We start from the raw sequence: 143,244 nt of genomic DNA on the forward strand, positions 1-143,244 counted from the left end.
GATGTTAGTTTTCTGAATGTTGAGTTTTAAGCCAACTTTTTCACTCTCCTCTTTCACTTTCATCAAGAGGCTCTTTAGTTCCTCTTCGCTTTCTGCCATAAGGGTGGTGTTATCTGCATATCTGAGGTTATTGATATTTCTCCTGGCAATCTTGATTCCAGCTTGTGCTTCATCTAGCCCAGCGTTTCTCACGATGTACTCTGCATATAAGTTAAATAAGCAGGGTGACAATATACAGCCTTGATGTACTCCTTTTCCTATTTGGAACCAGTCTGTTGTTCCATGTCCAGTTCTAACTGTTGCTTTCTGATCTGCATACAGATTTCTCAAGAGGCAGGTCAGGTGGTCTGGTATTCCATTCTCTTCAAGAATTTTCCACAGTTTGTGGTTAACCACACAGTCAAAGGCTTTGGCATAGTCAATAAAACAGAAATAGATGTTTTTCTGGAACTCTTGCTTTTTCAATGATACAAGAGATGTTGGCAATTTGATCTCTGGTTCTTCTGCCTTTTCTAAAACCAGCTTGAACATCTGGAAGTTCACTGTTCACATATTGTTGAAGCCTGGCTTGGAGAATTTTGAGCATTACTTTAATAGCATGTGAAATGAGTGCAATTGTGCAGTAGTTTGAGCATTCTTTGGCATTGCCTTTCTTTGGGATAGGAATGAAAACTGACCTTTTCCAGTCCTGTGGCCACTGCTGAGTTTTCCAAATTTGCTGGCATATTGAGTGCAGCAATTTCATAGCATCATCTTTTAGGATTTCAAATAGCTGATAGTATTCAAGTGTTTGAATAGTATGATGTTTAAGATCATATTATTTAAGACACCAGCCAGAGTTTCCCTGCAGCCAAACACATCCCAACTTACATCACCTTCTAATCCAAACCCTAACCCTTCTTCTTCTTCTTTTTTGGCCACATGTAGGCATGTGGGATCTTAGTTCCCTGACCAGAGATGGAACCTTAGCCCTCTGTAGTGGAAGCACGGAGTCTTAACCAGTGGACCGCCAGGGAGGTCCCTATGCAGTACCTTTTGAAATCTAGTAAGCATACGGTCCCCTATCCTGACCCCTACCCTGACCCAGGGGCAGTCAGGTGACCATTTCCTGATCCACAAGGTGACTAAGACCTGGACATCCTCTCCTGGGAGTGAGATGCTACCCCCACCCCAACCCTACCCAGGATCACCAGCCAGCACTGGAGGCATCCGTGGCTGAGACCTCCTGCCATGCAAATGAAGCCTGTCTGTGGTAGGAAATAATGGACATTTAGACAGATGCTGAAGCAGAAGAGCGAGAGAGAGACAAAGGCACAGAGAAGAAAGCACCGTGAGCCCCTGGCCCAGCAAGGCCTGGACGGAGTTCCCTTTTAGTGGCACCACTTGGATTTGCACTCGTAGCACTGGCTCCCAACAGCCCCTTGACTTGCTGTCACAGCTCAGGGAAACCGTGCACTCTAATTAAAGACTGAGGAGCCAGCAGTGAAGGACCAGCAGTGAAGAAGCCTGCTGATGCTTCCTGAACTCATCATTTCTTAAACCTTCCTTACTAGACATTCCTTTTTCTTCAGGACCCATCAGGTCATTTTGATGATCCGAGACAGAGAGAGAGAGGGCATTTCAAGTTTTCAAGTGATGAGACAGCAGAGGTGTGGAGGAAATATTTGCAACATAAAAATGCATCTAGGCGACACAGGGCTTTAAGGTAGCCTTTTGAAGCCAAAAGTTGAGAATTATCTAAATCCCCCCAAACCTTCCTGTCTCTTATAGGGTTCACTTCCTGAGTGAGGAGCTCTGTGTCGACGTGGGACCATTTTTACAAGATGACTTCTCTGAGTCACATTCCGTTGTTTTATCTATAAAAATTCTGCCTCGGAGACAGACCAGCTTTTTAAACACAGGGTGGTTTTATCTGCTTGGCCTGTTTATTGCTTAATGCCAAGAAGGCTTTCTGAAGATGCAGATGCCTTGAACTAACCTCTAAGCAAGAGGGACTCTGTGGCTCAATTGATTTTCTTTTTTCTCTTTCAAAAATGGAAATGAAAGAACCGGAAGTCTGTAAATTAAATTTTCTGGTTAGAATGATGCTTTTGAACGACTGTAAATCATCCTTTTGTTTCTCAGGTTCCCACCTCCCAGCCCCAGCAAATTCCCACAAGGCATTTGGGTATCAAAGAATATTACCCCATAAAACCAAAAGCAGGGCCACAGTGCCAGAGATGTGGAGGGACATGGGAGCCCTAGATTATGGCGTGGGTGGGAGTGGCAGCTGGGGACATTGGTAGCTTCTACCCTTTATTAGAGCCCTGGAGAAAAAATGTCAGATTCAGTGTCTAAACAGCAGCTGCAGGAAAAGGTCTGGCTCTGGGGTGACTGCAATCTTTGTAACCTCTTTGATGTCTGGGAACATCATGCTTCCTGGTTTTCCAGCTGCAGATAGTGTACTGGGAACACGGGCTTTACAGGCAGCTGGGGATGAGTCTGGCTGATGAGGATGGTAAGCTTCAGACCAGGAGAGATGAATGAGTACCCAGCAACACAGTGTCTGAACTCTGCTTGGGGACAGGGACCCAGGCTGATTCGGGCTGAGTTCTTTCAGCTCTAAGAACTAGGCACCCGCTTAATCCAACCCAAGGAATATGTGGGGATCTTAAAGACACTAGTATCTGGGGATCTGGGCACAGGGAACCATCACACCCCAGGAAAATGTGGAGTTAGAAATTACTTCTGGAGTCAAGCAGCCAGGATGCTCTCGAGTCTCACTTTGGGGCTTTTGCACTTGCTGTTTCCTCCACCAGGACCACCTATTCCCTGTTGTCACGTGCCTGGCTTGTTCTCAGACATCTCCTTTCCAGAGAGGCCTCCCCCTCACCCCCCCTGTTGCTCTGAGCTCTCTCTTGCTTCTATTTTCCTCTTTGGAACTTGTCACTCACTCTTATTTCTTGTCTGTCTCCTCCAACCAGAATATAAGAAATTTTAAATGTTTTTCCACTGCTGCTACTGGAGGGCTTGTATAGAGACTGCCCGGTACTTAAATGTGAACGAATCATGAATAAATAAAATCCCAGGGCTGCCAGAGACAGTCACTCAGGGTGTGCACTGCATAAGACTGGAGGTCAGCTCTCTCAGAGAAGGATGGGGTTGGGGATCCAGGGGAATGCAGTGTACAGCCTGTGCCTCTGGACACCGTGGCCTTGAGCTTTGTAATGCCGGCTTGCCCACAGCCCATCATACCTATGCTCTCTTCACTTTCTATCTCCTGGCCTGGACTCACTACCGTTTTCTCATGATAAGCCTCATTTTTCAGGAATTTTCTACTTTGAATACGAAAGAGAGTGAATCTGATAAACCTTGCTCTGGTCTGATAAGTCTTGCTCTAAGCCATGCCATTGATCAACTCTGACCAGCCTGGAATGGTGGCCCTTAGGTGGCCACCTCTAGCGTAATCATCTCTGATTGGAAAAGGGGCAAAGTTGCTTGTGGTGGGCACTGAGGCCCATGCAGATACTTCACACAACATCCCAGCCAGGAGGAACTGTTATTACATTTGTTTTACAGATAAGAACATGGGCTCTGAGCCTGATATCAGGCTCTCTGAGTTCATATTTGATTCCATTGCTTTCTGGGAAAATTGCTTACTCTCTCTCAACCTCAGTTTCCTCATGTGTAAAAAGGGCTGGTTTCGAAATACTGATTTCGAAAGAGCTTTGATGATTAGATGTGGTCATGCAGGTAATGTGCCTGGAAACCCAGACTATTTAGCTTATTGTTGATAAGAATGTATGTAAGTGTTTTCCTTCCATCTGACACGGAAGTGCTTTACATTGTTGTCTACAGTGCTCCTGGGGGCAGGCAGCTTGCACAAACTCTGAATACTGGGTAAAAAAAAAATGTTAAACTTTTTTTTTAATTAAAAAAAATTAAATTTTAATTAAAAACATTTTTTTTTTAAATGGGAAAAGTTGACTTTTAGGGTTTGTATTCCCAGGACTCAGTTGTCTGGGGCATAAGCCCTTGGATGAGAAAGGGAAACCACACTTGAATACTTGAATACATGTCATTTCTAATCTGCACATCGTGGAGGTTGTTTGCTCACCCATGATGCTGGACTAAAAGGTGACATTAGGGATGTTGCCTTGGGGACAGGGTGCCAGCTCCTGATTGAGTCAGGCAGTGTCCAGACAGAAACCAAGACTTGCGCTTGGGGAATGGATTCATTTACTCAACAAGTATGCGTGAGCATCAACTGTACATGACACACTCTTCTGGGCTCTAGTGAACAAATCAGCCCCAAATCTGTGCAGGACGGGAAACATTAAACATGTAACTGCATAATATTTCAGGGGGTAGTAAGTATTGTGGAGGGCTTCCCAGGTGGCACAATTGTAAAGAATCCACCTGCCAATGCAGGAGATGCAAAAGGTGAGGGGTCAATTCCTGTATCAGGAAGATCCCCTGGAGAAGGAAATGGCAACCCACTCCAGTATTCTTGCCTGGGAAATCCCATGGACAGAGGAGCCTGGTGGGCTACAATCCATGGGGTCAAAAAGAGTCAGACACGACTGAGTACAAACGCATGCAAGTATTGTAGAGAAAAAACATGGAGAGGAAGGTAGGAAGACAGGAGTGTGGAGACACTGTGATTTCTGGTAGGGTGGGTGAGGAAGGCTTCAATGGTTAAACGACATTTGAGCAGAGGATTAAAGGTGAAGGGGGGAGTCGTGAGCATATTGGCAGATGAGCCTTCCAGGCAGATGGTGCAACAAGTGCAAAAGTCCTGAGGTGCACTTTTTACCACAAGGCAGAACCTAGGACACAACTGATGCTTCTTGCTTTACTCAGAAGAGCCCCTTAGTGTAGAATTGCCAAATATAAAATATGGGATGCTCAGTTAAACTGAATTTGAATTTCAGATACACAATGACTAAGTTTTAGGATATGTCCCACACCATTTGGGCCACAATATTTTAAAATTAATCATGTATATCTGAAATTCAAATCTAACTAGGTGACCTATATTTTTATTTGCTGAATCTGGCAGCCTTACTCAGCAGTCAGTCATCATGTAAGCTATGGAAATAAAAGTTGTGAGTTGGATTTAATGCAGAGGTGTGGCTGGAGGGAATAAGGGAGTCAGAGTCCGGTTGCCCAGGATTTGAATGCTGGCTTTGGCCTTCATTAGCCAACTGGTCTTGACCAAGTTTTTTGATGTCTGTGTCTCCATGTCTTCATCTGTGACATGGGAGACACAGCATCTGATTTCAGGGTTACTAGAAGATTCAAGATAATTTGTAACAGGACTTCCCTGGTGGTCCAGTGGTTAAGACTTGGCATTCACTGCAGGAGATACAGGTTCAATCCCACCATTCAGGGAACTAAGATCCCACATGCTGAATGACACAGCTAAAAAAAAAAAAAAAAAGATAATCTGTAATGTGCTCAACACCAGGCAGCAGTGTCATTAATGTTAACTCTCGTTAGTCTTCCCATCATGCAAAAGATGAGCTCAGATCTGTTCATCTTTCCAACTTATCTTTTTACATGAGTCAGGGCTAACCTACTTAGAGTGAGTGTATGCCTGCAGGAGAGAGGGGAAGGCAATAAAGATAAAACCCAAAGTAGAAGAAAGAATAATTTTTCTTTTAAAAAAAAAGGTCAGAAACACAGGGAGAAAGGGAAGAGAAGGAAGAAGCAGAGATGGAGAGAAGCACGGTGCAGAGCAGTGAAGATCTCCTGGGACTCTGGGAGCCAGAAGCCTGAATGGGAACGCAAGCTCTACCCTGACTCATGATACAACATCGGGCTCTACAGTTTGTCTCTGGGTTGTAACTGACTAGAAACTCAGTACACAATGGTTTAAATCATCAAACATCTTTTTCAATAAACAAAGAACCTTTCAGCATAAATATATCCCAAGTAACACATAGGACATACTTATACTAAAAGCTGATGCTTTCAAGTTGTGTTGCTAGAGAAGACTCTTGAGAGTCCCTTGGGTTGCAAGGAGAGCAAATCAGTCAATCCTAAAGGAAATCAACTCTGAATGTTCATTGGATATTGAAGGATTGATGCTGAAGTTCTAATACTTTGGCTGCCTAATTCTAAGAGTTGACTCATTGGAAAAGACCCTGATGCTGGGAAAGATTTAGGGCAGGAGAAGAAGGTGGAAACAGAGGATGAGATGGTTGAACGGCATCACTGACTCAATGGACATGAGTTTGAGCAAACTCCAGGAGATAGTGAAGTACAGGGAAGCCTAGAGTGCTGCAGTCCATGGTGTCCCAAAGAGTCGGACACAACTTAGTGACTGAACAGCAACAACATACTAAAAATTATTCTTTGTGTATCTGGAATTCAAATTTAATTGGGCATCCTATATTTTAATTTGCTAAGTGTAGCAACCCTACCTGCTTTCTTGCTCTATTGAATCAGAGAAGCTATGCTTCTAATTTTCTGTGTTGGCCATCTGTGGAAAGATTCTTGACCAAAATTTTCAGCTGCTAAAAAAAAAAAAAAGAGGTCTGTAAACTTTAGATCACGTGATAGCTATGGCCCCTTTCAGCTCCCTGATGCTATATCCTGCAGGGTTCACAGCTGTGGGCAACAGAAACCATCTGGGGCTAACTGGTGCAGAAAACGTGTTCATCAGAGGATCTCGGGAGGCTGCAGAACTCCCAGGAAGGCTGGAGAACCTTGAGGGCTTGGGGGCTCTGCAGCTGGGAACATGGCCCCAAATTGCTCTGCAGAATAATAGTTCTGGGGTGGATGCCTCTGATTGGCTGAGACTTGGTCACATGCCAATGCTCTGGCTGCAAAGCAGGCTGGGACAGTGCATCTCGGGATGTTCAGCTCCTATTTGGGGGTGGAGGAAATGGAGGGCAGGGTCTGCTTCCCAAGATGGGAAATTCCCAAACCTACGAAAGAGTTCAGATAGAGCTTGAAGGAGGGCGATGCTTAGAAGAAAAGACCAATATTCTTGCTTCTAAAGAAAGAATTCTGAATTTTGAAGTTTCTAGGTGATTTCTGACCCAGGGTGAGAGGGAGGGTGAATTTATCAGAAAAGCAGTTGGAGAGGGAGCTGAACTCTGCCTGGGGGTCAGGAAGTGGCAGGTCGTATCTTTTCTGCCTCTGTTCCTGGAACAATGAATTAAAGGAATCTGCTTAGAAATGCCCTAGCCATGGTGCTCCTTTGGCTTGGGGTTAGAAGGATGGGTTAGTCCTCCCAAACCAGCAGAACCTTTTATAAGGCCAAAGGCAAGCAGTGTTTCCGAATCTGACAGGTAGATGGGGTTTTCTTTGGTCTCACGGTTCAAAAACAAATGGAAGTCTTTGCCAACAGATGCTCATCGAGAGTGGTCACATGCAAACCTGAATTTCCAGCTTCTCTTGAAAATTAGAACTACCTGATAACATTGGAATCAAATTCCCAGAAGGCATCACCCATAGTTCACCCTGGTCCCCATCCCTCCCCTGTTGTATCTGGGCCTGGGGTTCCTTACTAGCTGTCATCATGTCTATGTTCATGATCCCCTTTAGTGGAATTAAGGGGAAAGCTAGTTGTAAGGTCAGACATTCAGGGTCCTTGAACCAGCAGCATCGCACCCCCCTGGGTACTGGGTGAAAGTGCAGAATCTCAGGCCCCAGTGGGACCAGCTGTGTGGGAATCTGCGTTTTGACAGCTCCCCAGGGATGTGGGCATAGTGGCGATGGAGAAATGTCGCTTTAGAATCAAGCAGAGGAGAAAAGATCTCCTTCCAGACCACTAAACAACTAGAAGGTGAGGAACCTGGGCTGTGTAGATGGATGTGGTTTTGAGTGAGCTGAGTGACTTTGGGCAAGGCGCTCTCAGAGTCCCGGTCTCCTTCCTATGGTCTAAGAAGTAGAACAGAACCCCTTTGGGTCAGTGGGTGACATGGGCTAAGGCAGTGCAGGGCTTAGCAGGTGCCCAGTGGAATAGAAAGCTCTGGACTAGTCAGAGCTGTTAGTCATGTCTGGGAGGGAGAAAGGGCTCCCTCTAAAGCTGAACTGAGACCAGTTAGTTCTCAAAACCCATTCAGACCGCCTCCCAATCAAGGAAGAAATCACAGCCAAGCTAGTGATAAAACCACATCTTGCCATTAGTTGTTCGGGAGACCCTGGAAATCTCACCTTGGGCATCAGCTTTTTCTGGAGGGGTGTGTGTGTGTGTATCTATCTGATGTTCATGTTTTCCATTTGGAGTGGTGGCTACTGCCACATGTATTTAAGACTGATAAAAACTGTTTAGTATCTTACTTCTCTGTTTAAAAAATTGTGCAGAGAAAGTCCCAGCGTGAGCAGGCATGTGTCTATATCTCCAGCGCAATGAGAGCTGTGTATGGAAAGCAACATCGAATTACAGGTGTGCTAAAATCATTTCCTCTCTAATGTAGATCTCTTTGCACACAAGGATTTTAAAGTCCATGCATGAGGAGGCTTTGGCCCCCTATTCCCTTCTGGGCTCTGAGGCCCAGGTCACCAGGCCTTGGCCAGGTGGGTGGACAGAGGGGGCGGCCCCAGGTTTCCTTGGCTGTTCTGGGGCCCCAGGGAGCCCCCAGACCTGCTGTGCTTCCTCCAGGGCAGATGGTAACAGAGTCCTGCCCTTGAGGATGAGGTCCCGACCTCCCACTGAATGTGTGTGTCAGCAGGATTCTTTTCTTCTTTTTATTGCTTTCGAGACATATGCTGACTTGGTCAAAATCGCTTCTGCAAGATGTGACTGATGATGTATGAAATGAAAACTTCTTACCCAGAGCCGGGGGGCCGGCAAGTGAGTGTGTGGACACTCAGCCGAGGCCGGCCAGACACAATAACACCCCTCAGATTTCCAGGCCATCTTTCATCCCTTGTGGAGCAGACCGGGGAGATCAGGTTACGGGTCCAGGAGTCCTGCGCTGGGTGCCCCGGCTTGGGGGAACCTCAGCTGGGGGTGGGTGGCTGGGGGCTGTCTGCTGGGGAAATGAGATAGGCCCCAGGGAAGTTCCTGGGCCCTGGATGGCATGGGGGAAGCAGCTGGGGGACAATGAGAAGATCGGAATGCACAGATTACCCTTTCATCTCTGGATTACCCTTTCATCTCTGCTCCGCTCTCCCCTTCTGCCCTGTTCTCTCCGCTCGTCCTCACCCCTGCTCTGGATCTGCTCCTAGTCAGGATACATTTGCTTTCAGTGCTTGGCCAAAAAGCAGACCCTCCTGAAAAGTTGTGTTGTTATTTTTAAGCTTAGGAGGCTTTCCTGTTAACATAGTTTCCTTTTCATCCAGATGGTAACTAACATCTATCAAATGCTTTCTCTGTGCCCCAGCCACCTTATGAAGTCAGCTACATGAATTGAATTAACTTCCGAATCCTCTCAGCAACCCTAGAACACAGGCAGTCTTAGTCCTTCCCCCTTATACAGATGGGGGGACCAAGGCACAGAGATGGCAAATCCCTGGTATGGGGCTGCAAGTGGCAGGGTGGAGGTGTGAAACCAGACTGCCAGCTCTCCTACCCAAGACTTTCTCCAAACAATCCTGAAGCCTTTGCTGGTGGCTTCGGCTTTCAAACTGGCATCTCATGGGCTCCTGGTCAGATATTCTTGTTTGTGTGGCGTGCATTCATTTATTCATTGAGCAATCCAGCAGGCATTCACTGGGGGCCTGGTACAGTCTTAAGGACTCCTTTAAGGGAGGAAGCAGGAAAGATAAAGAGCCACTTCTCAGCATGGATCACTGGAAATAGACGGCTAAATAGGAGACATTTGGGCGGGGGGGAGGGGGGGGCGGGATTCAGAGGAAATCTGGTCTTTTCTGGGTCTCAGGTATGGAAAGCATATTGTCTCTGTCTTGGATGAGAAAAGATGGCATCCAGAGCACGGGCAGGGTGAGGGCTCTGCGAGATGTCTAATTCTGGTGCCTGCACACTCAGCCCTCGGTCCACCATGCCCTTTAGGTAATGGCGATGCCTACTGCTATTCATTCAACAGGTACTTACTGAGCTCTAACTGTGTGCCAGGCTCAGTGGGATTGTCGCTGTTGTTGTTCAGAAGCTAAGTTGTGTCTGATTCTTTGCAACCCCATGGACTGCAGCACACCAGGATTCCCTGTCCTTCACTATCTCCCGGAGTTTGCTCAGGTTGATGTCCATTGAATGGGTGATGCTATCTAACCATCTCTGCCTCCCTCTTCTCCTCCTGCCTTCAGTCTTTCCCAGCATCACGGTCTTTTCCATTAAGTCGGCCCTTCGCATCAGATGGCCAAAGTAACGGAGCTTCGGCTTCAGCATCAGTTCTCCCAATGAACATTCAGGGTTGATTTCCTTTAGGATTGACTTGTTTGATCTCCTTGCAGTCCAAAAGACTCTCAAGAGTCTTCTCCAGCACCACAGTTCAAAAGCACCAATTCTTAGGTGCTCAGCCTTTTCGTATGGTCGAACTCTCACATCCGTACATGACTACTGGAAAAACCATAGCCTTGACTAGATGGATTTTTGTCGACACAGTGATGTCTCTGCTTTTTAATATGCTGTCTAGGTTTGTCATAGCTTTCAAGGGGCAAGCGTCTTTTAATTTCATGGCTGCAGTCACCGTCTGCAGAGATTTTGGAGCTCAAGAAAGTAAAATCTGTCACTGCTTCCACTCTTCCCCCATCTATTTGCCTTGCTCTAGGGCCTCAGGGCCTTCCCCTGGGGGACCAGGTAGAAGCTGACCAATCAGTTGTTTTCAGATTTAGACTTTTGGCACCAATACCTGGGGTCCCCACCCCCAGCCTCACTTGCTTGTTAAAATCCCCCACCCCCAAAAGAATTGTCAGCAGATTTAAAAGCAGAGAGAGCTGCTGCAAAGGAGTAGTATTTCAGCTTTTGGAAGAAAACAACTTCTTTTATCTCAGCTGGCGCTGGAGGTGGCACAGCTGCTGCAGTGGCTTTGTCCCTGGAAGGCCAGCCCCAGGTTAAGCAGGGGGGACAGGCAGCCCTGGAGAGACAGAGCCTGGTGACCGCTCCTCTCTCTGCAGGGCCTGTGCTGCGCTTCCTGCTCCTTCTCCCTGGGAAAGCCGTCTCTTTCTCATCTTTCCAGGACTCAGGTCAAAGGCATCTCCCCCGGCAGATCCCCTTCCCACCTCCCTCCACCTCTCCCTGCGTGTTCACTCATGCCACTTATCACAGGCCACTGTGAGCTGGGCCGCATATGCTCCAAGTAGACGCTGGACCAGCCAGTGCTACTCCAACTGTATCGGCTGGCCCCTGTGTTGTTTCTCACCCTCCATGGTGCCCATCTGGGGCACTCCCCCTGGACCCTCCCACATGCCCTGTGGGAGTGTGCTGTGTCCTGCCTGAGAGAATCCATGGCCGAGCACTGCTTCTCCTCCCACCCCCAAACCACATGTAACGTTCCTGCTTTGTCTCCCCTGACCTGGAAGCCAGCTTCGTGGTGGAGGCCACCGTGTGAGCTTGCTCTCTCCTGTCCCCTCCAGTCCAGCACTGTGCTGGCACTGGGATGGGCCTCATAACTCACAGGGCCCAGTGCGAAATGAAATCAGGGCCCCTTTGTTCATAGATCATGAAGAGCTGCAATATGGCAACGGGAGAGCTTTAAGCCATGTGTGAGACCTTCCTACCAGGTCACATGCCCATGAAGCCCACCCTGCCTGACCCTCAGGAAGTACTCAACAAAACTTTGTTGGAAAAAACAAGTTGATGGACGAATGCAGGTGGAGGGGGTTTTCACAGCACCTTACTGACAGGTGGGCAGAGGCACAGCCCTGGGCCAGGGGGCCCGGGACCTATTCCATCTCGCAGCCTGGGGCCTGTGTAACAAGGCCAGGATGCCACTTGAATGGCTAGGACCTGCAATCTTGTGTTTCTCTTCTCCTTACTTGGCCTCTGCCTTGCCTACCTCCACCCATGTGGGCCCTCACGCTGCCATCTTGTCCAAAAGCCCCCAAAGAGGGCTGCATGGCAGAACCACCTCTCCTTCAGAAAACTCAGAAGATCAGGTTCCTTTTGATCAGCCCTATAGCTTTCTGCCTCCCCAAAGTGAGGCTTAGCCAGACCCCTCCTCTCAAAGGAAACCATTGTCCCCAGACTCAGCCCTTTACCTTTCATCCCAGACTCCTTATGGTCACCCTTCACCTAGCCCATCATCTGGGAACCACTGATTTGTGGGTTTGCCCTGGTCACTCAGACGGTAAAGAACCTGACTGCAATGCGGGAGACCCAGGTTCGATCCCTGGATTGGGAAGATCCCCTGGAGAAGGGAATGGCTACCCACTCCAGTATTCTTGCCTGGAGAATCCCATGGACAGAGAAGCCTGGTGGGCTACAATCCATGGGGTCACAAAGATTCCGACACGACTCAGCGACTGACACACTCCTTGGGGCAGGAAAGGACGGAGGTGAGATTGAACTTGACCCATGGTGCTGCCATTCTGGGTCAAGAGTGATTTTGCTCCTGGTTTTACAGGTGAAGAAACTGAGGCTCCAAAGAGCAGCAGTTCACTCAAGGTCCCACCACAGTTCTGAGTCGTGTGGGGTGCCAGTGAGCCACGCTCAGTGTGAGCTGGGCCCCAAGTGGGCAACTGAGTGTCATCTGTGGGATGAATGAATGAGGGGAAGGAAGAAAGAAGGCCAGGAGTGTGTGACAAGGTTTATGGCTCAGAGGTGAACTGCATGCAAGGCCAGCGGGCCAGGCCAGCTAGTCTCAGAAGTGGGGAGGAATTCTCTAGCCCACAAAATTTCAATCACTCAACAATCATGACTGTGTAGCAACAGTGGCTTCCAGGCCCTGGGTTCAAGGGCATCTGAGAGAGCACGGGCCTGGGCCCCCGGGGAGCTCCCTGGCTAGTGGGGAGACAGGACGATAAAAACAGGACAAATAACTCAAACAGTCATTCCACACAGGGGAGGGAGGAGGAGTTAAAGAAAACAGGTGTGTGGGGATCAGGAGGGGAAGGAACCTTATCTGCGCCGGTCTGGGAGGAAGTGGCACCTGAGTGGCACCTGGAGGTGGAGGGCTGGCCGGATAGCTGGGGTGGGGACAGAGACAAGTAAGGAAGAGGGTTCAGGCAGAAAGACTGGCAAGTACAAAGGCAAACTGGCAACAAGTTCAGGGAAGGATCAGCGTGTCTGGAGTAAATGGAAGGGGCAAGAGGGGAGAAGGGCTCAGGTGCCACCTCCTCCAGGAAGTCTTCCTCATCCCCGAGCTTCCTCCGCTCTCCTCTAGCTTGTTCCACCGCAGCGCGAATCCCACGGGTCCCGCTCAGGCCTCCTACCCTGCCCGGACCGCGAGTCCGGAGAAGGCAGGGCCAGCTCGGATTCCTCTCTCCGCATCCCCGCGGCGTCCGGCCGGGCGCTGGGCACCCAGCGCGCACTCAGTAAATATTTGTAGAGCGCACTAGAAGGAATGAATGAACCCATTGGGCGCCGCTGGGGGGAGGGCGGGGCCGAGGGCAGGTGGGAGGCCGCGGGCGCGGGAGGGGCCCTTGGAAGCCCGTCCTCCTCCCCCTCCTCCTCCTCCTCCCAGGCCCCAGCGCGTACCACTCTAAGGCTCCTGAGGCGGCCTCTCGTGCGATCAAGGGCGCGCGGGGCTGGGCGAGCGACCTGAGGCCCCCGCTCTGAGCGCCGGAGTTCGGAAGAGGGTGGGTCCCTGCCGCTCAAGAGCGAGAGGAGGCAGAGGAAGGAGCGCCCGCTCGCCAGCCGCCTCGCCGCCTCCCCGGCACTCGCTCTCCCGGCTCCTGGGTTTGCTGGCTGCTCCTCCCACGCGCGCCCGCCTCCTCGCTCGCTCTCTTGCTCGCTTGAGCCGGCTTTCCAGCCCCGCGGTGCGCCCGGGCGAGTGCGGGGCGAGGGGCCCCGGGGCCAGCGCCGAGCCGGGGGCGGGGGTCCAGGCAGAGCGCAGCGGGTCGGGGAGGGGCCATGTCCGGCGCGGGCGCAGCGGGACCCATCTGCAGCAAGTGACCGAGCGGCGTGGACGGCCGCCTGCCCCCGTCTGCCACCTGGGGCGGCGCGGGGCCCCGGTGCCGGGTGCCCGGAGCCCGGGTCGCGCGTAGAGCCGGCGCGATGCACATGCGCTCGCTGCGCGCCGCGGCGCCGCACAGCTTCGTGGCGCTCTGGGCGCCGCTGTTCCTTCTGCGCTCCGCCCTGGCCGACTTCAGCCTGGACAACGAGGTGCACTCGAGCTTTATCCACCGGCGCCTCCGCAGTCAGGAGCGCCGAGAGATGCAGCGCGAGATCCTCTCCATCTTGGGCTTGCCCCATCGCCCGCGCCCCCACCTCCAGGGCAAGCACAACTCGGCGCCCATGTTCATGCTGGACCTGTACAATGCCATGGCGGTGGAGGAGGGCGGCGGGCCCGACGGCCAGGGCTTCTCCTACCCCTACAAGGCCGTCTTCAGTACCCAGGGCCCCCCTCTGGCCAGCCTGCAAGATAGCCACTTCCTCACCGACGCCGACATGGTCATGAGCTTCGTCAACCTCGGTGAGTGGAGGCGGGAGGGAGGGGGTGCGCGTCTGGGTCAGGAGTCGCTTTGGGACAGGGAGGGGGCCGCTTCTTAATCCAGCCCGCCCATCTCTCCACTCTTGGTCGTTAGCGAAACTGCAGCGCTTGGCCAAGGGTCTCCCACCCCCCTGCCTTAGTGCCTCCCACCCCTAGCCGCGCGCGCCGCAGGTAGGGCGAGCCGTGCTCATCTGGCCTGTGGGAGTTTGGGGGGAGTAAGGACCGGTCTGAAGCCCTCTCTGGGTTAAATCGGTGGCCGCACCTCTGGGGCAGGAGGCGCCGGGCGGGCCGCGGCTCAGTTCAAAGCGCGGGGCTCGGTCATGTGAGCCGTGCCCGGCCGGCTCGGCCCGCGCTACCTGGATTTAAAGGGCCCTGCTCCGCGAAGCTGCCTTCCCGCCCTTTCTGAGCCCCTCTCTGCTCTGCCCGGCCCTGGCATCGCGGGCGTTGCCTCCCATCCCGGCCCTGGCTAGCCCTACCTGTCTCCTCCCGGTGCGCCCGCCATAGCGTGCAGCGCGCCCCGGGCGCCTCGGGGGCCCCTTTCCTGACCGCTGGGCTCCCCCCTCGCTCTCAGCTCTCCTAGCTGGAGCTGGGGGAAGAAACATGGCCATTGCGACCTTTCCATTTTAAATATTTAATGATAGGTCCCGGACCGGCAGAATCCATTTTCAGCGTTTATCACGTGTGGCGCGCAAACCATGGCTTTCGGCTAATGGGTGGCGAGGGATCTCCCAGCAGACGCCGCCGGGATAGGCTAGGGGACCCGGCTTCTGACCAGAGCCCCGACGGCCCCGGGGATCCGAGGCTGGCGCTGCGGGGGTGGGGAGGGGGGCGCGGTGCTCCCCTTCCATCTGTGCACGCACAGTCACCAGGCTTGCTCAAACTAACCCCCGACTGCGCGGTGTAGGGCTGATGATCAAATATTTGGTTTCTGAGATAACACGCCCTGATAGCGCTGTTTCCTGAGCCGCTTTCATTCTACATGTGTAACTTGCTGCGAAAATACGTACGAAGTCAAGACAGCAAACTCACGCCCACCGGCGCTGTGTCAACAGGGAAATAATGGTCCTAAAGCCCCTCGCGGGGCACCCGGGGCATGGATGGAGGGCGGCGGGAAGCGCGGATCAACCTTAGCGCTTCTCGCACTAGATAAGGTCCCTGGAGTTCCCGGGACGCCATTGTCTGTCCTTAATAATAGCCCCAAATCAAATAGTGAAACGAGTTTCAACGAGAGCAAGGGGTGGGAGGTTTAGATGCCAAAATGACTTCAAGAAAGTTTAAATTATACTAGGCAGCTTGTTAGAATGAGGCAACCCCATATGTCCTGATTTAGAACAATCTCCAAGATGTATGAGGTGGAAAAAAGCAAGGTGCAGATCAGTGAGGTTACATACCTGCGGTATATCATCCTTTCCCACTGGGAAAGACACCCTGAACTGGAAATAGATTTCACTGGGGGGCGGGCTGGGGGGCTGCCGTGGGGGGGGGGGCGGTTGCGGCAGGGCAGAACTGGGTTGGGGCCTTAGGGATTGGGAGTTAAGGCCAGATTTTTTCATTGTCTGTACTTCTGTCTGTGTGATTTTTTTGCCCCCCTCAATGTGTATTTGTGACCTATACCAGAAACTAAAGAAAAATCCCAAATATGTACATATAAATACATCAGTTAAAGCAGAGCTCTGTAGCCATCCTGAAGCCAGGGGTTAACCAGGGTCCTTTCTCTGGCTGGGGATTTATGGTATCTTTTCTGTTCTGTTGGGTACCGGCGACTCTTGGTGAAGGCAGCAGGTCCCGATGGTGGCCTTCAGAGCCTGGCTGAGGTCATTCGAAAGGTATTTGTAAGTCCGGGCTTCTGTGGAGGGCTCTGCAAACCCAGTGCTTTAGAAAGGACCCTACTACTTACGGATCAGCAGCCTGGCCAGACCCGGGCTCCCCCCATGCCAGAAAAGGACCAGGTTGCCAACTGGGCACCTCTGGGAAACTTGGGGCAGGGCTGTTTGTTCCCCCATGGCGGTGGGGAGCAAGCTGGAACTTGTTTGGGAAGGCCACAGCTGGGTGGTTTTCCTTCTCTGGCTGTACACACACCTTTCAACCCGTTAGCCACATTTCTTTCATCTTGAAAGGACAAAGACTGGCTTGTCTGAGCCTCTTAATCAGTCGGGCTGGCTTTGGGCTTTGTGGGACAGTCCTGACTTTCTCAGGTCTTGCTTTCTGGAACATCACTCCAAATTAGATGGCAGAGTGGCTTTTAACAGAGTGCCCTGACCTTGTTTTCTTTCTTTCTCGGCCCCTAAAACTCGAGGTAATTAGTTGGATGAAGACCTGGACCGCAGTTGGGCAAGACGCTTCCTGTAGATGTTTCTATGGTTGCCCTTTAATTTCTGCTCCGTAGCAGCATGGGAACAAACCTCCGATTCCTTCTGTTCTGTGGGGGTTCTGAGATTTTGCTCAGGAGGGGCTGGGGTAGCAGTGGGGTTGGCGGGAGGCATGTAGGAGACCTGCTTGGAAGCTGAGAGAAAACACACGGTTTTTCCTTGGATTGAAGTTCATATTGACCTGTAACATACAAAGTTTTCTAAAGGAGTGTGTTTAATCTCACACTTTACCTAAAAGTGAGAAAATGTCATTTGTTCATATGCAGCTACCTCTTGTTATCATGCAGGGGATCCAAGGGGTCCATTGGGGATTGTCGACAGAGACCTTGAAGGCAGACTGACCTTCTCCACCACCTGATCCTTGCGCCAAAGCCCCCTCCTCCTTCCACCACCCTCTTCTCCCTTACCGCATACCCCTGCTGTCCTGCAGTGCTTGGGGGACTTCAGCCTGAATTCTGAAGGCTTTTGCAGACCTGGTACATTTCTTCTTCCCTCCGTCTGCAGCCAGACTGGTTTTTGTTCCTGCAAGTCATTCTCCTCAGAATTCAAGCTTTTTGCCAGGCTGGAGTGGGATCTAAACTAGAGGGGAACTAGAGGAGGATTTATGACAAAACCAGGTGCTGAGAATGAGGACCTCAGACCGCACCTTGTGACAAAGACCAGCCTGTACAATAAAGCCCGTGTAACGCTAGCTGAGCTGCCAGACGGAGACTCGCATCTTCCCAGCCTGGGCCTCTTAAGTTCAATGGCGAGATTTGTAAACTGGTTTGGATTAACAAGCCCCCAACTCCTCTGTGTAGACTTAATTTTGGAATTCAAAACAGGCTACCCTCTCTTAAATTGTCCCCAGGCAATGTGAGTTCTGCAAACCGAATCCGGCTATAGCTGCCCCCCCACCCTCTTTCTTTGGAGAAATTCAGCAGCTCTTTCTGGAATCTTCTAAAGAAACCCCTGGCACTGGGGGTGTGCGGTACACGTCTGTCTCTGGTCCAGGTTATGAAGGAAACAAATTTGTTTCATCTTCGAAGTTAAGGTTGAAAAAAAAAAAAAGGAAGTTGGAAACCTGTCCTTATTGGGCTCAGGGTCTAGAAGTGGCTTTTGTTAATGTAGCTGAGGCACAGGGAGAAGGCCGTTCCGTTTTACTTTTATTTTATACCATCTGGCGATCTTTTTTGTTGACAAGTGTTTGGCATTAAGATCTCTCCTTTTGCCCCTTCAGAACAGGCCCTACCACTGTAGAGTATTAGAAAAAGATTCAGTTACAGTTTAAAAATTTCCTTCAGGGAGTGCTTGCCGAGGGAGCACGGGCTGCAGGCACTCGCAGCTGTAACCTGGCTTGTGTTAAAATTTGGAAAGGGCTGTCCCGCATTCCAGCGCTCAAGCGCCGGCCCTCACTGGTGAGCAGCCAGAGGTTAATATAGATGTCACCCAGCCTTCCCTCCTTCTCTCTTTCTTTCTCTCTTTTCTGCATAGCGCCTTCGCTATAGGAGCGCACCAACAGCTGTGTTTTCAGTAACCCTTTCAACATCACTTCTTTTAAACCTCATTTTCCTGCTTATATAAATCAAAGATCTTCTCCCCCACCCTCCTCCCAAGGATATATGTGACCCAGATTTGAACTTTTTAGATCGTCTTTGTAGTTCCCTTCTGGAATCAGAGCAGGTTAAGGCCAAGCCCTGGATGCCAGCTCGCGTGGCTGTTTGTGGTTTTGATTCCAGAGTGGTTGATTCCAGAGTTGTCACTCGGTTGCGGGGTGGCCCTTGGAGGGGGTGAGAGAGGAGACCTGGAGAAGCAGACGGGGGTTCTCTGCGTGCACAGAGAGAGGAAACAGCTTCTGAGATGCAGCTCCTGTGAGCTCTGGGTCGGGGCCTTCCATCGCGTCGCTGCCTGTCAAGCCTCTGCCGAGATAAACACAGCTGGTCCGCGATCCCTTGACCACCGGCGTGCCTGCGATGTGAGCGAATATCACATGTCCGCTGAACTCAGAGAGAGTGATGACTTCATTCCAGGGAGAGCCTCCTCTAAGTTGATTGATCACCCCTATCGCTTTAATATCATCCCCCCCTCCATTGGGTAAGGTCATATTTGGCCCATTGCGAGAATCAGAGTGTCCTAACACTCTCCCCGTCTCCACCCTTCCCCAGCCTGCCCGTCCATTTTAACCAGCTGGAGATTTTGAATGGAGAGCCCTTTGGACCAGGTGGCTGACCCCGTTCATTTTTGGTGACCACCTCTTCAGACCTTGCTGGGGGCTGTCGGCATGGCTGGTTTGTGGTGGGGGATGCTGGAGTGCTTCGCTTTAATTTGCTCTGGCAGTGTCACTGGGGTTAGGGCACAGGCAGGGATGTGTGGGACCTGTCATGTTATTGTCAGAAGGAATGTGAGGATTAGCCTTTAAAACATGGCGGTGGGAGAACACTGCAGCTGTGTACACTTATTATAGAAGATTTAAGTCCCACTGGTAAAATCAATATATTGAATTGCTTGACCCTCTGCTTTTAATTAGTTTCAATCAAATGCGCCGGTGTCATTTTGCCTCCTCTCGCCTTCCTGGGGTGAGGAAATACCAATATTTACATAGAAACTGTTAATTTGTGGTGCAAAGGAGAATGCATTTAGCTTTGCACACCCAAATTGCTCCGACGATGTGAAGGATACCAGATCAGCGTGGAGGCGAGCGGCGATGTCACCTGGGTGTGGGACCGGCCACATCAGGGATGTTTGCTGCCTGGCTCCAGGATGTGCTCGCAGGTGCCTGGACCCGCAAGCGCAGTGTGTGAAGGTGCGAGTCTTTCAAGAAACTAGCCAAGGCTGACTCCGCAAGCCATACATGCCGCGATTCACCCCTGCCCCCGTCATCTAAAATCTTTTCTCTTAAACATACTTACAGAACTGTGAAGCGGAGCGGCCACTGCCTTCCTGGTTGTTTTGAATCTGTTCTCCCAGCCTGCTGGGTCCTTTGTACCGGGCAGCTCAAGGCACAGTACTTTATTTATTCCAGAGCTTCAGAGGCTTTTCTTTCCAATTCCTGAAACAGTTTATAGAGGAAGGGGGGTGCTTTCGCTGCAAATGATCCCATGTACAACCACAGCTATTATGTGAACCGTTCGGTATTAGTTGTGTGTTCAGCTGCAGTTGAATTCTGGGTTTTGCAGCAAATGGCATTTGACAAATATTATTTGACAAAAAATGTGACTCGATATTTCTTAATGTGGAACAGATACTTCCCAGTTAACCTTCTGTGGGGAAAAGTTGCCCAAACCCGACGTGAAATGGCAATGTAGATGAATACCAGGGCTGCCTCTGTGTGTTCCCCCCCATCTCCAAAGTGGAGTGTTTATGATTTGGGGGGATATTAGCAGTGCATGAAGCTTGACACTTACTTATGTGGAACTCAGAGTAGCATGTGCGATGCTGTCCTTTCAACATTTGTGTCGGGAGGCATTGCTGGGAGCCGAGAAAAGCCTTAGCTGATCCGAGTGGAGTGGATTGAATTAATGACAACTCTGAGAGCACCAGTTTTAGGGTAATTGCTTTATTGTTTTGGAGCCAGGGTGCTTATAATCTGGTTCCTGTACAAACATGTTTAACGTGTGTTAATGCATTTGCAAACCAGAGCCTCTCAGCACAACCCTGCTTTTCATTAATTGATGTCGGTAGCATGGTACAGTATTTCAAAGAGCTGGCCAAGTATAAACTGTGTTTCCAATTTCCTTCCTTTCCTGTGTTTGGAATGCCAATGTTAATTTGTTCCCATGCAGGAGCAGGGGCTGCCAACTGCGGCTTTCTATAAAGGGCTTCACGGTGAAGGCTTCCAGCCCTCACTGATGCTTGGGGCTGCCTGGCCAAGTTTCCTGACACTTTGCAGCTAATTCTGGGTGATATATGGAGTGGGGGGTTGGGGGGCTTCACTGCCGTGTAGCGGAAGTTCCCGGTGACAGCAGAGGGTGTGACTTGGCGAGAGAGAACAGCACGACATCCACACTGATTCTCTTTAGACACAGCTTAAACCCCTGTGTCTGTTTCCACTATGGTTGCATTTTAGCTGTGTGACCTTGAGCGAGTTACTTAATGTCTCTGAGTTTGTTTCTTCATTTTAGAAAGCTGGATAGGCATCTCCTCCACAGACCCTCATAAAGACAAAATCAAATCTCGTGTGGGTAGAGTCTGGTACACAGTAGGTGCACAGCAAATGGTGAACCTTGTTTCTGTTTTGGTGGCCAGCTCAACATCCACATTGGTATAATAGTCCAAATTTCAGTTTTTAAGTACTTGATCTTAAAATACCAAGATTAAGCCACCCATGTTGTTTTAGAGATATGAGGAAAATGGCCCTAAAGATGTACATCTTTGTGTACCTATACACCCCTCACACATTCATTTTCTTCTTTAGAGATCAGTGAAATTGGAGCACACCAAACTTATCTGAGGATAGGTAGAGTCTAATGCTGGGGCTTCCCAGATGGCTCCTGCCAGTGCAAGAGACCCTGGTTTGATCCCTGGATTGGAAAGATCCCCTGGAGAAGGAAATGACAACTCACTCCAGTATTCTTGCCTATGAAATCCCATGGACAGAGGAACCTGGCGGGCTACAGTCTATGAGGTCACAAAGAGCCAGACACGACTGACTGAGCACACACACAGAGCCTAATGCTGACTTGCTCTAGATTTTAGCATTGATGGCTATTTAAAAATTTTCCTCCTAGGGCACCTGAAACTTGATTGAAGGCTGCACAGGAACTGTCTGTACTGTCCTCACAACATTGCTGTAAATCGAAAATTATTCCAAAATAAAAACTTTTTTATTTCAAAAACTCACATTACTGTCATATTTCTTCCCATCCCTTCCTGGAAAGCGGTCAAAGTACAAATTGTCTTTTCCTTCGAGGGAGTGACAAGCCCGAAAGCATTCATTAACAGACCGGTGCAACTTCCCTACTTTTTATGGGAGCAGGTGCAAAGCTGCCCCCACCCCATTCCCCCACCTAGGGTTGGGATAACAAATCCCCAAGTGGATTCAGTGTGTTTGGAAGCCTCTGGAGATCAGTGGACAGAAGAGGTCTCCAGGGCCTGAGATGAAGGGTGGGCTTCCTCACCCAAGTTTTCCCATAAATTCTCTTCAGCTCTTTCCACACCATTTGAAAACTCTTGACTTAGCGAGTATTAAGGTTTCCCACATCTTTGAGGTCACGTGTTATTCTTTCACTTCTTTATCTCCCCAGAGTAGCTTTCAAGTTTCAATCTTCTGTTGTCTGGCTTAATTAAATTTCGCTGTGAATAAAAACTTGCAGTGTTTCCAAAATTGCGGACTTGCATGTTTTTAAACATTGAAGTTAGGCCTGTACCATCTTGTAATGCCAGCCTCTCTCCTGCTTTCACGTAGTTTGGGAAAAAAAAGAACCCAAGCACTTGGCATGGCCGTCCACCTAGAATGGTTCCTGTGCTTGTCTGCCCAGTAGTTTAACCACACACTCAAAGGCAGGCAGGTTATCTGTGGTTTCGATGACTTGTGTTCTGGCCTTCGATAAAGGACTCTCCTCTTGACTGTTTTCTCAGGCATTCTTCCTAGCCTGCTCTTGCCTTGCCCTGCAGAATTCTCATGGCGCAGAAAGTGTTCAGACATCGGCAGTTTGTGTGCATGAAAGATGTAGAGCTGTTCTAAGGCAGTGTCTTCTGAGTGTGTGTGTGTGTTTTAATATTTATTTATTTGGCTGCGCTGGGTCTTAGTGCAGCATGTGGGATCTAATTCCCTGACTAGGGATCAAACCCAGGCCCCCTGCAATGCAAGTACAGAGTCTTAGTCACTGGACCACCAGGAAAGACCCCTGAGTGTTTTTTAATACTGAATCCCTACTAACAGATCTTTGAGTACACACCCAAAGTAGAAATAGATCATATAATTACTCCTGTTTTAGGGTGGTTTGTACTTTATAAAACAAAGACTAAAAGAGAAATCTAAGTAGGAGGCACTAAAGATAAAGAAATACAAAATTCTGATGTTCACTAATACACATTTTAACTAATGCATCATTAGTAATTAGTGCAAAGATTGCAAGTTTAATTCATTAGCAAGACAAATGTAATTTTTGCTACCAACTAAAATTTTCAACGTGATGGAGTTTGGTCTTTCAAAACTCGCAGTTCAGCAGTTTGGAGGCAGCGAGCTAAAGGTCTGGTCCTAAATTTTGATTATTTTGATCCTTTGTCTAGTCGGCATCAAGAGTTCACAAAGAACCCCACGAATCTTGGTAGCTTGAAACCACAGAGCCTTGTTGGTTCTCTTGTTATGGGTGTGTTGTGGGTTGGCAGGGTGCTCTGCACATCAGCTGGGAGGGAGGATTCTCAGGACTCCAGGCTGATAGAGCTGCCACCCTCTTGAATGCCACCCTCTTGAATGTCACCAGTTACAGTACCAAAGGGAAAGACAGCATGGCTTGTCCATGGGCTTTTCATCATTCCAGATGGAAGCAACATGGATGCTTCTGCCTACATTTCATTGGTCAGAGCCTGTCACATGGCCAGACCTGACCCAAAGTGGCAGGAGATGACAGTCCCACCCCAAGCTTGGAAAGAGAGAACTGGGAAATGGCACTCATGGTGAGCACACTGTTGTAAGCGAAGGTGCTCTCACCAGATGAAATTATGGGACCGGAGCAGGTAAAATGTTGGCTGCCTTACTGAAACAAGGTCTGTATTTTTCAATCTCATCCACCAGTTATGCAGAGATTTTTTGAATCCACATCTTCCCTGACATCTCTCAGTTCTTGAAACTTAGTTGAGATTATGCTATTTCCCGCCCCGTGTCCCACTGGATCCCTCTTACCTACCCTAAATCCTTGCACCCCGTTTTGGAGAACAGTGTTTCTGGAAGCGTCCTGATCACTGAAGTATTCACGTGGTTGGACAAGAATAACCACTTCTCTCCCTTCTCTTGTAAAATGACTCGCCTCTTTAGGACCTGTCTTTCAGCAAAAGCACGCTTCAGCTGCCCTTGGGTTCACTAGCCAGAGAATCAAGGAGCCTGACTCTCGTCTTGGCTCAAGAGGTTCTTGCCCTCCTGGCTGGTATTTGTCCGGGCTGTGCAGGTGACTGCCTTGTCATGAAGTCCGGCTTTTCCTTCAGAGGCACCTCCTTGTCCAGGCAGGGTCTCCAGACAGGGTCTTGCAAAGCTGAATCTAGAAACTAAATTTCAGAGACTCCTTCATTATCTAAATGCATCGCTGAAATAAATCATAGTGATAACATGGGAGGGTTGAGATCTTTCTGTAGCGCTAATGGATTTATAACAGCCTCCCTTATCAGGTTCCACTCTCTCTGGTTCTGCATAGCAAGTCGTATCAATCCCATTTTAAGGAGGAAGAGGCTAAAGGGCCCCGAATTTACAGAGCTCATAAGTGGTGAGGTTGGCCTTTGAATCCAGCTCTTGCTGAATGTAAACCCATTCACGCTTTCCTCTGGGGGCCCAGTGGAGGTGTGTGAAGGGCGGAGATGGAGCACAAAGGCAGTGGTGATGAGACCACCAGAACAGCCTCCCAGCCCTTGACCTTGACTTTGTGGTTCTGTGCTCTGAAGAGGAAGATAAAGATAAGCAACTCACACCTTCCCCTTCATTCTCCACCCTGCTGTGGAAACTCCCCTCTGTTCCATCTCTGTGCATTAAGAATTATTGACAGGGTCAAGGGCCCTGAGTGCCTATGTACCAGGGTTCCTATGTGTACCCCACCCCCCATTGATGAGAAAATTCCAGAGGCAGCTAGGGACCGATATTTTAATAGCAATACCTCAAGACACTGTATGGAAAGGAGGAGGTAGTTTTTACCACATGTATGGAAATAAATATTGCATACTGATTGTAATAGCATCAAATCACCATCAGTCTAAATGTCCATGAGCGGCAGATTGGAGAAATAAATTTGTGATAAATTTATTTATACATGTGTAATGAAACAGAAGGGAAATGCAAGAACTCCTTTTTTTATGTATCAACTTAGACTCAAAACAGAGTGTCAAGAGAGAGAAGGCCAGTTGTATAGGAGGATGTTTAGGGTGTAAGCATTCCTCATGGTGTCACAATGGACACACACAAGATCACTGGATAATACTGTCTATAGTTGTTGGGCAAATGCATATATGGTAACATGGAAACACAGCCACAGAACTCACACCAGCCGCCTTTAGGGAGACAGGAAAGGGATGGGATTGGGGAGAAATTTTAAATAAACTTCAACTGTTTTGGTTGTTTCCTTTATGTTAGTAATAAGACTGGACTCCCCCTACCAAAAAAAGAAAAGTAATATTGGATTTCCCTGGTGTCCAGTGGTAGCCAATGCAGGGGACAGGGGACACAGGTTCAATCCCTGGTCTGGGAAGATTCTACATGCTGCGGGGCAATTAAGCCTGTGCCCCACAACTACTGAGCCAGTACTCTAGGGCCCGCGTGCCACAACTATTGGGCCCACAAGCCACAACTCTGCCTTCACACTGTAGCGCCTGTGCTCTGCAACAGGAGAAGCTGACACTATGAGAAGTCCATACACCTCAGCTAGAGAGTAGCCCCTGCTCTCCACAACTAGAGAAAGACTGTGCCCAGCCACAAAGACCCAATGTGGCCAGAAATAAGTAAATAAATAATTTTTAGAAGCAACTTTTTTTAAAAAAGTGTTTTAATAATAAGAAACCATCAGGAAGTGCAGTGTGGTATTCTGGATTGGATCTTGGAACAGAACAAGGACAATAAGGGAAAAACTGATGCAATCTGAAAAAAATTGGGAGTCTAGTTAATAGTAATCCATCCATGTTAAATTCTTGGGTTTGACAAGTGTCCCACAGTTATGGAAGATGTGAATCTTGAGGGAAGCTGATTGAGTATGCACGAGAACTTTATACTGTCTTTGCAACTTTTCTATAAGTCTAAAGTTTTTCTAAAACAAGAAGTTTACAGGGGAGAAAAGGAAGCAACCATGATATTGACTCCTGCTAATTCTTGGTTGTTTGAAGGCAGGAGAAGAAGGGGGCAACAGAGGATGAGATGGTTGGATGGCATCACAGACTCAGTGGACATGAGTTTGAGGAAACTCTGGGAGAAAGTGGAATTTCGGGAAAGGACAGGGAAGCCTGGTGTGCTGCAGTCCATGGGGTTGCAAAGAGTTGGAGACAGCTTAGTGACTGAACAGCAAGTTTTAGTTGTGGGTACCTAGATATTAGTTATGTTTTCCTCTGTATTCAGGGCTTCCTTGGTGGTTCAGACGGTAAAGAATCTGCCTGCAATACAGGAGACATGGGTTTGATCCATGGATCAGGAAAATCCCCTGGAGAAGGGGATACCAGCAACCCACTCCAGTATTCTCACCTGGAGAATTCCATGGACAGAGGAACTTGGCGGGCTACAACCCATGGTTTCGCAAAGAGTCAGACACAACTTAGTGACTAAACCACCACCACCCTCTGCATTCTTCTCTGTGATTACATTTCTCCAAGCCCCAGTGAACCAGAAACCTCTCCCACTGGATACAGAAGAGTCCTCGCTGGAAGCTCAGCCCTGAGGTGGCTCTTGGTGGTGTGGACCCAGGGAGCTGTCTTAGAGTGTGCTCAGGATATCACGCCCCGAAGACCAACAACTCATCAATCCACAGAACCATTAACCCCACGGGGCCTCAGCCAGCAAATGAAAGCCTCACGTGGCAGTGTCCTGAGACCTCTAAAACTCTCTCTGCCTCCCTTCGAGAGATGCCTTGTGTAAAGCAGTCCTCTGTTTATAAGCAAGAAAGGGGGTGGGAGGGTGGGTCATATCAGGTCTTTCAATGCTCTTCTTGGTCCTGAACTTTGTGAAATGCACCCCCCGCAACCCCCTGCCCTCCCCCCACATCTTCCCCTTCTCAGGTTCCTTTTTCTCACTGACTTGACCTAACATTTGACGAGGGAGAAGCCCTTAAAAATGGCAGTAGGGGCCTCAGAACCTTCCAGGGCTAGTAAATGTTTATAGGGTGGAGGCACTGGTTGGTCATTTCCTTTAGGAGGAAACAATAAATGAAGCTACTTGCCTTATACCTACTTACCCCAGAGCTCTTAATTGTCTTAATATACTGGTGGGGGGATGGGGAAAGGGGATCCAGAAATCTCTGGGTCTCATGTGCCTCAAACACCCTAGGAACTTGAAAGCGGCCTTTTCAGGTAGCTTTAGAGCCGAGTTTCCAGCCTCGGCACTGCTGGCGTTTTCAGCTCACTCTTCTTTGTTGGGGGGAGGGCGTCCTGTGTGCTGTAGTAGAATATTGAGAAGCATCGCTGAGCCCTACACGCAAGCTGCCAGAAGTTGTGACAACCAGCACGTTTCCAAACATCTTGCAGAGGCGCCCTGCGGGGAATGGCCCCCGATTGAGAACCACTGGTTTAGGCTTGATGTCGTTGGTTTAGTCGCTAAGTCGTGTCCGACTCTTTTGCGACCCTCTGGACTGTAGCCCACCAGGATCCTCTGTCCTTGGGATTTCCCAAGCAAGAATACTGGAGTGGGTTGCCATTTCCTCCTCCAGGAGATCTTCCTGACCCAGGGATCAAACCTGTGTCTCCTGCATTGGCAGACGTATTATTTACCACTGAAGCAACCAGGGAAGCCCTGGTTTAGGGTACCTTTCCTCAAACTTGGAAATTGGCTTGGGAACTTTTGCTTCAAACCTATCTGCCCGTGGCGATGAGTTAGGGCAGGACTGATGGATCATTTTCCAGTTGAAAGGAAGACAGATTGCAATCAAAATGTGAGCCCTGTTCTGGGATCCCAGCTCTGCCTGGATTTGAAACACCCTGGAGACGAAAAGAGGTCAGATCTTTAAAGTCTCCCGGGAGCCAAAATATTTTTACAGCACCTTCTGCCCAGTGATACTAAAAAATGATTGAACACACACTTAAAACTGGTCTCTCTTTGTTTCCTTTCCCCAACTTTGCTCCGGAGGAAATAGGGCAAAACTCTGTCTCTTGCGGCTTCCCTGGTGGCTCAGATGGGTAAGGAATCTGCCTTACCATCTGGCTTACCAGTACCGGAGACCTGGGTTCGATCCCTGGGTTGGGAAGATCCCTTGCAGGAGGGCATGGCAACCCACACCAGTATTCTTGCCTGGATAATCCCATGGACAGAGGAGCATGGCAGACTACAGTCCATGGGGTCGCAAAGAGTCAGACATGACTGAGTGACTTTCACTATTCATTACTCTCTCCCTTACCCTGTTTCCCTCCAGTAGGTAACTTGCCAGGGGCAAGGGGGTGCCGGGAGCACAGAAGCTGCAGTTTCTATTTCTCAAGGCAGCGCAGAGCTGCAGTAAATAAAGTGGGGAGACCCGCTAATTTTTGTGCAGCCTGTGAGCAAAAATGACTTGCTCATTTTTTTAAAAAAGAGTGGTAAAAGAAGAATATTCCATGATGTGGAAATGAGATGAAATTCAGGCTCCAGTATCTATAAAGCTTAATTGGGACTCGTTTTGTTTGCATCTTGTCTGTGGCTGTTTTCATACTCCATCCACCGAGTTGAGTGGTTGCTACAGAGACGGCACAGTCTCCAAAGCTTAGAATATTTTTTACCTGGCCCGTTATAGAAGTTTACTGACTCCTGCTTTAGAACATCAATAACCCTCTTCCTGGGGAAAGGTAACTAGTGAAAAAGGAAAAACCCTGAGTTTTATCTGCCTCCTTCGTTTTCTGTGACATCCAGTGACGCACAGATACCCTTTCTCTTCCAGGATGTTGGAGGGGCTCCTCCGAGTTTGAACAAACTCTTAGTTAAACAGATTGCTCCTTTGAACACTTTCTGGCATCTCTCATGTGGGGCGTGCATGCATACATGCTAAGTCTCTTCAGTTGTGTCCAGCTCTTTGCAACCCTATGAACTGTAGCCCGCCAGGCTCCGCTGTCCATGGAATTCTCCAGGCAAGAATACTGGAGTGGGCTGCCATGCCCTCCTCCAGGGGGATCTTCCTGACCAAGGAATTGAACCCTTGTCTCTTACATCTCCTGTGTTGGCAGGCAGGTTCTTTACTAATGGTGCCACCTGGGAAGCCCCTCGTGTGGGGCGGGCATCATGAATTCCCATCAAGGAGATCAAGTAGACTGCACAGCTTTTCCTAAATTTGCTTCATTCCAGCAGCCCCCTCCCTGTCCTCTTTTTTTTTTTTTTAATCTCCTAAAACATCTCAGGTGGTAGCTAAGACTAGCTCTGGGGTCGGACACAAGTTAAATCCCACCTCTGCTACTTGTTAGCTCTGTGACCTTGGGCAGGTTATTAGACTCTAGGTCCCCATTTCCTCCTCTGGTTTCATGTTGGCACCTGCCTCCCGGGCTGCTCGGAGGATCTGTCCCCTCCAAGGTGCAGGGGTGGGGGCGGTGGAGAGCTGAGCACAGTGCCCACAGGGCAGCAGGTGCCCCATATGTAACATTAGCGGCTGGTAGCGATGCTGTTACTTGCCCGGCCAAAACTTGGACTGCTCTGGAGCTGGCCGGCCTGTGCAGGTCCTCCTGCTCCCCTGCCTGGCATGTGGGGCGGTGGGATGCACTGCCGCCTTCTTCTGGGGGTGGGAGCTGCATAGACACGTATCCCACCTGCTGAGCGCTGTGGGATCCGGGGTCAGGTGGTCCTCCCTTGCCTGGATGCCCTGTGAAGTGCAAAGCTGGTCTCTGTTGACTAAGCATGAGGCAAACCAGGAATCTGGCCTTCTTATTACGGATCCTGTTATACTAGAAAGTTGCCTCTTGCTGATGGTAATCTGTGTTTATCGATGCGGAGTTTGAAGGAAACACCCGATGGTCAGGATTAGCTTTTGGTAAGCCCTCCGGCTTAGGACACAAACACGACTATGGACAGGCCTATTTTAAAAAATGAATAATAAGGCTTTTATGGTAAAATTATACCTTTTTTTCTGAACTTTATGTCAGACTTAGTGGCATTTCCTGTGTGTGTGCTAAGTTGCTTTAGTTGTGTTTGACTCTCTGCGACCCCATGGACTGTAGCCCGCCAGGCTCCTTTGTCCATGGAATTCTCCAGGCAGGAATACTGGAGTGGGTTGCCATGCTCTCCTCCAGGGGATCTTCCTGACCCAGTGATCAAACCCGCATCTCTTATGCCTCCTACATTGGCAGGTGAGTTCTTCCCACTAGCTCCACCTGGGAAGCCCAGCATTTCCTTGTCTCACCTCATTTTTTGAGGTGATTGACATTTCTCCACCTGAAGTGAGGACCTACCCATATACCGGTCACTCATCAAATAGCACGATTTCCACATTTATTCTTATGTGTGAGGAAATTGAGGCTTGGGGGTGACAAGTTACTTGCCCAGCTTTGGGGACAGCAGGCCTGCCTGGCTTGGAGTCCCAGGTAAAGGTGTGTGACCTCATGCGAGTGACTGAAGCACTCAGGTGCTCCGGGCCCCAGCTTCTGTCTTAGTTGCCTTGGGCTCCCAGAACAGAACAGCACTGCCTGGGGAGCCGAAGCATCACATACTTGTTTCTCACAGGTTTGGAGGTCCAAGATCAGGGTGCCTGCTTGGCTGGGTTCTGTTCTGTCTCTGGCTTGTAGACGGCTGCCCTCTGGCTGTGTCCTCCCAAGATGGAGAGAGAGCTCAGGCCTCTTCCTTTTTCTATACGGGCTGTTGTGAGGATCTGGGGAGAGAGCTGAGCATGGTGCCCACAGGGCAGCAGGGGCCCCACATGTAACATTAGCGGCTGGTAGCGATGCTGTCACTGGCCTTTCTTCCCAGCCCTTCATGACCTCAGCTAAACCTCATCATGGCCCAAAGACCCCACCTCCTAATACTCTTCTGTTGAAGGTTGGGGTTCCACATATGAATTTAGGGGGGGCCTAGGGCTTCCCATATGGTGCTAGTGGTAAAGAATCTTGCTGCCAATGCAGGAGACGCAGGAGACCCGGGTTCAATCCCTGGGTTGGGAAGATCCCCTGGAGGAGGAAACAGCAACCCACTCCAGGATTCTTGCCTGGAAGATTCCATGGACAGAGGAGCCCTGGCAGGCTATAGTCCATGGGATCGAAAAGAGTCAGACACAACTGAACATGCATACATGCACGCCAATTTAGTTCATAGTAGTTTCTCTCTTACGTGGGTGGCTTAGGGCCCAGGGCAGCAGGGATTAAATGGGATGAAGGCAATGATCTCTCAGTAAATGGGGGCTGGTCCTGGGACTGCCTTTGGAGCCCAGACTGGCTGCAGAGTGTCTTCATGGTCTTTCTGTGATGGCCTGATGTCCTGATTGGTCCTCATTGTGGATGCCTGTCAGTTCCTCTCCAGGTCCAACTTAGTCCTTACATTGAAGACTCTGCATTTTCCTAAGTGGGCTTCCCTGGTTGCTCTGTAATAAAGAATCCGCCTGCCAGTGCAAGAGATGTGGGTTCAATCCCTAGGTCGGGAAGATCCCCTAGAGGAGGAAATGGCAACCCATTCCAGTATTCTTACTTGAAAAATCCCATGGACTTAAGAGCCTGGTGGGCTACAATCCATGGGATCCCAAAGAGTTGGACAGGACTGAGCAACTGAGTACATTCACCTAAGTAGTTTCACATTTGAAAAACTATATTTATATTATTTATTCATCTCCCATTATAGATTTTGTCAAGGCCTAGACATTTTGAAAGTGTGATGCTGCATTTGCCCTTTTGTAGGGGCTAGGCTGAAGGTAGTGGGTCAGATAGAAAATGGGCAGAATGAAAATTACCCTTGGAATTCCTTAGGAAGATGCCACTTTGGAGATGGACACAGTCTGTATGTTAAGTCCCTACTGCTGGGTTTTCTTCCAGCATTGGGATAGATTGTGCATTGGGATAGATTGTGCTTCTTCCATGGCACATGAGATGACATAAGTAGCTTTAGTGTGGTAAACACTAGCACCACTAGCCCCGCTTTCATGAATAGGAAGTACTGCAAGATATATGCCTCCCAAAGGCTACTCCTTGCTTCTGTGGACAGGAATGATGTCTCCTTTAGGACTTGTTCTAAGTCACCATACACCTGCCTAACAGTGGCTTCCACTTTAAAAGCATATCAATATCTCCCCTAACAACAAGTCTTCAGTGACATGATTCCAAGTTTGGGGTAGCAGCTCAGTGATATCATCCAGGAATCCGTGAACTTTCCTCCTTGCCTTCACCATCCTCAGATACCTTATGGCTATTACCTCATAGTTACAAGATGGCTGCTGCAGCCCCAGACATCACATCTTCATCTACTCCCACATGCAAGGCAAGAGAAAGGGGGAGGGCCCAAAGAGCCCTCCTTGCTTGCCTGTCTCCTGGCTTTCCCTAGAAGATGCCTCTGTAAGTCCCCTGGCACAAACTGGTTCACAACGCCTGATCTTGCTGCAAGGAAGGATGGAAAGGTATGACACTGGCTTCTGGCCCACGCAGTAAGAGGGAAAGTGTGTTGGAAGTGTTCATTGAGTAACCACATTCAAACATTAATGATCTAAGTTGTTTATCTCTCCCTCTTTGTTTTTTCTATGTGGTGTATAGTTGGATTTACACAGGTTATTTGCACATGATTTGACTCAACTCTGCCCTAGGCACAGAAAAATTGGAACCCTAAACTGGTTGCTTCCCAAGTGGCACAGCGGTCAGAAATCTGCCTGCCAATGCAGGAGACTCAAGAGATAGGGATTCAATCCCTGGGTCAGGAAGATCCCCTGGAGAAAGAAATGGCAACCACTCCAGTATTCTTGCCTCAAAAATTCCACGGACAGAGGAACTTGGCAGGCTATAGTCCATAGGGTCACAAAGAGTCAGACACGACTGAGCACACACTCAATATATTGCTTCCATATTTAACAAACTGGTTGCAAAGTCTCCATATAGTGTGCCACAGTGAATATATACAGAAAGTGGGTTGCATGTTGGCATTAATTCAACCAGACCCTCTGTAGCCTTTGGAGAGACCAGTTTCTCTTTAAACTCAAACCTGTAAGTAGGTGCACCTCTCTCCCTGACTTTGAAGACTCTGTGGGATTCTGGCCAGCAGCCGATTGTTTGCTAAAAATAAAAACTACTTTATCACCATCTCCTTAGACTAGTAGCAAAGGTCTTGAAAGTGATCTGAGATGGTCAGCATCATTGTCCCCTGGAAGGAAGCAGAGGCCAGGTAGGGTTTGGGCTGAGTTCTGCTTGTGGGATAGGAGGCTTCTATCTCCCTCTGGGAAGAGGATGAGCAGATCAAGATACTTAAGACATTTTAAGAATCTGTCTGTGTCATTGTTTATGAGCCGAGGGTGGAGAGCTGCTTGGACCCAAGGCCTGCCCATCCTGGTCGAAACCCTGTTTGTATCCTGAAAGCCTGTAAGAACTATTTCCAGTAAGTGGGTTCTGGGCACATGGGTTACTTCTGCTTGTTTCCAAGAGAGATGGAAATGAGAGACCTCTGGTTGGAAGAGACGATCAGGGAGAAAGGATGTAGAGATATTTTCAGAAATTGTTTCTGGGCAGTGTGTGTTTGCTGTGAATAACATTATATGTTACAGAATTCTTTGGTTGCAGACAAAAAATATATCTTCAAACTAGTTTAAGGAGAGTAAAAAGAAAATCGATGCGTGCCTAAGACTTGAGATGACTGATGCTGAAGGTGAAGCTCCAATACTTTGACCATCTGATGCAAAGAGCTGACTCACTAGAAAAGACCTTGATGCTGGAAAAGATTGAGGGCAGGAGGAGAAGGGGGAGACAGAGAATGAGATGGCTCGATAACATCACCGAGGCAATGAACATGAGATTGAGCAAGCTCTGGGAGACAGTGAAGGACAGGGAAGCCTGGTGTGCTGCAGTCCATGGGGTTCCAAAGAGTCAGACTTAGTGACTGAACAATAAGACTTTGGAAAGGACGTAACAGCAACAGGTTCTTAGAGAGTCCAGGGGTTATTCACTCTATGTCCATCATCTCTGCACTGAATAGCTTCCCTGTGACCTCTCTGCCTCACTGTATTCCTCTGGTACCCTGTCTACTGGGAGAAAGATGCCACCCACACCAACTTGTATTTATGGCTCTCTGGCTAGCCACATATTTGCCTTACCAGCTTCCCTAGTGGGTTGGAATGGCCATGAGATGCTGGTCTAACCAATGAGATACAAGAGGAAATCTTCTGGGAGTAGAAAAGGGTGGGAGGTGGTTTTAAAAAATATGTTGCTTCCTGGTGAGTGACAGATAAACAAAGAGAGCACTCTATCCTTATTTTCCTTTTCTTACCTTGAATGTGGTCCTGTAAAGATGGGATGTTTGGAGCCATGGCAGCCATCTTGTGGCCCTTAGGCAACAAGCCTAAGGACATCAACATGCAGACAATGGCAGGGCAAAAAGATAGAAGAAACTTGAGTTCCTGAGGACTCAATTGAGCTACTGCACCCAACTAAAATTCCTGGTTAGGGACTCTTAGACAGCTTGAATTACATGTTCACTCATGAATCAGTCGGGTCTAGAAGGTAGACCATGCTAGATAAATAAAGTTTCTGAGAATTAGCCTTTGGCCCTTTGTGGCCGGATTGGGGAGTTGGAGGCGTGTATACTATCCAATTATTGCTTAGTCATAAAATTAATAATAATCTTAGTAGCTAACATTTGTCAATGGTGCTAAGCACCCTTTATCCTCTTGGCCTATATTGCTTATTTAATTCCCATAAGAGCCATTTCAGGTGGGGGCTATGACTATCCCCCCTATTTTGGAGACTAGAAAACTGAGCACAGAGAAGCATCAGCTGGCCCAGAAAGTGTATTTGAATTTAGGAGTCCAGTTACTTAATCTTGATCCTGAGCTGCACCTCAGGCTTCGAGGATGGGTTTAGAACAAGTGAATAAACAGCTTTGCTGTCGTAGGGTCACAGATTAGGGCAGTAGGATGCCACACAAGCATTTCCCAATTATTTGCTTTGGTAAAATCTTCCATTTCTTTGACTATTGATGCTTCTGAAACCAAGAAGTCTTAAAATTGATGAAGGTGGGGGCTTCCCTGGTGGTCCAGTGGCTGAGACTCCATGTTTCCAATGCAGGGAGCCTAGATTCAATCCCTGGTCAGGAAACTAGATTCCACATGCTGCAACTAAGAGTTCAAATGCCACAACTAAAGATCCTGAGCTGCAACTAAGACTTGGCACAGCCAAATAAAAAAAAATTGATAAACATGTTAGTATCTTTTCCCCAAAGAGTTGGTATGAAATTAATCACACATCTTAAATTAGGGGAACTATGGTGACAAATATTTCTTGAGTAGAACTGGAGATGGATATAGCCAGCTGATACATATTATTAACAAAATTTTATTGAAGTGTAACATGTGTACTGCTGCTGCTGCTGCTAAGTCGCTTCAGTCGTGTCCGACCCTGTGCGACCCCATAGACGGCAGCCCACCAGGCTCCGCGGTCCCTGGGATTCTCCAGGCAAGAGTACTGGAGTGGGTCGCCATTGCCTTCTCCAGTGCATGAAAGTGAAAAGTGAAAGGGAAGTCGCTCAGTCATGTCTGACTCTTTGCGACCCCATGGACTGCAGCCTACCAGGCTCCTCCGTCCATGGGATTTTCAAAGTAGTGGAGTGGGGTGCCATTGCCTTCTCCAAACATGTGTACAGAAGTGCACAAATCTAGAAGAGTTAGGAATTTTCACAAAGTGAGACACTTTCAGACACTCCGGTTTCTGAGTACCAACGCCCAGATGCAAGAAACAGAACGTGACTAGCTGCCAGAAGCCCTGTGGCACCCTCACTCATGGGCAGCTGCTGTCCTATGCTCTAGTGCCATAGACTAGTTTTGCCTGTTTTAAATCTTTATCCATTTGATTGCACAGTAGTCAGTCTTGTCTGACTTTTTGTGATCCCATAGACTGTAACCCGTCAGGCTCCTGTGTCCGTGGGACTGGAGTGGGTTGCCATTCCCTTCTCCAGGGGATCTTCCTGACCCAGGGATCAAACCCAGATCTCCTGCATTGCAGGCAGATTCTTTACCCTCTGAGCCACCAGGGAAGCCCTGTCATACTTCTTAAATCCTATTAATCATTCCCAATGAGTTGGAAAGATAACCCCTATTCAGACCTGATTCCTGTAAACTGGACACTCACATTGGAAATCTGTTTGCAGTTACATTCAACAGAGGACTCACACTGTAATTTCAGAACCATTGTTTGGTTTGATCTCTGATTCTCCCTCACTTACCAGAAATAGTTTCAAGGGACAGCAATGCAGTTTTTAGGATGTTTTGATAGTTCAGCTTGGGAAGGCAAGTTTAGTTTGTTAAAATGTGAGCATGAAATGAATGGTCTTTTTTTTTTTTTTTTAAGATTTTAAAAAATGTGAACCATTTTTAAAGTCGTTATTGAATTTGTTACAATATTGTTTCTGTTTTTTATGTTTTGGTTTTCTGGCCATAAGGCATGTGGGAACTTAGCTCCCTGGCCAGGGATCGAACCCATAACCCCTACACGGGAAGGTGAAGTCTTAACCACTGGACCCCCAGGGAAGTCCTCTGAATGAGGGTTTTGGTTTGCTGGTTCCTGCCAGACTCCGCCTGCTGGTCCCCTGGACTGGCTTCTGCACGTCTCTTGATTGTGCTATTTGCAGAAATGGAAGCCGATGCCTCGATAATGAGAGTTTTGCTCCAAGTATGTGGGGTTTTAGAGAATACTCTTATTTTGAAAGGGAGATGGGAGCCCAGCATGAAGGAAACGCAGAACAATCTCTTCCTTAGCTGCACCTGCACTGCTCAGGCCTAATGAGTTTAGGTTGATGGAACCCAGACCTCAGGAAGGATTATAAATTCTCATTTGATTTGATTTGCCTCTAAAATACCTTAAACCAGCTGTGCCTGCCCAGCTGACCCAGGAGTCTCTGGCTGCTTTGGGGGAAGGTCTGGGCAGGCACCCTCCTGTCCTGGGGGAGGGGGGCGCGGGCTCCCGTGGTTCCTCTCCCGCCCCAGCCGCTCCTGGGGCCTGCTCTAGTCTGGCATGTGTCCCTGCCGTGTCCCGTGATTGCTGGTCTCTGTCTCCTTGCATTCTCACCACGGCCCCATAACTGGGGGCCTCTTTGTGTCCCCATCTTATTGAAGGGGAAGCTAAGCCTCCTGGAGATGGGTTTGCAGGTCCCAAGTCACTGCTGGCAGAACCCAAGTCTGAACCCAAGCTGTCAGGCCCCATCTCAGCCCCAATTCTCTGCTGCTTCTCCAGCTGAGCAAGGCCACGAGGGGCTTTTCTGCCCTCCTAAGGGAGCCCAGCTTTCCTGGTGGCTTAGTGGTAAAGAGTCTGCCTGCCAATGCAGGAGACACAGGAGACACGGGTTCAATCCCTGGGTGGGAAAGATCCCCTGGAGAAGGAAACAGCAACCCACTCCACTATTCTTGTCTGGGAAATCGCATAGACAGAGGAGCCTGGCAGGCTACAGTCCCTGGTGTTGCAAAGAGTCAAACATGACTGAGCGACTGAGGTCGCATGCACGCAAGGGAGCCCAAGGGGAAAATTTCCAAAGATTGTTCACTAAAAGGACTTCCCTGGTGGTCCAGTGGCTAAGACTCTATGCTCCCAATGCAGGGGACCCGGGTTTAATCCCTGGTCAGGAAACTGGAACCCACATGCTACAACTAAAGATCAAAGATCTTGTGTGCTGCAACTAAGATCCAGCACAGCAAATAAATATTTTTTTTAAAAAACTTGTTCACTAAGATACTTGAGAACTTGCCAAGTGTCAGACAAGTGAGTGTGGTGGTTGGAACAGCGGAGAACAACAAGATAGTCACAGTTAACATCGTTCAAGACTTTCCTATGCACCGAGGACTCCTCAGGCGATCTCTATTCTAGAGGTTCTCAAAGTGGGTTCCTTGGACCGGCACCATCAGCATCTCCTGAGAGCCTGTTAGAAATGCAGGCTCTCAAAAAAAAAAAAAAAAGAAATGCAGGTTCTCGGGCCCCACCCCAGATCTCCCATGTTCGAAAGACTGGGAGTCAGTCCAGCAGTCTGTGTTTTAACAAGCTCCCCGGTGTTTCTGGAACACACTGAAGCTTGAGGATCCGTGGTCTGTTTTAATCCTGTGCCAACCTAGTGAAGTCAGGGTTACTCTTCTCGTCCTTGCATTTGACCGATGAAGAGTAACTTGCCCAAGTGCTCCATGGGTGACAGAGCCTGGATTCAAACCCCATCCTGGCTCCACGTTCAAGCCTTGTACGCCCTGTGCCTTCTCCCAGGTCTTACTCTAGGAATCAAAAGCTAGAAGACAGTTAATAAACAGGTCAACAGGCCAATCAATCACAAACGCAGAGCATGAATTCCTAGGAGGGAAATGAACAGGATGGGAGGGGAGGAGGTGTTCAGGGAGGGTGAATGGCCCGCTCAGTGGAGGGGAGGGGATCTCGGTGCCGTGCCCCTGCCCCCGTGCCCCTGCCCCGTGCCCTGAACTTGGTGGGTCTGATGATTATCCAGCCTCAAGTCACTCACCAAGTGACAAGCTCCCAGGTGGCCCTGTGACTGGGGCAGGGTTATCATGCCTGTTTTTCAGACAGAACTGAGATCCTGGGACCCATCTGTGTCCACTCCAGGCCTCTCCCACAGCTGTGGAATTAAGTTCACTCGTGCATGTGTGCTAAGTTGCCTCAGTCATATTTGACTCTTTGCGAGTCTATGGACTGTAGCCCTCCAGGCTCTGCTGTCCATGGGATTCTCCAGGCAAAAATGTTGAAGTGGGTTGCCATGCCCTTCTCCAGGGGAATCTTCCTGACCCAATAATGGAACCCTTGTCTCTTGCATCTTCTGCATTGCAGGCAGATTCTTTACTGCTGAGCCATGGGGGAAGCCCAAGTTCTCCCTACTTCCATGCAATCTCTCACCCTGGGAACTTTCTGAGGAGCAACCTCTGGTGTATCTCTGAGAACATGTATTTGACCCTTATTAGTGATAAGCTCTATATTGTCATGCTGCTATCAGAAGCCAGCTCATTGATGCCACAGAGCCATGCTATCCAATTGAAAGTTCCACCATGATTGAACTTTTCTGTATCTGCTGTCCAGTATGGGTGCCCCTGGGCACACGGGGCTGTTTCAATTTAAACCAATTACTCTGAAAGAAATGTAAACACTGCCACACCAGCCACATTGCAAGTGCCCAGTATATACATGTCATTAGTGGCTACCATACTGAACAGTGAAGGTGTAGAATTCAAGTTTAGGTTGAACCACATATAGGTCAAAATCGATAGAAATTTCCCAACTCTTTATGGTACAACCTAATAGAAGTGAAGATTTTCCTGGTGGCTCAGAGGGTAAAGACTGCGTGCAATGTGGGAGACCTGGGTTCAGTCCCCTGGTTGGGAAGATCCCCTGGAGAAGGGAATGGCAACCCACTCCAGTATTCTTGCCTGGAGAACTCCATGGAGAGTGGAGCCTGGTGGGCTACAGTCCATGGGGTTGCAAAGAGTGGGACAAGACTGAGTAACTGACACACACACACAACAGAAGTGAAAGGGAACTTCAGAACAATTAAATCCTTTCCTTTGTTACAGAGGGAAGAACTGAGACCCACTGAGCCTGAGGTTCCACCTAGACAGATGAGAGCCCAGTTGGGACTGAAACCAAGATTTCATGAGGCTTGTGTGTCTGTTAGCTCCGAGATTCTCAACTCCGTCTGGTTGGCAGTTGGGGCTGGACCATCCCCTGTAGTTCAGAGGATGTTTAGCAATGTCCCTGGCCACTACCTTCAGCTGCCAGTAGCACACACTCCCTAAATTGTTACAGGGGATGAATGGGGGGAAGAAGGCAGGCATTCATTGCCCAATAGCCCTCGGGGAGGGTAAGGGTAAGACAAAATTGCCCCAGGCTGAGAATCACTAGTTTAGTCGAAATAGTAACTAGTTTCCATTCTTTCCCTTCATTTTCAATTAGACAAGGATGGAGAGGGAGTGGAGACCTAGAGATCCCTGAGGGTGGGTTCTCCCCTGGGGAGATGGGGTACTCATGGGGGAAGGGTGTCTGCCTTAGTTTACAGTGGAAAGGTCGATGGAAGCTTATAGCCCTTTTTTCTCTGCAGCTCTACCAGCGTCTGGGGCTTTTTAGGCAAACAACTGGCTTCAGCCCTAGAGATAATTAAACCCATCTTTTCTCCTTCTCTCCACCCCATCCCCTAAACCCTTTGGTCCATTCAATTCACAATGATAACATTGTTTGAGCAACAGTGCACACATGTTGACACCGGAGTGTTTAATCTTGCGGTACAGTAATTCCCTGCCCCACCCCCACCCCACATCTGTGCGGCTGCCACGCTTATGACAAAAAGCCTGGCCGCCAGTGGGCTCGCCTCCGCGCCCCCCGTCCTGGGATGCAGCCCCCGGCATCTAACAAGGAGGCAGTGTCTCTGAAGACCCTCTCGGAGCGCCCGGCGCTGGGGCTCCAGGTGGTCCTATTGGCAGCCAAAGCATTTGGTGGAAAGTTCGAGAGTTGAAGAGGCGGTTCAGGGGAGACAATGCTGCTTGTGTGCCCTCTGCCAGGCGGGGCCCACCCCCTGATTTGGGGGGCTGGGGAGGGATGATGGGGAGACGGGTTAATGCTACCCTACCTTCAAGCTGTCAGCCTCCCTTGGGGTGACTCTGGCATGAGTGAGATTTACAAAGAGGGACCTGAGCAGGATGCAGTCTTCACTCTGAATTTAGCTTTTAAGGAGATTACTGTTGTGATCATGTCATGTGTGTTGAGAGCTTGAAGTATACTTCAGGGAGGTCTTTTTTCTTAATTTTAATTTTTTGGTCATACTGTGCAGCATGAAGGATCTCAGTTTCCCAACCAAAGATCGAACCTGCGCCCCCTGCAACGGAAGCTCAGATTCTTAACCACTGGACTGCCAGGGGAGTCCCAGGGGTGTCTTTTTTTTTTTTTATCGTCTCCATGGCTAAGAGGGTGGCAGTGGTTCCTGGCATGAGGGAGAGAGTGTGGCTGAGTGGGGAAGTATTCAGACCAGCTGTGTGGCCATAGGCAAGCAACGTTACCACTCTGAGCCTCAGTGTCCTCATCTATAAAATGGACACGATGCATGTGCTTACTTCTGAGCAGGGGTTTTATAAGAATTTGAGGAAATGTGTATGTGTGACATGTGATGCATTCAGGCCAGTGGTAGGGCTTTTATACTGGTGACCATCTACCTCCCATCATTAAGACAGCTACTATCAAAACAGATCATCAGAAAATAAGTGTTGGTGAGAAAATGTGGAAAAATTAGAACCCTTGTGTGTTGTTGGTGCCTGCAAGAGTGCTCAATCACTGAGTTGTGTCCTACTCTGCGACCCGTAGACTGTAGCCCACTAGGCTGCTCCGTCCATGGGATTCCTCAGGCAAGAATACTGGAATGGGTTGCCATTTCCTCTTCTGGGGGGATCTTCCTGACTCAGGGATCGAACTGATGTCTCCTATATCTCCTGTGTTGCAGATGGATTCTTTACTGCTGAGCCACGGGGGAAGCCCTGCCTTTTTACCATGATTAAAAATAAAAATTTAAAAATGATGACTCTTACCTAGCTTGGGGTTTGGGTGGGTGTCAGAGTTACAATCCAAGTGATTTTTTATCAGTTTCTCTCCTCTAGCAGGTCATCAGGGCTCTCTCCCTCATATTGGGCAGTCAAGAAATTCTTGTAGAATGAATACAGAGGGGGGTGGGGGCGGCGAGGAGACATCAAAATATTTTTGTGGCAGTGTTTATCCTTTTAGACTTTTATGTGATATTGCTTTTCACTGTGTTTAGGACCCTCTCCTCTCTTCTTGTGTAAGAGCAACAGAGTGTATCAATGCTCATGTTATTAAGAGAGCATTCTCCTATAATGTTCGTTGCTATGCCTGTTCACTCCTGTAGAGCTCCCGATTTATGGTATGCCTCTGGCGGCTTTTTCAAGCTCCTTAATCTTGCCGTGTATATCTTGGAATGAATGAAGAGCCATCATCAAATTTCACATCCTTGAAGCTGTAGAGCCGTAAATCCCTGGTGACAGCAGCATTGGTAACATCAGCTCCAGTGAAGCTGGCATGTGCCAGAGTCTTTGGAATGGATCACATCCCCCTAGGACAGGAAGGAGATGGGGTTGAAAGCATCAGAGTGAAATCAGGTTCGGGGGTAGGGATACTGGGCCAGGGGATCCTAAGCCGTCAGGGGTCTTTGAAAACTCAGCTCTAGTTTCTGGTTATATTGTGGACTTTGGTTCTGCTGGCTCTCAGAGCCTTTTGAAAGGGCTTCAAGGGTCTGCCCCCAGCCCATAACTGGAGCTCTGTGGTCCAGACTGAGCTCCTGCGCGAGGAACAGACTTCTGATGCTGGACTTGCAGTTTTTACTTGGAAAGTATCCCTTTGCTTGTACAGTTCTGCGTCCCCTCTCATAGATGAGTGGCATCTTAGGGAACAGTGAGAGGATCGCATAGTCCGGAAAGTTAACTAAGCTTTTTCTAAAAACCATAAAGTTTTTGGAAGGAGCAGCTGGGCCATTAACTTGATTACTACTGTTTATCAAGTCTTCCTAGCCCTGGCGGGGAGAGCTGCTCAAGGAGGGAATGGAGGCAGCCTTGTATGGGCGGACTGTACCCCCCACCCCAAACCCGCTCCATGATGTAAATGTCTCTCATGTGCAGCTGGCCACAGTCTTTTTGCCTTTTCCGCATGGCTGTCTTGACCATGACCATTGCCTGGGGTCTCTGAGCAGCTGATGACCAAATCCTGTGAATGGTCACCCTGCCCCTGTTATCTGAGTCTGGCCACAGGCTGGTCATCTTATCTTGCCTATCTCTAGTCCTGCTTCTTTCTCTGGACTGAGTTCTTCCCATAGCTGTGTTCTCCATCTCTCATGCAATAAGTGGTCTGAGGCCACTACATTTTTCTCTTGTGTGTGCCTTTCTCCCACAAAATGTGATCCATAAAAGCAATTCAGTAGTCCCCAAATGGACTCTCAAACCTCCAGTCAACTTTCCCACTTGGATTTCCTGCAGGTCACCTCGAGTTTAACCTGTCTGCCTCCCCAGGCGTTTTCTTCCTTCGTGCTTCACCTGTGGGGTTCTTCCTCCCGGTTACATCCACTGCTGGCATTACCGGCCACCAGGCACTCCAGGCTAGCACTCGACGGCCCTTCTCCATGCCCCTTTCTTCAAAATGCTTACCTTTGACCAATCTTTGATTTCTGTGCATTCCCAGTCCTGCTTCAAGGTGTTTACCCCATAGAACTGTGTTCACCAAAAAGCAAGAAGATTCATCCTGGCTCCAACTGTGTTGGTCCCAAAGTGTAAACTACCCAGATGCTTATAGAAAAGTCAGCTGTGGCCTGTCCATACAGTGACATCCAGTACAGCAGCTGAATGAGTGACTTGCTGCTCCATGCAGCCACAAAGCAGGTGGGGTCACACACGGTTGATTGAAGGACACAGATGCAGGTGGGGAAGCCCCAAGTGGGCAAAGTGAGTCTGTGCTGTCAGGTGTTTGCATGGCGGTCACCTTTGGGGACAAGTGAGGGTCTGGTATTAGGGAGGGGCCCTGCGGGGGTGTCTTTGGTGCTAGTCGGTCGTAAATGTGCTGTGTTGTGCTCTGGGGGCATTTGCATTGAGAAAATTCACAGAACTTCATGAACACTTAGGGCCTGTGTGCTTTACTGCGTGTATGCTACTTTTAAAAATTGTTGACTAAGACTAGCAGGGAATTACATGAAGATCAATATATTGAATGGAGTAGACGCATGGAGCCCTACTAGGCGTCAGGCTGTGCGGGACAGTGGGGGTTCAGGACCGAGACAGTTACTGGCCCTGGCCCCAGAGCTGGTCGGGGGGTCAGCTTGTGCTTGTACATTATCCACGTCTGAGGAAAGCAGCTTTCACAGCAGATGGCCACCTGGACACCCCCACTATTACTTGGACATGTTTCTTGCCCGTCCATTTCCAGCTGTGTATATAATTGGGCAGGTTTTGCGGGTGGCTCAGATGGTAAAGAATCTGCCTGCAATGCAGGAGACCCTGGCTGGATCCCTGGGTCGGGAAGATCCCCTGGAGGAGAAAATGGCAACCCACTCCAGTATTCTTGCCTGGAGAATCCCATGGACAGAGGAGTCTGGGGAGCTCCAGTCCATGGGGGTCACAAAGAGTTGGACATGACTGAGTGACTAAAGCTATACTATATATAATTGGGCTTGGTTGTTTTTGCTCAGAACTGCCTTGGTTGCAAAGGACAGCCACCTGACTCTAATTAATTTACAAGGGTCCTGTTGGAAGGATCTTCATGGGCTCACAAATTAGAAGGACTGAAACCCTGAACTTCAGGAAGCGTGGGGACCACCAGGCCAGGGAATTGAACCTGGAAGACATCCCCCTCAATTCTGAGCTCTGTCCTCCCCATCCAGAATCTTCTTTCTCACAAACCAGCTTTCTCTGTGGGGCAGTGTTGATGAGTGTCTGCCCAGGACATTGCATCCTTAGAGTTCAAGGCAGAGAAAACAAACAGGACTCTTTCCCACCAGGTACCAGTAAATAAAAGAAATCCTGTGTTTGGCCCAATGAAGGGCTCGTTCTCTCCCATCCCCCAACTCTGGAGAAGGGGGTCATGGGACAAGATGGCGGCTCCCTTGGGAGCATGTGGCTTGATTGGAAGAGCCATGATGAGGCTCTCCAAGAGAAAGAGATGGTGTGGATGTGGCACCTTCCGGTGATATCACAGTGAGTTGTGTCCCGGCATGAAATGATCCTCTAGGGAGCAGGAGAAATACTGTATCTTCTATATTTTTTCTCATGTGTATAAGGATGTCTACACATCCTATCCCTTCTTCAGTGGATCTTCCTGACCCAGGGATTGAACCAGGGTCTCCTGCATTGCAGGCGGATTCTTTACCAACTGAACTATGAGGAAAGTCCCATAAGGATGCATGGTATCTGTTTATCTTTGTGTATTATTATGTATTGACGATGCATATTGTATTGGTGTGCTTATGTATTGACGATGTATTGGTGTGCTTGGTCACTCAGTTGTGTCTGACTTTTTGTGACCCCATGGATTGTAGCCCGCCAGGCTCCTCTGTCCATGGGATTCTCCAGGCAAGAATACTGGAGTGGGTTGCCATGCCCTCCTCCAGGGGATCTTCTCGATCCAGGGATCAAACCCAGGTCTCCCACATTGCAGATGGATTCTTTAGAGCCAACAGGGAAGCCCATAGTATGTGTATATCAGGGTGTGCATACCCCTAATTTTTAGCATGTTAAATATTGTTCTATTCTGAATACTTCCACTTAGGTACCTTGTAAATGTTTGCTGCCCTCTGCAAGTCAGCAACATGAGCTGCATTTGGTTATCATAATCCACTTGTGCAGAGGACACTAATTTAGCGAGGGGCACACTTGTATGTTTTGTGTGACTGTAAATGGGAGGAGAAACCCCAGATGCTAAGAGGTGGTACCCCAGATGCTGAGAGGAGGCACCTCAGATGCTGAGAGGAGGCACCCCAGATGCTGAGATGAGACATCCCAGATGCTGAGAGGAGGAACCCCAGATGCTGAAAGGAAGCAAGACACTCCTGAGTGACGCCTGGGGATCAGGCTTGACCTGAATGTGGGGCAGAGGTCTTGGCTGACATGGCAGAAGATCGAGAGAGGAGACACCCAGCTGAAGGGCCTCCTTTTCTTCTACCCTTTATTGATACCCACCAGCTCAGAATTTCCCCTTCCAGGGCCAATTTTGGGGTAATTATTTCAGGCTTTTATCAAAGGACAGTATAATTAATTGGCTTTGGGGACCATCATGAGGCTGGTTACTGTCAGGATGGTTTTTCCATAATCCACTTTTTTTGGATTTATCTTTTGGTCTCAGGGATTTGGATCCTTTTAATCTTTTGAAGGTGAAAGTTCTATATTCACGTGTGTGAGCTCTCTGAGTCAGTGGTGTTTTGGAATACAAGGGGCTGTGGGAGAAAAAAAAAACTGGATTCCTAGGTTCTGGGTTTCCTTAGGTAGCTTTTCTCAATGGACTCAGGGACATATCAACTCTGGACATTTATTTTAACTCAAGTCTTGGGTCATCAACTACAGTGATTTAACAACAGAGTGTGAAGACACAATTTCCTCCCTAAAAGTACGATTTTCTCCCTAACAGTTTCTCCCGCCCTAACAGTTTAGTGGTGACTGTTAAACTGTCTTGATCCCTGAGGTTGATATTGTGTCGATTTCACACTGTGGAGTGGTTTCTATATAAAATGGAAAGCTTGAGAAGATAATATTTGGGATTTGGTTTGAACTTTGAATTAGTCACTGCTCTTCTTTTAAGAAATGACTATTCTGACTTTGATAAATCACCAGATTCTGTGGGTTTCAGGAAGAATAGAATAATGTTCATGCCTCTCATTATCTTAAAATAATTCATGAAAGAAATTCTCTTAGAAAGTCATCCCAAGGATCCTAAAGAAGTTTAGTTGGACAATTTATTCATTTATCTTTTTAAAAAAGAAGGCTTATAACCCTGGTATCTTAACTGTCTTAGCAGTTAAAATACATTTTGTTTTGAACATTAAAAAAGTATATACACCTGCTGCAGCAAACTGTATTTGTGATTCTATGTCTATGTTTTCTTACTTCATTGCCTGTGACTTTAGTGATTGTACCTGTGTTAATATAATGCTTATTCAAACATTTCTTTTCCATTTGATCTATTGTAATTTTTTTCAAATAACGCTATCCTAACTGAACCATGTAAATACTTGCATGCACATTTTATTTCTTTTATGGTGATTGTTTCTCTCAAAGCTCATTTGAGAGGCTCTGTAACTACGACAAATGCAGTTATTTTCCATTTGCCTGGCTCTGTCCTAAATGCCGCCTCCTGTGATCTTCCCTATGAGAAAAGGCCAGTGTTAACCCTGGAGGAAGGGGTACACACAGTGGTCAAGTAACTTGGCTAAGATCTCAATAGGCACAACTAATATTTGGACTCAGGCCACCTGGCTCCTGGGAGTATAAAGGTTAAGAGTGTGGGTTTCAGAGTTCAGCTACTCACCTAACTTGTGACCTTGGGCAAGTTACCTGGCCTCCTTGAGCCTCAGTTTCCTCATCTGTAAAATGGGGCTAAATCCTGCCTCCATGTTCTATCATGTGATGGCCAAGAGTGCTCAGTGTGAGACCCATCACAGAGCACACGATGGGCAAACATATATTATTGTACTTCTGGTTTCTTCAGCTGTCTTCATTTGAAAACTGGGGGTCCACACCCCCATTCTCAGCTTGGCCTGGCCTGGAACAGGCAGTCATCACTGGGGGTTGCCGGTTATGGGCAGGTCTCTATCAAGCATAGGCATGATGCTTGGACTCTGAGCTGGAGAGTGAAACCCAGTCACTAATGAGCTCTTGGTGCCCATGTGTGTTTCCTTCCCTTCCCAGTGGAACATGACAAAGAGTTCTTCCACCCGCGCTACCACCACCGGGAGTTCCGGTTTGATCTCTCCAAGATCCCAGAAGGGGAGGCCGTGACTGCAGCTGAGTTCCGCATTTACAAGGACTACATCCGGGAACACTTCCACAATGAGACATTCCGGATCAGTGTCTACCAGGTGTTGCAAGAGCACTTGGGCAGGTGGGTACCATCCCGGGGCCTGGGCGGGGTCCTGAGCTCCTCCTGAGAGGAGGCACGGGCTGTCGTGGCTACTTCCCATGTTATTCTTGCTGTTGTTCAATCGCTCAGTTGTGTCTGACTCTTTGCGACTCCATGGCCTGGAGCACATCAGGCTTCTCTGTCCTTTACTATCTCCTGGAGATTGCTCAAACTCATATCCGTTGAGTTGGTGATGCCATCCAACCATCTTGTCCTCTCTTGCCCCCTTCTCCTCCTGCCCTTGATCTCTCCCAGCATCAAGGTCTTTTCTAATGAGTCGACTCTTCACATCAGGTGGCCAAAGTATTAGAGCTTCAGCATCAGTTCTTCCAATGAATATTCAGGATTGATTTCCTTTAGGATTGACTGGGGGAGCACCAACCACATGCCAGGCTATGTATCTTTTTTAGAGAAAGTGTATGGTGTAGGTTGGGCATCCCTGGTAGCTCAGTGGTAAAGAATCCACCTGCCAATGCAGGAGACATGGGTTCAGTCTGTGGGTCAGGAAGATCCCCTGGAGAAGTAAATGGCAACCCACTCCAGTGTTCTTGCCTGGGAAATCCCATGGACAGAGGAGCCTGGCGGGCTACAGTCTACGGGATTACAAAGAATCAGACACGACTTAGTGACTAAACAACAACAATGGTGTATGTCGCCATTTCTTAAAACTATCACCATCAGCAGGTTGCATTAGGAATAGGGACAGCCAGGGGAGCCTGGGGTTGTGTGGCCCCCTACGGATATTTATGGATCGTCTGGGTCAGTGTGTCTTTAGGGGGATGAAGAAGAGGAAGAAGCATTTTTGACAGTCTGCCTATCTCCCACGCATCACTGAAACCCAACACGTGATGTAAGGCCACCAATGAAAGTGGCTGTTTGTAATGAAATGTTTAGGGGATAAAAATCCACAAATGAAAAATAAACAGGCAGAGAACTCTTAGCCTTCCAAGAATCTTGAGGTCAGGAACCGGAAGCTTCTGTTGAAAGACTTTAATTTCTTGAGACCTTTTAGTTTTGTTTCAAAGTCCTCCAAGGGGTGAGAAGGCTAAGAGAATGAGCTGGAACATTCCCCTAACAGGGACATTCTGAAGTCCGGAGGTGGACGCGACCTAGGTTGTGCTACCCAGTGGCTGAGTGTTTGGACATCTTGGGATGTCAGACCTCTCCCTCCCTACCACTCATCATAACTAATGGAAGGAAGACAGTGTGGGTGCCTCCCTTCTGCTGGACTGTCCTGGCCTCTTCAGTGGGAAAGGGAACCCGTTAGCACATTTGACTTGGCAAGCATTCTCACTTGGGGGGTCACCTTAAATACTAGAAAGCCAAGTTTTTCTTGAGTGTTTCCTGTGTTTTGCCTTAGTTAACTGTCTCTGACCCCAGTTTCTTGAGTTCTTTCAAATCAGCAAGTATATTTGTGCATTTAAATATTTTTACAAATGGTATCTCATCATGTAGTGTCTCCTGCACCTACATCTATCACTAAACCTTGATGATCTTGACCGTGAAACTTGTCAATCCTTCCACACCACTACCCAGGGGTATCCTTGTTCTTATCATCACCATGCATCTCCCATCGTGCAGGTTGTGCTAGAAGGTATTTAGCCAATTGCCTGTGCGCACATGCTGAGCTCTCAATTTTTATGAATTATAAACAGCGTGGCCTGTGTGGCCGACACTTGCCTATCAGTCAGATACAGTTCTAGAGACAGAATTGTGGGGTCGAGGGCCCACATGTCAGTAACTCTGATAGATTTGGCTGAACTGTTCTCTTTGGAGGTTATGTCAGTTTATACTCCCACCAGCCACACAGAGGAAGCCTGTGGCACTGTGGACTCCTGAACATGGTCTTATCAAACCGTTCTGATCTTTGTCAGTCTGTTTGATGGGTGGCAAATGGCATCTCAGTGTGGACTATATCTGCATTTTATCCCCACTTGTCTGCACTTTCCTGTACTGCCTCCCTGCTGGAGAGAATGACAGACCCTTCCAGCAGGGAGGGAATGTGGGTGTGGTTCCAGGCAGGCAGCGACAGCCTTGGCAGTCACCTCCAAACCTTGCTGAAGGCCCTCAGAGGCCCCAGTTAACCCTGGCAGGCCGGACCCCAGCTCCCAGACCCAATTACAACAAGAAGCATTGAGTTCATTCCCCAAGGGTGACATATGTTTGCTCTGTACTCTCACAAAGCCTCTGGGGCTCTTGAACAAGAGCATATGTTTGACCTTTTTTTTTTTTTTAATGAAGGCTGATGTACTGGGGCAAGGCAGGTACCCAGAGGCTATTGGTTAGTGGCATTCTATCAGTCCATTTGTGCAAACCTCGAGCCCAGCTCATGCTCTGGGCTTTCTGGCAGGCTCCCCAAACCTGCCTCAGAAACCTCCATCAAGAGGTTTAACCTCAGGAATGTGGCTGCCCCAACTGGGTTTGGCTGAGCAGGACTGAAAGGGTTGATTGGTGTCGCCTGGGTGGCTCTTCCTCCAAGATCTACAGGCAGGAATGTGCTCCCCCTCCCTGGCCGGGTCGTTGGGGTCAGCTGGGATGCTGCTGATGTGGGTGGAGCTTGTTTCAGGACTGGAGCGTCCTCAGGCACTGCCCCTGACGTGAGGAGCACCCCAACTAGCACCCCAAGCACCTGCGGTGCTTGCTCCCTCCGGTCCACGTGCTGGGAAGAGCAGCAGAGACTCAGTGATGGTGAGACGGGGAGGGTGGGCACGAGCTTCCCCCGCAGGACACAGAGGCCACTGCATTTGGAGAGATCCATGGGAGCCCACCCACTCGCTTATTCAACCACCGCTATTAAACCACTGGGATAAACCAGCCCAGCTCATGGGGGCAGGGACCTACCTTGTCTCAAAGCTGGGCAATTTTTTATTTTCGATTTTTTTTTTTTTTAATGTGGATGGTGGTATTTTTTTTTAAGTCTTTATTGAACTTGTTACAATATTGCTTCTGTTTTATGTTTTGTTTTGTTTGGGCCATGAGTCATGTGGGATCTTAAGTCCCAGAGCAGGGACTGAACTGTCACCCTCTGCATTGGAAGGCAAAGTCTTACCCACTGGACCACCAGGGAAGTCCCTGTCGGGCATTTTTAAATGCCCTCACAAAGTGCCACACATGGGGTGGCCGGGAACAATAGAAATGTGCTCTCTCACAGAGCTGGGGGCCGGAAGTCTGAACTCCGGGTGGCAGCAGGGCCGTGCTCCCCCTAACATCTGCAGGAACGGATCCTTCCTTCCTCTTCCAGCTTCTGGAAGAGGCTGGCCATTGACTGCGTCCCTGGCTCTCAGCCGCGTTGCTCTGGTCTTGCCTCTGTTGTCACATGGCTCTGCGTGCCCTCTGTGTGCCTCTCCCTCTCTGATAAAGAGACCAGTCATATTGGCTGAGGGGCTGCCCTGCTTCAGCATGGCTTCATTACTTACCTAATTACATTCATAAAGACCCTAATTCCAAAGAAGGCCCCAATCAGAGGTCCCCGCAGTAGGACTGGTGTGTATGTTTGTAGGAGATACAGTTCCATCCGTAATGGGGTGAAGAAGATGGGCATTCAGCAAGTTAGCAAATAAGTAGACCCACTGGCCTGATAAGACGATTAGTGTTCCTAGACGGCTTGTTGAGCTGGGGATGTTTGAATGACTAGAAGGGTCTGAAATGGGGTGAGGAAAGGGTGTCTTAGGGAACTGTAGGGGCCACTGTCCTGAGGTGGAGACAAGCAAGCGTGGGTTGTTGGAAGGACAGAAGGGAGGCAATGATGCCAGGGTGGGGCGGGCCACCAGGTCCTCGCTTAGATGAAACACAAGCCTTTGGCTTCCACAGTGGTTGCTGGCAGCTCCTCGTCTTTCTGCCTGTGTCAACCTGCTGTCTTCGTGGGCACCTGGTTCTGTCGTAGTTTGAAGTGGCCACCTCCTCACCCCTGCCTGAGATCTGTGGGGTTAATCCGGAGGCCCAGGAAAGAGAGAAGGCCTGAGTTCCTGTGGTTGGAAAAGGAATGGGCAGGACAGCTGTCAGTGACTCGGTGGCCAGCGTGGCAGGTCATCTTGATGAGCAGCTTAGCCATAGGCCATCTCTGGGGATGCTCAGCCCAGCGCTGGGTTCCTGCCTCAGAGGCCTTTGGGCTTTGCTGGGAGACCGAGTTCCCTATCAGCAAGTGCTTGAGCACCTGCTATGTGTTGGGCACTGGTGGATGTGACCGGACCCCAGTCCCTGCCCCTCAAGGAGGTGACATTCAAACAGAGGAGGCAACATAGGATGATGCAGCAGATACAAAGTATAATGTAAAGCATGGAGTGGAAAGAGGCAGCCAGTGGGCAGGAGGGGCTGCTTGCTTTGGACTTCCAAACTTCTTATCCATAGTACTTGAAAGAAAGAAGCAAGGCCCTCATTCTCCAAAAGATAAAAGGTTAAAAATTGTTTTCCAAAAAAATTATTGATTTTTTTTTCTGAGTGGGTTTTGTTTTTGAATCCAGAATCAAAACAATTCTATGACCTAATTCCCCAGGTGGGAAAGCCCAGCTCTTTAAAGTATAGATTTGGGACTTCCCTGGCAGTCCAGTGGTTAAGACTGTGCTTCCACTGCAGGCAGCATGGGTTCCAGCCCTGATTGGGGAACTAAGATCCTGCATGCTGCAAGGCATGGCCAAACAAACAAACAAAAACTAAAAACAACAACCAGAGTATAGATTCAAATCCTGACACTCTGTATCAGCATGGCCTTGGGAAGTAGTAACCCCTCAGAGGCTCAGCTTCCTCCTCTGTACAATGGGGATGATAACTGAACCTACCTCCCAGGGTTGTGGTGAGGATAAAGGGAGCTGACAAATTTACTCTGAACATAGTAAGGTAAGTGCTCAGTGAAGGTTTAACAGATATTAGAAGCATCACCATCACTGTCACCATCCTCACCACCATCGCCACTACCACCCTCACCACCTTCACCACTACCATCCTCACGACCATCACCATCCTCACCACCCTCATCATCTTCACCATCAACACCACTACCATCATCACCACCATCGCCACCATCACCATCCTCACCACCTTCATAATCCTCACCACCATCACCACTACCATCCTCACCACCATCACCATCCTCACCACCCTCATCATCTTCACCATCACCACTACCATCATCACCACCATCACCGTCACCATCCTCACCATCCTCACCACCTTCATAATCCTCACCACCATCACCACTACCATCCTCACCACCGTCACCACCATCACCACTACCACCCTCACCACCATCATCACTACCGTCATCACCTTCATTGCCGGGAATGCAGAGGCCTGCTTAGGAAAGCGAAGGACTCCGGGTTTTGGGGGTGGGACTGCCTTTTTCCTCTATGCTAAATCCCTTAACTCTGCAGTATCTGATGGGGATGAAGGCCTGAGCTTGCTTGGAGGTGGAGCCCTCGTTTGCTTTTCCCCAACCTGGGTCGTGCATCCTCTTCAAGCTGAAGGCCTTTGACTGATCTGACCCTGAGAGAAGCCCTGTTCCCGCTGCCCGCCGCCTCACGGTGTAGCTGCCTGCTCCCTCTGCTAAGGGAGTCGTGGCCTCCCTGACACAGACCGCCCAGCTGCGCGGAGCTTGGAGCTGGGACATCTGGCGAGGCTCTGCCTGAGCTCCAGGAAAGCCCTCGGGGTGCTGGGGATTAGCCGGCTTTGGGTCGGCCTCAGCATCTCTCCCCCTGTGGCAGCCACTTTCCACAGAGTCCTCTTGATCTCTTGGAATCCAGATTAAATTCCGATAATGAGCCGAGCTGGAGGCCTTCCATGGCCCTCGGGCTCAGCTTGCAGCTGGAGAAGCATGTTGGGGCCGCCCTTGGCCTGCTGTAGGGGGAGTGGGGGCAGAGAAGCAGGTCTGGGGAAGGTGGCCTTGGCTTCAGTGGCCTTGCTGGGGAAGAGGTGTGGCGGGAGGTGCTAAGGGATTAGAGTCTTGCCCTCCTTTTCTGAACCCTGGACCAGGGGCTGAGCAGTGGGGCTCGGCTTTCAGGAGCTGGTCCCACTTCTCTCCCTTTTGGCTCTAGCTTTGGTTCCAACTCAGGGTGAAGGTGTTGGTCCCGAAAGCTCACGGGTTTCATTTGTGGAACTTGGACGTTTTCCAGCCTCCCCCGTCCCCTCCCCTCCCCTCTCCTTGTGGGTCCACACTTTGTCCCTGCAGCACTGCCCCACCTGTAGGAGATGCAGCTGGCCAGTGAGACACCATGGGGGCAGCCGGCCAGCAGAATCCCCTCATGGGGACTCCGTCACTGCCAAAGTCAAGATGAAACTGGCAGCTGGATAAAAAACGTCCCTCGGTGTGTCTCAGGGACTTTGGCTGCCAGGAGGGTGACCTCAGAGGGACACGGTTAAAATGCAGGTTCCAAGTCAGATGGCTGGGGTGCGGCCTGAGCTTCTGTGTGTCTGACAAGCTCCCAGGGGAAGCGATGCACAGAACTGGGAGAGGAACTGCTGGGGGAGAGGACGTCCCACTGTTTGGGGGGTGGGGGTGGGCGGAACACTGCAGTCTCCATGCCCCGGGGCAGCCCCAGGGCGCTGGGTCATCAGACCCTTCCCAAGTCTGTCCTGTCAGGACTTGGTAAGGAGACTGCTTCTTATCTGACTTCAGTCACTGTGAGCAGTGGACAGAGGGACACGGTCGCATTGCAGGGCACTTCACCTTCATTGAGGACCTTGGAGATGACCCCGCAGAGACTTGATATCCCCATTTCCCAGGTGTAGCGACTGGCTTAGAGAGGGGAGGTTATTTACCTGAGACCCCACAGCTCCAACAGGGCAGACCTGGGACTCAGCCTCAGGTCTCTTGGATTCCAGGGCTCATGTTCTTGGTCACAGCAGCACCCTGGAGGAAAGAGGCTCAAACAGGGTGACTCCAAGTTCCTGGCTGTGGTCCTGACCCTTGGCTGTTCATTAGAATCACCTGCATAACCAGGCCTCCCAGGCGGCAGTGGTAAAGAATCCACCTACCGATGCAGGTGACGCAGGTTCGATCCCTGGGTCAGGCAGATCCCCTGGAGGAGGAAATGGCAACTCAATCCAGTATTTTTGCCTGGAAAATTGCATGGAGAGAGGAGCCCTGTTCATGGGGGTCGCGAAGTATGTGCATACTCAGTCATGTGCTGAGTATGCACAATAGCAATAGCCGTAACCTGACTCTGGCTACAGTGGGGTTTGGGGTGCAGCTGGGCGTCAGGATTTTTTAAATTCCCAGGTGGTTCACTGGGTAGCCCAAGCTGAGAACAGTTGTCTGAGCTCTCTCTTCTCCCTCTTCTATGGGCTGTCACACATGCCCAGGAGAGCAAGCGGGAGAGACTCCAGGCCCCCAGACTCGTCCTCTTGGCTTGGTCTCTCAGAGAAGACTGTCTCCCTCCCATAGGACTGAGCCCGAGTGTGGCCCAGGCCCTGATTGACAGCTCAGTGGCACAAGGGCAGGGGCAGGCTGAGTGGAGAGGTCCTGTCGGGCGCTGGTTGTAGAGGCTTCCAGGAGCTCCTGAAGTTTTCTTGCTCCCACAGAGGGCCTACGTGCCTGGTTCTGCGTCTCCTGGCTCTCACCTCGCACCACAGCACCTCCGCCCCAGGGCGTGAGCTCTGGTTTTGAGCTATTTTCTTGGGAGTTGCTGGTTCAGCTCCCCAGAGGGCAAAGAGGGAGCACTGGCTATCCAGGCATGGCTGGAATGTCCTAGAAAGTCAGGGGACAGTGGCCTGGTCCAGGGCACCCAGGCACTCCTGGCCGCCTTTCTCCAGGCCCCCCTCCGAATCCCTGCACAGAGCAGCTTCAGCAGGACCCAGGGGCCCTCGGAGTCTACTCACGTGCCTAAAGGGATTGTGCTGGAAAAAACCTGCATCCAGCAGTCCCCCTGCTGAGTGGACACCAAGCTGGGTCCGGCTGAAGTTGTGCTGGTCAATCGCAGTTGGCCTGCCTTGCTCTGCAGCCCGGGACCACTTGTCTGTTGGCCCTCTGTCATGTGGGCTAGGGCAAATGTGGGCCTTGATGCCTTTTAAAACCTTTGTGTCTTCCATTTCCTTTTGTAACTCATCCCCAAACTGGCTTCACAGGGGAAGACACAAGTCAGTGGTGGCAAATTCTTTGCGTCGAGTGCTTCCAAGTTGCCCGCACCCTCTCTTAAGTCCTCACGACATCCTCAAGACATCTTATTCTCCCATTTTGTGGATGGGGTCACTGGGGCACAGAGAGGTCAGATGACCTTCCCGAGGCCACACACTAAATGTGGAATTCAAAACCAGGCATCTAGTAAAATTTCACGTGCTAGGTCCACCCCCTCCCCCCGACGTCCTCCACCCCCCCCCACCCTCCCCAGAATTATGATGTAACAAGTCTGAGTATCCCCAGAGTGGACTTGTTCCCTGTTCTTTCCGGCTTCTTTGAGGATCTGAGGGACCTTGTGGGAATCCTGTCATCCGTTCAGTGTGGGTGGAGACTCCTGCTCTGCCTCCTCTCCCAGGACGATGCTTTGCTGGTGTGGGATTCCCCAGAGTGAGCAGGTGGCAGCTGAGACACCTTTCTGGGAGAGGAGATTACAGATAGAGATGCTGAGGAAACTTTATAAGGAGTTGCTTCTCTGCCCTGTTCCTGTCACTGCATGGATTGAATGCTTAATGAATGCGAAGGTCAAGGTGATCAAGTGTCCCATGAGGCAGCCCTTTGCAGACCCACCTCATAGAAAGGGCTGCTTCTTTACATCTTGTTCGTTTGGCCGATGTCTTCTGAATTCGCGATGTAATCTGCACGCTCCGGTTTGGCTAACACCTCTCGGAACTGAGGGAAGAGTTGTCTGTCTTTGCCCGACGGTGACGATGACAAAGCTGATTGCTCAGAGCTCTCAGTGTGCTGTCACTGTCCTCCCATCCCAAGCCCTCGAGGGAGGTACCACCATTCACCCCATTTTGCAGGCAAGGAAACTGAGGCACAGAAGTAGGTTAGGGATTAAGGAAAGGACGTTTGTATCTGTCCCTGATCATATCTGGTTTTCCTGCTTGGCTGGTGGATACACACATCCCTTTCTCTTCATGGCAATCCTAGGAATTGGGTAATAGGAGGGAAACATTTTCTGCACAAGGAAACTGAGGCCGAGAAGACAAAAGAGCTGCCCTGCTTGTCTCAGAGATGCTGTCTGGACAGTCAGTGAAGACCAGGGGCTTGGGATTCGCATGGACTTGGGCGACTCATGAGCCCCCATGAGCCTCACTGGGCCTCAGTCAAGATCTGAGTGGGAGTGTTGAGACTATCGTGGTGGCCTGAGAGCAGAGCCAGGTACGAACTCTCCATGAGGACAGGCATCTGGTGTGCTTTGCTCACTGTTCCATCTTTTGTGCTTGGAACCTGGCGTACAGCAGGACACATAGGCATGAATGGAGCTAGAGGGATCTAGCCTCCTAGCCGTGGGCTTCCTGAATGGACTAATGGTAGCAACCTTTTTCACGAGGAGTCTTAGCACCAGGCGCAGGGGCTGGCACAAGGCTATGTGAAACAGGTACCTGCTGGCGTCCCTCTCTCACTTCCCGAGCCTCCAGCCTTGGGCTCATCCATCCTCGCAAACCTTCCAGTGCGTTCTCTCTTCCAGAACTGAAACCCGAGAACACCTCTCTTGCAATCTTTCTTCAGCATCTGAGCCCAATTTCCAAAAAGTGAAAATTGCCCATAATTATAATACTTTTCAATCCCAGGGAAGTTTCCCTGTGATGATTATAATTATATTATTTTGAGTTTGTGTGCCAGTGGGTACCCAAGGGTGTGTTGGTTCTTGTTTGCAAGTAGGGGACATGTCAGCCTGTGTGCCCTGGCCCCGGGTTCCCTATGCTGGAATGAATTTTGGAAGAATGGGCTTCAGTATTGGGGGCTGGCTGTATAACTTGATCCCGGTGCTTTAATTCCAAAAGCACTTCATACTTGGACCTCTGCTCGTCTATAGGAGTCTGTTTTTCCAAATGTATTAACATCTGTGTTTCATATCAGGGCCTGTAATTGCTTTAGCCTTTTTGGCAGGAGACAGAGAGAATTAATATTTTTCAATTTGGTCATGAGCGGTCATCTGTAGCTGGGAAGAAAAGTGCCTGCTCAGATGTGAACTCAGCAAGGATGGGAAATGCAGGCTCACCAGGAAAGGGATGTTTTAAAGGAGTCACCGTGACTAAGGAAGCCCTTGGTTATTTCAAGTTCAGGGTGGAAGTTGGCACTTGGGTAGATGCTCAGAGTACTTCCAAACATTGGCTCCTCCTTTGTCTTCCAACTGCCAGCCCGCAACAGCACCATTTTCTTCTTTTCCCTCTATAGTGCCCAGGGCTTTGGGCATTTGGAGGCAATTGGAGGAGCGGATCTTCCCTGGTGGTCCAGTGGTTAAGACTTCGCCCTCCACTGCAGGGGGTATGGTTCAATCCCTGGTCCGGGAGCTAAGATCTTCCACGCATATGCATGTGTGACAAGTTGCTTCAGTCATGTCCGACTCTTTGTGACCCCGGGGGACTGTAGCCTGACAGGCTCCTTTGTCCTGAATTTCCCAGTCAAGAATACTGGAATGGGTTGCCATGTCCTCCTTTAGGGGATCTTCCCCATCCAGGGACTGAACCTGCATCTCTTGCCTCTCCTGCACTGGCAGATGGATTCCTTACCATTGTGCCACCTGGGAAGCCCAACCACGTACATGAGTTTGGTGCATTTGCTATATTTAAGGAACCAATGTTGATGCATTATTATTATGAACTGAAGTCAATAACTGACCCAGATTTTCTTGGCTTTTACTCAGCGTCCTTCTTCTGCTCTAGGACATCACGTGATATTTGGTCATCATGTCTCCTTAGGCACCTCTTGCCTGTGGGTTTCTTATACCTTGCTTTTTCCTGCTGACCTTGACAATCAACCAGCTTTAGACAGAGCATTTAATCATAATCCTCTGCTACTGTTGCTTGTCTGTCTCAACCTTACCTCTTTCAAAATCCAACTTGACACCCATATCCTCCAAACCTGCACACAGGTGGTCAAGATTGCCGGGTCCTCAGCCTGTGGCCTCTGGGGCCTTCGACCGTTGCACCTCTGGTGCCTGACACACATCCTGTGGTTCCTCTTCTTGAGTGAAAACTCAAGATGATGAGATGATGAGAGCCTTTAAGGGAGTAGGATTTTAAATTTTGGGGGCTCTTCCTCAGAGCCTAGTTAGGGACTTTTTAAAGATGACACTTGGGTTCAAAAGCAGATGTCTCATTTCCCCTTGATGCTGTGGGTAAGGGATTTGGGCTCAATCTTTGGCTCCAGGGTTGGGTCCACAGGCTGGGGGAATGGGGGTGCGGGGTGGTTTGTGAGTCAGGTTTTCAGGTGGGATAAGGGTTCAAAGGAGCAGCTCCCAGAGAAGCCAGTCCTTGTTGAAGGAAGAAGAATGGGGTGTCTCCTTGGAGAGCATCTTCCAGCAGAGCCCTTGGAGAACGTCTCCCAGCATTACACATGAAGGGCGGGTTTCCCTCACATGTCAGTTGGTAAAGAATCTGCCTGCAATGCAGGAGACCCCGATTCAATTCCTGGGTTGGGAAGAGCCCCTGGAGAAGGGAAAGGCTACCCACTCCAGTATTCTTGGGCTTCCCCTTGTGGCTCAGCTGGTAAAGAACCTGTCTGCAGTGAGGGAGACCTGAGTTCAATCCCTGGGTTGGGAAGATCCCCTGGAGAAGGGAAAGGCTACCCACTGCAGTATTCTGGCCTGAAGAGTTTCATGGACTGTACAGCCCATGGGGTCACAAAAAGTCGGACATGACTGAGAGACCTTTACATGTGCAGGGGTCGGGGCACATCCCTCCTCCTTCCTAGGAGAAGAATCCATGAGGTCCGTAGTCTTGATTCCTGTAAGAGGGACCGCCCACTGGCTTCCCCTTCATCCCTGGGTCTTCTCTCCAAGGCCCCACGCCCACAGGCGCCCCTACAGATCATCACGGGGACGGAGTTCCTGGCTGCCCAGGATGGGCACACCTGCTGTGTTGACCTCGCCAGCTGTGACCTGGGACAAGGCCTCCATCCTTCCTCCCTGTGACGGCTGGCTGGAGCCACAGTCTAGACACTTCTGCTCAGCACTGCCCTCTCCTGCCCCAGGGCTTTCTCTGACCCCAGGATGCATGCAACCCACTGTAGAGTCAAGCCCCTGGAGCATCCTTCCGTCACAGGTGGGCAAGGGCAAGTGGATATTGACTCTCGCCTCCTCATGCCCCAGGAAGTAGCATGCAGAGCTGTGTTCAGACAGCATCCGGGGGGCCTGGCAGGTGTGAGCCCCAGATGCCCACAGCTCCATATTTTGACCTCTTCCCATCCCTGCCACACTTCCCACCCCCTTCCTGGTGGTTCCTGGGGTCACTTCTCAGACAAACCACTTGCATTCAAGCCTTTGACTCAGGATCTTCTCCTGAAAGAAAGAAAGAAAGTGAAATTGCTCAGTCGTGTCTGACTCTTTGTGACCCCATGGATTATAGCCTACCAGGCTCTTCTGTCCATGGGGTTTTCCAGACAAGCATACTGGAGTGGGTTGCCATTTCCTTCTCCAGGGGATCTTCCCAACCTAGAGATCGAACCCGGGTCTCCCGCATTGTGGGCAGACGCTTTACCATTTATCTTCTCCTAGGGGAGGGACAAAATATAACAGAGGACAAGTGTGCCTACCTGGTGAGGCTGGCAGGGGTGCAATGGCATAAGGCACGTGTGATACCGGGTACAGCGGGGGTGTCCTCAGGGGGTGTCCTGCCTGCTCCCTGTCACCTCTCTGCTTTGAGGAGCCGTAGTCTCAGCACCCCTCCCTCCTCTACATCGGGCTATTCGGATCTGGTCTTTGTTTTTGAAAACCTGGACTGTGGTCCTCACAACACTTGCTCTGTCTGCAAACTCCATTGCTGAGTTCATTTCCTTTTTCCCAGCTTCTCTTAACTTTTTTGCGTCTGGGTTTGGAATCTTAAAACAGCCTGTGGTTCTTTTTTTTTTTTTGGAAAAAAAAAAAGGTAGGAAAGATGACCCAATATGAGTGTGTTTGTTTATTCCTTGAGTGTGTGCGTGAAGGAGGCTGAATTTACCTTGTGCTATTTCGGGCTGGAGCTGGAGGCTGGAGGAAATGGAGCAACCGGGGAAAGTCTAGAAAGATGAGTCGTCTCGCCCGCCCACCCCCGGGATGCCAGACGCAGGCAGCTGCCTGGCGCGTGGGATTTCCCGTCTCAGAGCTCCACGACATGCCCCACAAGGCCTGGTTGTTCTGGGAGCACCCAGGGGCCTTCATGTCTCACCTCCGAGCTCTGAAATCCCCAGCATAGCTCACTTCTCAGTGTTTGGTTTCTTTAGGGATCATACCCAGGGTGAACAGAATTCCAGACCACCAGTTTTCTGGGAATTCTGTGGCCCAAAGCCTGGAATCTTAAATAAGCAGGAACAAGAGTTGGGTCCCAAAGTAAACTGGAGGTTGACTTTCTTCCTAGTCGAGGTCCCCTGCCCGTCTGTGTCCTCTGGGTTTCTCCTGACAACATGCAGATCAAGGAACTGACCTTGACCAAGGAAGGGCTGAGGGCACAGACGTGGGGGAGGTGAAGCCTAGGCGGCCAGGCAGCCTCCACCTGGGGTGGGCAACTACCCAGGCAGGCCCCGTGCAAGGTGGGGGCCATGGAGGTGCCCGGGCACGGACCAGCCTGTGTGCCCAGGCAGCCTGGTGCCCATGAGCTGGAATAGGACTCCCGGTGGGTGTGGAGTGGATGGTGGGTCTCTGGAGTCTCTGGAGGCACCTGTGTGGGTGCATGCTCAGTTGCTCAGTCGTGTCCGACCCTTTGCGACCCCATGGACTGTAGCCTACCAGGCTTCTCTGTCCATGGAATTTCCGGCACAATAATACTAGAGTGAGTTGCCGTTTCCTCCTTCAGGGGATCTTCCCGACCCAGGAATCAAGCCCGTGTCTCCTTCACTGCAGGCGGATTCTTTACTGATTTCCCACAAGAGAAGCCCAGAGGCACTCAAATCATTAGAAACAACATTCACTCTTCCTTTTTTTTTTAGTAACATAAAACTACAGAAAGTGACACCAGAAACCCTCCTTGCCTGAAAAGAAACTCCGATTAGCAGCACATTCATTCAAAGTTCTTTGAGACCTACTGTGTGCTGTGTTGGTTGCTAGATCCTGGGGCTCCAGCAGAGGTGAGCAAAGCAGGACTGGTTCCTGCCGCTGAGAAGCTTACAGTGTGTTGGGGTGAGAGGAAAACCTGAGACCCAGACGAGCACATTTCAGCTCCAACCTGAGTGCTGGAAAGGAGAGGATGTGAGACCGGATGAGGATGCGGCCATCAGGCAGGAGCCTCCCTGGGGGGTTGCAGGGTGTCCAGGTGTGACAGGGGTAAAAGGACAGGGAACAGTGTTCCAGGCAGTGGGAACAGCATGGACCATGGCCTGGAGTGGGTGGAGTCTGGCCCAGATGAAAGCTTGAAAGGAGGCTGGGGTGGCTGGAGCCCTGGGGGGCGGACAGAAGAACACTGGGGTGGGAGCAGGAGTTGGAGGGCCACGGGGACCAGACCCCCCCCCCCAGAGCCTATAGGAAGGGTGACAAAATGCCCCCCTGTGCCCACCTGGAGTTAACAGTACCTCCTTTCTCTCCCCAGTGTTTCCCAGTTTAGGAACATCCTCTCCTTTTTCATGAAACACAGTGGGGAATTCGGCTTTTTTATTCTAAGAGCTAATAAAGGGCTTAGGGCAGGGTGGTGATCTGTTCAGAATGGAGGTTCTGAAGGCCCAGCAAGGCTACTGGGGATGGAAGCAGGGAGGGACCAGAAGGGTGGAAAGAGGATGCTGAGGTTCCTCTAAGTGGCTGCTCTCCCTCCAGCCCAGGAGCTCCGTAAGCTCCCCTGAGCCTCATTCTCCTGCCTGTGAAAGGGGCCAACAGGACTTGCCTCTTAGGTATTATGGGGTTCAATGGGCCGTTTCCACGCCAGGCCTGTTCTAAGTCTACCGCCTCTTGGAGGGGCAGAGCAGTGTGGTTGTGAGTGAGCTCTGCTGTACCCTAGAGCCTTGAGCCTTCAGCTCTGTGCAGGCACCTCAACTATACTATCTCAGTTAATGCATCCTTAGAATAGTCCTCATCATTATCCCCACTTTACAAACAAAAGAGCCTTCCCAGGGTCACTCTGTGGTGATTTGATTTCAACTTTCCTAGGACCCAAAGCCTTACGCCAGATTCCTACATCCCTGACCTCCTCAGAGTATGATCTACCCTGGGGAGAATCTTGAGCTCCACTTAGATCTCCTGGCTATTTTCTCCAGCTGGTAGCTATATCCCATTGTTAGTTCCAGTCCTCATTGCTCTCCACCACAGGCCCCCATGATCTGCATGTGTACGTAAGTTCAGAGCCTCTGCAAGCACTCTCCATGGCGAGAGGAGACAGTGCTTTGCAGCAGGATCTCTCAGTTCAGTCGCTCAGTCATTCCAACTCTTTGCCACCCCATGGACTGCAGCACACCAGGCTTCCCTGTTCATCACCAATTCCCAGAGCTTGCTCAAACTCATGTTCATTGAGTTGATGATACCATCCAACCATCTCATCCTCTGTCGTCCCATTCTCCTGCCTTCAGTCTTTCCAGCATCAGGGTCTTTTCCGGTGACTCAGTTCTTCCCATCAGGTGGCCAAAGTATTGGAGTTTCAGCTTCAGCATCAGTCCTTCCAATGAATATTCAGGACTGGTTTCCTTTAGGATTGACTGGTTTGATCTCCTTGCAGTCCAAGAGACTCTCAAGAGTCCCCTCCAACACCACAGTTCAAAAACATCAATTCTTCAGCGCTCAGCTTTCTTTATAGTCCCAAGAAGTGTATATAGTTTGTTTATAGTCAGGGATCTCTCAGAGCCTTTAAAGAGCTGATGTGCATCGTGAAATCTCTTAGTGCTTTCTGGTGCTTTCTTTTGGTGCTTTCTGGTCTTATTTGAATACAGAACTTTGTGATCTTCAGCCTGTTCATTTTCCTCTCTCGATACTTTATTTGTGGGAGACAGTTTCTGAGAGCTTGGCAAACTGCAAACCCTTCCTCTTGCAAATGGGGCAACGGAGACCCAGACCTTAATGGCTGCTGATCTGCATCCTGACTTTGATAACATAGGCCTCTTGGGCTCTGGGAAGGAGTGTTCTTGACCCTCCTGTGAATGCCCTGGTTAGGTGGATGGGGAAGGGAAAAGAGGAGGGAGACAGACAGACAGACAGACAGTCCTGGGGTGGGGAAGCTGTGGGCTGGTGACTCGTGCTCTGGCTGCGGGAGGATATTGTGCTTTAGTGTGTGTATTTTTCCACCTTTCTCCCCAAATGACTTAATTTTAGGCTTCCTGGATAGGCGCAGCCTTAAGAAAAAAAAAAGTTTAAAAAAAGCCTTGGACCTCCCTGACTTCATCTTCCCGTCCTGGGGTCACCAGGGACTGTCTGGGTGACTTGGAAGAAAGATGGGGCATTCCCTGAAGCCCAGTGGGGTGCTGGGATCTGGGCTGGGTCCTCCCTTGCCTGGAGGGGCACTCCCAGGACCGAGAGCCTCAGGGCGGCCACGCCCCACTTCCTCTGTGGGCTCCTTTGATCTCCTTCCCCGCTTCCCTGCAGGGCTGGTGTTTGCCGGCTGGGCTGACTCCAGGTGCATGGTGGCGGGGCTGCTGCCTTCCCAGCCTGACTCATCCTTAGCAGCGCCATGGCCTGCTGCCCCTCCATGACATCGAGTTAGTCTGGGAAAGCTCTGGCCTCTCCATCGCTCACTGCCTTCTGAGGAGTGTTCTCGAGGCCCAGAAACCATTTACAACACGCAAGGTTTTAAAAGTAAAATGTCCAGCCCTGCAGTTTCCCAAAGAGCCATAGGGTGAGGGTGAGGATGAGGATCAGAGCAGGGCTGAGGGAGAGTCTATGTTCTGTGCTTAGTTGCTCGGCCGTGTCTGACTCTTTGTGAACCCCACGGACTATAGCCCGCCAGGCTCCTCTGTCCATGGGGTTCTCCAGACAAGAATACTGGAGTGGGGATCTTCCCAACCCAGGGATCAAACCTGAGTTTCCTGCATTGGCAGGTAGATTCTTTACCACTGAGCCACCTCGGAAGCCTTAGGGAGAGTCTACCCAAAGCCAATTGTTTCCATTCCCTGCTTAAAACTCTTGCCAGCCGCCCAGCTCTCCCAGCATCGGAACCTTCCTGTGGCCAGAGGCCACCCTGCAGGTTCGTGCCACCGCCCACCCCTGTGCTTACCAAGCTCCCGCACCCCCTCCACGGTTGCCTCTCTCAGGAGATTTTGCACATTCTGTTCCCTCTGTTGGAACACACTTCCTGCCCTGGGCTACATCAGCCCTGCTCACCCTTCTGGCCTCCCTCAGGAGACACTTTTCAAGGAATGACCTCCCTGGACAGCCTTATCCCTCAAATCTGATGCTTTCCTTTGTCTTGCTCACCCTGAGGGTCCTTCCTCAGGGTTTACTTGTCCTCAGGTGGGATGTACTCACAGCCCCTGGACCATAGTTCGTGCTCCTGCCTACAGAGCCCAGGGGCCAGAGGAATCCTCAGGCTTCCCATCCAGCCAGTTTCAGGCTTGTGTTCCCAGGAGCTAAGTGTGTGCAAAGTGTTAATGATTTCTCCGAGGCCCTGGTCGGAGCGGTTGGCATCTTGCATCCTGCGTGGGGTTCTACTGCTCCAGAAATGGGTCGTGGGCGAAGGCCCTCCTTGAGATCACAGTCTCTAAATAGTCTCTAAGGAACCACAGGGCAGAAAAAAAAAAGCCGGGAAGGGGCAGAAAGAAAAGGACTTTCCACCTTCCCACGCTGGAGATTTTAAAATACCCACTTTTCCGTCATGGTAGGACTTTCCAGAGGGAGGTGGGTTGAGATGCTGGAAACTGGGTCAGGTGATGGCATGGGCTTCCTCCTGCTTCCCCCTGTGGGTTAGATTTCAGCTCTCTCCTGGGTGTCCCTGGGAGGGGGAGCCTGCAAGCCCCAGCAGTACTCTGACCCCAGTGAAAAGTGAAGGTGTTAGGTACGCAGTCGTTTCAGACTCTTTATGACCCCAAGGACCATAGCCTGCCAGGCTCCTCTGTCCATGGAATTCTCCAGGCAAGAAAACTGGAGTGGATTGCCATTCTCTTCTCCAGGGGATCTTCCTGACCCAGGAATCGAACTCAGATCTCCTGTATGACAACCAGACTCTTTGCCATCTGAGCCATCAGGGAAGTCCATGCTGTCCCCAGGCCAGTGGTTAAATATTGACACCCCTCCCCACCACAGAATTGGGATCACTGGTGGTTTGTGCCTCACACAGAGCAAGGATTTGGGGGAGCCTGGGTTTCGGGAAGGGAGAAGTCTGCTTTTGGGGTCTCCTGATGTTTCTTTCATTGGAAGGTTAAGTTTGTTCCCCAGCCCGGCTGCCTCTGTGAGCCTGGAGGAGTGGGCAGAACTGTCCCCACCCCAAAGAGGAGGTGAAGCCAGGCCAGCCACCGTGCCGGGGTTTGCTCCACTGACCCAGTAAAACATGGAAATATGCAAACTCGTACTGTCTCACTTCTTTCAGAAACAGATGGTGCTTGCTGACTTGAGCCAATGTTGATGTGTGTGTAGAGGAGAGAAACACCCTTCAGAAGGAACTGTTGCTGCAGCTCTGGAGAATTTGTGTTTAGGTTCCCTACATATAGGTGTGTCAGCTTAGAAAAAGTTGTTAGCACCATGACATTGTGCTCTATATTTTGAACTTAGCTTGGCTTTATTCACTTTTTAAAATATGGCTTCACTGAGATATAATTCACATACTGTCATCCAGTCAACCTTGTAAAACGTATTATTCATTAGTTTTTAGTATATTCAGAGATGTGCTGTTTAAGGGGCTTTCCCGGTGGTTCAGTAGTAAAAAATTCGCCTGCCAATGCAGGAGACACAGGTGACGCTAGTTCGATCCCTGGGTCAGGAAGATTCCCTGGAGTAGGAAATGACAACCCACTCCAGTGTCTTGCCTGGAGAATTCTTGGACAGAGGAACCTGGCGGGCTACAGCCCATGGGGTTGCAAAGAGCTGGATAGGACTTAGCGACTAAACAGCAAACAGCAGTGGCTAATGAGGTTGACCCTCTGTTTGTGTCTTTACTGGCCATTTGTGTATCTTTAAAGACATGTCTGTTCAAATTGGCCTTCTCCATCTTTGGAATCAGGCTAGCTTTACAATACAGCTTCTCAATTTGCCTGTTGGGTTTTCTTGACCAGTTTGTATACGAAGCAATTTTCTCTTTTAATAATTTGGTGAACTTGGTAAAAATACATATCAAACCATCTGGATGTGGATTGGGGAAGGTGTTTTACTCCTATTTCAATTCACTAGTACATATTGAGTAACTTGACTCAAATTTTCTATTTCTTTTTTTCTTAACCAATGTTAGCATATTATATTTTCCCAGAAATTTGCAAATTACACATCCTGTTTATGACACCTTCTTACTTAATACCTTATATCCCCCTTGTCAACAAGTACATCCTTTGATGGAGCTGTGAAGAGCTCGGATGTGCTCTCTGTTTTCACATGTCTGTCCCTCTCAGTAGATGGTTGGTTGTCCGTTTTTCTGTTCTGAACAGTGTGACTGTTGTTTGGGTTCTATCTCTGTGGTGAACAAGCCACCCACAACGCAGTGGCTAGAACAACAATCGTTTAATTGCTCAGGAATTTGGGCAGGGCTCAGCCGGGCAGTTTTTCTACTCTTGGTAGTGTCTGTTGCAGTCCCCAGTGAAGCTGGGAGCTTGGCTGGGGCCGGAATGCCCTAGATGCAGCTCCCGTGAGGGCAGGTTTGGTTTCTCTCTTTCTCCCTTCGTAGACGCTCCCGCTCCACAGCCTCTGCCCTGTTCCCCTTCTGTGCCTTCTCTCTCCCCAATAGAGGAGTCAGGGTTGCCAGTCCAGTGGGCAGCAGAGCAGATCCGAGAAGCCTGTTGCGTTCTTGCCCTGGACATGGCAGGGCCTCCTTCCCACTGGTCCACAGCGAGTCAGATGGTCACTGCAGATGTGAGAGGTGTGAGCAGACTTCCCAATTTACGAGAGCGCTGCACATGGGGAGGGAGAGGAGGAATTGTTGATGGCATGTTTGCAGACAATGCACGACTGTGAACATCCTGATACACTTTGATGAATGTTGGTGTCAAAGGTGAACGTTGTTTGAGTGGATATGTGGTCTATTGTTCTGGGGATCTTAGGAAATCACATAAGGACTGGGACCAGGATAAAGTCCCCATCCTAGAATTTCTTGCTGTCTAGCAGGGACTGTGCACCAACACTGGCATGACTTGGAGTAACTATAGCAATGCTCCAAGAGCCTTGGGAGTTTGTCCTTAGAGTAGTCTTCCCTCAGCTCCCTCACCTGCTGCAGGAGAGGGCATTCTGGCCATTTTACAGAGGAGGAAACTGAGTCTCTGCAATCAGCTGGCTTGCCCTACTTGCTTCCTGCATTCCCTGCTGCCTGGACTTCATCCCACGCCCCTTCTGTAATATTTTCTCTGCTCCCCACAATGTTGTGACAATAACATGCATCGTGCAGAACTGAACAACCTCCTGATCTCTTGCCCCTTGGTGAGAGGGTGAGTTAAGGAGGTGACGAGGCTTAAGTGCCCAAGTCCTCAGGTCACGCTTCCAGCACTGTGTCCTGGTTCTCTCACTTATAAGGTTAATCAATGTGGACTTTTGGCCTCCCCTCACTAAACCTCACTCTACTCGGGTATAAAATGGGAACAATAACCTGATTGTTGGAGATCAGGGAGCTGGTGCACAGAACGCACCTAGATTCTCAGCAGTGACAAAGGGGAGAGAGGGCATTTAGGTTCCCTGAAGTCCAGGTGGCATTAGTGGCAAAGAATCCGCCTGCCAGTTGAGGAGCTGTTAAAGACATGAGTTCAGCCCTTGGGTTGGGAAGATCTCCTGGAGAAGGGCATGGCAACCCACTCCAGTATTCTTGCCTAGAGACTTCCATGGACAGAGGAGCCTGATGGGCCACTGTCCACGGGGTTGCAAAGTGTCAGACAGGACTGAGGTGACTTGGCACACACAGGGTCCCCACCCTGACTGTCCAAGTTCTGCTCTCACCTGGGCTGAGTCAGGGGGGTCGGTGTGTTCATGGTGAATACACATGTCACAAAGGGCTTGTTCCTTCCTCCTGGTGGAAGAGCCATTGTGTTCTAATAAGATGCTCCAGGTGGTGTCGAGAAATTCGCACTTTCCCAGCCATCTGTCTGGACATGGATGCTGAGTGATTTCTTGCTTGTCCCGTTCATGGGGCCAACCTGGGACTGAGCCCTCTGTCTCAAAGCGGAGCCTGTGTGAGCACCCCACTCTCCCGCCTCGACAGGGCTGTCCTGTCCCAATGCCTTCCATGAAGGCTTGGCTCTTCCCAGCAAGGCTGGAACACAAGGCGAACCAGGACTCAGGGGAGGGAGACTGCGCTCGCATGCACGTTGATTCACAATGAGTCAACACTCGCCTGTAACATCTGGCCCTCAGTGTCCCGGCTGTAATAAGAGAACGTTTAGTATCGTTTGGCAAAGCGTTCTCTCTCCAGAGGTCTGAATCTGTTCCCTGAGTTACTATTCATTGTTTTACTGCCCATCAGGGCCTATCCGGATATCTGGTCACATTTTCCTGCAAATAACAATTTTCTGGCAAAGTCGCCACCCAGGTTGATGACTTCTGTGCTGCGGTGTGGAGGTTTCCTGCTGGGGCCCTGGGAGCCTGAGCGAGTGAGGGGGTTGTTTCGGAGTGTGTTTCTTCTCTCATCTGTTAATTGTTGAGAGCAGTGAGCTGGTTCGTTGACAGTCTTGATAACTCTCCATAGCTAGGAAAGCCATCAAGGCAAATTGGAGATGAAGACAGTGGAAATTCTCATTTGGAATCTGTGTGAACATCCTTCTCCAAGTCAGTTTTGAAGGTACATCTGAAAGGGCCCCCGGGAAAAAAATAGAAGTAAATGGGTCACAGAAGACTGTCTCCTTATCTTAATTCAGTTTGGCTGTGAAAGTTGAACAGCATCCTCAAAATGTTCTGTGGCTGTAAAAAGTCTTCCTTGCTCCTCTGATCTCTCTGTATTACAGAGGCAGTGAGTGTCCTACAGTCACAAGAGACTGTGGTTTGGCTGGCTAAGAGACAAGGCACCGTCTTGTCTTGTGGCTCTGCTTCTTGTCCATGAGCTCGCAAGTCGGGTCTCAATCACATGCATGGTGGTGGTGGTTTAGTTGCTCAGTCGTGTCTGGTTCCTTGCAGCCCTGTGGATGGTAGCCTGCCAGGCTCCTCTGTCCATGGCATTTCCCAGGCAAGAATACTGGAGTGGGTTGCCATTTCCTTCTTCAAGGGATCTTTCTGACCCAGGGATTGAACCTGGGTCTCCTCCATTGCAGGCAGATTCTTTACCAACTGAGCCATGTAATTTCCCAGGAAAATTAGATTCCCCCCAGTGTGAAAAAGATTGTCAATACCTTGGAGCAGGAACTGGTTGGATGCTGTTCATCACTGTACCCACTGCCTGGTACAGTATAGGGGCTCAGATGTACTAACTGACTGTCAAAGGACTCAAAATATTTGTTTTGAATTCTTATAATTGAAAGTTGCAAAAGGGACATTATGATATCTTATATACTAGAATTCTACTATCTAGGAATGTAAAAATGCATTCATCCATCCATCCATCTTTCTTCTATTTATCCATCATTCACCATCATCCATCCTTTCATCCATCTTCCATCTATCCAATCCACCATCCATCTTCATCCATTCTCCCTCCATCTGTACGAGGTCAATTGTGGTTTTAACCATTTTGCTACTACAAGTCTGAGGAAGAGAATTAAAGTACTCCCTCTACTAATGATGTTAGTCTGGGGGTCCACTTCCTAATGCTTGGTGGCCTCATGAAGAAATTATATGGTGTGGAAATGAGGAGCATCTCTGCACTGGTGCTCAGCTGCCAGGGCTGAAGCCCCTAGTCTAGCATCTTCCTGGCTAAGTGACCTTGGGCAAGTCATGGTTTTATCATGGATCCATCAGAGATGGTAATACCCCCACAATTTAGTGTTGTAAGAACTGAACGAGACAACATGTGTAGAGCCCTTGGGACAGTGCCTGGCAGGTGGTGAATAAGTGAACAAGGGTGAACTTCTGTTCCCCTGAGACTTCTAGCATCATGGAGATGGTGAGATTCCTGCCTTGCTGTGCTCTGTCCCACTGGTATCCCCTCAACATAGTCGTTGTTGTTCATTCACTCAGGCGTGTCTGATTCTCTGCGATCCCATGGATTGTAGCACACCAGGCTTCCCTGTCTTTCACCGTCCCCCGGAGCTTGCTCAAACCCATGTCCGTTGAGTCAGTGATGCCATCCAACTGTCTCATCCTCTGTCACCCTCAACAAATCTGAAGGGCACGTCTGTCTCGTAGCAGCTGCTTGTCTCCTGTGTGTCTCTTTACCCCCGTTCTGCACTCTGTCTCCCATCAGGGGTCTCCATGGCTGGATCTTGGTCGGATGAACGCACTTTGTCGGGGGAGGGACTGGCGGACCTCCTGCCAGCTCCCCCACTCACAAAGTCCTCCCATGCACCAGTGGCTGACTGGCTGATGGGGGCGACCGAGCCACGACCTGCTGACCTGGAGCCTGCGTCTCTCTCCTCTCTTGCAGGGAGTCCGACCTGTTCCTGCTCGACAGCCGCACCCTCTGGGCCTCAGAGGAGGGCTGGCTCGTTTTTGACATCACGGCCACCAGCAACCACTGGGTGGTCAACCCGCGGCACAACCTGGGCCTGCAGTTGTCGGTAGAGACTCTGGACGGTAAGTCCCTGGCCAGCACCCCAGCTCATGCCGATGCAGCCCGCAACTGTAGATCCCGGGGGGATCTCAACTCATGTCTATTAGGACCAAGTTTCCTCTGCTCCCTCCCTCATCAGCACTTCCTGTCCAGCCTTCTAATACAAATAAAAGCAGTCCCTACCCCTTTTTCATATGGCATTTATACTGTTGGCCAAAGCTGGGTTGGGTAAGGCCTCACTGCTCCAAGTGTGGCTCCAGAGCAGCACAGGTTGCCCCCCCACCGCCCCGCCATTAGAAACGCACTCTCTGGTCCATCCCAGGCCTGCCCTATCTGAACCTGCACTTCAGCTGAGCCCCTAGTGATGCTCGCACATGCAACATCTGAGCTGTGTTGATGCAGGACCCTCAAACTCAGGACACAGGACGTCCTGGGATATCCTAGGCTGTGTAGGATGTTTCATGGTATCCCTGGCCTCTCCCCACTAGAAGCCAGTAGCCTCTCCCACTTGTGACATGAAAAATGTCTCCAGACATTGTCAGATGTCCCCTGCAGGGCAAAATCACCCCAGTGAAGGACACTGCACTGGTGTGAGGCCTGAACCCCCTTCCAAGAGACTGAATGTAGTGCCGAATCCTGAATACTTGGAGAACCTACTGTTTGCCCTCCCCCAGCACCTCTCCCACATGCCATGGCCATGTTTTCTGAGAAGGGCAGACAGGGAGGCAAGTGGAACAGTAGGGTCCGGCTGTGCCAATTTCTCCTTCTGCAAAGTCTATTTCTTATGAAGTGGGGGTGGTTTTAGGATGTGTGACGTCTTCCTTACACCAGTTTAAAAAAATTTATATTTCAGTATGTTATGTTGTGTTAGTTACTCAGCTGTGTCTGACTCTTCTGTGACCCCCATGGACTGTAACCCAGCAGGCTCCTCTGTCCATGGGATTCTCCAGACGAGAATACTAGAGTGGGTTGCCATGCCCTTTTCTAGGCGATCTTCCCGACCCAGGGATCGAACCTGGGTCTTCAGCATTGCAGGAGGATTCTTTACCATCTGAGACACTAGGGATGCCCATATTTTAGTACAGGTATTAACAATGCATGTTCCAGGCTCAAAGTTTAAGTTCCAGATGTGTGCAACACTGAATAGTTTCCCTCTGACGTCCTTCCTCCAATTGCTGTGTTCCGCCTCCCAGAAGCAGCTATGTCCGAGTTATTGGGTACTTCCCTTGTGACTCAGCTGCAATGCGGGAGACCTGGGTTCGATCCCTGGGTTGGGAAGATCACCTGGAGAAGGGAAAGACTACCCACTCCAGTATTCTGGCCTGGAGATTTCCATGGACTGTATAGTCCATGGGGTTGCAAGGAGTTGGACATGACTGAGCTACTTTCATTTCTTTTCAAGGATGCCTTCTGGGTATCTAAGCCATTAAATGTATAGAGTCTGCTTTTTCCTCCCCACCCCTCCCCCCCAAATACTGGCATAGTCTATACAGTGTCCTTCACCTTGCTTTTTTCACCTGACAGTGTATCTCGGAGGCTGGTCTTTTTCCACCATTAAAGAGCTTCCTGTTCTTTAAAGGCTGTTGTGTGTTTGTGTGCACGTGGAGTGAATGTAGCCCTACTTCTCTCTCACTGTGTGACTGTGGACAATTTCCCTAATGTCCCAGAGCCTCCGTTCCTCATCTCCAACACTCAGGTAATGAAAGGGCCTGGGCCACTGGGTTGTTCTGAGGTTGAGTGAGTTAATACAGAAGAGTTTTAAAAATCATGTCCTAAGGTACATAGGAATCCCCTGGGCTTCCTGTGAAAATGCAGATTCTGATTCAGCAGGTCTGGGGCAAAGAGAAGGCTGTGGTCCAAATGCACCCTCCCCCCCAAAGCGATGTAGAGGCTGCTAGTCCCCAGACTGTGCTTTGAGTAGTGAGGGCTGAGAAGAGGACTCAGCTTGTAATACACAGGCCCTAGAAGTTGTTACTACCACCAAAAGTGACTCATCCAGTCCCCCTGTGATGAATGTCTAGAGTTTCCCGTCTTTCACTCTTACAGACAGGGCTGCAGTGCATATGTCCTTAGACCCTTGAGTGAGTGTAACTCTAGGAACAGTTCCTAAACGTGACATTGTCTGCCTGTAGTTTTGATCAGTATTGTCAATTTACCCTCCTGAGAGGTCATTCCATTTGCACGAGGGCACTGGTGCCCCATCTTTGTTGGAACGAAGATGCTCAGTCATTCAGTCGTATCCAACTCTGTGTGGCCCCATGGACTGTAGCCTGCCAGGCTCCTCTGCCGTTGGAATTTTCCGGGCAAGAATACTGGTGTGGTATATCCTCCTCCAGGGGATCTTCCCGACCCAGGGATCAAACATGCACCGTAGGCGTATTCTTCACCAGCTCTCAAACTTATCTGTCTTGGCTAATCCGATAGATGACACATGAGATCTCATAGTTTTGCTTTGCTTTTCTCTCCTCTATGCGAGGCTGAGCCCTTCCTCTAAATTTGCTGTTTCTTCCTTGTCCGTCTCCTCTGTCCATTGCTTGCAGAGGGTGTTGAGCATTTTCTGCTTTACATTTTAGGGACATTTTTGTGATCTGAGCTGTAAATATTGTTCCAGTTTTTAGTTTTCCCTTGTACTGTGGTTAATGCTGGGTTTTGTCAAGTAGATTTAGGCAGCGTAGATACATTTTGTAATTTTTTTCTCCAGAATTATCTGTCTATGGTCATGTGCTATATGGGAACAGTCACAGAGTTTAGGGCCACACTTGTCTTCTCTCCAGTCTAGTCTTCCTACTGACAGTTTCCCCCAAGCTTCCCTCCCCCACCAAACCTTCCACTTTCTGTGCCCCTAACACTTTTTAGTGGGGTCCTAGAAGGTACTGTAGTTTCCTATTGTTCTATACCTAATTGGCAAATTATGCACGGTGGACCAAATTCAGCCTCCAGCCTGTTCTGGGGTGCCTGTGAGCTAAGAATAGTTTTCAAATTTTTAAATGGCTGAGAAAAATTTTAAAAAGAAGACTATATTGTGACACCTAAGATTATATGAGATTTACATTTTGGTGTCCATAAATAAAGTTTTAGTGTTCCACAGGCACACTAACTGGTTTATGCATCACCTGAGCCTGCTTGTATGCTATAACAACAGATTTGAGTAGTTGTGACAGGGACACTATGGCTCAGAAAGCTGAAAATATTATTTTCAGAAATGCTGTTTACAGAAGGAGTTTGCCCCGACCAGAATTTCTCAAACTGTGTTCTGTGAAGAATCATGATCAGTTACGTGCAAGAAAGGCTAGGCTGGATGAACTAAGCAGGTTTCACTGCAGGACTTCTCAGAGCCTTTATTTTGCCGATGTCCATTGTGAGTCTCCTGATGGGGTCAATAGCATAGATGAATTCCAAACTTATTTGGCAATAGGTTCATTCAGCTCTTCTTTGTCCTTAAAAGTCCCTGTGGAACATATTGGGGATGGGGCACCCATGAGGCTGAGGGAGACTTGATTGCTCTCTTCAGAGTGACCTTTTCCCTGAACTTACGGATATGGGTTTGACCTGCTAACTTGACCTCAGTGGGTCTGGTGCTCCTCTGTCCTGCCTACCCTTCTGGCTCGGGATAGCTTAGGTTTGGTTTTTCTCTTAAGTGACACTCAACCCAGTATCAAGCCTGCCAACCCCTTTCTCCCCCACACCCAGGGTCTTTGTCCCCCACCTTTTGCCGAGGCTCGGCATTTATTGAGGTGTCACGGCCTGATGGTTAGAGCCTGGGCTCAGGAGCTGGCTAAACTCCCCGGGTTTGAGTCCCAGCTCTGCTGTTTCTAGCCACATGACCCAGGGTGAGTCACTTAATGTCCCTCATCTGGAAAATGGGGTTAATAATAGCTTCCACCTCTCAGGGTGGTTGTGAAGGATTAGATGAGCTCATGCGAGTGAAAAGCTTAATTGCTTAACATGTGGTAGCAGCTAAGCACAAAGTAAGTGCTTTCTGCCATTGTCTCCTATAATCCTCACCATTCCCAGTTGGGTGGATGCTATTATTAGCATCTCCATGGGACAGATGAGGGAATTGAGGCCCCTGAGGGGTGTTGAGTCTCCATATTCCATCAGCTGCCTCCATGCAGGAGGAGTGTAGCCTAGTGGCCACAAGATGATGCCTAGAGTTAGGGTAAGGGTCCGATGCCAGGCCCCTGACTTGCTGCCTCCCCTCCTCCCCTCCTAATGGGGCCCTGGGGCCGGGCATGGATGCTGCCGCCCTGGGACCTGACTTGTCCCGGTGCTGTGCTTGCTGAGGCAGCAAATTTGGTCCAGTTGCCCGAGTCAAGGAAGGCCCACCCACCCACACCATCTGGGAGGGGCAGAGTATTCAGTGGCCAGCTGGACATGTGAGTTTTTGATTCTTTGAAGGGGGGATGAGATAAGAAGTGAGAGAGCCCAGCATTTCTGAGACCACAGGCTCCTGGCTGGGAAACTTTTCCTCCACGGGGTTCCTTCTGCATCAGAATCCCCAGGGTGGCAGGCATATTGAACGTACAGATTCCCAGGCTCCACCCCCCAGACCCTCTGACGGCGAGTCCCTGAAGATGGGCCCAGGAATCTGCCTTTTCTCACAAGCTCCTCAGTAACTTGGGATCTGGCCCAATGATAAGATTCTGGTGAAGTCATGCCCCGTGTTTTGGGGTACACTGTTTATAAGATGGTGCTCAGGCTGGCCACGTCTAAACGTGAGTTCAAACCTTTTCATGTTGGATGCCTACACAGGTGAAAAAAGACCAGCAGGGCCTGCTGGGGAGTCCGTGGATGCTGGGGTCCATGTGATGGGCAGATTAGTGGGCAAATACTTGTGTGCCAGCCCTGTGTGGCCTGTGGAGACAGCCTGGTCCCTGCCCTGGGACCACCTGCTAGCCATAACATGAACTCAGTGAGGGAAGCTGCCTTGGACAGCACCTGGAGAGGACGAGTTCCAGGGCCGTGGCACCCGGGCCCAGCTCCCAGTGCCCCATCTGGGAGGAGAGGGAACGGGGCCCTGAGCTAGGCTTGCAGCGTCTTACAGTGAGCTCACTTTCATCCTTGTGAAGTACAGGGGTTACAGACCTCCTTTCCTGATATTTGGTGCGAGGTGAGGTGAGCCTGGGTCTCTAAATGCTGCCTGAGACCACCCAGGAAGCATGTATCTGTTTCCTCTTCCTCCAGCTGCGGCCCTCCTGTCGGAGAGTGTGCACAGCTGGGGCCTCCGCCAGCCAGCATGTCCTTGCGGGAGAAGCCCATAAACCCCTCTGGGCACCTGGGGCTCATCAGGAACCAAGTGGGGAGCCTCATCTCGTCTCCGAGGATGGGATGCTGCGGGAAGGAGGGCTGGTGTCTGCTGTCCCTCCATGCACAGACGAGGACAGGAAGCCCCTCCCCCGCCCCAGCCACACAGGCTGGGCACCCCCTCCCACCCCGCCAGGGGTGGTGGGAGACGGGGGAGGAGGCCCCCTGAGCGGAGGGAACCCTGGCACTAGAGTGGAGGGCCTGCCAGCTGGCAAGGGGGCTGTCCAGGCGGTGCTGCTGAGACCTGAGCCCTCACTGCCTGCCCGGACCACGGGGTCTCACGCAGGAGCAGAAGGGGGTCAGGCCTGCGGCTCCTGCCTTGACTCCAGGGCCCAGGAGCCTGGTGCTCCAGGGGGTGGCCTCATGTGATCTTGGGAGTTTAGTCCAACCTCCTGATGCCATGTCCCTTGTTCCTCTGGCGTGATTATGACTGGGAGGAAGAAAAGAGTGAATTCGTGTAAAATGCTGAGCCCTGGGCCAGCACGCTCTCGGCGGAATGACGTCACCAGCGACCACACCTGTGGGCAGTGTGTTATTAACAGGCTCCTGCTGGGTGCACAGCTGGCCATCCGGACAGAGCCTGGGACCCTAAAGCGTCTTGGTTTCTGCCTGGCTGTTCTCTCCAAATCCCCTTTCCTGAGAAGAGTTTGAAAAAGGACCCAGAAGACAGTGGGCTTCCCACAGGACTAACTAGAGGAGCCAGTGTCACTGAAATGGCCAGGGGTCCTCCCTCCATTCAAAAATATTAAAAATTAGGTTTATGACCATCTGGGTATAATGATGAATGTAACCCTAGCTGTATTAAAAATGAAAACATTGTCTCCAGCCCTAAAACTCCATGTTTTGTGTTCTGATTTTAAGAGACATTAGAATGTTTTCCTGGGTCCCTAAAAGTACCGTGGGCCTGGCCACGGGGCCCGATGGTCAGCCCAGGACCTGCATGCCAACCTGGGGAGTGATGATGAACCCTCTGAGCCCCAGCACCTGGTGGTCAGAACCAGCTTCCTACAGTCAAGGGCTTTTTGGCCCACATTGAAAACATATTTATTCACTCAACAAACATCTGTGTGGAGCTCTGATGGGCCAGGGGACTATCGCAGACACTGCTCCAGCTTGAACAAGACGAGGTTCTGCTCCCATCCTGAGGACGGCTCAGTGGGGGTTCCTGCATATGGCATTCCTGATATTGTCTCCCATTGCCAAACAGCGGCGCAGTGAATACTGATTTGGACTGGAGACTCTTACATCTTTGCAGACACAGAAGCACCTACTCCTTTGTTCCCAGGACAAGGGCTCCAGCCTCTTGTCCTTACTTACAGGATCCTCCTCCTCTCCCTTGTCTGCTTAAGAAATCACTGACGGCTCAGGAGGGCAGCACTCATCAGCCCCGGCTCCCTGACCCAAGAATATAATCTGAGGGTCTCAGTTCCCCTCTCATACTCTCTCGTAGGGGACCTCCAGCTTCCTGACCTTCCCGGAGCTCCAAGACCAGAAGGGCCCCTTCTTTTCCCACCCACCCACCTCTGCCTTCGGGTGGCAGACTCGGGCTCGTGCTGGACTTCTGTGTGCAGAGAGGGCCTCGGGCTTCTCTCCAGGGCCGCAAGAGTACATATCCCTATTCTTGATCATCCCAGATGGGATCAAATGGGATTGCGAGGCACTTAAAGGATTGAGGGCATATGCCGTGCAAGTGTGGCGCCTGCCGCAGCAGCTGGGGACAGCCCCGGGAGTGAGCTGATCGCCCACGGAGGCTGAGGAGACTAAGCCCCGTCAAGCTGAGGTCGGGGAGCAGTCCACCCGAGGCACAGCTGGCTCCCAGGTGCCTTCGCCCTTGCGATTGCTTCACATCCTGTTTGTTCAGAAGCCAGAGCGAGAGAGCCGAGGAAGAGGCCTTGATGACCGGGAGGCTGGGATGGGTCCTTCCAGGGCTGGTGGGCACTGGCAGCTGGGGTGGCTTTGGGAAATCGGGGCAAGGAGATGTCACAAACATTAACTGTGTTCTCACTGGTCACTTAGGCCTTGGTCCATCAAGAAAAGTGGCTGGAATTAATGTGTTTTGCACAGTGAAGGAGGAGCATTCTTATGCTCTGGGACTCTGAGGGGCACCCAATAGCTGTAGGCCCGGAAAACAAAGAAGCCACAAGAAAATCAAAATGCCCCCTCTGTCTGCAGTTGAGCTGCACCCCATCCTCTCCTGGGTGGCCCATCTTGTGCTTCTCGTCGGCTCCTGGGCTCTTCTGGGCTGGTTGTGCCATTTCTGCTCAGGCCACTGGGACCTGCCAGCCATGGCCTGATGCTCGGCTCATCCCTGGTCCTCAACGCACTTCCCAGAGTCCAACATCCACACCCTTGCCCACCTGGCCCACCTCTTATAAGGACCTCCCCTTCGAGCCTCCATGGATCCCTCCTACTCCTGGAGGCCCCAGAGGTGGTCTGTGTCCATGCCTGGGCAATCTCCTTTCTGCTTTTCCAGCCACTTGCACTCAGCGAAGGCTCAGTGGTCAAGTTTGTAGCCTCCAGTCAGCTTTCTTCATCTGTAAATGGAGTAGCTAGTAGTCAGTGGGTTCCCTGTTGGCTCAGACAGGAAAGAATCAGCCTGCAATGCTGGAGACCCAGGTTCAATCCCTGGGTTGGGAAGATCCCCTGGTATGGCAACCCACTCCAGTATTCTTGCCCAGAGAATCCCCATGGACAGAGAAGCCTGGCGGGCTACAGTCCGTGGGATTGAAAGGAGTCGGACACGACTGAGCGACTAAGCACAGCCCAGCACAGTAGTCAGTAGTCCTGCCAGAGGAGCCGTACGCAGAATGGGCTCTGCACAGCGCCTGGCACGAGGCACGTGCTCAATAATCTGCTGTGAACCAGCAATGGGTAGAACCCACTCTTCCAGGAACTCTTTCCTTGGCAGATAATAGACAGTAAAGGCGTCTTATCTCACGGGGACATTTTATGGTTTTCTTTACAAGTCTAGAATTACATGGATCTGGGTCAATTAGTCCAGAGATCAGCAAACTCTTTCTGTAAAGTGCCAGATGATAAATGTTTTAGTTTTGTGGGTCAGACACTCTCTGTGAGGTTCCTCAACTTGGTCATTAGAGTAGCAGTAAATATATGCGCTAAAGCAGATGGTAAAAGTGTGCATGGATGTGCAAGGCTTTATTCCAGCAAAACTGTATTTGCAAAAAGATGCAGAGGGCTGGATTTGGCCCATGGACTTTAGTTGGCCACCCCTGGTTAGTGTTAGCAGCGGACCCAGCCCTGCCAAGGAAGCAGAACCACTCTGTAGTCTCCCCAGCCTCTCCAAATGGCAGGCAGGATGATGCCAGCCCTGATGGACTCTGAGAGTGTGCAAAGAGTGTGGGGAATGGGCAACACGAAGGATTGCACCTCTGTTTCACATCACAGAAATGAAGATGTAGGTCTACACAAAACCTGTCCTTGAATGTCTCATGACGCTTGTGCTGACCTACGCCGGAGACAGCCCACGTGTCCTTCAGCTGCTGACCGCGTCACCAGACTTCGTGCATCCACACTATGGACTGTGAAACTCATGGCACCATGAGAGCATCTCAGAGACACATGGGTTGAAATCAGCTGGCACAGAAAACTAGGCATGCCTGTATATGAAATATCTAGAAAGTGCAAACCTGTAGGGATGCAAACAGGTCAGTCATTGCTGGAGTCTGGGAGTCAGGGAAGGGAGTGACAAGATAGCAGGCATTTCTCCTCCTTGGCACTGTTGGCATTTTCTGTGTGTTTTTTGGAGTGGAGATGTCCTGTGTGCTGTCGGATGTTTAGCAGCATCTCTGGCCTCCACCCACTCCATGCCAGTAGCATCCTTTGCTCCAAGTTGTAAAAACTGCCGCTGTCCCCTGGAGGGGGCAGACTCACCCCTGGTTGGACGTACTGAGATTAAGTAGCACAAGGGGATTCTTTGGGGTGTGGGCGCTGCCCTGTATCCTGATAGAAGTGATGCTGAGAAGAACCCATACACACATTAAAACCGACCTGTTTACCAAAAGAAGGTCAATTTTTGTTGTTCAGTCACTCAGTCATGTTAGACTCTTTGCAACCCCATGGACTGTTAACACATCAGGCTTCCCTGTCCTTCACCATTTCCCGTCATTTGTTCAGATTCATGTCCATTGAGTCAGTGATGCCATCCAACCATCTCATCCTCTGTTGCCCCCTTCTCCTCCTCCCCTCAACCTTTCCCAGCATCAGGGTCTTTTCCAATGAGTTGGCTCTTCACATCAGGTGGCCAAAATATTGGAGCCTATACATTAATTTGAAAACAAAAATAAAAGAAAAGCCAAAAGGTAGAAACAGAATACCCCATAGACAGGCAAGCCATGAATTCTTCTAAGGATGAAGAAATCAGCAATTGGCAGAGTTGTTACCTACCTGTTGGGTGGGTGGGAGGCCTTCCCACTGTGGTTGTTACAGTCTGTGGCGGGGTCAGTCACCATCACATGCCGGGAAAGGCTTTCTATCTTGACTAAAGGAGCATGTCTTGGCAGATAAAACACAGATGCCTGGTTCAATGTGAATTTCAGATAAACAGCAAATCACTGCATAACATAAGTATGTCCCATGTATTGCAAACATTATTCATTTATTTGAAATTCAAATTTAACTAAGCATCTTGTACTTTTATTTGCAAAATCTGATAACCCCATCCTTGGGCAAATCTTCAGGTTTTTTTTTTTTTCTTCTTCTTTTTTTAAACCTAGTAACTCTTGTCTAGGGCTTCCCAGGTGGCTCAGTAGTAAAGAATTCACCTGTCGATGCAGCAAACACAGGTTTCATCCCTGGGTCGGGAAGATCCTCTGGAGGAGGAAATGGCCTGAAAAATCCCATGGACAGAAGAGCCTGGCAGGCTACAGTTTCTGGGGTCCAAAGAGTTGGACCCCACTGTGTGACTGAGCACGAGCATGAACACTTGTCTAGAATATAAATCCTTTTCAGCTTTCCCAAAGATACAGACCTATGTTAAAATAAGATGTGTCTCTTTTGCCTAGATGAATGTCACCCAGCTCAATCCCTCTGCCTAATACGTTTGGCTTGGCTCTCTATTCAGTGTGGTTTGCCCTGGACATTTAGAGACAAATAAAACAAATACTTGCAAGTGCTAAGTGAAGCCCATATATTGTAACATCATAAAATGAAAAGGAATTCCTCTCCCAGCCAACCCACGCGTCCTCTCCCCCAATATAACCTTTCTCTGCCCTTTGTGGGGATATTAAAACAAAAATAAACTTTATGTATGTACATATCCACATATGTTGGTATATGCTTTAACTTTCTTTGCTCCCTTGTGGAATCACACCGTATCATGTTCTGCCTGTCACTTGGCAGCCCTTCCTTCTGTCGGCCTCATGAGAGCCTAGACCTGTCTTGTTCCTGTCGGAACACCCCTCCACCCCCGGGCACAGAGCTGTGCTGGGCTCGGGACATGTGGGCGCCAGGGATATTTGTAAATAGATGACTGGATTTTTTAGATGGCTGGTTGGTACTCCATGCCGTGGCCCCCATCCAATTGTCCTGCTTTAACAAAGCATCACATCGTCTCCGTGTTGCCTGATTTACTTTCAGGAGAGTATACATAACTGCTGGCTCTCAAAATGCTGGACATTTTGCCTCCCAGGGTACACGTGGCCAGGTCTGCAAACATGTCGGGGATGCATTTTGGGAACAGCCAAGTATGCTGCTAACACATCCTACAATGCCCACGGGAGTGCCCCATAGAACCATCAGCCCAAATGCCCAGTGCTGGGTGGGGAGGCAGCTGTATGTGCAATCACCTTCTTGGTGAATGTGCTTTTTTTCTCCCCAAAGTATGATCCCAACTATCAAATAGGTGCATGGGTAAGAAGAGAAAAGACTAGAAGGAAAGGCTCAAACTACTTACAGAATTACAGACTTAGCAAACTTTGGGGTATGAATTTTGGAAAATCCCTTTAACTGGACTAGGGTTTTTTCATGCACTGTAAAATGCAGTGAAAAGGTAAAAGTTTCAACATGTGAATGCTGGGTGGGCTCAGTACGACATGCTTAAGTACGACCCTACCACAAGTGGCATACTGGTCAGGATCTAGCTGCCTACACAGGTGGGCAGTCCGAGGGCTGGTGACCAGTCCTGCCTCTGATCTCTCCTGCCTGTGGGCCAGAGTTTTGGTGAAACATGCTTTGGGTCCCATCTGAGAGCTCTAGCCTGTGTGGGGACAGTGGGCGCAAGGGACCATCCCTGACCTGAGTTGCTGATTATTTGTAGGAGCAGAATGTGTATTCAGGGCCCAGAGAGGCCGCCCTGAGCACTATGGGGGTCCAGGGGAGGGCATGGTGGGTGGGGGCTTGTTTCTGGACCCCCTCTCGGCTTCCCCTGTCCCCACTCCATCTGCTCCCCACACACCAGCCCCAGTGGGCCTCTTAGCCCAGAACTCTGGCCCTGCCACATCCTCTGGGTCTGCTGTCACACCTAGAACATGACCCCCAGCCCCCACTGAAACATGTGACTCACCACTGACCAGTCCCCCCTCGTCCCTGAGCGCACCCCCCTCTCTGGTCAATGCATGGCGGCTGCCACCTTGTTCGGCGCTATACCCAGCAGCAGCCCAACACAGTGCCTGGCACACAGTGGGGGCTCCATGAATCATTGTAGATTGAACTACTAAATGGATAAGCAAGTTGTTTGTTCAAACCTGGGACGGAAGAGGACAAGGCAAAGGGATTTGCAGATGCAAGACCCCTCAGCGGCCACAAGAGATGAGATCAACATGCATTTCATTGACAAGGAAAGATGTCCACAGTACGTTGCCCCCAAACCACTTTTTTTGTGAAACAGCAAGGACAGCACATCACTAGGTCATGTTTTCATAACCTCCCACCCTAACAGGAAGAAAAGCTATAACAAACCTAGACAGCGTATTAAAAAGCAGAGACATCACTTTGATGACAAAGATCCATATAGTTCGGTTTTTCTAGTAATCATGTACCAGTGTGAGAGTTGGACCATAAAGAAGGCTGAGTGCTGAAGAATTGATGCTTTCGAACCACGGTGCTGGAGAAGACTCTTGAGAGTCGCTTAGACAGGAAAGAGATCAAAACAGTCACTCCTAAAGGAAATCAACCCTGAATACTCATTGGAAGGACTGATACTGAAGCTCCAATACTTTGGCTACTTGAGGTGAAGAGCCGACTCGTTGGAAAAGACCCTGATGCTGGGAAAGATTGAAAGCAAAAAAAGAAGGGGGCGACAGAGGATGAGATGGTTAGACAGCATCACCGACTCAATGGACATGAATCTTAGCAAATGCCAAAAGATAGTGAAGGACAGGGGAGCTTGGCGTGCTGCAGACCATGGGGTCACAAAGAGTCGGACATTGACTTAGCGACTGAACAACAATCTAAGAGGAAGCCAGGGGATGGACCCAGTTCAGAGTCCATTCCTCATTCTTCCCAGTGACCAGGGTCACATAGTTGATGTTTCAAGGAACACCAGGGAGGTGAAGAGGAGTCTGGGAGAGAGCTGTCTCCTTCCCCACCCCTGGGTGGCTCTTTGAGGTGTGGCCCTGAGCGAAGGGGGCCTCTAAGCTCATGTCAGCCTCCACCCTGTGTTGGGGAACCTTGACCTCTAGCACACGGCGCAGCCCAGGAGGGAGGCTGGGGTGTTTGCATCTCTGGGACACGCTGATGTCACAGCTGAGAACTTGACCTTTGGCTCCAACAGAACAGGGTTCAGATCCTGGCTCCACCACCAACCTGTTTCAAGGCCTTCATAGTGTAACCTTTCTTCTCTTTATAAAGTGACATCATGATATCTGCTCCATGGGGCCATGTAGAGGGTTGGATGGACTGTGAGTGCTCCATCCACTGTTGGCATGGGAGGCATTTGTTCATTTAGCAAATGGTCATTAAATCTACGAGTGCTAGGCACTGTGATAGGCATCCTTATACTATTTATTAACAAAATCTGTCTCCCAGCTTTCAATGGATGGATCATTCCTACCCCTGTTTTTTTTTAATTAATGAATTAATTTATGTATTATTTATTTTTGACCTGCTGCATGCAGGCTTTTTCTAGTTGTGGCCAGTGGGGGCTACTGTTCGTTTTGGTGCTGGGGCTTCTCATTGCAGTGGTTTTTCTTCTTGCAGAGCACAGGCTATAGAGCGAGGTGGCTTCAGTAGTTGTGGTGTGGGCTTAGTTGCTCTGAGGGATGTGAAATATTCCCGGACCAAGGATCAAACCAATTTCCCCTGCACTGGCAGGTGGGTTCTTTACCACTGGACCACCAGGGAAGTCCTCGTCCTTTTTTTTTTTTTTTTGTACTTTAAAAAATTAACTTATGACACATAACATGGAATTCACCATCTAGTGGTTTTTAGCACATTCACCTTCTTGTATAGTCATCGCACTGTCTAGTGGTCTTCCCCAGAAGTGACTTCCTGTCCATTAGTGCTCACCCCATGCCCTTCCTTCCCCAGGCTCCTGGAAACCATAAATTTACTTTCTGTTTCTATGGATTTACCTATTCTGGACATTTCGTATGAATGAAATCATATAATACGTGATGTTTTGTGACTGGTTTCTTTCACATAGCATAACATTTTCAAAGTTCATTCATGCTGTAACATGGATCCGTACTTCTTTTTTTTTTATGGAGAATAATATTCCTTTATATGGATACACCACATTTTATTTATCCATTCACTAGCTAATGGACATTTGGGTTGTTTCCACATTCTGGCTGTTATGAATAATGCTGCTGTGAACACTTGTGAACCTATGTTTTTAGTTCTCTTGGGTGTATACTTAGGGGTGGAATTGCTGGGTCGTATGAGCACTCTGTGTATAACTCTTTGAGGAACTGCCAAACTGTTTTTCAAAATACCTGCAACATTTTTATAAACCCAAGAGCAGCGTATGAAGGTTCTACTCTCTCCACATCCTCACCAGTATTTGCTTTTTGTCCACCTTTATTTTAGCCATCTTAGTGGGAGCGAAGTGACATTTCACTGTAGTTTTCCATACTCCCGTTTTTTGTTGAAGCTGAATGTCTGTTGTGGTGACACAGCTTTTACGTTGAAAGCCTTAATCTTTTCTCATATTTGGTGACAGAGGGGGAATAATCCATACCCACCCTCTGAGTGCCTGTGCCTGCCAGGCCCAGGATAACTTGCTACCCTATTCCCTAGTTCCCAAGCCTCTAAAAAAGGGGGCCAAGAAAAACCCCTTGATGGCAACTCAGACTAAACAATCAAAGAGGTTTATTCATTTGGGTGATTGGGGCAAGAATCCGGTCAGCTTCAGAACTGGTTTGATCCAGTGGCTCAGTGATATCACCAGAAATCTGTTTTTCTCTCTGCTCTTCCTTCCACCAGCTCAGCCCCATTTAGTGATGTAGTCCACCTATGGTTGCCAGATGGTGGCTGTTTCTGGGCTCTCCTTCCTCCCTCAATGCTCTCCAGGGACAGAGAAGGTTGCTGTGAACCCTACACTTGGAAACTTCCATTCATTGGCTCAATTGGGTCACTTTAACCAATGACTATGGCTGGAGGGTTGGTTGCTGAGTATTAGAATACAGGCCCCGCCTGCTAAGGTCAGGCTGGAGTCAGTTTAAGGCACAGCTGCCTAAATAAAAATTGAGTTGAGTAGCAAGAAATGGGGTGGGGGAGAGAGGGCATGGATGAGACAATTGGCATTGCCCCTGTTTCACAGATGAGGAAATAGAGGCCCCAGCATGCAGCTTCCTCATGAGCTGATCCCAGCAGATGTGGGTTTCAGCCACCTGGAGACCCCCTTTCCTCTGTCTTCCCGTTTCTCAGCTGAGGCTGTGGGACCCTGGACCTGGCTGGACTGCCAGTGGCCAAAGGCAGCCAGACACCCTCCCTCAGAGGTGCAGTGACTGCATTTAGTGGATCTGAAACAGCATCAGGTTTTCAGGGAGGCATTTTTATTTTGCCCTAACAGCCTTCCGGGGGGAGGGGGGTGGTGTACAGTTCCTAGGGGCTCGACTTTAATGGTTTCTTTTATAGAATCATTCAAATTATAGATGAGTGAACTCGAGGAAACCCTGCTAAAGAATGCAGGAAAGCTGGCATTAAGAGGGACTAAGGTGAAGTAGTGGTGGGTGGGGGAGCTGTTTTGAACATTTGCTGTAATACAGCTAACGCAAATGCCCCTGATGCTGAGCTGGTCCTTGGGCGTCTGGGTTTGTGGACATCAGGCCCATCTGGAGAGCTCTGAGGGAAGTTGATTCCAGAGTGACTGGGCCCAGCGCCTTCGCTGGCCTCCAACCCCTCTCACCAAACTTGCAGGGACCATATCTATCGTGGTTAAGCAGCCTGCCCTGGTTTCAAATTCAACTCCCTCACTTCCAAGCTCGTTGTCCTTGGGCAAGTTTTCAGCCTCTCTGAGCTGTTTTGTCTTCTTGCTTTATCTTCCTTTGGAATACTTATCACCACTGGACATGGTAGTAGTTATTGACCGGGGGGGAACTTCTGCAGAAATTGACACTTGTGGCTGGCAATTTGTTATGTAAGTGAATACTGAGATGTCTCCGATCAATTAACATTGGAGTAACAACACATTTTAATACGTCTCTGGTCAGTAATGAGTTAAGTATGTATTGACCAATGGCCTCATTGTTGCTGCAGCTGGTAGCCTGTTCTTAGCCCCCGTTACACTGGACCCATCCGCAGAGTACAGAACACCATGACTGCCTCACCCACCTTATCACCCAGTATCCAGGGTTGCCAATTCTCTTGGTGTCCCTCTTCCTCTTGTTCTGGCTTCTTTCGGATCCTTTGCCACTGGGCGGTGCTTGTGCACAACCTCTGCTGCATTCCCCAGACCTCTCAGATGGAGACAGGGCCCCTGGGCTCAGCCCTCACATTGCTTGTCTGATCTCCTGGACCACTGTCCTGAGCTGGCATCTAATCTCATGAGCACTTCCGGTGGGCAGAGGTCTGCTGGGAGCATCTGGGTGTCGAATGGCAGAGGCCGGATGTGAACCCAGGAAGGTGGGCCCAGGGCCAGAGCATGTCCTGCTTCCAAGGCCATCTCTCCTGCTGGTGAAGTGGATTCCAGATGTGGCTGGGCCCAGGTGAAGAGGGACGGGGAGTCAGACCAGGACTCAGAGGTTCCACTGCCTGCCCACCTCCCCCTCCCTTTTCCCTTGGGCGTCAGGTGGGGGTTTCAGTCGGGAGCCGCTGAGTCACACTGTGTCACACCCCTCCCGGCTCCGTTTGTCTCCGCGCACACATCACCACGGGCTCCCTGCCCTGCATGATTCCTGCCTGCCTTCCCCACCAGTGTGCACGCCCAGAGGCCAGGGAGTTCTCTCTGTGACTCCCACTGTGTTCCAATTTCCTAGGACAACCCGGTGTAGAGTCAGAGCTGAGGCCATGCTTGTGATGAAGGAGTGGCGACTACATGGACAGACATTGTGAGGTTCGGCTAACGTGACATCTGTTCAGCCCTTCCCACTAACCACCCGTTCTGTGCATTTGACTGCTTCCCGTATAGGGCAGAGCATCAACCCCAAGTTGGCAGGCCTGATCGGGCGGCAGGGGCCCCAGAACAAGCAGCCCTTCATGGTGGCCTTCTTCAAGGCCACTGAAGTCCACCTCCGCAGCACCCGCTCCACGGGAGGCAAGCAGCGCAGCCAGAATCGCTCCAAGACGCCCAAGAACCAGGAAGCCCTGCGGGTGGCCAACGTCGCAGGTACACCGGGGTGGGGGGTTTACTCCACAGACCCCAAGGAGCCCACAGGGAGCCCCCTGCAGGACCCCAGCCGGGGGTGGCTCAACATCCATGCATGTGCTCCACAGATGGTTCTGGAACCCATGCAGCAGGAAGCACCACCCACAGAATCCCTTCCTGCCCAGAGCTCACCATCTTCATTGTGTAAATTGTGTCATAAATTCATTTCGAAATGCAAGTAGCAGACCATGAGTGTCACAGGATGCCAAATCATGTGAAATTTCTTAACAAACAAAACAAGAACTACAAATAAATGAAGGAGAACTATGAAAACATACATGGAGGGAAGACTTCATCCCATCGTCCTGAGGAAGGGAGGGACAAAAAGTGAGGGGGAGTTGCTGTATCCTTAATTTTATTTCTTCAAGTGAAATGCATTTGAAACCCATGGCAAACTTTAACACTTGCTGAACATGGGTGATAAGATTTTCTTGTAGAGCCTTCCCAGCTCTGGGTTCATCATGAGCCGGAAAAGGCCTGGGATTGGTGGGAGGAAGTGTGGAAGGGAGTGTGGGAGTGTTTAGAAGGGTGAGGGGGTGTGGCAGAGCAGCCCCCACCCTCAGATCCACATATATTGTCAATAGCTTCTTCTGCCTTACCTGGAAGGTCATTTCCAGAATTTTGAAATTGCTGTTCATTTTCCTTTCCAGGGAAAAGCAAAAATACAGTTACTGTGATTGGTGATGTTTTTTAAGAGCAGGGCGCCCTGCCAGATGGACTCCAGTGAGTCTGTGTGGTTCCAGAGTTTGTGCGCAGAGATTTTGTAAGAATTCTTTTCTGGCAGGTGCATCCACTCTTTTTTAGGCTTGCTCAAGTGGAATCTGATCCCCCAAATTAAAAAAGCAACAAAATCTCTTCATTTGTACTTTAAGCATGCTCTATGTCAGGTTCTTGGGGGTTGGGGTTCAACAGCGAAAGCCCGGCTATGGCCCACAGTTCATGCAAGGTGGGCAGAAGGGGGCTGTCATTCACAGGCACACTGATCACAGCCCTGGGAGCCAGGAGATGGTGACGAGGGACCCTTTAGGGGATGGTTCAGAGGAGACTTCTTCATGGGCAAGCTGGTGCCCCCAAGGTCAGGCTGGGTGGGCTGGAGACCAGCACTCCAGACAGTGGGACCCATAAGTGGAGGGAGTTTTCATGGCAGCTTTGGCAGGCGGTGGAGGGCAGGCCACGTGGCTGGGACAGGGAGGGTGCGGCCGGGGAGTGAGCAGAGTCAAATGTCCTCTTGGGAGCCGCATCGTGAGTTTGAATTTCATCCAAAGCAAATTTGGAGGCCTTTGCAGGGTTTCAAGCTGTGATGTGGGGTGGGGTTGATAAGCAGCTCATTCTGGCTGCTCTGAGAATGGTGGGGAGCAGGGTGGGGTGCTTGGGGAGGGTCAGAGCAGGGAGACTTGTTAGAGGCTTTTCCATGTCAGGCAGGCAGGAAGTGCTGGCAAATGTCAGCCTTGCAAAATCTCACATGTCTCAGAGATCTGTCAGGTGTAATGGTCTAACCAAGGTAATGAAAGGGGAGGGACTGCCCTCGAAGTCTTAGAATTGCACACCCAGCTTCCCCCACCACATCCTTACCAAACCGCCATTGTCTCCACTTACATAGCCCCCAGGACGGGGCCCTCACTACCATACATGACAGTTCTACCTTGGCCAGGATCTGCTTTCTTGCTCTAGATTTCTACTTCCTGGTCCTGTTTGAAGTTCACTTAAATCCTGCCTGGAAGTTTAATTTAAAAAAGAAATACCAAAGCCTGGGCCCCACCACAGTCTTAAAAAACCAGAATCTCAGAGGGTGTGTTTGCCTGCACGTGCCTGTTGAAAGTGCTTTACCTCCGCCCATAATGGCTTCCCAGATGGTGCAGTGGTAAGGAATCTGCCTGCCAATGCAGGAGACACAGGTTCGATCCCTGGGTCGGGAAGATCCCCTGGAGGAGGAAATGACAACCCATTCCAGTATTCTTATCTGGAAAATTCCCATGGACAGAGGAGCATAGTGGGCTTGCGTCCATGGGATCACAAAGAGTCGGACACGACTGAGCCCCTGAGCACACACACACCTCCTGTGATGGGCTGAGAATCTTGCCGCAGGGGCACACAAGTAGAAGCCTGTCTCCCATGGGAGCCCTGTGTGTGCTGGAGGGACTGACATGTTCTGCCGACCAGCCTTGCCCCCCAAAGGCCTTCAGCTGCTCTTCAGACTGTGTGGTTTGGGGTGAGAAGCTGGGATCCTCACTTCCCTTCCATTTCCTTCTCCCACCCCCATTTGGACCCAACTCCCTGGTCATTAGGCATCTTCACCAGATGACCCGTAGGGGTGGGTGCTGAGTCCAGGCAGCTGCTCGGGCGAGGCTTGCGGAGGTGGGTGAAGCAGCTCCTGCTTGCCTGCCCACTGCAGCTGGGGGTGGGTGGGGCAGGGCAGGAGGGCAGGCCAGCTGGGAGTCCACTTCTTGAGCATCTCTGCTTCCTTTTCCTTGTCTTTCTGTTAAGAAGAGGTCAGAGTGAATAGGAGTTCTGACCACTTCCTCCCAGAGCAGCCGCATTCCAGGGGAGCCTGAAGGAGCCAGGTGTCTGGGGTCCCTGAGGGCAGAGCCAGGGCCCAGCCCACACTGACATGCCCACAACTAGCTTCAGGAGCTGCTCTTGGCCTTGGCCTGTGGGGCTTTGAGCTTCAACATTAAGCCAAATGTCATTGCCTTGTTCTCAGGGCTGGGGAAACTGGCACTGAGGCCCCTACTCGCCATTCCTCTGCTCGTGGCAGACATTGCTAATCAATTACGGCACTTTCTTCCCAGTGAGCCTGCATGTACCTTCAGATTCTTCTTTACTCAGGGCACCAAACAGCCAGCAATGTTGGTCCTCAACACACAGCTTCTTTGCCACACCCCTGGCCCAGGCTAAAGTGCTCAGACCTTTGTCTTGTTCAGGCTCCTTCACACGGCATCACAGCTGAGGTCGCTCCCATCTCTCCCCACTCCCTTCCGCCTATCTACAGGGAAGGAGGGGAAGAAGGCTTGCGGGGTTGCTGCCCGGGGTTACAGGCGTGGTCACAGCGATGGAGGCCTTCCTGGATTTCTGCTGTGTCTGTGCCTTCCAGGTGGCACAGTGAATGGTCCAGGAGGTTGCTGGGTTCACCTCTGATGGGTCCCTTGGCCTTGACGTTTGTATATGAATGACCACCAGGCCCTCCAGCAGCCCTGCCACCCTCATAGCTTGTGTTCTCTCGCTCCTTCAGCCCTCAGGTTAGGTCCTGAGGTGAGGAAGAGGGGCCCAGGACTCGCATTCCTGCTCCACCCTCCCTAACCTCCCCCACCCCCAGCGGTGGAGCTCAGTGCAGAGCTTTCCCCTCCTCGCTGCCAACTGCCGACGCCGGCACCGCCTCCTTATTCCCATCCTTCTGCCCTCCACCACTCCTGTCCTGGTTCTTGCTGACTTCTAACCCTCCTCTCTGTCCCACTCCATCTTTATCCTGGAATCTCCTACCTGGCCCACCATCTCACTTCCTTTGGTTCTTACACAAGCACCACTTCCTCTGAAGGCTCTTGGTTAGCACCCACAGCACAGAGCCCCCAGCACATTCTTCCTGTCCTCCTCTCCTCCCTTAGTTCCTCCTCGATGCTCATCTAGATGGAACGTAATTAGTGTTTACTCATTTGATTATCATCTGCCCCCCTCGCTGGAAGATAAGCCCCTCGATGCTTCAGTCACACTTGTAGCTCCAATGCCCAAACCAGTATCTGCAAACCCATAGATGCTCTGTAACAATTTGTGTGAATGAACAAACAAATGAATGAATGAATGACATGCTGGGCACCAAGGTAATGAGGGCCCAAGACACCCAAAGGCTGGTGCTCCCTGCCCCCCTCATTGGGATCATCTCACTGGTTCTGAGTGTTTCCTAGGGGCCAGGATCCCTCCCTCCTAGAAACTTACAGGCCATTCTGTCATAATCAATTGTCATTTCCTCACTGGTTTGTACATTTTTTAAAATGTCTTCTCTCAACTCTAGATATAAAGATGTGTGTAAAATTAGGAATATTCAAAAAAGCCAAGAAAGCCCGTGGGACGTTTTAGATGGAAGAGAGATAGATTGTGGTTAAGAAAAAAAATGAATCCCTCTTGCTTCTGGGTACAGGGAAGATTATGCAGAAGCAGCAGAGTGTGTGTGTGTGTGTGTTACAGAGAAAGGGAGACAGAGAGAGAGAGAGACACAGGAGAGAGACAGAGGAACAGATATTCCTACATGTTTACAAGTGCTCAGTTCCAAACCCCAAATTCCTACCAATGCTACATACTTCTGGAAAACCCCAGTGCATAATTTTCGTTCCTCAGAGAAACCTCAGTGTTGTGTTTTTCTGAAAGGTCAATGGGACTTGACTTTTTGCCCTCTCATGTCTTCTCAGTGGTGGGGGCTTTGTCCCAGGCCCTGTCTGTGCCTCCGCCTGCCTCCCTCCATGGGGCTGAGCATCTCGAGGCATGAGGCTGAGCGGAAGCAGCACACCCCCCCACCCCGCCCCATTCAGGCTGTCCCAGCCGGCATGATGGGGTGCAGATAGAGATGGATTCCCACACGGAATCCAAGCAGACGTCAGCAACCAAACCAGAGAAAATAGTGTGCACAGGAGGATCCAGAGATAGCTGCGAACTAAGACTGTGTGAGAGATGGGGGCTTTGGTACCTCCCCTATGGAGGCCATTTGCAGGGGGTAGAAATGAGTTTTGAGGCTACAGATGCTTGAACGACTTTTGTGTCCAGCTCCCAAAGTTTGCTTGGGATCGCGCCACTGCCTAGACTGAGGAAGCGTTAATACCTCTGTTTCCTCTTCCTCCCCACGGTACTGCACCTCTGCTCCCCATCACTGCAGAAAACAGCAGCAGCGACCAGAGGCAGGCATGTAAGAAGCACGAGCTATACGTCAGCTTCCGGGACCTGGGCTGGCAGGTAAGGGGGAGGGTGGCTGGATCTGCCCTGGTGTCGGGAGCCTCTGGTATGGGCTTCCCACCATGCTCCCCACTATGGCACTGGGACTGGGTCCCCTATGTGAAGTGAGCCGTGCTTCTCATCTCTTGAGATTCTAGCTGTTTAGTCTGTAAGTCGTGTCCAACTCTTTTGAAACCCCATGGAATGTAGCCCGTCAGGCTCCTCTGTCCATGGGATTTCCCAGGCAAGAATACTGGAGTGGGTTGCCATTTTCTCCTCCAGGGGATCTTCCCGACCAGGGACTGAACCTGTGTCTCCTGCATTGACAGGTAGATTCTTTATCACTGAGCCACCTGGGAAGCCTCGTGTCCTAACTAGAGGCTGCAGGGATGCCTCATGAAACCCAGGAGCAAAAACCGGGTTTCTGCTAGAGACTCAGGCTAGAACCAGAAACCCAAACACTGTGGACTGTGAACCTCATTCTCCACGTGAACCCCACTGGCATCCTGCACTGGCTGCTTCCCTCAGATATGGCCAAGTCCGTGTGCTGGAATCCAGCCACCTGGAGGGCGGGCCCCCACCCTCTGTGGTGTCTGTCTGCCCCTCCTTCCCCCATCTGTGATTCAAATTCCCAGGGAAGGGGCTGATTGGCCCCGCTTAGGCCAAGTGCTTGTTCCTGAACCAATCAGGTATTGTAGGGCTGGGATCATGTCTTAGGACCATGGCTGACCCCCTCTGGAACCATTATCTGAATCAGGGCAAAGGGCAAGGGATGAATCCTAGAAAAAAGAGTATCTCAACTGTTGATGAGTTTCTATGACCTCCTGGGCCCTTTTCTAGGCATTGAAGATGCAGCCTTGGGCATAGCAAGGTGCCTACCTTCTTGAAGCCCAAATATCCCTGGAGAGGGTGTTGTCATGAGATCACCAGGGCCACTGGTTTTGTTGTTCTCCCCTCACAGAGTTTGTACTTCCGTGGGAGGGTCCAGATTCTTCCCAGGGAATCGTGTTCCCAGATGCGCCCTCAGGGCTCTTGTGCCCACAGACAGCTTGGAGCCCTCCTGGGATTCTGTCCTCACTCTTAGGATAACATCCATGGTCTAAGGGGTTGCTCACATTCTAGTGTGGAATAGAGCCCCAGGTGCACTTGAGTCCCTGAGGGGTGTATTTATTGCTACAGCATGATTTCTGTGCTGACCTGACCACGAGCATCCTTTGTTGAGTTGCACAGTGTATCAGGCACTGTGCTGGGTGAAGCGAGGTCTGAAGGCTTTGTTAACAGACCGCCCATGTGCTACCACACAGCAGGGTAAGACTGATACCCCCGGTCACCTCTGTCTGTGCCACCTTCCAGTGAAGAGCCAGTGTCCATTCTGGGCTCAGCCCAGCCCCCCTGGTTTTTCCCTCATTTTTACTGTCGGAATAAGGGCTTCACAGCTGGCTCAGTGGGTAAAGAATCTGCCTGCAGTGCAGGAGAAGCAGGTTCAGTCCCCAGGTCGGGAAGGTCCCCTGGAGGAGGGCATGGAAACCCACTCCAGTATTCTTGTCTGGAGAGTCCCATGGACAGAGGAGCCTGGCGGACTACAGTCCATAGTGTCTCAGAGTCTGAAGCGACTGAGTGCTAACGCCCTGGACCAAGAAAGGCTGCCTCCTGTTTCTTCTGCCTCTGCAGGAGCCCCAGCTGCCCAGAAGGAGGTGGGCTATGCCTTTGACCTCTAGGCGCTTCGGAATCTGGCCCACAGGAGGAGGGTTTCATCCTGGAGGGTGGGACCCTGCAGTTCCCACTCTCTGGGTGTTCTGACCATGCCCCTCACCTGACCACGTCCCATCAGGCTCTCTGATCTCTCCCGGCAGGACTGGATCATTGCACCCGAAGGCTATGCCGCCTACTACTGTGAGGGGGAGTGTGCCTTCCCTCTGAATTCCTACATGAACGCCACCAACCACGCCATTGTGCAGACGCTGGTGAGTGTGGCCTGCGCGCCGTCCGGTTTGTGGCCCGCTGTTGGAGCAGGGCCACCAGATCTGGCCTCATGCCCCTCCAAGCTGGGGCCACAGCAGGTTTCTGACACGTCATGAGTTTTGGAGCCCTGGGCCCTGTTGCTTTCTTGGGACTTCCTCCATAAAAAGTATGTTTAACAGCATATAAGTATAATCATTGTGTATGATCTTCAACCTGGAAGTGCATTTATTTCTCCTAGTTTTAAAAGCAGCTAGAACAGTTTCATGGGCTCCTAAAAGTATCATGGGTAAACATCATTGTGCCTAAGGGCAGTTGTCCTGGCCTTGCCTCAGTCTCTGTTGTTCCTGGTAGTCAGTATCCACCTCCGTAAGCTTCCCCCATCCCCTGCTCCACAACGTCTGGTCTTCCTACAGGTAAGGCAGGCTTGAGAGTTCATCCTCTCCCAGAGTTCAGGTCTTTGCCTCCTAGCCTTGAACTTCATGGCTCAGCCATTCAAGGGTGTTTATTGAGGCAGAATCATCTAATATAGCCTAGACTCGTACCATCCAATATGGTACCCACTTTTATATGTGGCTCTTGAATACTTAAATATGGCAATCACAGTTGAGATGTTTTGCAACTATAAAATACACACTGAGTTTTGAAGCCTAAAGTATAGGCTTTTTTATACTTTTTTGAAGTATAAAAAAATGTAAAATATCTCATTCATGACTTCTTATGTTAAGTATATATTGAAGTGATAATAGCTTTGAAATTCAGGGTTAAATTATATTATTTAAATGTATTTTACCGGTTTTTTTCATTTTGTAGAGTGTAGCTACTAGAACATTTTAAATTACACTTGTGATTTGCATTTGTTTTTCTTGGACAGGACAGGCCTGGTCCAGAGGCCAGCAATCTTTTTCTGAGAACAGCCAGATAGTAAATATTTTTAACTTTAAGAGTCATAAGTTTCTGTTGCAACTATTCACTTCTGCTGTTATAATGCAGAAGCAGTCACAAACGCTGTGTATTGAATGGGTGTGGCTGTGTGCCAACAAAACTTTATTCATAAAAACATGTGGCAGAGCAGGGTTTGACCTGCAGGCTGACCCTTGTCTGGCCCACGGGTTCTCAACTTGGGGCAGTTTTGCCTCCCAGGGGATATTTGACAATGTCTGGCTTTCTCGGTGGCTCAGCGGTAAAGAATCCACCTGCAATGCAAGAGCTGCAGGAGACAGGTTTGATCCTTGGGTCAGGAAGATTCCCTGGAGGAGGGCATGGCAGCCCACTCCAGTATTCATGCCTAGAGAATCCCATGGACAGAAGAGCCTGATGGGCTACAGTCCAAGGGTCGCAAAGAGTCAGAGGCGACTGAAGCGACTTGGCATGCACGTACGGAGACATTTTTAGTTGTCACAGTTGAGGGGTGGGGGTGGAGTGCCTTTGACTTCTAGAAGTGGAGCCCAGGGATGCTGTCGAACATCCTGGAATGTCAAAGAGGACAGCCTAGTGAGGGAGAATGACCCGAGCCCCAGTGTCTTCCTAGCTGTATGCCGTGTGACCCTGTATGCTCTGCTTCTCTCATCTGTAAGTCCAGGATAACCCCAGAACTGAGTTAGTTAGCCATCAAGTGCCTAGAACTGGGAGTGCCCAGTGAGTGTCCCCAGTGGGGATTCTGTCCAAGCAGTACCTGTTCCTTACAGAAACATGGAGGCCAGGGAGCAGTGACTCTCCAGGTCTCACACCACCACCGTTTCGGGGTGTGTTCCAGGTACACTTCATCAACCCGGAAACGGTGCCCAAGCCTTGCTGTGCTCCGACTCAGCTCAATGCCATCTCCGTGCTCTACTTCGATGACAGCTCCAACGTCATCCTGAAGAAATACAGAAACATGGTTGTCCGGGCTTGTGGCTGCCACTAGCTCTTCCTGGAAGTCACACGCTTCCGGGTCACGTTTTTCTGGATCCTGGGTCTCTCACCGTCCAGCACCTCCCACTGCCTCGGCGAGGAGCCAGCAGACCACCTGCATTTTGTGAGGCCTTCCCGTTCCCTCTCCCCAACCATAATGCTGTTAGGAGTGTTAAGGAATTTGAGAGGCAGATGGCTTTTGATCCGTTTTTCATCAGCATCCTACGGACAAGATCGTACAAGCTGCTGCAGGCAAAACCTAACAGGAAAAAAATATATATATCAAGAAAAATTGCTGGGCCCCGATCGCTGGCTGTGAAGTCTCAGCCGTGTACCGACTCGTTCCCAGGGGTAATTACGACACCCTTCAGCCCGGCCACCAGCAGCGGGAGGAAGGGGGTGTGGCCAGGGGTGGGCACGCTCTTGTTTGTGCGAGAGGAAGACCAACGCAGAAGTCCCTGTAATAAATGTCACAATAAAACAAATGAATGAAAATGGTTAGGATGGTACAGATATATTTTCCTAAACGATTTATCCCCATTTCTTGGTTTACTCTGATTTCATAAACAGAAGCTGTGGCTGGCGGGGGGAATGGAGGCCCCCTTTCTGTGCCATTCCAGTTTCATTCTGAGGCTTTCCCAGGCCCACTGTTTATGTAGACTCACCCCAAAGCCAAGATTTGGCCAGCGAAGGAGAGGGAAAATTTCTCCTTGGAGTTGCGAGTGTGTTGACCTTGAAGGATAAATAGGTTCCATCATTCAGCCGGGTGCCTGGTGGCCGAAATTAAGATAAGTGTGAAGCACTGGCAGACACTTGGAATTAGTTTTCCGACTCTCCCCCCAGTAGGAAGTCAGTGAGAGGTGGCAGTCAGAGGAGAAAAGCAGTCAGGACAAAACTTGCAGCTCAATCCTAAGTTAGGGCCACCATAGCCCTATTTTAAGAAGCACACTAGCTCTTAACAGGGGTGGGTGGGCAGGAGGGTCATCCATCCCCCAAGCAGACTCCTTTATTGGCCATTGATAGCAGCATCCTAGAGTCTGGGCTCTGACGAGGGCCTCTGTAGTCACTGGGTTTCATTCGCAGACCCCTATGGGAGGACCCTGCAAAAGAATCAGCCCCTGGAGGCAAGGGAAAGATGACACAGTGGGAGGTCTGCTGGGAGCAGGATGTGCAGTTATGCATCTCAAATGGAAGGCTGAGGAAGCTGTCTTGAGAGTGTCCTGGAAGGTACCAGGTACCAGTCTCTTGAGAGACTGGAAGGTACCATGTCTGACGTGGCCCTTGGCACACACCTCCCTCACCTTAGCCAGAAGGTCCCCAGCCTCCAGCTGCACCATGGGCCCTGGAGACCACCAGGCTGTCTGTGAACAAAGAACAGGGTTATCCAGGTGACGCCTGCAGCCCCTCGGATCTGGTCTAGTGAAGAACTGTCTCTCCATGTTGATTAAGTTGGTTCCTGGAAAAACGGGGCCCTGTTTTAATTTTCTTTTTTCTTCTTCAGTAGCTTGGGCTGCAGCCTTCACTCTGCCTTGTCAATGGGGAAGAGTTGCTGTTTTTGTTACATCTTGTTTTGTCTGTTGACAGATCTGGGGATTTGGCGTGATTCCCTCTTGCTGCAAGCTTTTACACCATGTACACCCGTAGCATCATTTGTACACTGAAACCTGTAAATAGCTGTTACAAAACAAAGAAATTATTTATGTCCATCTGAAACTCATTTTAGACCCTCTCCAATCCCTTGTTCAGGACAACAAGCTTGCTTTCCTCCAACCTGTTTATTTTCTTATTTAAGACTATTTATTAAATGGTCAGACCGATGTACCTTCAGCCATTGCATAGAGCAGTCCTCAGAGAAAATGCTGTATATAGACAAAATAAAAAGGGTTTTGACTTTGCAATAAAAGGAGACATTTGGTTCTGGTTTTGGGCCTGTGTATGTCTGTGTTGTTTTTTCTCTCAACGCCTGGATATTGGAGTTCTCTTGGTCTGCTGAGAAGTCTTTGCCTTGGCCTCCACCATTAACACGCTGTTTATCATCCAGGCCTGGGGGAGAAAGGGACGCTCATCAGTATTCAGTACAGCTGTGCGGGGCTCCGGGCAGGAGAGATGGAACCAAACAACAAATGCGAATTTGGTAGGCTTGACTACAAAGATCCTTGATTGAATTACAGTGCAGCTGTCAGCAGCTGTTTCAAAGAGGCAGGGGGTAAATTAGCTGTGTTTACTGCTAACATAGTTGAAAGATTTAGTCATCCCAATAAAACAGAGGCACAAGAAAGAAAAAGAAATAGTAATGGGGGTAGGGGGAGTGTACACCCAAAACTTTAAAGCGGCACAGTCCCCAGAGCCCAGCATTGTCCAGTGCAAATTATTTCAGCGGTTTGGGGGCTGCTGTTGGCTCCCAGCTTGAGCCATGGATGGCCCCCAACAGGCCTGGCGAAGGCAGCCAGGGGCCCGCTGTGCACGCAGCAGCCCGCAGCCATGCAGTGTGGAGCAGCCGCTCGGGTCCCTTCCCGCTTTGAAGTGCACGCTGAGGTCACCTGATGGATGTTAGAATCTGGGCCCATTCCCTGGCCGGGCTGCCTGCTCTTTCCCTGTTGCCTCAAATGAAGCAGCCGCTCCTAACAAGTTCCAGCCCCTGGTTTCCAAACCCTCTTGTCATTGTCCCGATGCGTGATCCAGCTTTTGTTCTGTTTCCAGGCTGGAGACCAGAGCCGCACACCAGAGGGCCAGATGCGGCCTGCAGACGTGTCTTATTCCTCCTGCGTGCATGGTGTTTATACATTTTTTTAAAGTGAATTCGTTGCCAACACGTTTTTGAAAATCAGAAGGCTGGGGTGAAAAAAATCTCAAATTCGGGCTTCTCCTGAGCAGTTGGAGATCTGGCCTCTCTCAGGCCCCGTTCTTGCGTGGCGGCTCCTGGCTGGAGCCCAAGCGCAGTTGTGGCTGCAGTCTTCACTGCTCCCTGTTGTCTAGCTCAGGAAGGTGCGAACGTCAGCTGCTGTTTTATTTAAAAGTGTAGGTTATCTATTGATGTGTGCCCACGTCTCTATTAAGAGTAGGAAAGTAGAAGCTGGACTGAGGGCTTCCCTGATGGTCCAGTGGTTAAGAATCCGCCTGCCCATGCCGAGGACATCGATTTGATCCCTGGTCCGAGAAGATTCCATATGCCATGGGGCAACTAAGCCTGTGCCCCACAACTACTGAGCCTGTGCTCTAGAGCCCAGGCACTGCAACTGCTGAGACTTCAGGCCACGACTACTGAAGCCCGTGCACGCTGGAGCCCCTGCTTTGCAAATGAAGCCACCTCAATGAGAAGCCCTCGCACTGCAACTGGAGAGTAGCCCTCACTTGCTGCAACTGGAGAAAGCCCGCACAGCAAGAAAGACTCAGCAGCCACAATTAAATAAATAAGTAATTTTTTTAAAAAAAGGTGGACCGAGCGAACCACACTTCAGGGGGAAGAGGACAAGCCTTTGCTCTTCTCTGGCTCACTTTCCCCATAGACTCCCAGTTGGATCCCCACAGGCTGGTGTGTCTGGCTGAAGCGCCGCAGGTGACATCATCTTTGGCCTGCACCTTACTCCCTCCTGGTTCCCACCTCTCTTGCTCATTGTCACCTTGAAGCCTCATCTCCTCGTTCCACTCAATGAGCCCCTGTGTCAGGGACCATGGCTACCACCACTTGGCGTGATGTTATCAGTGGCCATTCCAAGAGGGCACAAAGAGGTGAAGGTGTTTACTCAACGTCACCAGCTAATAATTGCTGGGCTTGGGACCCAACACCTAGGCTTGACCCTATGTTTATCTTAGAGCCTCCTACATCTGTTCGTGAACTGTGGGGATACCTGGCCCCCAGCCCTGATTCTCCAAATGACCTTCTCCAGTTCCCTACATCTGTCCCTGAATGCATGCTCAGTTCCTGGACCACAAGCTCAGGTTTTGGGTCTCCTTCCCGCTTCCAAGTGGCTTGAGGGACTTCATCTGTGAATGTGATGTTGAACCTTTAGCTTCCCCCACTGGCTGGGCCCAATAGCCCCACCTGCTATATGGTGTAGCTTGCCTGACCTGATTTCTACTTCCTTACCTGGTGATGATAATGTGTGGACCTCGTTGGGAGGCTGGGAGGGTTAGCACTGGTCGTGGGGCCACCTGCCCAGAAAATTCTCACATGTACATGTTGAGTCCTTCCCTCTGTTCATGTCTTTTGGAGAAGTTGAGTGTATCAGTTTCCCAAGGCTGCTGTCACAAAGGATGATAGAAATGTGTCCTCACCGTTCTGAAATGTGTCCTCACCATTCTGAAAGGTTGTAAGTGTCAGCCAGGTGTCAGCAGGGCCATGCTCCCTACAGATGCTTCAGGGAAGGCACCTGCTGTGTTTATTCCAGCTTCGGTGGCTACTGACATCCTTGGCTTGTGGCTGCACCTCTCCAGTCTCTGCCACTGTCTTCACATGGCTTCTCTGTGTTTCCATGTCCTTCCTTCCTCTGTGTGTCTCTTAGAAGGACACTTGTCTCTGGGTTTAGGATTCACCCACATAATTCAGGATGATCTCGCCTTGAGATCCTTACGTCTGCAACGACCTTTCTCCCAAGTCAGGTCACATTCCAACATCCTAGGGATTAGGATGCGGATGTGTGTTTTGAGGGGACCAACATTCAGCACTCATCATGAAGCTGCCTGTCCCTCTCCTGAGACCTTGACTTGCTTTCCTGCTGCATAATTTGGGCATCCTGGCCGGCCTCCGTGGTCCTCACTGTGCCCCCAGAGGCCGTGAGTGCTGCTGGGCGAGGCTTGCAGCTCCTTCCTTGCCCCGTGACTGGAAGGGGGTTGTCAGAGCCCAGCCCAGCTTCCCCACCCCCATCACAAGCCTTCACCCAGGCATGCTGGACCCCGATGCAGCACAGGGGAAAGGCTGGTCAGCGGTGGCGGGGAGGGAAGAGTATAAACAAAAATGGCCAAACCACAGTTCCCTTTGCAGGCACAAAGGTGTCTCTGAGGGCAGCACAGGCATCCTTTTTGGCCAGAAGCCTTCATTCGCTCATTCGCTCACTCACTAGTTCCTTGTGCGTCCTCTGCGTACCGGGCAGTGGACACTGGAGTTACAGGAGCTTAGTACAGCCTCTGCTTAGGGAAGCATGTGTCCTTCCAGGGCACAGGAAACCAATAGCGTCTGGCCCCACAGCACGGCCACCTGGGCTTTTTCCTCCAAACAAAATAACGCAAGTTTTCTATTATGACTGTGTTGGTATCAAGATGAATATAAACCAAGCTGCATCATGTTTTTATCTTCTCCTTAAAAAAAATATTAAAATCTTTTTGCAGGCTCCAAACAGTACCGTGAGTACTGAGGACAGCGTCTGCTATGCCTCCCATTTAGTGGTGAGTAATAACGAGCAGGGGCTTCCTGGTGGCTCAGTGGTAAAGAGTCCGCCTGCAATGCAGGAGATGCATGTTCGATCCCTGGGTTGGGAAGATCCCCTGGAGAAGGAAATGGTAAAGCACTCCACTATTCTTGCCTGGGAAATCCTATGGACAGAGGAGCCTGGTGGGCTATAGTCCACGGGGTCACAAAGAGTCAGACAGGACTCAGCAACTAAAAAAGATGAGCAAGGGAAGGGAGGGTGGTGTCGATGGCCAGGCTATCAGAAAGGGTGGTCAGGGAAAGGCAATGGGGTCACCATGGGGTAGAGTATTTTTGCCTGAAGAATTGACATGTGCAAAGGTCCTGAGGAAGGACTCGCTTGCCAGACTGGAGGAACAGCAAGGAAGCCAGAGCAGAGTGAGTCAGGCAGCAATGAAGGCAGCAAGGTAAAGGTTTGAAAGCTGCAAAAGGGCCTGGCGACAGGGTCATAGAATGTGCCGACAGCAAGAGAGGACATGATAGGAAGGCTGGGGCAGGGGCTTGGGTAAAGCAATACGGGAGGGCTTCCAGGAGAAAGTGGCATTTTAATCTTTCCTGCCCCAGGTGAGCCTCTTCCTGCTCCTCATATGCAGAGGCTAGAGGTGGGGTGAACACTTAGACCTCTCTATCTTACTCTGGAGATGGAAGTGGTACCTGGTCAAGGTGACACACAGAGGCAGCTGAGAATAGGCCCAATCACCACCCCTGGGAGAAGACCTTGGCTGCCTTCTTACAAGTGTTTATTTGAGAAGGGGTGAATTCTCATTACACAGAGGGAGTGTGTGTTGGGCAGAGGGGCCTGGGGTCAGCGCCAGCTCAAAGTCTAGCTCCCTTATTTAATCAGCTGCAGGGTCTTCCCCCTTGTGCAACCTCCCCTGCCGTCTCCCAGGACCCAGGCCTTCTCGGAGCCCCAGGTTGGAGGCCATCCATCTTTTTCAGGGATGTTCACAGTGACCTCTTCCAGACATGGTGTCCTCTGCCTGTGGATCAGGTCCTCCTGGCTCACATCCCTCCAGGATTCTGGCACCGGCCTCTCTTGGTCTTAGATTTGAGGAAATAAAAATAGAAGGGGAAAAACACAGAGCTCTCCAAAGTCTCTGGAGTCATGACAGCTGTTTGGACAGAGGCGAAGTGCACCTGGGCCAGGCGGGCAGTGCCTTCTGCCCTGGCACTGGGTCCTTCCGACCCACCCCATCTTGGCTATGGCTCTCTGGTGGCAGAGGAGGTGGCCAAGTGGAGCTAGATCTCAAGCCCCCCCCAACTCCATGGAATTCAGGCCCGGGGCTGGTCCTACCTCAGGGCTACAAGCATGGCAGTGTGGCCATAGTCATGTCCTAGCACCAGTGGCCAGTGCTGTAAGACTGTATCAGCTACCCCCAGGGAGGGCATGTGGTCTGGGTGGCCACCCGGGGCTCTGAGTGCTTCCGTGTTGCCCTTGGTTGCTCTGGGTCCCCAAGCTTCCATAGCTGGCCCCATGTTCAGTGGACAGAGTGAGAACCTAGGAGTACTGCCCCGTGTCTGATTCATCCTCTGCCACTGTCTTTGTTCAACAAAGATGTCTGGGACATCTATGCATCTCTTTACAACTCTCTCCAGCCCTCCTCCTTCCCTCTTTCAGGGACCCTGTGGTTACATCGGGTTCACCCACACAACCCAGGAAGTCTCCCCATCTCAACATCCTCAATCCTTTGCAAGGCGGGACATAATAAAAGATAAATATTTGGGTTTTGTGCTCTGGTTCCTGGCACACAGCTTCTAAGAGGCTTGGAATTTCCTGAGTGATGGGAAGAATAGGAAGTTTAGGTTTTTCATAACTGGCTCCTTTCAGCCCTACCTGAGTTTATGCAAATGAGTTAGCTAGACTGAGCAGAGGAAAGGACCCTGTGATTGGGGGGTTGGAACTCTCAGCCCCGCCCCTGACCTGTAGGAGGGGCTGGAGAGCTTCCAGGTGAGTGAGTTCATGGAGGTGCTGGGAAGGTGGCAATTTAGGAGGCCTGGGGGCTGTGTGTTCCTTCCCCGCCATCTTCTTGTCCCAAGCATATCTTTCACGTGACTGATCCTGAGCTGTATCCTTTATAACAAACAGGTAGTAGTAAGTAAAGCACCTTGCTGAGTTCTGTAACCCAGCAGTCTCAAAATTTTTTGGCACTAGGGACCAACTTCATGGAAGACAGTTTTTCCACGGACTTAAGTGTGTGATGGTTTCAGGATGATTCAAGCACATTACATTTATTGTGCACTATATTTCTAATCTAATGCTGCCGCTGATCTGACAGGAGGTACCAGTCTGTGGGCCGGAGATTGGGGACCTCTGCAAAAACTATTCCAGCAAATTATTGAACCCAAAGAGGGGGCTGTGAAAATCCCTGATTTATAGCCAGTTGGTCAGAAGTACAGGTGACAACCTGGGGTTTCTGACTGGTGCCTGAATCTTTAAACTCTGGGGTCTGTGCTCTCTCTGGGGAGATAGTGTTGCAATTGAATTGAATTGTTGATATCCAGAGATTTGGACAATAAAGAAGCCTGAGCACTGACGAATTGATGCTTTTGAATTGTGGTGCTGGAGAAGACTTGAGAGACAATTGGACAGTAAGAAGATCAAATCAGTCAATCCTAAAGGAAATCAACCCTGAATATTCATTGGAAGGACTGATGCTGAAACTGAAGCTCCAAGACTTTGGTCATCTGATGTGAAGAGCCAGTTCATTGGAAAAGACTGATGCCAGGAAAGATGGAGGGCAGGAGGAGAGGGAGACAACAGAGGAGATGGTTGGATGGGATCACTGGCTCAATGGATATGAGTTTGAGCAAACTCTGGGAGATAGTGAAGGACAGGGAAGCCTGGCGTGCTGCAGTCCATGCAATCACAAAGAGTTGGACACGACAGTGGTTGAACAGCAAGAGTTTTGGAGAACTGGTTGATGTGGGGAGAAACCACCCCAGCCCTTCATACATTTGGTATCAGAAGTGTTGTGAGAGAATGTAGTTGATACAAACCAACATATATCACACCTTCTATAAGGTGATATATTTGCAGCTTCCAGGGCTTAGGGCCTGGCCATCTTTGGGAGGTATCATCAGCCTCCTGTAACCCCTGCTAACCACCCCTCCCCTCACACACTCCACTCCAGTTGCACCACCCCACCTGCCAGTCTCCACATGCCAAGTGTGCACTCCTGCCTCAGGGCCTTTGCACTGGCTGTGCCCACTCCTCACCACCCCCCGCCACCCAGCCATGAAAGTTGTTCTTCCAGACAGCTGCAGGCTGTTGCCTAAGCTCCTTCAGGTCGTTGTCCCAAATCAACTTGCCTGCTAGCCTCCTCTGATCCCTGCAGGTGACTTGCAGTCTCTGCCCTGGCCCTCCCTGTCTTTTTTCCTGCTTGCTTTCTCTCTGTAAAGCTCATCGCCACCTGACGAACTGAATGCTTCCCTTATTTATGTGGCTGTTGTCCATCTTGGTCTCTAGAGGACAAGGGGCTTTGTCTTTTGGTTGCTGCAGTGTCCCCCATGCCCAACCCAAGGCTTGACACACAGCAAAGCTTCCTTGATGTGGTTTGGCGAATAAATGTCTTTAGTGTTGTTAATAAGCCTGGAATCAGGAGACTTGGGTTCTGTTCCTGGTAGGCGAGGGCTTTAACCCTAGCCCCTGGGGCCTTGCCACTCAGATCAAGAGATTGGGGGCTGTCTGTCGGCTCCACCTGATTGTCTTCTTTGGCATTTGGTGACAATTTGGGATCAACCGTGAGATGTTTTCTCAGGAGTACCCAGGAGTATGTGTTAATGGAGCATTGAAAGTGGCCCTCTGATTTTCATCCCCAACCCTCTAGTTTCTTCCTCTGTTCCTGCCCTGGGAAAGGAAGGGACTGGGGGAGATTAAGAAGGATGACTCTGACCTCAGATTCATCTTCTTCCAAACTCGTGTCATTATTTAATGCCATGAGCTGACTAACAGACTAAATAATTTCCAAGAAAAGCTTGTGCTTGTGTGTGGGGTGGGAGTGAGGGACAGTGGGGGCTGAAGGTGGGGGTGAGATGTTGTCACAACTTGCTCAGAGGCCCGTGTCCTTGTCCTTGACGCTTGCGTGTACATGTCCAATTTATTGAAGTTATAGAAATGCTGGATAAAAATGGTTTGGATAGTTAAAGCCAACAGAGAAACTACATATCTGAGCTCTGACCCTTCTAACTGAATCCAGATCCAATCGACTTCAGGATGTTTTTGCAGAAATCATCTTAGGCCTTTTGTCCAGCCCTGAGTTTGGGAGCAATGGCTTTGCCACTCCACCTGGCAACCCACTTGGCCTGTGGGTAGGGGGTGGGGCCATCCAGGAGGAGATGGAGAGTTGCTCTAAGCAAATGCCATTCCCGAGTGTCTTTGGGGAGAATGACTTTCCAGCTCGGCGGAGCCTCTCCAGCCCTTCAAACAAGCACTGGTCTTTGTTCCATTCTTGTTCTGTGTGTTGATGAAGGCAAGGATGACAGATGACCCGGGCCTCCATCCCAGCCTGTCCTTCTGAGTGGTCCCTAAAATAATACCATTAGTGGGGCCAAGCGGAGGCTCCTTATCTTCAGAGGGGCCTGGTGATAACCCTGAGTGGGGCTTCTCAGATGCTCAGGGCCGAGACGGGGCAGCGGCTATGACCTTGATGGGGTCTTTGCTTCCCGGGGGCCCAGTGACATTCCAGGGGTATAAATAGTCCGGTGGGCTGGAGGCCTGCATGTGCAGGCATGACATCATCAGAGTCTGTCATGCCATGCCTGGTCTGTGACACCCACAGAGAGTCATGTGTGTATAGAGACCTGCCACAGCTCCTGCCCACATAACCTCAGGCAGACAGGGCCTGTGAGTGCCGGGGATGCAGGGAGGACTCATCTAGGTGGCATTTCTTCCCAGCCTTTGCCCAGCTGCAACCTCCCGTCCCTACCATTGGCTATGGGGTGCTCACCGTCAATGTCATTCCTTAAGCCTTTCTCTGGCTGCCTACGACTCATCCTCAAAATGCTCCTTTAGTTAACTGTGACTATTCCTGAGCTGAGATTTGAAAATAAAGAAATGCATATGGGAAAAGGTAAAACACCACCCATCAATTCTGTGCTCTCCTCTCCCTGGATATAAACACTGCACACACTTCCATACCTCTATTCTGTGGACAGAGGTCTGACCAGTTCTTTCAACATCCAGTCGTTACAAGGACTGCTTGAGCTTCAGCTCGGCCTCTGTGCCAGGCATTGTTCTGGAAACAGGGCACAGAGCAGGAGGAAGATGGACAGCCTCCTGTTCTCCTGTGCTTGCAGGCGAGGAGGCAAAACAGAGACAACACAATCAACCAATGGAGGCAGGTAAGCAAGTGACAACCCACCAGCCAGAGAAAGCAACCCCCAGAGAGACAGTGACGGGGTCCATGGAGAATTCATGGGGCTGTGATGGTGACATTTCAGTTGAGATGGGATAATGGGGGGTCACTATCAGCCTGGTCCCCACAAGCCTTGGACAAGGGAAACATGATCAAGATTATGCACATGTAGTTATTTTCAGTTTTCTACTGAAGTACGATAGCTATGCAGGATATTCACAATATGAACAAAAAGTGAGTCTCTGCACCTGAAATCAATCAAGCAATAGTATCATGATCCTTAGAGGTGCCCTTCACATCATCACCCCACCTCCCAGAGTAATCATTGCCTGAAATGCTCACTCCATAGGTTGGTTTTGCCAGTTTTGGAAAGTTATACAAACAAAATAGTATAATACTTGTTCCACAACACTGGCCTCTTTTTCTCAACATTATGACTCAGCCATCTTGTTGTGCGTAGTTGTAGTTTGTTTCATTTTCGTCGCTGTATAATATTGAATTGTGTGACCATAGCAAATTTGTTTATCCATCCTACTGTTGATGGGCATTTGGTAGTTTCCAGTTTCTGTTTAATTAGAAAATGCTGCTGTGAACGCTCTTAACTCTGGTGGGTCTCCCACTAGGAGTGGACTAGCAGAGCTGGGTCACAGGATCTGTGAATCATCTGCTCTGGCTGATTCTACCAGGTGACTGAAGCTACGTTCTCCCCACCAATGGGTCAGAATCCCATTCACTTTGCTCAGTGGGTCCCATCCCATTGGGAAGCCCGCCGGATCTGTCGTGAACACTGGTTCCACCAGGACAGCTGCAGGAAAGAGAGTGATGATTGATTTAGGATTTATAGATGGACTGCCTCCCAAAAAAGGTTTGCTGGGAAGCTTAACAGAAAACTTAAATGCACGAAAAATAGGAAGATTTAAAATAAAATTAGAGTAAGAGGTTTTTGTTTTTTTTTTAAAGGAAGGGACATTAACAGCAGCAGACACCTGGCATGGGCTGACACACGAATGTTTGAGGGGCCGCCTTGTGGGATCTGAGCAAGATGCTGAGCCCAAGGAAGGCAGGGCAGAAAGACAGAAAGCCTGGCCTCTTGCAGGGGTGACCAACCGTCCCATTGTGCCTGAGACAGACAGCTTTCTCTGGAGTGTGGATACTTCTGGACTAAAACTGAAAATGTCCCAAATTGGGTTGCATAGCCATCCTAGCCCTTGGTGATGTCACTTGAGCTTCGGAATCCAGCTGTGCTTGAAAGCAGACCACCCCGCCACCACCCCCTGTTTTGCAGATGTATACAAAATCAATTCCTTTTCTTCCTTTTCTTACCCATAGAAAACTCTCCTTCTATTACTTATTAAATTTAACTTCTGTTTGTGCAGAGGTAAATAAAGAGCTAACCTATAATACCAGGTTTATAATAAAGATCAGCTGTGATCTACCCACTTCTTCAGCACTGGCCCTTACCTGCAGTGGGGATACAGATGAATTGAATACTCATCACATTGAATTCTATTGTTATGGGGACGTGGGCACCTTAAATCTGGACATTAGTGCCTTCTAGAAGAAACTACTCTTTCTTTTTACTCTTTTAGCTCTTTCTTCTCATATATGAAATTGAAAATGAAAAGTGTCAGTCACTCAGTCATGTCTGACTCTTTGTGACCCCTTAGACTGTAGCCCGCCAGCCTCCTCTGTCCATAGAATTATCCAGGCAAGAATACTGGAGTGGGTTGCTATTTCCTCCTCCAGGGGATCTTCCTAACCCAGGGATCGAACTCACATCCCCTACACTGGCAGGCAAATTTTTTACCACTGAGCCTGTGAAGCCCTTCTTTGGATTTATGAAAAAGTAGTGTGAAAGTGTCAGTCACTCAGTCATGTCTGACTCTTTGTGACCCTGTGGGCTGTAGCCCGCCAAGGTTCCTCTGTCCATAGAATTCTCAGGCAAGAAAACTGGAGTGGGTTGCCATTCCCTTCTCCAGGGGATCTTCCCAACCCAGAGATCAAACCCAGGTCTCCTGCATTACAAGCAGATTCTTTGCCATCTGAGTCACACATTTATTTAAAATTTAATTTTACCTTTTTAGCACAGTTTATGGATGGAGCAAAGAAAAACATATGTTCAGTTCCCTGGGTTCACCAGGAATAGGGTGACCAAATCATTCTGCTTTGGCCAGGACGTTCTTGGTTTTAAAACTGGAAGTCCTGCATCCCAGGAAATCCCTGAGTCCTGGAAAAACTGTCTTTCTCCAGCTGCAGCTTTGAAGTCTTCTTCACCCTCTCAATTGTCTGAACTCATCTGAGTTTGATGTTCCCTGAACAGCCACTGAAAGTGCTCTGGCTTGGCCAGACGGTGGTCCTCACGGCCTCAGAGGATGACGCGGACTGAATCACTCACATCACAGACAGTCACAAGTGTCTGGAGAAGTCCCTGTATTTCTGGAAACCCCAAAGATAAACGGCAGGCATGACTATCATTACTGAAATTGCTGGCTGTGGCGGAGACGTGCAGGTCCAGTGGCCTCCCGGAGGCTCGGCCCCCGCCTGCACAACCTCTGTAATTATGAGAGAGCATTTTAAATTGTTCCAGTCCAAACAAGACTTGGAAATGCAGAGAGCAGGCTGGTCATTAGGGCTGGAGATGAACAGTCTCCATGGAAGAGCCTGGAAGGGCTTACTCACAACCTAGCAGAGCTGGAAGTGGTGTTCTCACTGTCTCTAGAGCAACAGCCTGTGTAGACGGAAGGGGAGTCAGCAGGTCTTCCTCTGCACCCCAGTCTCATCCCTGGGCACGGACACAGGGAAGGTGCCTTTTTGCTTGGTCACTGGTACTCTGTAAGCGGCTTCCCTAGTGGCTCAGCGATAAAGAATCCATCTGCCATGCAGGAGACGCAGGAGATACGAGTTCAATCCCTGGATGGGGAAGATCCTCTGGAGAGGGGCATGGCAACCTACTGCAGTATTCTTGCCTGGAGAGTTCCATGGACAGAGGAGCCTGGCAGGCTGCAGGGTCATAAGGAGTCCGACATGACCAAAGTGACTGACCACACACGTATGCGCACTCTACTCCACCAACTACACATGCATTTGGATAAACTAGCATTTAAAATTAAAAAGTGAATATTTGTATGATGAGTTGAGCTTAGCAGTCACACTTTAGAGTAAGTTAACTTCCATGAAGAGAGAGGAAAGTGCAACACAAGGCAATAGGTAGAGGGCAGGCAGAAGGGTGACTGGTGGGGAGCATGGACCAAAACGTGTGCCTTGGCGGTGGATACCCCTCCGATTGAGTGCCACCGCCACCCATTTATTGGCTGTGTTATCTGGCTTCCCCAAGCCTCAGTTTCCTTATCTGCAAAATGGATATAATTATTAGCATCTACCTCATAGCGCTGGTTAGAAAATTAAAAAGAAAAATAAATATCATGTGCTTAGCACATTGGAGTATGGAACATCATAAGTACACAATGACTGGTGTTATTATTGCTGTTATTACAGTTATCAGGCTTATCATTCTTCGAGGACCTGCCTGACTCAAGGTGGAAATTAGCCCCACCCCAGTGTAGATTGCCACCACTTGAGACGGGAGGTACAGGAAAGAGCAGGTCCTTAGCCAACCTTCAGCCAAGTGAGACCACAGGTAATTGGAATTCAGCTGATCAGCCTGCCCATTAGCCAGATCCTGCTTCCCCCAGCACTGACACGTCGACACCCAGTAACAAATGAGGACCAAGCAAGGACTTGCCCAGCAGGTCCTGTGGGAGGGAAGAGGCTGGCCAGTGTGGAAGCTTGTCTACCTGCCTCCATCCGCCAAGGTGATGCTCCAGACTTTGTAACAGCACAGGTGCTATAAGGTACTCCAATCAGGCTTCCTGGGTCCTGACCACAGAGGAGAACCAGACCAGAGTATCACAGCAAGATTCCAACGTCAAGGGGTCATGGAGAAAATTTCTGATTATTTGAGCTTTTTTTGTTTTTTTCCACCCAGGGTCCTTCCCAGAGAAGCACTGTGGCACATCCCTGCATTCCTTCATTTGTCTAACAGACAGCATGCTGGACTCCCAGTCTCAAAGGAACCAAAAGAGCTGACAGTTTCCTGGGGTGGCGGGGGGGGGGGGCTTACAAGTCCAAGGTCATCACATCACCATCTGAGGAACGAACTCCTTAGTTCTTGTTAACGTGAGGGAGGGATCAATGGGGGATTGAGAGAAAGAACGAGTGAATGAATGAGCTAAAATGCCGGTTGTGGGTGGGGCAAGTGCAGGTCTGGTGGAAGCCCACAGGGCTTAAGTGCCAGAACTGTCACAACTGCCAAGACTTCCCAGGCTGGGTCAGTCCCTCCCTCTCCACCCCCTTGAGCCTCCTGCTTTGCCAGTTCCTCTGCTTCTATCTATTTTCCCATTTCTATTTCACAGAAGCCCAGGAACAGGCTGAGCACTTTACAGAGCAGAAAAGAAGAAAGAAAATGTTGAGCAAGCAAAATTTAAAAATCTTCTTTAGTGGTGGTGGTTCTGGGGTGCTTAGGTAAAAGAAGGAGCATTCGAATATTTATTGATTTGTGTCTCTGTCATAAACAGCTGGAAAATATTTTGAGGCATTGCTTATTGTTCCTTTTGCCTTTCCTTCCTGCCTGAAATGTGAGTGTGATGTCTGGAGGTACAATGGCCATCTTGTAGCTATGAAAGCAACTACAAACATGCTGATGAGAGGAGAAATGGGAAAAGATAGGAAGAGAATCAGAGGGTCAGAGATGGACACACACAAAAACTGGGGGAAGAGAGAGGGGTAAGAGGGAGAAAGAGAGAGGAGGAGAAGAGATGCCCCCCAACTAAGTCACCACAACACAATTGAATGTTGACTTCTCTGGGGAGCCCCATATCTGGGCACCAGTCTCCTCAACCTGCTGTCATCTGTAGCCTGAACCAAGGCAAGAAAGCTGTTCACCTCCTGATAAGGTCAGAAAGCTGTCCCTGCCCTGGGGAGAGTTTGGAGGGTCCATATCACGTGTCCCACCAGACTCCTGATAACCAGTTTCTGCTGCAGATCACAGAATGAAGTCTGCAGCAGGAAGGATTCCTCCTAGTTGGTGTATTTATTCAGGGCTTCTCCCTGGAGGGACTTGGCAGCAGGTGTGTTTTCCTAAAGATGAAGAATAAATAGGGAGAATCCAGCAGGGGAGTGGCGCAGGTCCGGCACTCGGACAGCCAGGACTGTGTGTGTGCATGTGCATGTGAATGTGAGTATGTGAGTGCATGCATGTGAGCGCTGTGCTGTGATCACCAACATAACAGCCACTGTCCAGCACTTTGGAATTTAAAAAGCACCTTTTAAGTATAATTAAATATTTCCTGGAGTAGAAAATGGCAAACCACTCCAGCATTCTTGCCTGGAGAATCCCATGGACAGAGGAGCATGATGGGCTACAGTCCATGGGGTCACAAAGAGTCGGACACAACTGAGTGACTAATGCTTTTAAATATAACATCCATACAACTCACCCACTTAAAGCACACAAGTCAATATTTTGAGTATATTCACAGAGTTTTGCAATCATCACCACAATCCTAGCAATTGGTTGAGCTATGGTTTGCGCCCAGGCCCTCTGGATCCACAGCCTGGGATCCTAACCTCTGCAGGGCATGCTCCCTTGGGCTCCTTTACTGGCAATGGTGACCCCCTGACCAACAAGCCTGAGTTCTTAGTGCCCTCCTGGACCTGCCAACATCACTGCTGCCCACACCTCTGGTCCAGGCTCCATGCCTGCAGATGGAGGTGCCTCTGTGGGGCTTAGGTTTTTATCAGCATGCTGTACACTTCCTCAGCCCCCACCCACTCTGGCCTGGGCTCCCACCACTTTGATGTGGTTCCTGTTTCCCGTCCTGCATCTGCCCTGCACATGGAGGGCCAGGCATCAGAGCCTACCCCCTACTCCCATCCCAACCCATACCCCCTTGGCCACTTCTCCAAAGCTGTTCACAATTCCAGCATCTTCCAGATTCTGTCCTCCTGCCTGGGGCTCTGCATTTGAAGAGGTTGGGGAATCAGGGCTTGCAGGCAGCACCTGGGGAGACACGGGAAATCCTGGTACCCACATGGTCTTGAGGGAGAAGAACAGAGCTGGTGTTCACTGTGGCTGCGGCCAAAAGTTGCAAGTCGGCAAAGAGCCATTTGAATGTGCCTCTTGTTGCCCTGGACCCTCCTTCACTGCCCCCAGCCCAGTGTCTAAAGGGACAGCATTCACCCAGTGGGACAGGCAGCACCACACTCAGGCTGTGTGTTGCTAAATATTTTGAAAAACATTTAAAAGTGGAGGTGGTGTGCTGGTGCAGGGCATGAGTCTCTACGGACAATACGGGGCCACGCTGTGCACCCACAGACCCCAGCCACCAGCCACAGGCCGTGGTGGAGGAGTTAGAGCTCTGTGGCCATCGATCAGGGAGTGCCTCCATGTGGGTGCCTTCTGGGTCTGGGTGCCTGGGTTTTAATCCAGTTCCTACTCTCAGGGCTGTGTGGCCATAGCTGGTGACAGAACTCTAAGTCTTCAATTTTGCATCTAAATCTGCTCCTGGGTAGTATTCTCCCCTCAGGGGTGCTCGAAAGATTAAAAGCTAAACAGTATATTCTGTTAGCACTCAGCATAGAGTCGGCACTCAAAAACCAGAGTGTTGCATACAGATTTAAAATAAACAGGGGTATCTGTGCTGATGTGTGACCTCCTTTTTTGTTGTGGTTTTAGATTTTTTTGTTTTGTTTTGATGTGGACCATTTTTTAGTCCTTATTCAATTTGTTACAAGACTACTTCTGCTTTATATATATATACGTATATATTTGCCATGAGGCATGTGAGATCTTAGCTCCCTGACCATGAATGATGAAAGTACCTACTCACAGGTTTGTTATGAATCAAGTGCAATGATGAATATAAAGGCAGAGAGTAAATAATAAATAAACCTCTCTGGCTTTACAGTCAGAAAGAGCTGGACTGGCTCCCAGACCAGCCAATTCCCTACACCAAGTCAGCCCACCTGTCTGAGCCTCAGTTTCCTTATCTAAAAAAATGTGAAGGGGAAGGGAGGTGGGAGAGGGGATTGGGATGGGGAACACATGTAAATCCATGGCTGATTCATGTCAATGTATGGCAAAAACCACTACAATATTGTAAAGTAATTAGCCTTCAACTAATAAAAATAAATGAAAAAAAAAATGTGAAGGATGGAGAAGGAAATGGCAACCCACTCCAGCATTCTTGCCTGGAAAAATCCCACAGACAGAGCAGCTTGGTAGGCTATAGTCCGTGGGATTGTAAAGAGTCAGACACGACTTATCAACTAAACAACGGTGTGCTGTCCATTCAAAAGTAAACCATGTAGTGTATTATGATTACTTTGTCTTTTCCAGTGTATCCTGTTTTTCCTGGAGTGAAATGATTTTTTCGGTGTTTTATGTTGGTTGAATTTTCTATATACTTCACAGTAACTCGAATCCAAACACTTATTTATTTAAGTCTCTTTTCAAGATCTTCGGACATTGGGTGTTTCGTTAAGCTTGTCTTCTTGAAGAAATCACTCCTGAAGACTTCTCTAACAAGATGGGTTCTCTTGGCCTGGGTCCCCTGTGTCTTCAGGATTCTTTCCGATTCCGTCTTGTGTTGAATCTTCTGAATCTTGGACCCCCTGTATGTATTCATTTGATTCAAATGTCCTCTACCTCATTTTTTGGGAGAGGACATTCTCCAGCAGTTTCCAAATAGGCATTTGGGAGAAGAAAAGAAAAAAAAAAGTGAGAGAAGATAGTGTTTTATCTGAGAATAAACATAAGTCAGACGGTGCTGCACTAACCCGCTCACTGATGCTATTGGTTCAGGGTCACTGTCACTGTCCATAAGTCCTCAGCTTCCTGGGATGGCTCAGTTGAGGCCCACAGGGTCCCCATCACTCGGGTTCCTGGGATGGCACAGCCCAGGGCCACCGAGGCTTAACCTTCCCTCCCAGGGTTAAATTGATTAAAGCTGAGTGCCACTCTGTTAGGGTATCATGCCATCATTGCATTTACTTATGTTAAAAATAACCTTGAAGGGTTAAAGCATGTGGACCATTAATCGTGTGGACTTTTTAAAAAATATACTTGCTTTTAAAAATCATTTGGCATGCCAGAAAGAGCAAAGATTACTTTCATAATGAAATAAAATTAAACCAAAAGGATAGAAAAGTTAACAGAAATAAATGAGCATTTGTGTCATTTGATCTGTGTGCAATTTTTCCCAAACCTCCTTTATGACAGGCAGGGGAGCCCAGTGGTTATGGCCTCATGGCCTGCTTTCAAATCCCAACCTTAACGCTTACTACTGAGTGATCTTGGGCAAGTTTACACCATGAGATTTTCCATTTGTCAAGTGGGCTTAAGACTTTATCTAGCATAGTATTAGCACATGACCCAGAAGTTTCATACCCAAGAGAATTGTAAGCAGGTGTTCAAACAAAAACTTGTACGTGAATATTCATAGCAGCATTATTCACAATAGCCAAAAGGGGGAAACTACCCAAACATTCATCAACTGATGAATGGATGAACAAAATATGCCATATCCATACAATGGAATATTATTCAGTGATGAAAATGAGGGAAGCATTGACACCTCCTACAACATGGATGAATCTTGGAGCCAAGATGCCAATTGAAAGAACCTAGACACAAAAAGTCACATATTGTATGACTCCATTTATAGAAATTGTCTGAAATGGGCAAATCCACACAGGCAGAAAGTAGACTAGTGATTGTCAAGACTGGGGGATGGGGAATGAGGAATGACTTCTTTATGAGTATGAGGTCTCTTTTTGGAGAGATGATGTCTGGCCTTAGACAGTGGTGATGGCTGCACAAAACTGTGAATGCATGAAAAGCCACTGAACTGCGTGCTTTAAAATGGTTAAAGCTCTGAATTTTGTTAAGTGAACTCTACCCAATAAAAAACCAAAATGAACAATATTTACCTCCAAAGAGCTGGGACTGGGATGAAATAGCAGCCAGGAAGCATTTGCATAGTGCCTGGCATAGAACCAGAACTAGCTGAACTTAGCTTCCTGGAAGGAAATGATAAGACTTGCACAGTTCCAGAATCTTCTATTCTCACCGTCCAGCCTAAATATCCCACTCAAGCAAGCTGATGATCTGTCCTGGATCTGGGAAGCTGAACAAAAGCCCTCTCCATGAACCACTCCCATTCAGTTTACATGGCACCTGAGGACCCAAAGGAATGAAGGCCACGCAGGGCAATTGCAGGGCAACACCCTGATGCTGGGAAAGATTGAAGGCAGGAGGAGAAGGGGGCGACAGAAGACAAGATGATTGGATGGCATCACCAAATCAACAAATATGAGTTTGAGCAAGCTCCGGGAGATGGTGAAGGACAGGGAAGCCTGGTGAGCTGCAGTCCAAGGGGTCACAATAAGTTGGACACAACTTAAGGACTGAACAACAGCAACTGCAATAGAAGGGAATAACTTGGAACAGCAGTGCGTCCTTCTTCATGAAGACCAACTCGGGAAAAACAGAAGTCTTCCATGTGGCACTTCCCCCCATCTAATAATGAACATTTTAAAGTGTGTCCCATAGAAAATACTCTGACATACTAGGCTATATGTTCAATACTGTTTTGAACAACAGCATAGTCAAGCCAGTTTGGGAACCAGAATGACTGAGGTCAAATCCTGCCTCTGAGGCAGAGGCTATGGAGCCTCAGGCAAGTGGCTTGACCTCTCTTGCCTCAGAGTCCTCTTCTATCCCTACCTGATTGGATGGTGGTGAGGATTATATGCAAAGTCCTCAGGCCCATGTCTGGTATAATGTGAAGACTCTATAAACATTTGCTCTTATTAGTCGTGTGAGACTAATATGAGAGCTATTCATGAGAAAACAGTCCCCACGTTTTGGCCAACAAAATGTTAATTTCTGGGTAATCTTTAGTAATGCAATAGAGAGACGAATTTCTAGTCCTTAAGCCTAAGATTTGATTTCATGAAATAAGTATGATGGGTCATCATTAGGACCTAGAGGGTTTCTCAGCCTGAACATGACTGACATTTGGGGTGACTCCTTCCTTGTCGTGGGGACTGAGTTGGGCCTGGCAGGATGGTAAACATCACTGCTGGCCTCCACCCACTGCACCCTCACCCCCATTTGTGACCCTGAAATGTCTCCAGACATTGCCACGTCCCCTAAGTCACCCTTGGTTGAGAGTCACTGCTATTGGAGGCAAAATAAGAATGAAGTGATATTTATCACATTTTATCATGTTTTTCTCTGCTTCTAGAGAAGCCTTGAGAAATGCTATATCGAGGTGAATTTGCAAAAATCACATGTTATAATAGGTGACTTCTTAGCCCTGTAGAGGCTTAACCCTTGAACAAAGGGTTAAAAAAAAAATCTAGCATCTGGTCCCTGGCATGTAACTGGATATGTGACTTGAGATATGTATTTATTACTGCCCTCCCCGTATTTTCTCACCAGTCACCTGGAGACAACAGCACATGTCAAGTGTGTTTTCTAGATTTGCAGCCATCTGCTGAGCAAGAGTTCTCCAGACTTAGTCACTCCATCATTTTTACCTGTACCCATAAAATAACCAAATGATTATTTGGCATTTTATATAAATAAACTGTAGCACTGCTTTCTTTTTCTCACTTAAATACCCACTTTAGCCTTGATTTAAGCAATTCCAGGGCTTCTCAGGTTGCGCTAGTGGTAAAGAACCTGCCTGCCAATGCAGGAGACTCAGTTTTGATCCCTGGGTTAGGAAGATCCCCTGGAGGAGGGGATGGCAATCCACTCCAGTATTCTTACCTGAAGAATCCCATGGACAGAGGAGCCTCTTGGGCTACAGTCCATATGGTCGCAAAGATTTGGACACAACTGAAGTGACTTAACACACACACATAGCAATTCTAAGTCACGTTATTGATATGCTTGTTATATTTTCTCCAATACAGTTAAAAGTCAACACAAAAAATCTTAAAGGTCTACCTAAAACCATCTTACCAGCAGGGGTGTTCAGAACAGCATTCGTGAAACATGGAAATAAACTTGAACAGGTGAAAATTCTTCGCAATATGAAGATCTTATTTTGAATGGAAGATAGAACTTAATTCAAACCAATATTTGATGAAAAAACTAACTTGGAACATTTGACATGAGACTAGTTGCTTTCTTTTCTGCTTGGTGGCTGTTCCTTGCTCCCACTAGGGGGTGGATCTCTGATGGGGTGTCTGTCTGGGACTGTGACTCCCCTTCCCCAGGCTTCACACCCCAGGAGCTGTCCGGTGGACAAGAAACTCACGCCACGCAGGGGAGCTGAGCCAGCTTTGAAGCCCTCTCTGATGGTCCCTGATCTTCTCCAGAAAACCTCTCATTTGTCTGGGCAGTCACAGCAAATTGATAAATCCGAGAAATTAAAGGGTCTCCATGCAAGGTCTGTCATGGTCAGAGGGAGAAAGGAACTCAAGAAGCAGGCTTGCTTGTGCAGAGAGTCAACTCTGTGTGTACTGAGCCTCTCCTGTGTGCCCCTTCGCCCCCATGCTATGGGATTTTTCTAAACATTTTCTAAATCCTAACCTCTAACTCCCCAGAAGCACGGAATGCTGTTGCAAAAACAAAACAAAACAACAGTTGTGTGGAGCGTCCCTGCCAATGGCCTGAACCTGCTCCCCTGATTCCACTGCCCTCACTGTCTCCAACCAGAGTCAGAGAACTTTTTAAAATGAAAATCAAACCTCATTATGCTCCCATTGAAATTCTTCTAGCGGAGCCTCCACCATACCACACACTGCAAGCCAGGCTCTTGGGGTCCAGAGCCTTCCACATTACTGCCCCTGTTTCTGCACATCTTCTCCCTCCACTCTGTTCCCTTCCTTGCTTCCAGCACCTTCCAGCATCTTGCTGTAGCTCGAACATCCCCAAGTCCTGTCCTGCCTCAGGACCTTTGCATGGGCTTCAGTCGCGGATGGAACATTCTGCCCCTGAGTGTTTGCCTGGCTACTCCACCTACATGCATTCAGGGCTCAACTCCAGCATCACCTCCTCAGAATGACCTCCCTGACCACCAATCTTGATCCTTTTAGGGCATATCTCATTCCGTTTGTTCTCTTACTAGCATCATCATGACATAGAGGGTTTTTAAAAATTAATTTTTATTGGAGTATGGTTGATTTATATTGTGTTAGTTTCTGCAGTACAGCAAAATGAATTAGTTACACACACACACACACACACACACACACACACACACACACATATATATATATATATATATATATATATATATATATATATATATCTCCACTCTCTTTTAGATTCTATTCTCATATAGGTCATTACAGAGTATTGAGTAGAGTTCCTTTTGTACAATAGGTTCTTACTAGTTATCTGTTTTATATATGGGCTTTCCTGGTTGCTCAGTGGTACAGAGTCTGCCTGTCAATACAGGAGACATGGGTTCAATCCCTGGGTCAGGAAGATCCTCTGGAGAAGGAAATGGCAATCCATTCCAGTATTCTTGCCTGTGAAATTCTATGTACAGAGGAGCCTGGAGGGCTACAGTCCATGGGGTTGCAAAGAGTCAGACACGACTGAGTGACTAAAACACAAAAGTGCATATATGTCAATCCCAATCTCCCAATTTATCCCTCCTGCCCCTAGCAGCTTTAAAATTATTATTATATCTAAATCTTCTTGCTTCTCTATCTGTTAAAATAGACTTGCTCAGAATGTAAGATCCATAAAGGTAGGAACCTGGTTCTGTTCCCCACTGGAACCTGCATGCCCAGCACAGGCTTTCTGAGTATTTTCAGAATGAACGAATGAAGTCCATTTTGCAGATGAAGAAACTGATCTCCGACTCTTCCCAAAGCTCTGAAGGAGTTTGCTCTGCATTGACTGGGGGCCCCCCTTTTCCAAGCGGTCCCTGGGATCTTCTACTGGAAGATTCCTGTCCCCTCATCAGACAGCTCCCGCACCCTGAGTCTGTCTCTGATTACTGGTTGCTGCCACCCACCCGCAGACTAACAAACGTGGAACAGCTGTGCCGCAGGAAATCGCCTCCAACTCAACCCTGATGCAGCAGGAATGTCTTTACTTAACGTAAATAGGCTTTTAACATTCATTTTATTCTCTTTGTGCAAAATACCTATCATTAATTCTGACTTGCGAGATCAAACGGTTAACAACGTGTTGATCCTAGCTTACTTTCAAGTGATGTATTGTATCATTTCAGAGAGTTATGGGAGGCTGATACTTTCTTTGACAAACACATCCCAGTCCACGAGAGGGGGCGAACCAGCATCCCGTCCCTGGGAAGGAAGCAATTAACAGCTCCACTCCATGGGTTCCAAGCACTGTTGCGTCATGCCTCCATGTTTTATTGAACACTGGCTTTTTCTTTTGCATTCTGTTTTTTTTTTTTTCCCCCAACCAAAGGAAACGAACTTCTCTAATCCATCACCCCAAGCAGCATCAGAGGTAGAGTGGAAAATAAAACGGCTTCTTTGAGCATCACGGAGGCTATTTTCCTCCCTCCATGTTGCCTGGCATGGCCCTACGGGGCTCTTTTGTGATAGACTTTTCCTTCTTCCTTCCATGGAGGACCTAGTAGCTTTTTAGCTCTTTGAACCACAAATGCCAATAGTTCCAAGGGAAGAACCCGTATCCAATGTCTCCAGAGTCCAAACGAGTATATAAGTCAGTGACATTGTCTGGGTATAAGACACTAGGGAGTGGTGGGGACTGGGGTAAACTGCAGAACCCAAGCCCAGCCCGAAGGGGCTGCCACTGCTCAGAGACACATAAGGACTATTTTTCAAGAGCCCCTGGAAATCTGCATGTACATGTATATGTGTGTGAAAACTTAAAACCACCACACAAGCCAAACAAAACCAGAGGGCCAGTGGCCATCAGTTTACAAGTCTTGCTCTCTAAAAAAGCTTCTTAGGTGGGAGCATGTTTGCTCTCCAGATAAAGGCAGCGGTGAAGGATTTGGAAAAGCCACTGAAGAAATGAGGCACGTCCTCTGGGAAAGTTAATTTTATTAAAATTTTGCTTCAGGGGAAATTTCTGGAATTACCGATAGACCATTAAAAACATTGTTTTTATGCAAAAACAGACTGAGAAATGTTAGAGAAGAATATAAAAAAACAAGTCACTAAAAATCAGACTTCAGAGCTTCCCTGGTGGCTCAGTGGTAAAGAATCTGCCTGCCAATGCAGGAGACAGTGGGTTCGATTCCTGGCCCTGGAAGACCCCACATGCCAAGGAGCACTTAAGCCTGTGTACTACAACTAACTGAGCACAACTACTGTGCTCTAGAGCCCAGGAACTATAACTACTGAGCTCATGTACAACAACTACTGAAGCCCGCATGCCCTAGAGCCTATGCTCTGCAACAAGAGAAACCCTCACATCACAGCTAGAGAGCAGCCCTCACCCACTGCAATTAGAAAAAGTCTGAGCACAGCAACGAAGACCCAGCACAGCTAAAAATAAATAAATAAAATTATTTTGTAAAGAAACCTCAGATTTCAAAGAAATTTTGCTTTTGCAGCAGGTGGATATGAGAAGACCTTCCAAGTCCCCAGCTTACGTGCTATTTTCTTCTACCAGTGAACTAATGAAGTTGCTCAGTCGTGTCTGACTCTTTGCGACCCCATGGACTGTAGCCTACCAGGCTCCTCCATCCATGGAATTTTCCAGACAAGAGTACTGGAGTGGGTTGCCATTTTCTTCTCCAATTTTCTTCTACACCCGGGAACATTTTGATGGCAGCACTGAGAAACTCAGGAGACTTGGTTTGCTCATCTGACGACTGGGTAAAATAATTGATCTTGCCTTTTGGAGTCACTTTGAGGAGTCAACGATAAAGTGTATGAAGTTTCTGGCCACTCAGCCTGTCTTCCTACCTTCTAACTGTCCCTCTGGTGTGCCCAAGTCCCTGCGCTGTTCCCTCATCAGCCACAGAGCATGAGGAAAGTGGGAGACGGTACTCAGAACTTGTCTTGGATTTGATCTTCTGTCTCCATGAGAATTTTGTGAATTTTAAATGACCCCAGAACAAACAGGGGCCTGACCTGCATCTCATGATCTTCACAGCTGGTTTTCTGTATTCCTGGACATTCTCTCCTATTTCCCACCCCTGCAGTTTTCTCTTTCTCTTGGCTGTAGATCCAGGTATTAGACACAACTCCCTCAGTTACTCCCAGTGCATGGCGTGGGCTGACACACAGTAGGAACTCATCGAAATCTGGTGGAAAATAAAGCATACCAAATGAGTTTCCGAATCAGGCCATCTGCTTTCGTGAAAATCATTTCTGGCAGAATTTTGATGAGATTCAAGTATGTTGAGTGATTTACAGAACTGTTAAACATACACTCAGTCCATCTTGATTTTTTTTTTTTTTTGCTTAACAGTGGGGGTGGAGAAATGACATCCTTCAGGGAAAATAAGTCTTGGAGCTGGAATTTGCAACCTGGGGCCTGCCAGGGCCCAGAAAATGGCCACTGCTGTAACATGAACCCAGCCTGTCAATGTGAGTATGATAGTTTTAACGTTCCCCAAATCTTGCAAAACGTGTGTCCAATTAACCACTACTGAAGGGCCTTATTTATAAAATAATACTTTTGTGGTCAGGTTGCACTTTTTCCATTCATTTCTGGTACACGGGCTCGAGTTGCAGATTCTGCCTGTGATTAATAGACACAAACATCGGATTTCTGCTGGCCTCTGCAACGCTGGGTGGGGTCTGGCCAGAGCAGCTTTCCATGTAGAACTCAAGAAAGAGACTTCTCCTCTTCTTTTGGCCTCTCCTGCAGAACCCGGGGCCGAGGGAGGATCAAAGAAGTGCTGGACGGGAGGGGTTGTGAACTGTAAGAGGAAAAGTCATTTTTCTTGGATAGGAGTGGGGTCCCACTGCCGTGCGATCCAGGCAGGCCCCTGACACATCCCGTTGGCTAATTGGAGGGGGAAGTCTGCAGAATTTTGTGGTATGTGGGAAATAGCTCCCTGGCCCACTCAAGGGTTTGGTTTCCTTTCATAAAGCCAGTTTTATTCCTGTTAATGCTGTGTGCACTGTTGAATTACTTTAATGGAAGCAAAGTTCAGTTGGTGAGGATTTAGAATTTGGAGCTGGCAAGACTGTCAGGGACAGTTTGGTTCAGGGGTGGACTAGCTTTTTCTGCAAAGTACCAGATAATAAGCATTTCCAGCTTTGCAGGCCAGACCATCTTGCATTTACTCAACCTGCTTTTGCAGCCCTGGAAAATATGTAAACAAATGGGTAAGGCTGTTCCAATAAAACTTCATTTACAAAAGCGGGTGGTGGAGTTGGCCCACAAGCCCTAGTTTGCCAAGCCTGGTTTAGCCCAACAGGAACTGAGATGCACAAATTGAAGCAAGCTGACCACTTCACCCAGGGACTAAGTAAATTCTCTATCAGTCAGTTCATTTCAGTCGCTCAGTAGTGTCTAACTCTTTGCAACCCCATGGACTGCAGCACACCAGGCTTCCCTGTCTATCACCAACTCCCAGAGCTTGCTCAAACTCATGTCCATCGAGTTGGTGATGCCATCCAACCATCTCATCCTCTGTAATCCCCTTCTCCTGTCTTCAATCTTTCCCAGCATCAGGATCTTTTCTAATGAGTCAATTCTCTGCATCAGGTGGCCAAACTATTGGAGTTTCAGCTTTAGCATCAGTCCTTCCAATGAATATTCAGCACTGATTTCCTTTAGGATTGACTGGTTGGATCTCCTTGCAGGCCAAGGGACTCTCAAGAGCCATCTCCAACACCACAGTTCAAAAGCATCAATTCTTCGGTGCTCAGCTTTCTTTATAGTCCAACTCTCACATCCATACATGACTACTGGAAAAACCATAGCTTTGACTAGATGGACCTTTGTTGGCAAAGTAATGTCTCTGCTTTTTAATATGCTGTCTAGGTTGTTACAGCTTTTCTCCCAAGGAGCAAGTGTCTTTTAATTTCATGGCTGCAATCACCATCTGCAGTGATTTTGGAGCCCCTCTCTGTCTATAATGAATGTGAATTTGAGTCTACTGTCTGTGGTGTGCAAGGATGGTAACTCTGGTTGAAGTTAATTTCTCTTTCAAGCCCCCTGTTCCAGGGAGCAGAAACCTAACTTGAGGGGCTTGGGCTCCTCCTTTCCCTGGAGCAGAGCTGAGGGGACCCATCTAGCCCCAAGTGAGTGAGTAGAATCTGATCCTGGTTGTCCTGGGCACTTGCTGAGCCTGCCCCCTTCCCCTCCGCCCTGGGCTCAGCCCTCAAGGGCCATACCTGTGCAGTCTGCATCTTGAGAGCAAAGCCTCTTCAGGGTCCTGGGTCCCTGGGCCACATCGGCAGAGCAGCCTGAGGGCGCACAGCAAGCTTTCTTTGGATGCTGTGGGGTTTGAAGCTAAAGGAACTCTGTGAAGCTCCCACGCACACCAGACAGAGGTTGCTGAGGCAGCTTCCCCTTGTGTGTCTCAGGATGCCAGGAACTGGCTGTTCCCCGAATCCTCTTCTACAAATGATTGGCATAGGTTTTCCTGTGTTCTCAGATCCTCAAAGTAACAGGAGGTTCTATTACTCACCTCTACCTAATATTGGGAGTCCTAGGAAAGGGGCGGGCACAGCCCTCTTTGTGTTAGCTATTGATGCAACAATGCTGTGTAACACACAATCCCTAAACTCAGTGACTTTCAGCACAAAGATGGGTGGAATATAGCTCAGCTGACCTTGGCTGGGCTCTGTTGGGGTCCGCTTCAGTCTGAGGGTCTGCTGGACCAGGTTGCAGATCTCAGACTGGGCTCACTCAGCTCCTTGTGCGTTTGCTCTGAGGCTCAGACTAAAGGGGCAGCAGCCGATCCTGAGGTTAGTCTTCTCCAGGTGAGTCACTGGGGCACACGTGCTAGCCAAAGCCTGCACACACTTTGAAGGCCACTGCTTGTATCACATCCACACATGTTCACTGGTCCAAGCAAATGACATGGCCAGGTCCATGGTCAACCAAGTCAGGAGGGATACTCTGTCCATAGAGTGCAGGAGAGAGGAGTGACGAATGCTGAACAATAATCCAAATGATTGCAACCGTCACCCATATCTGTTAGAAATGTTTTTATCAGCAAGGAATAGAACACACCTCAATGTAGCTTAAATAAGAGATTTCGTAACCCCACCAATTGTGTGGAGATAGAAGCTTCCAAGATTGGTTTGATGCCTTTTCTTCAGCAATGGCCTCAGCCTGGCCTCCATCTGGCCTGCAGTTCCCATGCTTGGTGCTGTCTCATGGTGCCAAAATGGCTGCTGAGCTTCCAAGTCAAGCATCCTAGCATAATGGCATTCTGAGCAGGAGAATAAGGCAAGCTCTTTTCCCGCACACCTTGCTCTTATCAGGAAGTTTCACCTTTGCTCTCAGTTCCATGTAGCCCTGACACCCCTGTCCCCTGAGGCCCTTTGTCTCAGGTTTTCAGTTACAAAGTCTGTGAGTAAAGAGCCATTTGAGATGAGACAGGAGACCAGGAATTGTATCAGCATTTGTTTGTGATATTTGTTTGTGGATGTTTGCTGATACAATTATATCAGCATTTGTTTGTGGATGCCAATGCCCCAGAGATGCCAATGCCCCAGAACCTGTGAGGTTGGTATGCTGCATGACAAATGCACTTTGCAGACCTGATTAAGGTTATGAATGTTAAGACAAAAGGATTATGCTGGCTTCTCTGGGAGGCTCACTCTAATCCCATGAGCCCTTAAAAGCAGAGAACTTTCCCTGGCCAGAGTCAGAAGTGTGGCAGGTGGGAAACCAAAGATATGAAGCAGGAGAGGAACTTGACCCACTGCCGCTGGAGGGGCCACATACAAAGCACGAGAAGGAACATGGGCCCCCTACTGTCAGCCATGCGGGAGTGGGGACTGCAGCCTGACGGCTACCAGGAGCTGAATCCAGGCAACAACCTGACGAGCCGGAAGCAGATTCTCCCCCGGAGCCTCCAGGACAACGCTCAGCCCCGTCCAGCCAACACCTGGATTTAGGCCTTTGAGACCTGAGTGGAGGACCAACGCCTGCCTGACACCTGACCTGCCAAAAAACAGCAGCTTGTCAGCAGGAACTGATGTTGTTGTCACCATTCAACTGGTGTGAATTTGTTTGGAGAACAATAGAGAAAATACACAAATGGCGTTTCTCCGTCCCACGTCCAGGGCGGCCAAGCAGACGGTCCAGGAGTGACCCTTGACCTCCATGAGGAGGACACAGAGCACATTCTCTAGTGAGTGACCTCAGTCCAGTGGTTCTGTCTACTCTATGGCCCAGCGTTTTATAGGATGTGATCTCCACCCCCCTAACTCAGAACCACCTGGGATGACGGTGTTGTGCTCATTCCTGGGCCCACCACACACCTGCCAGTCTGACTCTCAGGGTGGGGCCAGGTGCCAGCCTCCAGTTCCCCAGACTCTAGTTGAGCCCTGAGTTAGGCAGTGTTGGCGGGGTCTCCATCCCAGCTGAGCCAAATCCCCCCGGGGCAAGGCCCTGCCTTCTAACATGTGCGCCTCAGCAGACAGGCATGTACCCCTCTCTGTCCCTATGCCAGGGGACCCCACAACTTTCAACTGCAAACCCTACTTTCTCCAGCTGCTTGGCCTGGCCCAGCAAGTGACTCACTTGGGAGTTTATCCCAGCACAGATTAGCTGGGAGACAGAAGTGAGCAGGGTCCTGAGGTGGGTGCATGGGGGTCCATCCTGCTGGGGCCCCCACCCCAGGTGACAGTGTTAGACATGCCTTAGGGTTATCTGGAGAGAAAGACCAGTTCCTTACTCACCTGTCGCATCCATCATTGCCTGAGAATCGCTCCCAGAGGTCACCCGGCACATCTGAGGAATACCTGCAGGTACCGTATCGGGACCTTTGGGGTCACGTGCTCAGGAGGCGTGACGGCCAGGAACATGTGGGTGAGGCCATGGCAGCAGTTGCCATCGTCACCATTCATCCCTCCATCACCTCTCTTTGGATAGAAAACAGATGACCTTCCAGGTAAATGAATATAGTTAACATCATTTTCATGACTGCAGAGTATGGCCTCAGAAAGTCTGCAATCCCATGCCACTTAACATTTGACTGACTCCATTTTCTCTCTGTGATAAAGAGATTTGCAATAATAGCTTTTTTGGAGGGCCATGCCTTACAGGTTTCTGAAAATTACTCATCGGTTCAAAAAGCAACGTTTTCTCCCTACCCAACCCCACGCATGCGGGTGAGGGTGCGGGCACACACACCCTGCCCCACTTCTTCTGGCTCCCGACTGAATCCGGATGAGAAGCAGTGAAGCTCCTGCAGGTGGGAGTGGATACCTCTGCTCTGGCAGGAAGTGGCAGCTGAACACTCATGGGGTACAGGAGCTCCAGGCATGGGGGTGGCATGTCTACAAGAAGCTCAAGTAGATTTCCCAAAGCACAACGTCATGCATTTTTTTTTCTGGTGGGAGTAAAATGGACACCATAAAACTCACCCCATAAAACTCAGGTCTTATAAGAACTGTGACCCTTGGGGGATGAGCAAAAGAGTGTTTGAGGGAAGTGCAGACACCTTTGGAGTCACAGGCCAGCAGGAGCATTGTTCTTGGCAGCAGAATCAAGAGGCTTTGACACAGGGATGGGGGGTATGGGAGAAGTTGGGGGTGATGAAGCTGACTCTCTTTTACATACAGGATGTATGCAAAAATACATTCTGTATGTGCTCCATCTTGAACCTTCCTGTGCAAAGTCTTGGTCTGGTTGTCCCTCTCTCTTCCTGCCCTCCTTCTTTCCACCCCTCTGTACAGCTCGGAGGAGCTGGCTCCCTGTATTGCTCCAGAGGATTAGTAGACTGAGCTCCCCAGAAGTTCATCTGCATGAGCTCTTGTTACCAATGGGCGCCTAGCAGACTGAGCCTGTCTTCCTTCCACTAGTCTTGAACTTCTGTGATGTCAGATTCACTGGCGGTCCTGGGCATTCCAAGTCCAGGGTAGAAGGTGTTCTGCTGGCACTTATATTCATTCAATCCACAGACTATTGTTTTCTTAAATATTTAATTTTTTGTTCACAATAGGTCTTAGTTGCAGCATGTGGGATCTAGTTTCCTGATCAGGATTTGAATCCAGGCCCCCTTCATTGAAGGCATGGAGTTTTAGCCACTGAACCACCAGGGAAGTCCCACAGACTATTACTGATGGAGTATCTGCTGTGTGCTAACCTCTGGCAAGCTGGGGGCTCAGAGTGAAGCAGAGACAAGCTCTGAATCGCAGTGGTGACTCCCCAGAAGATGAGAGAGAGAGCAAACAAAATAAGCAAACAGGCAAAGAAGGAAACTCTATAGGGTACTAAGGACCATGCAGCAGGTAAATAGAGCATTGAGGGAAGGAGTAACCAGGAGGGGGATGGTCAGTTGGGGAAGGAAGCTTCCTTCGAGGAGCTGGGGAAACCACAACCCTTCAGGGGCTGGGTGCATTCGGCATATCTGAGGACAAAGAAGACCAGTAAGGCTGTGAGATTTTGGGCGGAAAGAAAAATGACATGAGGCCAACCAGTGGGCAAAAGACAGGTGATGAGAAGTCTTAAACTACGGGTGAGGAACCCATGAAAATGGGAAACCTAGGGACTTTCCTGGCAGTCCAGTGGACTGTAAAGAAGTCTGAGCACCAAAGAATTGATGCCTTTGAACTGGGCTGCTGGAGAAGACTCTTGAGAATCCCTGTAACTGCAAGGAGATCAAACCAATCAATCCTAAAGGAAATCAACCCTGAATATTCATTGGAAGGACTGGTGCTGAAGCTGAAGCTCCAATCAGCCACCTGATTAAAACAGCCAACTCACTGAAAAAGAGTCTGATGCTTGGGAAAGATTGAAGGCAAAGGGAGAAGGGAGCAGCAGAGGGTGAGATGGTTAGACAGCATCACAGACTTAATGGACATGAATCTGAGCAAACTCCAGGAGACAGTGAGGGACAGGGAAGCCTGGTGTGCTGCAGTCCATGGCCTACAAAGAATCAGACATGACTTAGCAACTGAACAATAACAACAACCAGTGGTTAAGACTTCATCCCTGTTTGGGGAGCTAAGATCCCATATGCCTTGAGCCAAAATACCAAAACATAACACAGAAGCAACATTTTAACAAATTCAATAAAGACCAAAAATGTGCTGTGTGCTGTGCTTAGTCGCTCAGTCATGTCCGACTCTTTGTGATCTCATGGACTACAGCCCACCAGGCTCCTCTGTCCATGGAATTCTCCAGGCAAGAATACTGGAGTGGGTAGTCATTCCCTTCTCCAGGGGATCTTCCCAACCCAGGGATCAAACCCAAGTCTCCCACACTGCAGGCAGATTCTTTACCATCTGAGCCACCAGGGAAGCCCAACACTACTGCAGTGGGCAGCCTATCCCTTCTCCAGGGGAACCTCCAGACCCAGGAATCGAACTGGGGTCTCCTGCATTGCAGGTGGATTCTTTACCAGCTGAGCTACCCGGGAAGCCCAAAGCCTAAAAGTGGTCCACATCAAAATAAATGAATAAGTAAAATAAAGAATATGGGAAGCCTAGAACTCCCATTGGATGCCTGCCCACACCCTCTCTCTTGGATGGTGCATGGCTGGCTGGAGCCCCAGGAGATCATGGAAGCCCACAGTAGGAAAGTCCTGATCACGACTTGGATTGAGAGATGAGTAAGAAGTCGACTTTTCCTGTGTGTATATTTCCAGTGGCTGCTATTGTAAACTACCCAAAACTCAAGGGCCCCAAACAGCACAAATGTATTATTTTCTAGTCCTGGGGATCATAGGTTTGAATATCATGGTGTTGGTTGCCTCCTGGAGGCTCTAAAGAAGAATCTGCTGTCTTTCCAGCTTCTAGAGATGCCTGTGTTTGTGACTTTTGCCTTCACCTGCAAAACCAGGGATGTAGCATCTTAAAGTCTCTCTCATTTCTTTCTGAGTCACATCTTCTTGACTCTGACCCACATGCCTCCCTCTTATAAGGAAACTCGGACCCACCCAGATGATCCGGGCTAATCCATCTCAAGGTCCTTAATCACATCTGTAAGATTCCTTTTGCTGTGTATTATTACTCACAGGTTCTAGGAATTAGGACATGGTGATCTTTGAGGGGCCTTCATTCAGTCTGCCACCCTAAGTTAAGCCACTGAGGACCGGGGATTATTTGTTACAGCATCGCACAGGGATTACTCTTACTATTGCCCTGGGGTATAAAGTTGACTACCAGTATTGAACGTCTTCATCTTCTATTATGCCATGCTCAGACCTGAACACGAATCAAAGAAAAGTGAAATAAACTTCCTTTCCACTTTAGATAGTTTTATTGATTGATTGATTTTTGGCTGTATTGGGTCTTTGTTGCTATGCGGGCTTTCCTCTCATTGTGGTGCTTTCTAATTGCTGTGAATGGGCTTCTTGTTGCCGTGGCTTCTCTTTTTGCAGAGCACGGGCTCTAGAGCACCCAGGCTTTAGTAGTTGCAGTTCTCAGGCTCTAGAGCACAGGCTCAATAGTTGTGGTGCATGAGCTTCATTGCTCCAAGGCACGTGGGATCTTCCCTGACCAGGGATCAAATCCATTGTCTCCTGCATTGGCAGGCAGATTCTTGACCCCTGAGCCACCAGGGAAGCCCCAGAGATTCTTCTCTGAGTGGAATGAGGATGTCCACTAGGAGTTGCTCTGTAGAAAATTCCAGTTGCCAACATCTGATGCCAATGGTAAAAGTAGAAAGGACTAAAATTCAGGGGAAATGACCACCTACTCCTACTCAGCTACCAAAAGAAAGAAAGTGAAGTCACTCAGTCATGTCCGACTCTTTGTGACCCCATGGACTGTAGCCTCCCAGGCTCCTCCCTCCATGGGATTTTCCAGGCAGTAGTACTGGAGTTGGTTGCCATTTCCTTCTCCAGGGGATCTTCCCAACACTGGGATCGAACGCGGGTCTCCCGCATTGTAGACAGACACTTTATTGTCTGACCCACCAGAGAAGTTCAGCTACCAAAAGGCTCAGAGCAATTTACTTTCCCTCAAAGAGCCTTATTTACATCCTCTATAAAATAAAGGGCTTCCCTAGGTTCAGAGTCAGAAAACACAGCACTCAGGCTTCCCCCGGACCATTCTGTGCCCACCAGAGACATAACCAATCAATCGCAGCAGAGCACTGCCTCTCATTTAATTCAGTTCAGCTCAAACACTTGCTCAATGCAGCACTCCAGGCAGCCACTGCCATTGAAAGGGTCAGCCCCCAAGATGAGACCCAGCTGAATTTGGAAGCCTAGACAGCCTTGAAGCTCTATTTTACTTTTTGCATTCTATGAATCTCTGATTATGTGGACAATATAATCTTAGCAGGATGGAGTGCAACCAAGCTGTGAAATCTCAGAATGTTTCTTCCAACGATTACAGTGACTCAGCCTCTAGACCCACCTAAAGAAAGCCCCAGGCATCTTTACCTGGGAGGCAGCCCACCCCCACAACCTTTTGTAGCCCAGTTTCTCAATTAACATGTTTCAATTTTCCCTTCCTCTGCTTTGGAGTAGGAAAAGGGCTATTCACTTTAGAACCGTGGAATACAAATAATATTTCTCTTGGAGAATTTTCTCATTCCCAAGGCCATTTTGCTGGGTTCCAGGAGTTCACAGACATCACAGGGTATTGTTCAGCTGTATTTCTTAAACCCACAGAGCCCACTAAATATTCATTCACACCCATGGGCTCATATTTGTGTTCTCACTTATTTCAAACCTTCCCTCTCCTCCCTCACAGCCACTTTACCTCTTTATACATTCATTTCTCTGTTGTTTTTTTTTTTTTTTTTTGAGATTTTTTTTTTTTTTAATGTAGACCATTTTTAAAAGTCTTTATTGAATTTGTTACAATATTGCTTCTGTTTTATGTTTCTCTTTTTTTTTTTTTTTTAGCCAGGAGCCATGTGGGATCTTCGCTCTCCAGGATAGAACCTGTACCACCTGCATTGGAAGAATTTTCAACCACTGGACCACCAAGGAAGTCCCTCATCTCTTCCTTTTGATGATCCCAGTTAAATGGACTCCTAGGACGTGGGATGGGCTTCTCTTCCCCAGCAGGACTACTGATCTCTGAAAACTGGTCTTTTCTCTTTCATCTCTACCTGTGTGTCATGTAAACATTTTTTGCCCAAGTTTTTCTGCATTTGCTATAATCGTCAGTGTTTTATGAAGTGCTGATATTTGAATGTCTGATTTGTTTGAATGCTATATTTTTAAAAAACAGGATCTGACAATCATCATATCCTACTTACATAATTGGCATTTAAGAAGTTAATTAAGTCAAATTACATAATAGTGGTTTATTACAGGCAGAGGTGCTAGGGGAAGGCTGTCAGCTGAGTGACCTTGGGTAAGTTACTTAATCTACCTGAGCCTCAATTTCATCCAAAAATGAGGATAATAATAGTATCTATTTTTCACAAAATCTGCTAATTATCTCTCACTATGTTTCTCCCCTTCTCACTTAGCAAGAAAAACCCTAATTATTACCTGGTCCTACAACCAGCTGGAATAAACACTATCTATTGCAGCTTTTCTTACACCAAAGTCACATGACTGAATTAGGCTAAAAGGGACATAAACTGATATGTTGTGCAACTTCCAGAAAGTGTGCTTAGGGAGGGAGTGTGCCCTTCTTTGTTGCTTCTTCCTCCTTGCTGGCTGGAATTTTATGTAATGGCTGGATCACCAGCAGCCATCCTGGACCATCAGGGTGACCTTAGCAATGGAGGTCACACATGGTAGAACAAGAAGGAAGGAGTGAGAAGTCTACCAATCCCAGCTTAGCCTTGCTTACTTCTGAATTTTTAAATTTTCTCGAAACCATTGGTAGTTTGAATTTTCTCTCACTTATATTGGATTTGGCCCTCATGGATACATTTACCTCAAAAGCTTATTGTGGAGATTAAATGGGTTTAGAGTTGTGTGAACAGCTTTAAACGCTTAGTACATGGTCTAGGACAAAGTTAGTATTCAATATATGGTAGTTACTATTCTCATTATTCTTTCAAGGAAAAATAGGGTCACATGCAGGTGCTACATCTTTCACAAGAGAAACCCAAGCTGATTTGCATGCCGGATACGAGTGTGTATTGCTCTGAATGTGCCATAGTCCCTGACCCATTTGGACCTAGACCCCATATTCTATACTTCATGATCCTACTAGGTTTGCCAGATAAAACAAAGAATTCTCAGATTTGAACTTTAGATCAACAACAAATAATGTTACAGTATGAATATGTTCCAAATGTCACATGTCATTGTTGTTGTTCAGTCGCTAAGTCACATGAGACATATTTGTACTAAAACATTATTCACTGTTGATCTAAAATTCACTTTTAACTGGGATTCCTGCATTTTTATTTACTAAATCTGACAACCCTAGAACCCACCCCATCTTGGTAGCTGGTTGTTGTTCAGTTGCTCAGTCATGTCTGACTCTTTGCAACATGCTTCCCTGTCCTTCACCATCTCCCAGAGCTTGCTCAAACTCATGTCCGTTGAGTTGGTGATGCCATCCAACCCTCTCATCCTCTGTTGTCCCCTTCTCCTCCTGCCATCAATCTTTCCCAGAATCAGGGTCTTTTCTAATAAGTCGGCTCTTAGCATCAGGTAGCCAAAGTATTAGAGCTTCAGCATCAGTCCTTCCAATGAATATTCAGGGTTGATTTCCTTTAAGATTGACTTGTTTGATGTCCTTGCAGTCCAAGGGACTCTCAAGAGTCTTCAACACCACAGGTCAAAACCTGGAGTAAGGATGGTTACAGATCAGGATCCTAGGAGCAGACCCTGAAACAGCATCCCTGTGTGGGAGGTTTGCTGGGAGAGTTTTGGGGATGAACACGTATCTGGGAGATGTTGGGTTGTGATGCAGTCACAACAAAGTCCCCACTGACCTCCCAGGGAGCTCTGGAGTTGGATGTCCTGTAGAATGGCCACGGACATGGACAATGGGTCTGGACATTTATTCTTTGTCTTTGGCCAGTCATTGGATGCAGGCGACGGAAGAAGGGGCCTGACCTTGGGGGTTGTGGTTGTCAGGGGCTGAAAGTAGTTCCTGGAGAGGGGCTCAGCTAAGAATGATCAGTCATCAGCACCCCAACAGCCCTAAGAGGAGAGTCTCAGTGGCACACACTGATATTCCCTATAGGCCTGGACAATGATCTCAGCAGAGGCAGTTGGTGGCCTGGCCACCAGGATCCTGGTGTCCCTCTGCCTGAGACAGCTATGCCCATCAGGGACACACACAACTGTTGGTGACAACCAAGCAACCAGATCATTTCAGGGAGTTGAAAAAAGGCGGCTTCAAAAGAGGAGGAGTCTGTGGCCAACTCACAGTGGTGACCCCTTAGGAGAGGGATATGAGAAGCCCATTTCTATGTGGGAACTCCTGTAACCAGGACCCTAGAGTCATCTGGAATCCTGAACAACTTCTCAGTCTGTAAAACAGTGCTTAAAACTGTTTTATCCCTTTCTCACTTCCAAGAATATCCTGAAACAGACCCATCATCTGGAGTGACTTCTGTACGCTAAAAGGACTCAGCATTATAGCCCTAACAGCTGGGCGCCCCCAATGGCCCCGTCTCAGAACAAAGTCTCATAGGAAGAAGCACAGTCCAGGGACCAAAAGTTATTAAAAAGGAACTGATATTCATCGGCATCTAAAAAAGAACATAAAAAAGGGTCCAGGTTACAACCCACAGCCTCATTTCTCAGATTCTCACTTCTTCCCTCCCAACCTCCCGGCCCCTTCTACTGCTCTGGAGCCTCTCACCTGCTTCCAGAACATGTCAAACCCTGGCTGTGATTAGTCGTTCAGTCGTGTCTGACTCTTTGCAACCCCATGGGCTGTAGCCTGCCAGGCTCCTCTGTCCATGGGAATTCTCCAGGCAAGAATACTGGAGTGGTTTGCCATTTCCTCCTCCAGGGTATCTTCCCAACCCAGGGATCGAACCCAGGTCTCCGCAATGCAGATGAATTCTTTACCATCTGTGTCAAATGCTTACATCTCCCCATTCCTCCTTTTTTGTGGCTCTTCATTATGTGGACTGATGGCTTTTCTGGGTAGGTGATAGCCACTTTGGTCCCAGGTTTTGATCCCTTCGCTTGCCCCATTCTTCAAATTTTCATTCCCAAACATCTGGCAAATACATCATTTTGAATTAATTTGGGGATGTCAGGGTGCAGCAGAAGCAGAAACACTTCCACATCAGTAAATCCTACTCTCACCACAAAGATGATTTAAAAAAAAAAACCCTACCGTTTATTGAGCAAATACTATGTGTCAGGCCATTTAGTCCTCTTGTAAAATCCCTGATGTGTACACAATATCTGTATTGAAGTCCAGGCATACTGAACCCTTAAGTCCACCCCGTTCTATGCCTCTTTAAGAAACAAACAAAACAAGCAACAACAACAAAGAAAGCCTGGGATGACGAGTTTGCAAGAGATTCTTCTGCAGTACCTGTTAAGGTTTTAATGTACCCCATTTTTCTATCTCTCTTGAGCTACACAGCACCACAAAACCCCAAACAAACAACACAACAAAAACTAAAAACAAACCAAAAAAATCTCCCAAATGCCAGCCACATTCCAGCATCCCTTTGAAAGGAGAAGCTGTTTTAAGGTAGCTTTCAGTAGACCTCTGTAGTACATGGGAAACAATAATTTCAGAAACAAGTTCTGAGAGAATCATCTTCCAGTTGGTAGACATACGGGGTGGTCTGGTAGTGAACATTTTAGCTCTTTGTTGTAGTCACTGTTTCAGGTGTTTCTCAGTCACTGTTTTTGTCTCCTGCTTACCGGGAGACATTTTTTTAGAGGCTGAAATTACAGGCACCTTTGCTGGGAAGCAGGATTCCTGGACAGGTGATAGGCACTGGAATTATCTCTGAATCTCAGAAAAAAAGCAGTTCTTTTCTTAGGATTGTTCCCAGTTCTGCACTGAGAGAGCCTTTAGGTATGATGTAGCCTCTTGTTTCTTATTCTGAGGCAACTAGGGTCCTGTGAGATAAGCAGATACTGACCTGCAGAGATGGTGACCGGCGACCCGTGTGCTCACACCTACAACACGGCAGCCCGTGGCGGCCTCCAGAAAAGTAGGCTTCACCACTGACATAAACACCCGGAGTGAATGGGGAGCTCCTGGCCTGACAGACCAAGAGTGAATTCCTGACTCCCTTGGAATGTGGGGCTCCAGGGAGCAAGGAGGGGAGTTATAGAAAAGGAGGCTGGCGTTTCCTTCTAGGGTATGCCATGTGTGTCTGACTCATGGTGGAGATTGTCCAGGATGGTTAAGAGGTGTGCATGAGGGAATTCCCTAGTGGTCCAGTGGTTAGGACTCAGAGCTTTCACCGCCAAGGGCCTGGGACCAATACCTGGTTGGGGAACTAAGATCCAACCAAAAGCTTTGCAGCATAGACACCAAAAAAAAAAAAAAAGGTGTGTGTGTGAGTTTCCATGAGAACATAAATTTTGCTCATTTTGAATATAAATACACATCTCTAATAAAAACGGACATGGGATTTCCTGGATTCCCCCCGTCCAGGTGATACCCAGGGTCTGTGCCCATCTCTGGGCCTTGGCGGCAGTGGATGTCAGGTTCTGCAGTTTGACTGTCAGCCCCTCCCACTGCTTATCCTCTCCCATCTCAGCCTTCCCCCTTCCCGCCCTGTCACCCCACCCAACCCACCCCACAACTCCCAGCTCCAACCCCAACCCCGAAGTTCTGAAGGGCTCTCCCCAGCTTGGGTCCCAGTAATCTCTCACCCGAAGCCCCAGTGGCACTCAGAACCCTAACCTTCCATGTGTTTGGAGTCCCCATCAGAAGCCCCTGGGACTCTAAAGACTCCCCCTGAGGCAGCAAGCCGAGCCTCCCCCAGGGCAGGTGTTCAGCAAACACAGCCGTCTCTGCTGGCCACCCTGTGTCCACCTCCTTTCCTTTAGTTCCCAACCGAACTGCCCTCCCGAGTCCCCCATAACTCAGGGTGAAAGACGTGTGTGTGTGGAAACCTTTCACCCCCAGATGGTGATGGAACCCAGCTGGATAGGAGGCAAAGACCGTGGGCTGCACGCATCCTCTGTGCTCACAGCTGTGCCTGGCTGCATCCTCTGCCCCCTCCTCTAGGCCAGATCACATCTACACGTGACCACAGGTGCTGAGCGTGCAAGGAAGCGAAGCAGGGAGCTGGCAGTGTAAGGGCAGAGGTCAGGGTGGTTCAGCCCTTGGAGAGCTCCTATTTCCACGCAGCAAAGGGAGGAGGCCTGGGAGGGAGCCATCAACCCAGGAGACTTGGAATTTAACCTTCAGGGCTGCCAGCGCCTGCCATTCCACTTCACATGTGGGATGATCCCTTCCCAGGCAGGGATGAGCATTCAGCTTCCTGGAGCCCCCTCGTCAGGCGGGGAGGGATTCCTAGCTGGGAGTGAAGGGGTCAGAAATGCCAAACCCTCCTGGCCAGGAGCAAAGTGAAAGTGTTAGTTGTTCAATGGTGTCCGACTCTCTGCGTCCCCATGGACTGTAGCCTTCCAGGCTCCTCTGTCCATGGAGTTCTCCAGGCAAGAATACTGGAGTGGGTAGCCATTCCCTTCTCCAGGGGATCTTTCCAACTCAAGGATTGAACCTGAGTCTCCTGCATTGCAAGTGGATTCTTTACCCTCTGAGCCACCAGGGAAGCAAGCATCTGGGTAAATTTCAGAATCAACTTGTGCCCTTCCACTGGCCTTTGGCGTTCAGCAGTCCCAGCAGAGCACAGACGGTAAAGAAAGCTCTGAAATAGCAGGACTGGCACTCAAAGATAACATTAAAAATACCATTCAGTGTGGAGGGGCTCAGAATAGATCCAAACTGAAAACACCAGAGATGTTCATAAGAGGGGACATTTTTAAAAAAGTAGCCCATGCCATGGTAATCCTGCTCAGTACGAGAGGAACCAAAAAGAAAAAAAAAAAAAAAAAGTAGCCCAGTCACAAAAGAGAATACCAGCTAATTCTTGGAAACCAGTGATGTGCCTGGTCAGACAATATGGCATTCTTGTCTCTGCAGATCAACGTAGCTGAATATTGGTGATGTCACACAGTTCAAATGTTGGCCTGTGTTTATATAGAGGTCAACCATAATATAAGTGAAAATGCAGGTACTTAAATGATAAGCAAATAAGGTCAAGTAGCTTGTGGCTCCCTGTCTAAGAAATATCTTGGTCCCCCATCTCCACGTCCCCAGCATCCACCTGGTCCTGGGCACCATCCTCTCTCTCCTGGACGACCCCAGCCATCTCCCCTCCCCTCTCCCTGCTGCCAGCCTTGCCAGGTAGACTTTTAAACCCACAGATGTGTCCCCATCCAAGCCCTGCCCAAACCCTCGAGGACTCATCTTTGCCCTAAGATGATGTCCAGGGCACAGCCCGAGCAAGTCCACCATCAGCCGCCCTGTCTCTAGGTGCTTGTCCTTCCCCAAGGATGCTGTGGTCTGCTGTGCCTCCAGGACTTTCCACACACTGTCCCTGTGTGAGGAGCACAGACCAGACCAGGTAATGACCATTCATTGAGCATTTACCCCATGCCAAGCGCAAGCCTAATGCTCGTAATGGCTCCATCATCTCTGCTATGAATTTCAGAAAATGGAGGATCGGAGTGGCTCCTGAGTGTAGGTGATGGGAACCCAGGCAACCTGGCTGCAAAACCTATGCTCCCAGCCACCTCACAACCCATGACTCTTCATGGCCGAAGAGTGGGGCCAGGTGAACTGCAGAACCACGCCCTGGAAAGAGTTCTCATCAGCACCTCCTGGGCATTGGGAGGGGTGTGAGGCCCTTGGCCTCAGGCAGGGCGGGATGGGGTGTGGGGATCTGGGTCTGAGTCCAACTCTGCTATTTCCTGGCTGAGGTCCTGGAGCCAATGACCTAGCTACATTGGGCTTCAGTTTCCCTTTCTGTAAAATGGGAGTTAAAGACAGTACCTCATTGCAGCTGATACTGTGGCTGAGGTGGGGGAAAGAGGGATGATGCAGATAGAATGCTGAATGCCTGGCTCACATCAAGTCGAGTCTCAGCAAACTGCAGCTCTTTTTAAATATCATATAGTAACATATACATGTGGAATCTAGAAAAGTGGTGTCGTGTGCTAGTCGCCCAGTCCAACTCTTTGCGATCCTATGGAATATAGCCCACCAGGCTCCTCTGTCCATGGACTTCTCCAGGCAAGAACACTGGAGGGGATTACCATTCCCTTCTCCAGGGGATCTTCCTGACCCAGGGATCAAACCCAGGTCTCCCACATGGCACACAGATTCTTTACTGTCTGAGCTACCAGAAAAGTGGTACAGATGATCTTATTTGCAAAGCAGAAATAGAGACACAAGTGTAGTGAACAAATATATGGGTACCAAGGGGAAAGATGGCGGTGATGGTGGGAAGAATTGGGAGACTGGAATTGACAGATATGCACTATTGATACTATATGTAAAACAGATAACTGATGAGAACACGAGCTACCCGCTGGCTCAGTGGTAAAGAATCTGCCTGCAATGGTGGAGATGCAGGAGATGTGGGTTTGATCCTTGGGTTGGGAAGATCCTCTGGAGGAGGAAATGGCAACCCACTCCAGTATTCTTGCCTGGAAAATCCCATGGACAGAGGAGCCTCACAGGCTACAGTCCATTAGGTCGCAGAGAGTCAGGCAGAACTGAGCACAAACACACAATGAGAACATACTGTATAAACAGGGAACTTGACTCACTGCCCCGTGGTGACCTGATGAGAAGGAAGTCCGGAAGTGAGGGGACACATATTAGAGATACAGACACACACATGTATAACTGATTCACTTTTCTGTACAGCAAAAACCAATGCACTTTGAACTCTGTGGGAGAAGGTGAGGGTGGGATGTTTCAAAAGAACAGCATGTATACTATCTATGGTGAAACAGATCACCAGCCCAGGTGGGATGCATGAGACAAGTGCTCGGGCCTGGTGCACTGGGAAGACCCAGAGGAATCGGGTGGAGAGGGAGGTGGGAGGGGGGATCCGGATGGGGAATACGTGTAAATCTATGGCTGATTCATATCAATGTATGACAAAACCCACTGAAATGTTGTGAAGTAATTAGCCTCCAACTAATTAAAAAAAAGAAAAGAAAAGAAAAGAAATGCAACCAACACTGATCTTGAACCAGGAAAAAAAAAAAAAGAAAAAAAAACAGAAATAAAATAACTAGGGGAAAAAAAAAAAACCAATGCAACATTGTAAAGTAACTATATTCCAATAAGAATTAATTTTTAAAAATTGTAACTGCTCTTGCTGTTTCTATTGTTGTATTAACATCACCATCATGACCTGTGCAAGAAAGATGAAATGGGGGTCAGAGGGAAGCTGTCTCCAGGAGCCATCTTGCTTTTTCTGGTCCTAGGGTCCCAAAAGTGGAAGCTCCTATGTTCTAAAGATTTTTTTCTAGATCAGGAGCAGACATCATTTGCAGGAGCTGAGTAGCTTTGACCCCTGAAGCCCACTCCCCACAAGGAACCTCGTCTAAGCAAGTGCTCAGTACCCAGACACATGCTCACAGGCTCCAGAGCCCAGGCGGGGCTCCTGCCTTGCTAGACCCCACTTTCTAATCCACACGACAGCAAGGGGTGGTGACCATGAGCTGAGAGGACGAGGTGAAGCTCCAGCCTGGTGACCAGCCCCGGTGGGCGGTTGGTCGCTGGGTGCTGTCTGTACCCTGAGACTGGGCCCCACCCTCTAGCCGGGCGGCCCTGGGCACAGCTCGTGGCCTCTCTTGGCCGCTCTCGTCGCTGATAGAGGGGGTGAGTCCTCTTTTCCAGGGCGTGTCTCCCCAGCCTCTCAGCATCAGAATGGAATGAGAACACAGCTTTGTCATCACTCAGGCTGGGCGTGGGCTTCTTCCCTGCGCCTTCCAGCTTCCCGAGGTGTGCCCGAGCCCACGAGAACAATTAGGTCTAATATTTATTGAGTGCTTCTCCTCCAGGCCTCTTCTTCCTCCTCACGGCAACCCTGGCAGTGGGTGGCCTTAACCTCTTCCTGACAATGACCCCTGTGTACATAGAGAGGTTAAGCCATCTGCTCACATCACGGAGCTGGTGAGAGGCCAGCAGGGCACCCAAGTGACTGAGACCCACCCCATGAACAGGCGCACCATGAGTACTGATGGGAGTGGTTCTGAGTCCCCCGGCCCCTCCAAGCCCTCCACAGGCCCTCAGGCCGGCTCCCCAGCCCTCCACATCTCTACATTCACTTCCCCAAACTGCCGCCCCACAGCTGCCCCCTCCCCAGCTCTGTGGGGACTGGGAGGGGGCACTTAGATCACGGGGAGGTGCCGCCCCACAGCCAGAGGCCTCACCCCAAAGCCGCTCTGGGGACCTTGCCGGCCCTTTGTCAGCCTCACACACTCATTAAGCCGGGTTGAACCAAAGGTCAGGGTTTACTGCACATCCAGAAAGATCCTTGATGCTCAGTCCAGCCCAGACACCAGCCCTGTGAAAGGGCTCTGGGCTCTCCCTGACATTTCCACAGAAGTTTTTACGACTCGGTGGCTGAAAAAATCAGAGCCAGGCCAAGAGATGCTCTTGGCTCCCTGTGAGCCGGCAGCGAACTGGCCCAGTGGCCGGGAACCTCCAGGGCTGTGGCGGCATGAGCCCGGCAGGGGCCCTGTGGCTCTTTCCTTGGCTGCACAGAGTCAAGTTTGCCCAGCAAAGGAATGAGAGGATGCAGCGGAAGGCAGGGGCAGGGAGACCTCGCCAGAGGAAGGATTTCCCAGAGCAATTGGACCTGGAACATGAGTGATGTGTGTTGGAGGTTCTCCTGCAGACAGAGGTGCAGAAAGAAATAGAAGTCCCAGGGCAGGTTCTCAAATTCCTCCTCCTCGCAGTAGATTTTTTAAATGGCCCCATTCCCCACCACTCCCTCTAGCCTCACCCTTTGCTATGCCTGGGTGGCACCTCCCACTAACAGGTGGGGTCTGTCCTGCCTCCTGGAATCTGGGCTGGCCCGTGACTAGCTTTGGACAAGTCTTATGCATGCGGTTCCAGCCCTAGGCCATGAGAGACCTTGCACACTTCCACTCTGCCTCTTGGATGCCTGTCTCTGCTGGAATATATGCTGGAGCTGGCCACCTGGAGGATGAGAGATGGGGAGGGGTGGCGGGTACCTGGCACCCTTCTCACACCAGCCACACACCTAGTGAAAGAGTCGGGGGAGCTTGAGTCTGGATGATATAGTCAGAGCCCCTGGATCAAGCTGTATGTATATCAGTATACTTCCTGACACCTCAATTAGCCAGGAAAATATCTCCCTTGTCCTTCCCTAACCCAGCATGTGCAGGGTTTTTGTCATTGGCCCAGAAAGGCCAAGATACTCGCATGAGGTCACACAGCAAAT

The 143,244-nt window shown here is 49.4% G+C and overlaps 1 protein-coding gene across 1 annotated transcript; it reads left to right on the plus strand.

The window, feature by feature from the left end:
• The first annotated feature begins 13,555 nt into the window (after positions 1 to 13,555).
• Positions 13,556 to 98,935, plus strand: BMP7 (bone morphogenetic protein 7). Its single transcript, XM_043480157.1, has 7 exons — positions 13,556 to 14,468; positions 47,209 to 47,401; positions 71,054 to 71,202; positions 88,011 to 88,208; positions 93,106 to 93,182; positions 95,015 to 95,125; positions 96,877 to 98,935. The coding sequence occupies exons 1-7, from the start codon at positions 14,051 to 14,053 to the stop codon at positions 97,024 to 97,026; spliced, it is 1,296 nt and encodes a 431-aa protein (XP_043336092.1). The 5' UTR covers positions 13,556 to 14,050; the 3' UTR covers positions 97,027 to 98,935.
• Positions 98,936 to 143,244: the final 44,309 nt, after the last annotated feature.

The sequence above is a fragment of the Cervus canadensis genome, chromosome 10, assembly GCF_019320065.1.
Source record: "Cervus canadensis isolate Bull #8, Minnesota chromosome 10, ASM1932006v1, whole genome shotgun sequence".
NCBI classification, from domain to species: domain Eukaryota; kingdom Metazoa; phylum Chordata; class Mammalia; order Artiodactyla; family Cervidae; genus Cervus; species Cervus canadensis.

What these genes read in the sequence shown, in the direction of transcription:
- BMP7 (XM_043480157.1), top strand. Translation starts at nt 14,051, where the DNA reads ATGCACATGCGCTCGCTGCGCGCCGCGGCGCCGCACAGCTTCGTGGCG. An exon ending in TTGCAAGAGCACTTGGGCAG is followed by an intron (nt 47,402 to 71,053) that starts GTGGGTACCATC and finishes CCTCTCTTGCAG; the next exon opens with GGAGTCCGACCTGTTCCTGC. An exon ending in GTCGGTAGAGACTCTGGACG is followed by an intron (nt 71,203 to 88,010) that starts GTAAGTCCCTGG and finishes CTTCCCGTATAG; the next exon opens with GGCAGAGCATCAACCCCAAG.